This window comes from Anolis sagrei, chromosome 6 (assembly GCF_037176765.1).
Source record: "Anolis sagrei isolate rAnoSag1 chromosome 6, rAnoSag1.mat, whole genome shotgun sequence".
NCBI lineage: Eukaryota > Metazoa > Chordata > Lepidosauria > Squamata > Dactyloidae > Anolis > Anolis sagrei.
Genome location: NC_090026.1, coordinates 55777730 through 55886475, shown reverse-complemented (window position 1 = coordinate 55886475; position 108746 = coordinate 55777730). Strand labels below are relative to the sequence as shown.

The window sequence follows — 108746 nt, the reverse complement described above, 5'->3', positions numbered from 1 at the left end:
GGTTCCTAGACCATCTTAACAGCATCCACCCAAACATCCAGTTCACCATGGAAAAAGAAAATGAAGGAACTTCAGGACCGCTACCTCTGAGGATGCTTGCCAAAGTGCAGGTGAAATGTCAGGAGAGAATGCCTCTAGACCATGACCAAAAACCTACAACAACCCAGTGATTCCGGCCATGAAAGCCTTCGACAATACATTAAAATGAAGGAAGACTGCCTTTTCTAGATGTCCTAGTCATCCGCAAACCAGATCAACAGTTGGGTCACACCGTTTACAGAAAACCCACACACACAGATAGATGTCTACATAAAAACTCCAACCATCACCCAAGTCAAAAAAGAAGCACCATTAAAGCCTTGGCAGACCGTGCAAAAAGAATCTGCGAACCCCACCTCCTTCAAGATGAACTGAACCACCTCAACTGGGCTCTACAGGCCAATGGATACTCCACCTCAGACATCAGATGAGCTGCAAGACCGAGAACAAGCCACGAGAATAAAGATGAAGATCCACCCAGAGGAAAAGTGTTCTTGCCATACATCAAGGGAACCACTGACCGCATAGGGAAGCTGATGAGGAAACATAACATACAAACTATCTACAGACCCACCAAGAAAATCCAACAAATGCTACGTTCAGCAAAGGACAAGAGGGATCCTCTCACCTCTGCAGGAGTCTACCGTGTACCATGCAGCTGTGGACAAGTCTACATAGGGACCACCAAACGCAGCACCCAGACACGCATCAAGGAACATGAAAGGCACTGCAGACTACTTCAACCAGAGAAATCAGCCATAGCAGAGCACCTGATGAACCAACCTGGACACAGCATTTTGTTTGAGAACACAGCATTTTATTTGAGAATGCTGGACCACTCTCACAACCACCATGTCAGACTACACAGAGAAGCCATTGAAATACACAAGCATGTGGACAATTTCAACAGAAAGGAGGAAACCATGAAAATGAACAAAATATGACTACCAGTATTAAAAAAAACTCTAAAATTGCAACAGCACAACAACAGAGAGGAAGCAGGCAGGGACATCTAATTACCTCTCAACAAAGGTTTGCCCCAGGCACAGTCAGCCCATTGTATGCTAATCAAGGTGGTCAGTTGAAACATTCACACCTAGCTCCAGCAGACAAGAGTCCTTTGTCTCACCCTGGTCATTCCACAGATATATTAACCCTTTTTCCTAGTTCCAACAGACCTCACTACCTCTGAGGATGCTTGCCATAGATGTAGGTGAAACGTCAGGAGAGAATGCCTCTAGACCATGGCCATATAGCCCGAAAAAACCTACAACAACCCAGCATACCATATTTCATCACATAATAGTCACACTTTTTATCTTCTTTTTTGTGGGAAAAGGGGGAGGGCATTTTGTTTGCTGGATTCTTTAAGTTTTTTTTTGGGGGGGGGGGGGGTTAACTCTTACCCCTGAGACAAAGAGAAGAGAAGTGGAGCTCCATATTCAAACCATGTTTGAGAGGGCACGGAGTTTCTCAGTTTTATACTACTGTAACAATGATGTGAAGAAACGGGGAGGAGGGCATTTTGCGACACAAAACGAGGCATCTGACTGATACGGCAGCAACTATTATGCCATGAAATACAGTATAAAGCTTGAAAATCATGAGCTTGGGAAGTTGAGGCATGGTTTCATGGATAGAAGGATGAGGAATGAGGTAATAATACTCAACTATAAATGTAATTAACAGTACATATCTATGTAGGTTTACTCACAGTTAAACCCAGCTACCTTATTCAGAGATAGTTACTTATAGGATACCATGTCACACTAAGAGCTCAAGCTCCTTCCAGTCATTAGATAGGTCTCATTCTCTAATTAATTTCAAATTACGTTTTTAAAATTACATTTACTCTTCAGCATTATTAATGGAAGGGTTACCTATTACCAGATGCTTCTGCTCTAAGCCACTTCTTCTTAAACTATGGGTCACAACTCCAAGTGAGGTCTCCTTAGCTCAATGTTGGGGTTGTGAAAGATTTGGCAACAGTAAACTTTCTCTGAACACCGCCCATTTACACAAATCTGTTTGCAACAACATGCAGTGCTTACAGTGCACTGCAGAAAATGCTTCAGCTGTACTTCATAAACAAGAAAAATCAGTTTATTTAGCAAGCCTCATAAATGTGGATTGATTATTAATATTTCTATACATATTTTGTATACCTGCCCTCTTAGAGTCATGTTAAAAAAATTGGGGTAGAAAGGATCACAAGTTGAAAAAAATATAAGAAGCCCTGTGCTAAGCAAACACAGATGCCATGTGCTTCACCTAAAGGCAGAGCGCAAAAACTATATGCCTCTCGGTTTTTGTTCACAGACATGGAAAGCAGTCATTAATTCCACATTCTTTGAAGGCCATCAAATCTACAGTTGATTTTTCCAACTAGCAATCTCTGTCTTGTGGCATGTATTACTTCAGTTTGCAATAGTCAGGGCAACAAAGTGATAAGATGGTTTGTTGTTCATTCGTTCAGTCGTCTCCGACTCTTTGTGACCTCATGGACCAGCCCATGCCAGAGCTCCCTGTCGGCCGTCACCACCCCCAGCTCCTTCAAGGTCAGTCCGGTCACTTCAAGGATGCCATCCATCCATCTTGCCCTTGGTCGGCCCCTCTTCCTTTTACCTTCTACTTTCCCCAGCATAATTGTCTTCTCTAGGCTTTGCTGTCTCCTCATGATGTGGCCAAAGTACTTCAACTTTGTCTCTAGTATCCTTCCCTCCAGTGAGCAGTTGGGCTTTATTTCCTGGAGGATGGACTGGTTGGATCTTCTCGCAGTCCAAGGCACTCTCAGAACTTTCCTCCAACACCACAGCTCAAAAGCATCAATCTTCCTTCGCTCAGCCTTCCCTAAGGTCCAGCTCTCACATCCGTAGGTTACTACAGGGAATACCATGGCTTTGACTAGGCGGATCTTTGTTGCCAGTGTGATGTCTCTACTCTTTACTATCTTATCGAGATTGGACATTGCTCTCCTCCCAAGAAGTAAGTGTCTTCTGATTTCCTGGCCACAGTCTGCATCTGCAGTCATCTTTGATAAGATGGTAGAAGCTGCCATTTTTGGTGTCTAAAATATTGAGGCTTTTTCCATATCACTGGCTGAAACATATTTGCTTTGACCCTTCATACATTATTTTAAAACCTAGTGACACATTGGAGTTTAGCATTTTGAATTCATATGCCAAGTAATTGTGAATGCTATATAAATTATCCTTCAGTTTATTTTTTATTTAAGGGGCAATGAAACAAGGCGAACCACTGAAAATATTACCACTTACTTAGCCACTCCTCTCTGGACTCGGTTGGTATTTCCATGTATATTTTTAAAGCCACAAAGGATAAAAAAGGTAAAGGTAGTCCCCTGACATTAAGTCCAGTCATGTCTGACTCTGGGGTGTGGTGCTCATCTCCATTTCTAAGCCGAAGAGCCAGCATTGTCCGTAGACACCTCCAAGGTCATGTGGCCAGCATGACTGCATGGACCACCGTTACCTTCCCGCCAGAGCAGTACCTATTGATCTACTCACATTTGCATGTTTTCGAACTGCTAGGTTGGCAGAAGCTAGGGCTGACAGCGGAAGCTCACGCCTCTCCTCGGAATCGAGTCTGCGACCTTTCGATCAACAAGCTCAGCAGCTCAGTGCTTTAACCCACTGCGCCACCGGGGGCTCTTCCACAAAGGATTAGAAACTTGTATATTTTTTCAATTCTAAATGAATCTGAGGAATCTAAATTCTGTATCTAGTACCACCCTTCACTCTTTTGAACTTTAAGGCTTGCAACTGCTTATGTTTGAGATACCAAGAAATCAACATGCAAATCTGTATGCCTTGCCTTATGTGTGTTTGCTCAATAAGGCAGACTACCAGCAGAGTCTTCTCAAGTGCAACTTTTGTGCGCCTGCTTATAAAGCTAATACGTTGATTCTTCTCCCATAAACTCTCCTGGAAAAAAATCATTTCATTGTCATAGAACTGAATACTTATACAGCGCTTGCTTTTTTTAGTTTCTCCAAGAATACTGGGAGAAGAAGACATAGAAGACAATCCAGCAAATTAGGTCTAATTAATTAATTTTGAATTTTAGTTCCATTGACTCTAAGCTGATTCCAGCTTGCGTGTACTGCATTATCTCTATCTATATAAATAAAAATGTAATGTTCGTTTGTGGGATTAACAGAACTCAAAAACCACTGGACGAATTGACACCAAATTTGGACACAAGACACCTACTAACCCAAGGAGCGACCATCACTCAAAAAAATTGATTTTGTCATTTGGGAGTTGTGGTTGCTGGGGTTTATAGTTTACTTACAATCAAAGAGCATTCTGAACTCCACCAATGATGGAATTGAACCAAACGTGGCACATGGGACTCGCATGAGCTAGAAGGGTTTGGTGGGCATTGATCTTGAGTTTGGGAGTTGTAGTTCACCTATATCCAAAGAACACTGTGGACTCAAACAATGATGGATCTGGACCAAACTTGGCACGAATATTCCATATGCCCAAATATGAACACAGATGGAGTTTGGGGAAAATAGACCTTGACATTTGGGAGTTGTAGTTACTGGGGTTTATAGTTCACCTACAATCAAAGAGCATGCTGAACCCCACCAATGATATAACTGGGGAAATTTCCCACACAGAACTTCCAAGACCATCCAGTCCAACTCCCTTCACCAGGGCAAGAAAACATAATCAAAGCCCTCCTGACAAAGAGCCATCAAGCCATAGACATAGATAGATATATATGATTCATACACAGAGAGAGATATAGTATCATAGATTGGAAAAGGACCCCTACAGAAGGACAATTATGTTACATGTGCCAGAGAGGGCAAACCAGACAATCTCCACATCAATACTGACAAAGAAACAGCAAGAAATACTGTTTACCCACAAGCATAAAACCATTACATATATTAGAAACCAACACTTTCTCATTACTTTATTTTCCAGATCACCAGACTGGGCCACAGCAACGTGTGGCAGGGACAGCTAGTACATTTTATAAAGAGAGACTGTGTGTGTATGTGTATGTATGTATGGGTGTATGTATAGTATGCACCTCTGTTCCTTGTATTTCAGAAACATTTGACAAAGACATTGCATGCCAAAGCTCCTACTCTAGCAAGATTTTTTTTCAACCATTGTATACCCTTTGATTCAATGAGATGGATAGACTCTGACACTTCTAAATAGTTGTTAATTCAATACAATAGCAATCTCCAACTGTGTAACAGCCTTCATTAAAAATAAGCCTAAAAGTTTTATATTGAAATCATTCATACCTACAAATCTATGCAAGGAGAGATGTGCTTCTACATCCAATCAAGCTGAATATGATGATAAATAACTATAGGGTTTAACATACCAAGTTTGATCATGTTAGATTTTACAAGTCACACTGTGGCTGTGTGCTGACCAGAAACTATTCCAGTTTTGTTTTCCGTGTGATGCCACATTTCCAACAGCAAAACGAGCAACATTTTACAATGATGAACATGAAAAGTGCCACACAACTGATCAAAAAGGCAATGACGTCAAGGCAGTGATACTGGTACCAGGTCAAATCATGGGCAGCTACTCTCAAATGCTTGGCGCCTTTGTGGCGCATGACAAACTCAATCCAGAAGACAGCCCGGTCAAGAGGCTTCATGGGTTGGTCGTGATGAATCTGCGACAGTCGTATTGCATTTTCCTTATATCTGTAGGGATGAGGAAGAAAAAAGAACAAACAGTAAAGGAATCAGAAGAAAAGATGACCTACCAGTTCTCATTAATGTCCTTAGTGCCTTAGTTTCTATGGAATAGCTGCTTAACTGAAAGCTATTTACTATTTTCCTAAATATTTGCAAAGACTTTCACAAAATGTTTTAAATAAGGCAAAATCAAGGAAATTGTACAGTTCTATAGTTTCACTTTGATATTCGGATTTTTTTCTCATTTTTATGAATGACTTTATATTTTTATATAATTGTTTTATTGGTGAGTGTTGATGGGGGTGCAGTTCAGCAATTTCTAGAGGGCCAGATGTTAAATGTTTCGACTGTAGCTTAATTAGACAGTTCTTCGTGTAACAATTATTTTTTAAACTACACAATGAAACTGGCCACAATTTTAAAATTCTTTTTAGTTCAGAAACTGAAACAAGGTTCAGCGACTAAAATGATCAAGGGTCTGGAGAACAAGCCCTATGAGGAGCGGCTTAAGGAGCTGGGCATGTTTAGCCTGAAGAAGAGAAGGCTGAGAGGAGATATGATAGCCATGTATAAACATGTGAGAGGAAGCCACAGGGAGGAGAGAGCAAGCTTGTTTTCTGCTTCCTTGGAGACTAGGGCGCAGAACAATGGCTTCAAACTACAAGAGAGGAGATTCCATCTGAACATGAGGAAGAACTTCCTGACTGTGAAAGCCGTTCAGCAGTGGAACTCTCTGCCCCGGAGTGTGATGGAGGCTCCTTCTTTGGCAGCTTTTAAGCAGAGGCTGGATGGCCATCTGTCAGGGGTGATTTGAATGCAATATTCCTGCTTCTTGGCAGGGGGTTGGACTGGATGGCCCATGAGGTCTCTTCCAACTCTTTGATTCTATGATTCTATGAGATGCAAAATGGAATGATGCTAACTTAAAATGCTCTTATGACAATAAGAAAAATATTTGAAGGGGTAGAAGTGCATATTAGGATGGTAATCAGGGAGGGCATTCACAAGAACAAAAAAAGAACAAGAAGATGGAAAAGAGGTTGGTCAATATAAAGTCCACATTTTTCTTTTCCAAAATTCATGGCCAAAGTATTTTGCTCCAGATACTTCCTATAATGATTTCTCTTACAAGAATTTCAATCAGACTTACGTCGTATTGTGAACAACGGCATTAATGGCATCCACTAAATCTTGTGCTGTCATTGTATTTATATTCAGCTCTACAGCCATTCCCTTTGCACGCATGTGAGCAATGTTATCAGGCTGGTCTCCAAACATGGGGAGCCCTACCATGGGAATCCCATGGTAAATGGCTTCATAGATCCCATTTGTTCCACCATGAGTTACAAAGGCTTTTGTCTTGGGATGTCCTGGAATGGGAGTATGAAATACATGAGAGGGCTGGTAAAAATTCATTATTGCAACTATTTACTAAAATATTTCAACTCAATTCTATTCAATTCCTGAAAATTTTCATTTACTCTAAATATTCATGTTTCCAGAAATGGGAAATGAGCTCAAATCAACAGCAGGAAAGAATACTGACATGTTTTAATTTCCAGATCAAAAATATTTGAAATTACTGGTTATCAAATACCATATTTCATCGCATGATATTCACCCTTGCACTGTAGTTTTGGTTTGGCCCTTTTGGTATTTTTTGTTTCCTTGCATAATAGTTGCCACTTGAGATAACTGGTGTGACGTATTATGCAAAGGGGGCAGGTGCATGGGTGGCTAAGGCTTCACCCACGAGCACACCGGTCCCTCAGGAACTATGGAGCTTGCCTTGATTACCAGCTGAGGTGAGGGAGAGAGGCTATTTTCTTATTAAAAACCTCTTTGCTCTTATACTGATTCAGTTTCGTCTTTTATATTGGCTGGGACTTTCTGCGTGCTGTTCAACCTTTGTACTTTTATTCACAGGCAATGAGACACTCTTGTGTATAACAAAGTAACACAGTTTATTTATAACTTCTGGCTCCAACGCTTGTGGTTACATTTGTGTTTTGTTGCAATCTTGAGGCTTACAATCAGTATCATTTACTTGGTTTACTTTTCTGAATAGACTTTCAATGTTTCACATTCACAAACATGTTACTTGCTTTACACACTCTTGGTTGAATTATATTCTGACTAAAACAACACTGGCTTTCTTTATGTTCCTTAAAACTCGAGCTCTATTTAACTAACTGCTTCTCTATATCAGACGTCTTTAACAAATCTTCATAACTGCTTATTTCTAACAGGCACTCAAAAAACCAACTATCCTTTTCACACACAGATTCCTAACTGTCATTTTCAAACTCTCTCACTCTAACTGCCTCTTTCAAAACCTTGCTCCGCCCTTTGGAATGTTCAGCTCTCTCTCCCCAACTGTCATTTTGGCCTAGCAGCCTTTTCAAATCCTGGGCCTACGCTAATCTGCATATGACCAATCAGCTTCACATATGCAAATGAATCCTATCTCTGCTGTTGCTACCCTGTCTGTGCCTATTCTTCCCTACCTGCCATATGTAAACACAGAGCTATACACCAAAAATTTAACATAGAGTAGCAATTTCAATACACCAGCCATGGCAAGACTCATTGCTCCAGAGGGAGGTGCTGGCAGGCACACTTCACCACCCTGAGCTTTCCTTGTCCAAGGCAAGTCTTCATAGCTTGGTGGGGAAAGTTGGGGGCAGGCAAATTCACCCAGAAGCCTCTGTAGGTTGGGAGGAAAAGGCTGGCAGGCATCTGAGTTCAAGGGCGAAAGGCCACTATACACCAAAAAGTAATGCAGTTATCTATATAAATAAAAATGTAATGTCCGTTTGTGGGATTAACAGAACTCGAAAACCACTGGACATATATCGGTAATAATAATACCTGTATGTCAATAATATCTATACATCTATAATGATAATACCTATATGCCTTTAATATCTGTGTCTATAATATCTACATGCCTATAATAATATCAATACATCTGTAATAACAACAATAATACCTATATAATACCTTTGAACTAGGTAATATGGCAGTGTGGACACTGCCATATAACCCACACATCCATATAACCCTTTGGCCTCGAGGAGACTGAAATGGGCCTATATTAGGTTGACACTTTGCCACTTCAGTTGTGTATTGATAGCTTAGAAACCAGTTCTTCCTCTTTTCTTTCTTTCCCATTTCTCCACAAGGGGTACAGCTAGTATAATCATAAGAATGTATATCATATGTATGTTAATAGTACTATAACATTAAATGTACCAAGTATACTTCATGTAATTCTCTAAACCAAAAAATGTCGTTATGTGGGATAAAGAACTGATTTTTATAGCAAAACGCACAAGTTTGTAAGTCCTTTTTGAAAACCAAAAGTTTATCAACAACAAATCAGAGTTTGTAAGGTTTTTTTGCAAGTCTCTTAATCCAGAACTTCTCAATGTGGGTTAAACAGCTGATTCCTACAGCAGAATGCACAAGCTTGTAAGTCCTTTTTTGTTTAACCAAACTTTGTCAACATCAAATCAAAGTTTGTTAGACCTTTTTTGGAATCCACAGTTTATAAACCACAACCGGTTTCGACTACGTGGAGTCTTCCTCAGGTGGTAGTTGATACAAGTGTAGAAATCCACGAATAATCAGTTTTGCAAAGTAGAGAATTTTTCAAGTAGAGTCAATATATGAATGATAACAATGATGTTGACCTACAGGGAATACATATGAGTGGCTAAAAAACATAGTATAGGAATGAAATTACCAAATGTAGTGAAATCATACAGAACAGGAACCAAAAATACTCACGTAAGTTCTCCTACAAATGTGCTCTGCTATTAGTTTGATTCTATGGCAAGCCCAGGCAGGTAGAAACTCCAGTATATATAGAGAAACTTACATATGATATACATTCTTATGATTATATAACTGTATTAGTTTTTGGTGTATAGTGGCCTTTCGCCCCTGTACTTCTGGGAATCCTTGCTCTCTATTGTTTATAGGCATGTGAGTTCACCCGTCCCCCAGCCTCTCCCATCTGAGCTATGGAGGCAACAGAGACTTTGAGACTTCAACAGCCTGTGCAGCTGTGCCCCCAAAGGTAATGTTATGCAGAAAAGCCCCCTCTCAGGTGCTTTTTTGGCACATAATACCCCTGTGGCGCAGTGGGTTAAAGCGCTGAGCTGCTGAGCTTGTTCACCAAAAGGTTGCAGGTTCAATTCCAGGGAACGGCATGAGCTTCCGCTGTCAGCCCTAGCTTCTGCCAACCTAGTAGTTCAAAAACATGCAAATGTGAGTAGATCAATAGGTACTGCTCCGACGGGAAGGTAACAGCACTCCAGTCATGCCGGCCACATGACCTTGGAGGTGTCTATGGACAACGCCGGCTCTTCGGCTTCGAAGATGAGATGAGCACCACCCCCCAGAGTCAGACATGACTGGACTTAATGTCAGGGGACAACCTTTACCATTACTACTGCATAATAGTCACATACCCCCTTTGAAAGTGTGACTGTTATGTCGTGAAATATGGTACAACTTGAGGTCTAAGCTAGCCTTTATAACTAGCTCTTTCCTTATCAACATCCTTCTTTCAAAATATTTTGAATTTTCCATTAAACATAAAAGGTTTCTACTGCTCCCCCCTGCTTTCGTTATTCCTTTTCCTTCCTTCATATCTTTCCTTTCTCTTCCTTATTTCCTTCCTTCTGTCTTTCTCCCCCTCTCTTCTCCTTTCCCTTTGTTTTCTTATTCTTTCTTTCCTTTCTCCACTCTAAGAGGGCCTCACAAAGCCTCCACAGCAACATGGCTTTCTTTGTGGCTTTTTCCTTCCTTCCTCACTTCCCCTTATGCACTTTTCTTTCCCAGTGACATCACAAAGAGCCACTTTGCTTAGCAACGTTCAATCCAGACAGAGTGAATGTGATGGACAAAAAGGAGAAATAGTGAAAGCTCTTCATCCTTACTATTATTATTATTATTATTATTATTATTATTATTATTAACTTTATTTGTACCCCACTAACATCTCCCGAAGGACTCGGTGTGGCTTACAAAGGCCAAGGCCCTCAATAAAACAACAGCATAACAAATGCAACAATAAAACTCATAAAGCAAAAGCAATAACAGTAAAACATTAAACAATACATCATGACACATTTAAAACTAAGGGCCGGGCCAAATGTAGTGAATAAAATTAAAAGTGCTGGGCATGGCACATGAAATGTAAGGATTTTAGGGTAGGTGTGATGTGCAGACAATCTTAAATCTCTAATAAAGTGTGTTTGGGACATGATGCAGGGAGTTTCCTATTCTGGAAAGGCACACTGGAACAGCCACGTCTTCAAGCTCTTCCTAAAGACTGCCAACGTTGGGGCTTGTCTGATGTCCTTGGGGAGGGTGTTCCAGAGTCGTGGGGGCCACCACAGAGAAGGCCCTGTCTCTCGTCCCCACCAAACGGGCTTGCGACGCAGGTGGGATCGTGAGCAGGGCCTCTCCAGATGAACGGAGGGATCATGTGGGTTCATATATGGAGATGCGGTCACGCAGGTAGGTGGGTCCCAAACTGTTTAGGGCTTTGTAGGTGAGCACCTGCACCTTGAATTGGGACCGGAAAATGAACGGCAGCCAATGGAGCTCCTTAAACAGGAGGGTTGACCTCTCTCTGTAAGGAGCACCAGTTAACAACCTGGCTGCAGCCCATTGGACCAGTTGAAATTTCCGAGCCGTTTTCAAGGGCAGCCCCACGTAGAGTGCATTACAGTAGTCCAATCTAGAGATGACCAAGGCATGGACCACCCCGGCCAGATCAGCCTTTACGAGGTACGGTCGCAGTTGGCGCACAAGTCTCAATTGTGCAAAAGCCCTCCCGGCCACTGCCGATGCCTGAGCCTCAAGCGTAAGTGATGAATCCAAGAGGACACCCAAACTGCGTGACAAACCAAACTACCCATGACAACCAGGAGATACATAGGTATGGAATTGATACATTTCCCAGCAGTTCTGCAAACCCAGATTGCTCACCAAGTAGATCATTTTGTGGGATCCAGTCATAAATTCTGGTATTAGCTCCTAGTGTTTCTGGCCTTTTCCCTTTGTACCGCCAAACAACCTGAAGAAAGAGGAAAAGATGTTTTGTAATATAATTTGCAAAGAAAACTACCCCTTTTTTAAAGTATGGGAACCAATGGCAATGCAAAAAAGTCAATTTACAACCCTGTGATGAGAGACTTCCCAAATTTCTGTTACTGACAGCCTCAAAGAGCTCTTGCAAATTCAGAAGCATGGCTTCCTTTATCCAGCCTATCCACCTGGAATAAAGTCATCCTCTTTTGCTGTTGCCCTCTATGCTGCTCCCTGTCATGTAATAATTACAATTACTATTATTATTTTATTTCTTACCCACTTTTCCTCATGGCTCGAGATGGGTTACAGCATGATTAAAAGACAAACATTGTAAACATTCTATAAATACACATATTCAAGTGTATTTCTATAAAAAATACATATTGAAATACACAAAACAGATTATATTATTATTCACAGTCCACTCTTGTTAATGTTTTCCCTTCCCAATTCTTAATTTGCTTCTCTATTACTTTGCATTTTTGTTTGTAATTCCCCTTAATTATACTCTTCGGGTTTTTATATATCCATACTCCTAAATATTTTAACTTCTTTGATCCTAAGCTAACTGTCCACAACTTCAAGATTTTTTGACTGAAAACTCAATAGTTGCTCTGCAGGAAACTTGGCAACTTGCTTCAGACCAACCAATCCAAATTCCGGGTTTTGTAGGATGGACAAAGCCTGCAATTAAAATTGCAAAATACGGTAGACCAAGTGGAGGCCTAGCACTTCTGGTGAAGGGTGAACTAGGCTGGGCAAGAGAAGAAATTATTTTTAAAGATCTCCCGAAGCAAACAAATATTCCTGCAGCAAAATTTTCAACGATTAGGCTACCCCAAAAGAGAAAAACCATCCTTTCTATCGTGGTCATTATAATCTTAATCCCAATATTTTCCTAATCTCCAATTGTTCCCTTGCTGGGGTATTAAGACATAGTAGCTCTGTCTTTTTGATGTTAAGGAATAATCCTAATATATTCTTTAACTCTTCCAATTTTTAATCATATATTTTATCACGATTAACCGTTGACTTGAAACAATCATTGCATCATCGGCCAAGAGATTGAGCTTTATTTCTTCCTTTTGTCCTCCCTCCTTTTCTATTTTATACCCTGCCCAATTGGTGCTATTCCTGATACCTTAGGCTAGTATTTCTATCGCTATTACAAACAGAGTGGGGGATAAGGGACACCCTTGTTTTGTACCATTTAAAATTGGTATATCTCCTGCCCTTCTATCATTCACTCTTATTCTTGCTTTGCAGTTACTATACAATTGCTGCAGTGTTTTGCAAAAGCCCCCCCCCCCCCATATTCAACTGTTGACATACTCTTAACAGAAATGTAATGCTTTTTTGTGTGCTATATGTGTTTTTTTTGGGGGGGGTAGAGATATTGATGTTTTTCAGTTTTCATTGGGGTCCTGCTCCCCAAACCTCACAAAAGTGAAGGGCTGACTACTTACAACAACAAAAACAATTATGCATTGCATTTACTCAATCATTATTCCACTTTAATTAAAAGGTTGTTTTCAAATGTCAACATCCATCCCTAACATTGATTCACTGAGGATATGATACTGCTTCGAGTTCAGCCTCAGTGCTATAAAGGTAACTTGCCCAAGATCTTGCACCATCAGAAGCAACTGTGAAGATGGAACTCAGTCATTATGGTTATGTTTTATGATGCCATCCCCAAAAACTAACTTTTTGACAAGTTAGTACCAACTGAAGGTTTTCCGAGGTGCTGCAAATCAAGATGCTGGGAAATTTCTGCAGCTGGGTAGACTCTTTATGATCTCATACAACATTTTCATTCCATGTACCCTACAACTGAGAGAGCCACCACAGATGTCCTTTCCAGTGTCTCGCTTAGCAGCACTTCCGAAAACATAAGTTGCCTACTTTAAGAAGTAGTGTTTTGGGGCCAGATTCAATTGCTAACAATTATTATACCTTTTTACAAGAAAGAAAAAAATCTAATCTCTCAAATGAAGAGACCTCCGCCATCTAAATGGTATCAGCAAATGTGACCCACCTCTGCAAAAAATAATAATAATAGTTGATTGGATGGAAAAACATTTGACAAAACTTTTTAGCAGAAACAAAGGCGGGGATGGGGCAGAGCGTTCGCCTATTAATCAAGGACTAGTGCTCTTCTACCTACAGCATTTGAAAACATGCTCTAATAAAAGGGGGTTACCTCTATGCTGCTTTCATACATTTTAAATCTGCTTTTGGTCTCATTTTATGGGACAGATTATGGGAAAAGTTAAGTGACACAAATATAGTCAGATGCCTTTTAATTCTCATCTGCAATCTGTACAAAAATACACAACTACAAATTACAAAGCAAATATGGACCTTAATGGAGTAAAACAAGAGTGCACACTTCCACCTATTTTATTCAACTTTTATAATTCACTAGTTGGAAATATGGAAAAGCAGGTGTTCATTCACCTAATCTTGCAAACATGTCACTCCCTTTTCTATGCGGATGATACAGTACTACTTTCTCTCTCTTATGTGAGGTTAAGATGCCTATTAAGAACTCTGGTATCATAAAACTGCAAAACTAAACAACTGTCAGTTAATTACTCCAAATCTAAAATGGTGTTTACTAAGAAAAGTGAGACACAAATGGCAGATCATAGAATCATAGAATCAAAGAGTTGGAAGAGACCTCATGGGCCAACCAGTCCAACCCCCTGCCAAGAAGCAGGAATATTGCATTCAAATCACCCCTGACAAATGGCCATCCAGCCTCTGCTTAAAAGCTTCCAAAGAAGGAGCCTCCACCACACTCCGGGGCAGAGAGTTCCACTGCTGAACGGCTCTCACAGTCAGGAAGTTCTTCCTCATGTTCAGATGGAATCTCCTTTCCAATCAGTTGGCAATCAGTTCATTGAATATGTTTTTTAAATATCTGGGTATTATTTTTCAGGCAAGGGGAGCATGGGATACTCACATTAAAAACACCACTGTAAATGCCTTTAGTAGGAATACTAAAGCAATCACAAGGTTCTTCTATGAGAAAGAAAAACAATTTATTTGTAGCAAAAGTTATTCCTCAAAATCCTGTATGGGTCACAGTATGCACTTATAAAAATGTTAACCCTTTCAAAACCCTCCAAATTAAATTCCTGTGCACACTGTTGGGAATCCCTATCTGTTTCTCAAATGCTGCAGTCCAACTTGAGATGGGTCAAATTTTGATTGCCTATACTGTGATCCTAGAATGATTCCATAAGTGTGAAAGGAAAGAGTGCAATATAATGTGTGGATCTTTTTAAACAAAAATATGCTTCTTTAGTGGTGTTATGTGATACATTCATCAAACTCACCTTCTGTGGAAGCTGGCTGAGCGCTAAGGCAACCATGTTACTCTTTTCATCTGTTAGATTTTTAATCATTGACCCAAGAGAAAATACCACAATGCCATCTTCTCCGGAACTCTGGACAAATTCTTCCATTTTCTATTAAAAGATAAAGCCAACAATAATAATGATAGCATAAAAAACAACAACATGGGCTACATCATTTTGTGACAATTACAGAATGTGGTACTATTTGGAACATGCCACGATGGCCAAGATCTTGCTTTGGGGTGTATCTTGTAAGATCATGATAAGACAGAACCGCATTTCTATTTAATTCCTTTCCACAGAACTGTCCTTTCTCCTCCATCAGTTTAGGACTCGTGGGAAATTGTAGAAGCATCTGATTATGTCCCTATGGCCAGATAGATAATAACAACATCCTATAGGACCTCTAGAAGATTTCAAGAGATGTCAGAAGACACCTTTGTCATTGAACATCTAACCTTAGGGAAATAGCTAGATAATTCTCCAATGCCCGTCACTCTCCACCAGTCACTAAATGGATATGAGAGAATGCGGCCAGAAGGTGCAGGGATTTTGACTGTTGCACAAGGAAGGTAGTGAATTCTTCTGCCATAATAAAAAAAGCATTATGTTGATGTAACTTTCAGTTATGACTGTGCATTATCACTAAGGAGCTCTTCACACTGGCCACTGGAATCACCACACAATGTGGCAAATCCAGTGACTACTGTCTAAGGGTGTAGGGAACCCATCTCCTACGCCCTGCAACACAGGACATCCGGCTTCCTCCCATTGCTCCAAGGCAACACAGGAAGTTTTCCATGTTTGAACCACTGTGACATGCTTCACTTTGCCGCTCCTTTAAGCACGGAGCCCCACTGGAAGTAGTTGTACTTCGTGTAATGGGAGTCAGTAGACTCTTTCCTTAAAGGAGCGGTGAAGTGGAGCAAGCCAGTGATTCTTCCCCCGTCTGATGATATTGTAATGCAGTGTTTCTCAACCTGGGGGTTGGGACCCCTGGGGGGGTCATGAGTGGGTGTCAGAGGGATCGTCAAAGACCATAAGAAAACACAGTATTGTCTGTTGGTCTGTTGGGGTTCTGTGTGGGATATTTGGCCCAATTCTATCATTGGTGCGACACAGACTGTTCTTTGATTGTAGGTAAAGTATAAATCCCAGCAACTACAACTCCTAAATGTCAAGGTCTATTTTCCCCAAATTCCACCTGTGTTCACATTTGGGCATATTGAGTTTTTGTGCCAAGTTTGGTCCAGATCCATCGTTGTTTGAGTCCACAGTGCTCTCTGGAAGTAGGTGAACTACAACTCCCAAACTCAAGGTCAATGCCCACCAAACCCTTCCAGTATTTTCTGTTGATCATGGGAAAATACATCCTGCATATCAGATTTTTACATGACGATTCATAACAGTAGCAAAATTACAGTTATGAAGTAGCAATGAAAATAATTTTATGGTTGGGGGTCACCACAACATGAGAAATGGTATTAAGGGGTGGTGGCATTAGGAGGGTTGAGAAACACTGTTGTAATAGAATGCTAGTTATTATCTGATGATACTCCACTACTTCTGAGATTTTTGAACGGAATTCACACCATTGATAATTAGGGGTGTGCAATGATTCTGAGGATTCGGTTGTCGAATGCACAAAAAAAGAATTTGGCATGGGACAGCTGAAGCTTAGCTGGAGCAGATCACAGCAGCTGGATCTTTTCTGCTAATGGGTGCTAATAATGGGGACCAATGGGGCTGAGCAGCACTATACCTGAAGCAGAGGCAGTGGGTGTAAGCAGAGCAGTCTCGCTAATCAGGAAAGCTCCTCCTCTTATTTCTTCCCCAGTAGTCTCCTTCATCCCTTCCCCCCGCCCACCCCCCACCTGTGCCTGCATGAGGCAAATGGGAACTTGCTTTCCCAGCAAGCGTAAGCACTGAATGAATATTGTGCTCCCTCCTGGAGTATGATGGGAGTTGAGGTTTTTTTCTATGGGTGTTTCTCACTTTCTATCTCAGCCACTCAGAGGCCTGGTTGATTGTGTCAATTCGCCTCCCCTCTTGTGGCATGCGCTTGCGACTCAATTCCCAGAACTCTCTTGTGGTCTTTTTCTTACATTATGTTAAAAACGTTTTAGATTTCCAAGACAATAGTAGATTGGTGAAATGTTCTGAAACTTGGCAGGCTTGCAGTAGAAAATGTGGCCTATAAATGAGGTGGATTTCATACTGACAGACCTAAAAATAATAGAGAAATGATCCTCTAAAGCAGTGGTTCTCAACCTGTTGGGCCACCAGGTGTTTTGGCCTACAACTCCCAGAAATCCCAGCCAGTTTACTAGCCATTAGGATTTCTGGGAGTTGAAGGCCAAAAAATCTGGGGACTCACAGTTAAGAACCACTGCTCTAAAGTTTCCTCTAAAGAATCTTTCAAGCATGAAAGATTTGGGAAGTTTCCTAAAAACAGAATGGGGGACAGCCAAAAACAAGACATCGCTGAGCCTGGAACCCCAGGTCTCTGTGGTGGTCAGGGGAGCTTTTGCACAATTAAAACTTGTGTGGCCGCTGCGCCCATACCTTGGGAAGTCTGACTTGGCCACGGTGGTCCACGCTCTGGTTACATCCCTTATAGACTACTGCAACGCTCTCTACATGGGGTTGCCTCTGAAGACTACCCAGAAGCTGCAATTAGTCCAACAAGCGGCAGCCAGATTACTAACAGGAGCGGGGTACAGGGAGCATACTACTCCTCTGTTGCACCAGCTCCACTGGCTGCCAATTAGCTTCCGAGCACAATTCAAAGTGCTGGTGTTGACCTATAAATCCCTAAACGACTCCGGCCCAGTTTACCTGTCCGAACGGATTCTCCACTATGAACCATCAAGGTTGTTAAGGTCTTCTGGAGGGACCCTGCTCTCGGTCCCACCACCCACGCAATCGCGTCTGGTGGGGACAAGAGACAGGGCCTTCTCGGTGGTGGCCCCTCGGCTCTGGAACTCTCTCCCACTGGAGATTAGATCTGCCCCTTCTCTCCTGACTTTTAGAAAACTGGTGAAAACCTGGCTCTGGAATTTAGCATTTGATGAGTGAGTCAATAACTCCTGACCACACGGACAGATGGCGATGAATTGTGACTTCATTTTGACGACTTGGCATTATGTAATTATATGATCGTATTTTAATGTTTTAGTGAATTATGGGATGTGATGTTTTCAACTATTGTTTATGAATCTTTTGTTGTGAATCGGACTGAGGACCTCTGCGGAGGTCGAGAAGACCGGTATATAAAAGTTCTAAATAAATAAATAAGACATGTTTTTTTTTCGGAATTTTTCACCCCTATTGATAACCCAAAATCACAGTCAGTAGCTATGGCTGTGAACGAGAAAAATAGCAACATTTTTTAAAAAAATGCTTAGTTCTTCTTAAAATCATGACAGTTTACAGGGGAGAGAGTTGATTCATCCCTTAGTTTCCTGTGCAAAAAGGATGAAGTTCCATCCATATTTAGAAAGATTGCATAGCAAACAAGAGTATGTATTAACACACTGAAATGTCTCAAATATTGCTTGGCTGGAGAGAGAGCGAGGGGTTGAAAAGAGAGAGTAGAAAAACAACAACTGAAAGGTAAAAATTAGAATCGGAAAGTAGATAATTCCTGTGGACAATAACAGAAAGTAAAGTAGGCAGAGATTTTGAACAAGTAACATTGAACATGGTATGATAAGAAACAAGATAAGAAATTGGTATGATAAGAAACAAAGATGGCAGGGACCTAACAGAAGCTGAAGAGATCAAGAGAAGGTGGCGAGAATATACAGAAGATCTGTATAGGAAGGATAATAATATTGAGGATAGTTATGACAGTGTGGTGAATGAATTAGAACCAGACATCCTGAGGAGTGAGGTTGAATGGGCCTTAAGAAGCATTGCTAACAACAAGGCAGCAGGAGACGACGGGATCCCAGCTGAACTGTTTAAAATCTTAAAAGATGATGCTGTCAAGGTGATGCATGCCATTTGCCATCAAATATGGAAAACACAAGAATGGCCATCAGACTGGAAAAAATCAACTTATATCCCCATACCAAAAAAGGGAAATGCGAAAGACTGCTCCAACTTCCGTACAGTGGCCCTTATTTCTCATGCCAGTAAGGTAATGCTCAAGATTCTGCAAGGAAGACTCCAGCAATACATGGAGCGAGAGTTGCCAGATGTTCAAGCTGGGTTTAGAAAAGGCAGAGGAACGAGAGACCAAATTGCCAATATCCGCTGGATAATGGAGAAAGGCAGGGAGTTTCAGAAAAACATCTACTTCTGCTTCATTGACTATTCTAAAGCCTTTGACTGTGTGGATCATAATAAACTGTGGCAAGTTCTTAGTGGGATGGGCATACCAAGCCACCTTGTCTCTCTCCTGAGGAACCTGTACAAGGACCAAGTAGCAACAGTCAGAACTGACCACGGAACAACAGACTGGTTCAAGATTGGGAAAGGCGTACGGCAAGGCTGCATACTCTCACCCAGCCTTTTTAACTTGTATGCAGAACACATCATGCGATGTGCGGGGCTGGATGAATGCAAAGCTGGGGTGAAAATTGCTGGAAGAAACATTAGGAAACATTAACAACCTCAGATATGCAGATGACACCACTCTGATGGCCGAAAGTGAGGAGGAGCTGAGGAGCCTTCTAATCAAGGTGAAAGAAGAAAGCGCAAAAGCCGGGTTGCAGCTAAACGTCAAAAAAACCAAGATTATGGCAACAAGAATGATGGACAACTGGAAAATAGAGGGAGAAACCGTGGAGGCCGTGACAGACTTTGTATTTCTAGGCGCAAAGATTACTGCAGATGCAGACTGTGGCCAGGAAATCAGAAGACGCTTACTTCTTGGGAGGAGAGCAATGTCCAGTCTCGATAAAATAGTGAAGAGTAGAGACATCAGACTGGCAACAAAGATCCGCCTAGTCAAAGCCATGGTATTCCCTGTAGTCACCTACGGATGTGAGAGCTGGACCTTAGGGAAGGCTGAGCGAAGGAAGATCGATGCTTTTGAGCTGTGGTGTTGGAGAAAAGTGCTGAGAGTGCCTTGTACTGCGAGAAGATCCAACCAGTCCATCCTCCAGGAAATAAAGCCCGACTGCTCACTGGAGGGAAAGATACTAGAGACAAGTTGAAGTACTTTGGCCACATCATGAGGAGACAGGAAAGCCTAGAGAAAACAATTGTGCTGGGGAAAGTGGAAGGCAAAAGGAAGAGGGGCCGACTAAGAGCAAGATGGATGGATGGCATCCTTGAAGTGACTGGACTGACCTTGAGGGAGCTGGAGGTGGTAACGGCCGACAGGGAGCTCTGGCGCGGGCTGGTCCATGAGGTCACGAAGAGTCGGAGACGACTGAACGAATGAACAACATTGAACAAGAAATCAATAATTTTATTATCAAGGGAGTGGAACAAGAGAGAATTACCTTAGGCAAAGGCTTTGCTGGCTGGCAATGCAGCCCTCCTACAAATTCAAAATTTGGTAGTAATGGCCGTGGAAATTCAAAGTCCCAGTAGGTTCGGATCAGCCATATTTCTGCTTTGCTTATTGTTTCACACAATGTTGTTGGTCTCCCTGTGGATAAAAAGAAGTGGAATTGAATTTAACTTATTTCCTCTTTGCAGATACATGAGGACTTGGGAAATCAGTTTTCACAGCTGAAAAATAATTCAGATCAGTTAACTTTCTGTCAGTGACATAAAGATGTATAAGCTCTAGGCTTGGTTGATCCAAAAAAAATGGTTCAAAACACGTTTCAAATGTGGTTCAATTCTAAAGTCACTTCCGGATTTTTTAAATTTCAAAACTTTCCGAAATTTCTGAAACTTCCGAATTGCTTTATTAATGGGGAAACTTCAGAGGATTCTCCCTCCCTCATTTTTAGACCAATCCTGATGAAACTTGCTACAGTGGTAGAACACGTGGACTACTGTTAGCCCATCAAATTTCATAACCTTTGACCTATCCAAGGATTTTTGGCTAATTTTATATGTAAAAGAGATGTAGTTTCCCAAAGTACCTTAGCAAGCCAGACTCCCTGGCGCATCAGTCCTAGGGGACTCTAAAGGGAGGGATGAAGGAAGGAATGTCTTCAAGTTTTGGGAGAATCGGGGCCAGAACGGCCCCGCTAGAGGGAAAAGAAGAACTGGCTTCCTGTTGGGAAGTGAATAAGTATAAGTTCCGAATCACTATTGCCACAGAGTGGCCAATGGCTCCCGGAGAGAGTGCACCACCCCAGAACCGGGAGCCCTGCCAGGGAAAAATTTTCAGTTTTTATAAAAAGCATTTTAATAATAAAGAAAATCTGTTCCTGGTTTGAAAGTATTATTTCCTGTTTCATTGGGTGGTCTTTACTTTGAAAGTAGTTGTTCTACTACAGAAACTGTGTTTGTGTGATACAAACTGTGTTAAATTGGTAGAGAACAGAAATCATATGCAGAGAGACCCATCAAGGCATAAATGGAGTGAATAAGTATAAGCAGGGCCGTAGCCAGAAAAAAATTTCGGGGAGGGTTGACAATTTTTGGGGGGGGGGGGTGTTGAAAATTTCGGGGAGGGTTGACAATTTCGGCGGGGGGGGGGGGGTTGAAACCTGCCTCCTAGCTCACGCTGAAGCAAAGAACACAGCAGGGGGTAGAGCAACCTTCAATAGCCTGCAGCTCCGCCCCTGTCAACCACCTCCACCAAGTCTGGCCTCCTTAATGAGAGCATTCAACACACACACACCCAACTTGGTTGCTTCACTACATCGGCTATTGCTACAAGTAATGACAGTGTGAATAAATTGTCAATATTTGCTTGAGATAGGGCTTGCAGTTCTGGAGGGACTCTTAATTTTTGCATCTCATAGACTTAGCATGGGGATTTGGTTAATCAGTTAAAATTCATGAGTAAACCAGGGTTTTTTTAAAAAAAATCTGAAACATTTCGGGGAGGGTTTGAACCCCTAAAACCACCCCCTCGCTACAGGCCTGAGTATAAGTATAAAATTTGGTTACACAGAACTCCCATGACCAACAGAAAGTACCAGAAGGGTTTTATTGCACCTGCAGTCACTCCATGAGACTATTATTATACATTATTATTATTATTATTATTATTATTATTATTATTATTAAGACTCAGACAGTTGGAAGGGAACCCCAAAGGTCATCTAATCCAGCCCCTTCTTTCTGCCAGGCAGGAAGATAGAATTGCTATTATATTATTATGTATTATTATGAAGAATTATTATTATTATTATTATTATTATTATTATGAGCCCCCAGTGGCACAGCGGGTTAAAGCGCTGAGCTGCTGAGCTTGTTGAGCAAAAGGTCACAGGCTTGAATCCAGGGAGCGGCATGATCTTCTGCTGTCAGCCCCAGCTTCTGCCAACCTAGCAGTTTGAAAACATGCAAATGTGAGTAGATCAATAGTGGGAAGGTAATGGTGCTCCATGCAGTCATGCTGGCCACATGACCTTGGAGGTGTCTATGGACAACGCCGGTTACCTACCTAGCCTTTGAGGCTCCTTGGCATTAAAACGATGGACTCTGTGCTAGAGCAAAATCCTATCAAAGATCACGCAGTCTGATTTTTCTCCAAAGTCCTAAACAAAGAATATATCAAAGAAACAATGAACTCTTGTGCCAGAGGAAAATCCCGTTTGGTCTTCTTCCCTCTGAGCTGACCAGTGAAAATCCTGGTATGCATATGTCATGAAGGGACAGACTCCCAAGGAGTGGAGAAGAGAAGCTTTATTGGGAGAACAAGATTCTCCTAAAATCATTCACATCAAAAGAGCAGGCGAATAACTTGTTTTCTTTTTCCATTCTTGTAAATAAATAAGACTGCAACAATAATATACTAGATGGTACTAGTGTCTATTCAGTTTCGGGAGCAGAGTCATCCGGGTAAAGACGTATCCAGTGCCGCTCATGACCAAAATAGAAATAAGCAGTGAAAATGAGCCGATAAAGAGAATTGGGATTATCTTTTTTGGACTGGAAAGAAGGGGGAAGCGGTGGAGGACCTAATGAGCAGAAACAAATCTTCAAAAGGTAAAAGATAAGCTTATGATATATGAATGCAGACGGAGGGTTGAAAATAAAAGTGAATGAGAGTGAATGAGAAATTGCTGAGCATACAAACATAGCTGAAAAACAACCTCAGTGTTATTATTATTTATTTATTTTGCACATTTCTACCCCGCCCTTCTCAACCCCCGAGGGGGGACTCAGGGCGGCTTACAAAAGGTACAATTTGATGCCAACAACAGACAATAAGATAAAACATGTATCAACAGCAATTATAAAACAATTAAAACAATCAAGTTATACATCACAATAAATAAAAACCAATAAATAAAAACCAGCTCAGAATCCGTAAGTTCATTTCACATTGTCAAATCCTAACAATTCTAGTCATCATTGTCCTTTGTCTATCTGTCAGATTACCCAAAGGCCTGGTCCCATATTCATGTTTTTAGTTTCCTTCTAAAAGAGAGGAGGGATGTCAATGACCTAATATCCCCGGGAAGTGAATTCCACAGGCAAGGGGCCACTACCGAGAAGGCCCTGCTTCTTGTCCCCACCAATCTCACTTGTGATAGAGGTGGGGCCGAGAGCAGGGCCTCCCCAGAAGATCTTAAACTCCGAGGCGGGACGTAGAAGGAGATGCATTCGGACAGGTACGCTGGGCCAGAGCCGTGTAGGGTTTTGTAGGTCAGAACCAACACTTTGAATTGTGCTCGGAACTGGATCGGCAGCCAGTGGAGCTGACATAACAGACGGGTGGTATGTTCCCTATATGATGCTCCTGTGAGTAATCTGGCAGCCACCTGCTGGACTAATTGAAGTTTCCGAACAGTCTTCAAAGGCAACTCCACATAGAGTGCTTTGCAGTAATCTATTCAGGAGTGTGGACTACTGTGGCCAGATCTGACTTCCCAAGGTACGGGGGCAACTGGCACACAAGTTTTAATTGTGCAAAAGCTCTCCCGGCCACCGCTGAGACCTGGGGTTCCAGGCTCAGCGATGAGTCGAGGATCACTCCCAAGCTGCGAACCTGCGTCTTCAGGGGGAGTGTAACCCCATATAACACAGGCTGTAACCCTATGCCCTGCTCGGCCTTACGACTGACCAGTAGGACCTCTGTCTTGTCTGGATTCAATTTCAATTTGTTAGCTCTCATCCAGTCTGATACAGCAGCCAAGGTTCACCGGTTCAGCACCTCGAATAAGTTGATAAATGTCCAGATAATTACAAAAAGACTATAAGTAATAACTCTAATTGAAATTGGAATGTTATAACAGACTATAAAAGGCAGTAGGTCATTCGGTCCCTCCTTTGAAGAAGCAAGTGGAGAGAGTTGTGATAAGCAGAGTAGGTGTGAAGGTTGTCCTCAAAACAGCAAAACTACAAAAGGGGAAATTGAATGCAAGTGGAATTCCCTGGAATCACAGGCAAAGCATAAGCATAAGCATAATTAAGACTTTCTTTTGGGCTATGCAGAGTGGAATAAAACCAGTTAATTAAGGTTTTATAAACATGGACATGGCCATATAGCCCGAAAAAACCCACAAGAACTGAGTTTTATAAACAACTAGCTTGGGGACCCGGCGTTGCCCGGGTTATTACAGAAAGTGGGTAATGGCGGTTCTGTATGCCAAGTTTGGTCTTTATTGGACTTTGGATAACGGCTGCATTATTTTCAGGAAGTGAGTGAAGGTACTTGAAGTCCCATCATCCATGGGCCATCCTCCTACAAACAGCAGCAGGATATAGAGTGGATCATGGGGGCTCTGTGTGCCAAGTGTGGTCTTGATCAGTCTTGGGATGTGAGTGGAGGTACTTGAAGTCCCATCATCCATAGTCTGTTCTCCCCCAAACCTCACCAGAATGTTGAGTTGGCCAAGGGGGCTCTCTGTGCCAAGTTTGGTCTTTCTTGGTATTTGGATAAGTGTCACTGTGGTTTCAGGAAGTGAGTGAAGGTACAGGAAGTCCCATCATCCATCATCCGTCCTCCTCCAAACAGCATTGGGATGTAGAGTTGTTCATGGGGACTCTGTGTGCCAAGTTTGGTCTTGTTCAGTTATTGGCGAGGGTCTCAGTGGTCTCAGGAAGTGAGTGAAGTGACTCATCCATGGTTGCAGTAGGATGTCGAGTGGGTCAAGTGTGGTCTGTATTGGTGATTTTTTGACGCAGCCCCCTCTGGGCTTTTCCTTTCCTCTCTTTGACATCTCGGAATCTTGAAATTGAGGCTGGCCAATCAGAGACCATATGCAAATTTCCTTCTGTCATGTCCCCGTTTCTGTAATGAACCCTTTTCTCCACCAGGGGCTTCTGTTGAAGCAGGCCAATCAGGGACCATATGCAAATAGCACCACAGCGGCAGCCAATCAGAATCTTGGAACTTTCAGGCTGGCCAATCCGAAAGCCGGCACATACACCGCCACACATCCGCCGCATACAAGTTTTGACTTTTATATACTAGCTTGGGGACCCGGCTCTGCCCGGATTATTAGAAAAAGTGGGTAATGGCGATTCTGTATGCCAAGTTTGGTCTTTATTGGTCATTGGATAACAGCTGCATTGTTTTCAAGAAGTGAGTGAAGGAACTTGAAGTCCCATCATCCATGGTCCACCCTCCACTAAAACAGCAGCAGGCTATAGAGTGGGTCATGGGAGCTCTGTGTGCCAAATTTGGTCTTTATCAGTCATTGGATGAGGGTGGCAGTGGTTTCAGTAAGTTAGTGAAGGTACTGCAAGTCCCATCATCTAAGTCCATCCTCCTCCAAACTGCAGCAGGATGTAGGGTGGGTCATGGGGGCTCTGTGTGCCAATTTGGTCTTGATTGGTCATTGATGAGGGTCGCAGTGGTTTCAGTAAATGAGTGAAGGTACTGCAAGTCCCATCATCCATGGTCAACCCTCCTCCAAGCTGCAGCAGGATGTAGAGTGGGTCATGGGGGCTCTGTGTGCCCAGTTTGGTCTGTATTGGTAATTTTCTGACTCCGGCCCCTCTGGCCTTTTCCTTTCCTCTCTTTGTCATCTCGGAATCTTGGAATTGAGGCTGGCCAATCAGAGACCATATGCAAATTTCCTTCTGTCATGTCCCCGTTTCTGTCATGAACCCTTTTCTCCACCAGGGGCTCCTGTTGAAGCAGGCCAATCAGGGACCATATGCAAATAGCACCACAGCAGCAGCCAGTCAGAATCTTGGAACTTTCAGGCTGGCCAATCCGAAAGCCGGCACATACACCGCCACACATCCGCCGCATACAAACTTTGACTTTTATTATATAGATAGATATAGATATAGATATAGATGGGATGGGGCGAATTTGACTGGTGTTTGAATGAGAAGAAACAAAAACAAGAAAAGGAGCAGGAAAGCCCCCCAAGCAGGAATCCCCTCTGGGTATGAGCTCTACCCTCTCTAACATTTGGGCTTTAACAGGCAGCTCCGCTTCTTCTGCCACCTGCTGTCAGGATGTGGCCTTCATGCTATGAAAACACTGCCGGAACCATGAAGACTCCCTCCTGACAATAGGATAGTTTATGGCTTGATAGGGAGCCATCTGGTTGCAGAGACTGCTTTGTAGATGTGGGAATGGAATGTAGTCACAACTTGAGATAAGGAGGGGAGAAGGGAGGAGGCGTCCAGGGGGAATGTGTTACTGGCCGTTGGCGGGAAAACTTCAGATCTCTCTTTGCATGACTTCTGTATGGACTGAATAAACCGATATCCAAAGGATCTGCTTTGTGAGTGCGTGTTTCATTCTGAGATCCCGCAGGATCTGACACCTGCATAATTCTGGAAAATGTAGTTTAGTTTGGGGTCTTTTGAAATCTCAGCTAGAGGTCCTTGCCTTCCTAAAATACATTTCCCAGAATTCTACAGGCAGCAGAACACATTAAAAAATTTAAGGCTGTCCACTTAAACACACCCACTGAACATCTACGCTATAGGCTTGGTTGATCCAGCTCGTTAATTTCTTATCTCGTTAAGAAATCGTAAATAAAATACCTTTAGAAGCGATATCAACGCGTTTTGGGAAGTAGAAGTGTTTTTACCATATCGAAGCCGCGTTTGCCATCTTCCTTATGACTTCCGCCAGTGAATCGTAAATGCTGGGGGCAGGCCCATAGCCAGGATTTCGTTTCGGGGGAGGGCTGAGTTTGTTTCGGGGGGGGGGGCTGAGTCTGAGTGAAAGAGGGTCTACCCTAGCAAACCTTCTGTATCGTTACCCCCAATACCACCATGCATATGAGATATATTGAGTATGGTGATCAGATCATGATATGAATAAACATAACAGTTTAAATAATGCACCAGTAAGGCCTTTTCGTGAACCACCATGAGAATTTGGGAGGGGGGGGGGCTGAAGCCCCTCAAGCCCCCCCCCCCCCCCCCGGCTACATGCCTGGCTGGGGGCATGGCCTTCAGGAACAGCTGTTCTTACCCATGCCCACCTCCTTCCTCTTTCCATCGGCGACTTTGCGAGGTGGGCTTTGCGAGGTGGGCGTGGCTACCTCCCTGGCGACAAGCGACAATGCAGAAGAGCTGGGCGTAGCCACGCCCACCTCGCAAAGCCCACCTTGCAAAGCCGCCGATGCAAAGAGGAAGGAGGTGGGCGTGGGTAAGAACAGCTGTTCCTGAAGGCTACGCCCCCAGCGACCTCCAAGGAGAGCTGTGCTTGGCCATGCCCACCTCTTCCTTCTGCATGACAGCTTGCCAGGGAAAGGAAGCTGAGAGATTTTAAAAGTGTTGGTTTTAAAATCTCTCAGCTTTCCTTCCCTGGCAAGCTGTCATGCAGAAGGAAGAGGTGGGCATGGCCAAGCACAGCTCTCCTTGGAGGTCGCTGGGGGCGAGGCCTCCAAGGAGAGCTCGCTTGGCCATGCCCACCTCTTCCGTCTACATGACAGCTTGCCAGGGAAGGAAATCTGAGAGATTTTAAAATTAATCTCGCAGTTTCCCTTCCCTGGGTGGGTGACTGCGAACGGCGATGGGTGGCAGAGGAATGAGGTGGGTGTGGCTATGCCCAGCTCTTCCTGATAGCCACTGGGGGAAACCGCATCGCCGCTTGTCACCAGGGAGGCCAGGGGGAAACTGCGAGATTTTAAACTAACAGGGGGGAGGGCACCTTCCATTAATGAAGTAAATGAAGCCATTCAGATTTTTGCTATTTCCGATCTTTTTTTCAAGAAAATTTGAGAAATAATTTTTAAATCGAAACGCCAGCGCCCCTATATACTAAACGAGTTTAGAACCATTTTTTTTCTTGATCAACCAAGCCTACTACACTTCTGACAATTAACTTTTTCTTTCCTCCTGTGCCCTTTCCCTTTTCACTACCTTCCTTGTCTATCCTTTATCTCCAGTTTCCTCAGGCCCTTCCCTTCCTGAAGCCTTCCTTCTCCATTCTCTCCCTTCTGTATTATGCACAGCCACATATTTGAAGTTCATTTCTTTGTAGTCTAAACACATGACTGAATTCTATTAAATCTTCTGGTCACAGAAAAAGATAAAAGAATGATCAAAGAAGCAAAGTTGGGGACAAGCAGAGTGAGTATAGGACATAATTTGGAGACCACGCAGTTTCTCACAATTATCATTGGTTTCCATGTATCTTCATGATCTGCACAAAAATCCTGCAAAGGTGGGCTGATCCCAGGCTTTCAATCATACCTATGCATCTACGAAACGTTAAATAAGAATACAAGAAGACATTATTATTATAATACATTAAATAAGACAAATATGAATATGCACAGTGAATTCGGCTTATGGATATGGGCATTAAAACACTGGAAATGGAAACAGGCTCTTACCTAGAACATCACTATAATATTTATTCCAGTCTTTGAAGAAGAAATGATGGGACAAGATGTCGTGGAAAAGATAAGTGAGCAAGTTTGCCGTCCTCTCCATGAAAGACATTCTGTCCATTAGCCCTCCGAGGCTGGCCGGCACGTACGATGGTGGAGCTGGGATATTGCCACAAATACGTTCCACCGTGTTTCCAAAAGAAAACCGTAAAGAATATAGAAATGGAACATGAAGTTTCTCAGCTAGCAGTTCACCTCCCACCATGACTGGGTCTGAGATAAGGACATCAAACGCAGCAGACTCCAACTTTTGTAGAAGCTTCTCATTCCAGAAAACATTGTCACAGAAAAACTTGTATCTGGATATTAATTGTATTATAAAGTCATACAATGTAATGGAAAATTCCCAGAAAGGTTTTTCATGCTTCTCATAAGACCATACATGGAGGAAGTCTTGCATAAAATTATCCATGTCCTTCTTTGAGAATGGAACAGAGACCACTTCCAGGTGGAAGTTCGAAGACACACTTGATTCAGCTTCCTGGTAAAATGAAGGCAGCAGAACTGTCACTTGATGCCCCCTGGCAGTAAGCTCATGAATGATAGACTTCATGTTCATCCAATGACTATAGTCAGCTGGCCAGATCAGAACATTTCCACTGGAAGTTGAGCCTAAGAGGCACATCATTATCAAAGGAACGATGAGCACCCATTTCATAGACATGATGCTCCAATTCCTTTCTGTTTGTGACAAAAGGTAAGACCGGGCTCTTCTGGAACCCGCTTGCATTTCAGAACAATTCAGAATGGTTAACCTTTGACATGGGCACTATCAAGAAAATGATGGACTCTGTGCTAGAGCAAATATCAAGCTTAAAAAGTTAAAAATTAACTCCTTAGAGCTCCAAACATTCTTATATGAAGCAAATTATATTGTTAATCGTCTATCAGATTTGCAGAATGTGTTAGACCAGTGGTTCTCAACCTTTCTAATGCCGTGACCCCTAAATACAGTTCCTCACATTGTGGTGACCCCCCAACCATAAAATTATTTTCGTTGCTACTTCATAACTGTAATTTTGCTACTGTTAAGAATCATTATGTAAATATCTGAAATGCAGGATGTATTTTCATTATTATATATTGAACATAATTAAAACATAGAGATTAATCACCAAAACAATATGTGTTGGGGAGTATGGACAATGAATGATGGGATTTGCAATACCTTCAACAGATTTAGCTCTGACTTCCACAGACCACTGAGACCCCCCACGAATGACATACCTGGACCAAACTTGGCACACAGAACCCTCATAACCAACAACAACAACAACAACAACAAAACCAACTGGAGGGGTTTGGCAGTGATTTAGGAGAGATATATGTAGTTCACCTACATCCAGAGAGCTAATGTGAACCCAAACAACCATGGATCTGGACCAGGCATGTAGCCAGGGGGGAGGGCTTGAGGGGCTTCAGCCCCCCCCCCCCCCGAAATTCTCATGGTGGTTCGCGAAAAGGCCTTACTGATGCATTATTTAAACTGTTATGTTTATTCATATCATGATCTGATCGCCATACTCAATATATCCCATATGCATGGGGGTATTGGGGTAATGATACAAAAGGTTTGCTAGGCTAGACCCTCTTTAACTCAGACTCAGCCCCTCCAAAAACTCAGCCCCCCCCCCCCCGAAACCCCCCCCTGAAAAAAATTTAGCCCCCCCCCCCCCCCCCCCCCCGAAACGAAATCCTGGCTACGGGCCTGATCTGGACCAAATTTGGCACAAACACTCATTATGCCCAAATGCGAACACTGGTGGAGTTTGGGGAAAATAGACCTTGACATTTGGGAGTTGTAGTTGCTGGGATTTATAGTTCACTTACAATCAAAGAGCATTCTGAACTCCACCAACGATGGAATTGAACCAAACTTAGCACACAGAACTACCATGACCAACAGAAAATAGCAGAAGGGGTTTTATTGTACCTGAAATCACTCCAGGAGACTATTATTATACATTATTATTATAAGACTCAGACAGTTGGAAGGGAACCCCAAAGGTCATCTAATCCAGCCCCTTCTTTCTGCCAGGCAGGAAGATAGAATTGCTATATTATTATTATTATTATTATTATTATTATTATTATTATGACTCAAATAGTTGGCAGTGTCCCCGAAAAGCCATCTCGTCCAGCCACTTTCTCTCTGCCAGGCAGGTAGATAGACTTATTATTCCGTTATTATACATTATTATTATTATTATTAGACTCAGACAGTTGGAAGGGAACCCCAAAGCTCATCTAGTCCAGCCCCCTCTTTTATGCCATACAGGAAGAGAAGAGTTACTATTCTGTTATTATACATTATTATTATTATTATTATTATTATTATTATTATTAGACTCAGACAGTTGGAAGGGACCCCCAAAGGTCATCTAGTCCAGCCCCCTCTTTTATGCCAGACAGGAAGATAAGAGTTACTATTTTATTATATATTATTGTTATATTATTGTTATATTATTGTTATATTATTATTATTATTATTATTATTATTATTATTATTATTATTATGGCTGTATTACTCCTGAAATAGTCAATGTCAAAAACAGTCTCAGAAAAAAAAGATAAAAGAATGATCAAAGAAACTAAGTTGGGAACAAGCAGAGTATACTCTTGGAGACCACAAAGCACTTTCTCACAATCATCATTGGTTTCCATGGATCTTCATAATGAGGATAAAAACCCTGCAAATGCAGGCTGATCTCAGGCTTTCAGTTCCACCTATGCATCTACCAAGCATTAGATAAGACAAAAACAGATATGCACATGTGAACTAGACTTATGGACATGGGTATTAAAACACTGGAAATGGAAACAGGCTCTTACCTAGAACATCACTATAATATTTATTCCACTCTTTGAAGATCCAATGATGGGACAAGATGTCATGGAAAAGATAAGTGAGCAAGTTTGCCATCCTCTCCATGAAAGACATTCTGTCCATTAGCCCTCCGAGGCTGGCCGGCACGTACGATGGTGGAGCTGGGATATTGCCACAAATACGTTCCATCGTGTTTCCAAAAGAAAACCGTAAAGAATATAGAAATGGAACGTGAAGTTTCTCAGCTAGCAGTTCCCCTCCTACCATGACTGGGTCTGAGATAAGGACGTCAAACGCAGCAGACTCCAACTTTTGTAGCAGCTTCTCATTCCAGAAAACATTGTCACAGAAAAACTTGTATCTGGACATTAATTGCATTATAAAGTCATACAATGTAATGGAAAATTCCCAGAAAGGTTTTTCATGCTTCTCATAAGACCAAACATGGAGGAAGTCTTGCATAAAATTATCCATGTCCTTCTTTGAGAATGGAACAGAGACCACTTCCAAGTGGAAGTTCGAAGATACACTTGATTCAGCTTCCTGGTAAAATGAAGGCAGCAGAACTGTCACTTGATGGCCCCTGGCAGTAAGCTCATGGATGATAGACTTCATGTTCATCCAATGACTATAGTCAGCTGGCCAGACCAGAACATTTCCACTGGAAGCTGAGCCTAAGAGGCACATCATTATCAAAGGAACAACGAGCACCCATTTCATAGACATGATGCTCCAATTCCTTTCTGTTTGTGACAAAAGGTAAGACCAGGCTCTTCTGGAACTCGCTTGCATTTCAGAACAATTCAGAATGGTTAACCTTTCGGACTCTTTGGCATGGGCACTAGCATGAAAATGATGGACTCTGTGCTAGAGCAAATGTCAAGTTTAAAAAGTTAAAAATTAACTCCTTAGAGCTCCGAACATTCTTATATGATGCCAGGTAGGAAGATGGAATTGCTATTATATTATGTATTATGTATTATTATTATTATTATTATTATGACTCAATGACTCAAACAGTTGGAAGTGTCCCCCAAAAGCCATCTAGTCTAGCCACTTTCTTTCTGCCAGGCAGGAAGATAGATGTATTGTCGAAGGCTTTCATGGCCGGAATTACTGGGTTGTTGTAGTTTTTTTCGGGCTGTATGGCCATGGTCTAGAGGCATTCTCTCCTGACGTTTTGCCTGCATTTATGGCAAGCATCCTCAGAGATAGTGAGGTCTGTTGGAACTAGGAAAAAGGGTTTATATATCTGTGGAATGACCAGGGTGAGACAAAGGACTCTTGTCTGCTGGAGCTAGGTGTGAATGTTTCAACTGACCACCTTGATTAGCCTACAATGGGCTGACTGATTAGCATCTTTATTCTGATCTTCATCTTTATTCTCGTGGCTTGTTCTTGGTCTTGCAGCTCTTCTGATGTCTGAGGTGAAGTATCCATTGGCCCACCTCAACTGGGCTCTACAGGCCAATGGATACTCCACCTCAGACATCAGAAGAGCTGCAAGACCAAGAACAAGCCACAAGAATAAAGACGAAGATCCACCCAGAGGAAAAGTGTTCTTGCCATACATCAAGGGAACCACTGATCGCATAGGGAAGCTGATGAGAAAACACAACATACAAACTATCTACAGACCCAAGAAAATCCAACAAATGCTACGTTCAGCAAAGGACAAGAGGGATCCTCTAGCTTCTGCAGGAGTCTACCGTGTACCATGCAGCTGTGGACAAGTCTACATAGGGACCACCAAACGCAGCATTGCCCAAACACGAATCAAGGAACATGAAAGGCACTGCAGACTACTTCAACATCCAGGGCTATAACCTCTTTCACAGAAACCGAACAAAGGGGAGAGGAGGCGGAGTAGCCTTATATGTCAAAAACTCTTATGCTGCAGAAGAAATGCATGACAGCAATCCGGGAAACCAGCTTGAAAGCATCTGGATAAGAATCAAGGGAACTGGGACTCAAAAAGATGTCATTGTAGGTATCTACTACAGACCTCCAAGCCAGGAGGAAGAACTTGATGAAGTCTTCTGCCAACAGTTGACCAATCAGGCACAGAGAAGAGATGTAGTAGTCATGGGCGATTTCAACTATCCCGATATTTGCTGGAAAACAAACTCGGCCAAGAGTACAAAGTCCAACAAATTCCTCGCTTGCCTTGCAGACAATTTCATGGTCCAGAAGGTAGAAGAGACAACAAGGGGATTGGCTACTCTTGATCTCATCCTAACAAATGCGGGGGACCTGATCGATGCGGTTGAAGTGGTAGGATCCTTAGGGGCAAGTGACCATGTGCTCCTGCAATTTGAGGTACAAAGAAAGGTCGAAACTAAGACAAGTCAAACCCGCATTTTGGACTTTAGGAGAGCTGATTTCCAAAAAAATGAAGGAAACACTGAGCAGCATTTTCTCCTCTAGACACCTTCCAGCTTGTCAATATCTCTTTGGAACTGTGGTGCCCTGAATTGGACACAGTATTCCAACTGAGGTCTAACCAAAGCAGAATACAAAGGCACAATGACTTCCCTCAATCTAGACACTATATTTCTTTTGATGCAGCCCAAAATCCTATTGGCTTTTTTAGCTGCAGCGTCATGCTGTTGGCTTATGCTTAACTTGTTGCCCATGAAGACTCCAAGATCTTTCTCACATGGACTGTTGTTGAGCCAGGCATCACCCATCCTGTATCTCTGCATTTCATTTTTTATGCTTAAGTGTAGTTTCTTACATTTGTCCTGGTTGAAATTCATTTTGTTAGTTTTGGCCCAGCTCTCTAATCTGTTAAGGTCATTTTGAATTCTGATCCTGTCCTTTGGAGAATTAGCTATTCCTCCAAATTTGGTGTCATCTGCAAACTTGATAAGCATGCCCTCCAAACCTTCATCCAAGTCATTAATAAAGATATTTAATAGAATTGGGCCCAGGACCAAACCCTGCAGCACTCCCCTAGTCACTTCTTTCTAGAATGAAGAAGCATCATTGGGGAGAAGCACCCTTTGGGATTGGTCATTTAACCAATTACAGATCCACCTAATAGTAGTATTGCCTAGCCCACATTTGAATAGTTTGTTTGCAAGAGGTCATGGGGGACTTTGTTGAAGGAAATCAAGATAGGCTCTATCTACAGCAATCCCTGCACCTACAAAGCTTGTAACTCTATTGAAAAAAGAGATAAGATTAGTCTGGCATTACTTGTTTTTAAGAAATCCATGTTGACTTTTAGTAATCACAGCTTTCATTTCTAAGTGACTAGGTGTACCCGCCACACGTTGCTGTGGCCAACCTTCCCTCTTTCTCTCCTTCTTTCCCTCCTTCCTTCACTCCCCCTTTCCTTCCTTCACTCCCTCTTTCCTTCCTTCCTGTCTTTCCTTCTCTTCTTCCTTCCTTCTCTCTTTCCTTCCTTTCCCCGTTTTTCTTTCTCTTCTGTTGTCTCTGTTTTCTTACTTCTCTCTTTCCTTCCCTCCCTCTTTCTCTACATCTTCCCCCCTTCCTTTGCTCCCTTTTTCCTTCCTTCTTTCCCTTTTTTCTTTCCTTCTCTCCTTCCTTTTCTAACTTTCCTTCCTTCCCCCTTTTTCTTTCCCTCCCTCTTTCTCTCCTTCCTTCCTTCTCTCTTTGCTTCCATGCTTCCTTCTCCCTTTCCTTCTTTCTTTCTTTCCCTCCCTCTTTCTTTTCTCCCCTTCCCTCCCTCTTTCTTCCCTTTTTTCTGCATTGTTATTTAGCTTTTTGGGGCTTTTTAAGTCCCTTCTGCTGTGTTTTTCAGTGTTTCTATGAGTGAAGGACATACATTGGGTTGATAGGTGTATTGTGTCCAAATTTGGTGTCAATTCCCCCAGTTGTTTTTGAGTTATGTTAATCCCACAAACTAACATTACATTTTTAATGTTATGTAGGTGAACTACAACTCCCAAACTCAAGGTCAATGACCACAAAACCCTTCTAGCGTTTTCTGTTGGTCATGGGAGTCCTATCTGCCAAGATTGATTCAATTCCATCATTGGTGGAGTTCAAAATGCTCTTTGATTATAGCTGAACTATAAATCCCAGCAATTACAACTCCCAAATGACAAACTCAATTTTTTTGAGTGAAGGACATCATTGGCCTGATAAGTGTCTTGTGCCCAAATTTGGGGTCAATTCCCCCAGTGGTTTTTGAGTTCTGTTAATACCACAAATGAACATTACATTTTTATTATATAGATACTTGTACCCTGCCCTTCTCACTCCCGAGGGGGGACTCAGGGCGGTCACGAGAGAACTGTGTGCCAAGTTTGGTTCAATTCCATCCTTGGTGAGGTTCAGAATGTTCTTTGATTGTAGGTGAACTATAAATCCCAGCAACTACAACTCCCAAATGACAAAATCATAATTTTCTGAGAGATGGTCACTCCTTGTGTTGTGAGATGTTTTGTTGCCAAATTTGGTGTGGTTTCGTTCATTGGTTCTTTTGTTTTTAAGGTACTCATTATGCACAGAGCATTTATATATATGCACACAGAGAGTGCTCACCAATGCTTCCTCTTCATCTTGGAAAGAAGTGACAAGTGGAGTGCCTCAGGGTTCCGTCCTGGGCCCGGTCCTGTTCAACATCTTTATTAATGACTTAGATGAAGGGCTAGAAGGCATGATCATCAAGTTTGCAGACGACACCAAATTGGGAGGGATAGCCAATAGTCCAGAGGACAGGAGCAGAATTCAAAATGATCTTGACAGATTAGAGAGATGGGCCAAAACTAACAAAATGAAGTTCAACAGTGACAAATGTAAGATACTCCACTTTGGCAGAAAAAATGAAATGCAAAGATTCAGAATGGGGGACGCCTGGCTCGAGAGCAGTACGTGTGAAAAAGATCTTGGAGTCCTCGTGGACAACAAGTTAAACATGAGCCAACAATGTGATGTGGCGGCAAAAAAAGCCAATGGGATTTTGGCCTGCATCAATAGGAGCATAGTGTCTAGATCTAAGGAAGTAATGCTACCTCTCTATTCTGCTTTGGTTAGACCACATCTGGAATATTGTGTCCAATTCTGTGCACCACAATTCAAGAGAGATATTGACAAGCTGGAATGTGTCCAGAGGAGGGCGACTAAAATGATCAAGGGTCTGGAGAACAAGCCCTATGAGGAGCGGCTTAGGGAACTGGGCATGTTTAGCCTGAAGAAGAGAAGGCTGAGAGAAGATATGATAGCCATGTATAAATATGTGAGAGGAAGCCACAGGGAGGAGGGAGCAAGCTTGTTTTCTGCTTCCTTGGAGACTAGGACGCGGAACAATGGCTTCAAACTACAAGAGAGGAGATTCCATCTGAACATTAGGAAGAACTTCCTGACTGTGAGAGCCGTTCAGCAGTGGAACTCTCTGCCCCGGAGTGTGGTGGAGGCTCCTTCTTTGGAAGCTTTTAAGCAGAGGTTGGATGGCCATTTGTCAGGGGTGATTTGAATGCAATATCCCTGCTTCTTGGCAGGGGGTTGGACTGGATGGCCCATGAGGTCTCTTCCAACTCTTTGATTCTATGATTCTATGATATAGATTACAGATTGTCTCCTTAATCCTTCCTGATATTGATGTCAAGCTTCCTTTGTTGAAGATAGGGACAACATTTGCCTTCCTCCATTCTGCTGCGACTTCTCCTGTTCTCCAAGAATTCTCCAAGATTTCTCCAAGAATTCTCTAAGATTATTGCCAGTGGTTTTGAAATGACTTCTCTAGTTTCTTCAATACTCTTGCAAAACATTACTTCCTACTTCTGTGAGGTACAGCCCATCCCATGCCAGTAGGCCATCTTCCTGGAAGAGCACACCATGCTCCAAAAAGTTCACCACTATTATTCTTCTGACTCTTCCTGGGCCACATCGTACAACGGGACGGAGAGATGAAAAGACCACCTATACATTAAGATCTTTTAACTTTCTTCCAAGAGCTTCAAATCTTTTCTGATCTTTTGAAGACTATGCTTTGCAATATTGTTGGTTTCTACAAGAATCAATAGGAAAGGGGGGGCAGTGGACTTGATGAGTCTTGTCAACCGCTGAGTTATGTGGTGGATTTTTGCCCCAGAGTGGCAGCATATTTCTCTAGACATCCTATCGGGTTTGCAAATCACCACTTCTGTTCCTCTCTGGAGGGAGTCGTCTACGACCAACAACCTTCTTCTTTGAGGATTGACAGGGTCCCTTTCCTGTAAGGTTTTTTGTAGATCTCCTGAAAACTGATCATGTTACTGAACCAGATTGTGTAGATCTAAACTGGCCTCCTCCTCAGAGACATCACCCCTGCATTCATCAATGAAAGTGGCAAAGACACCGAGAACAGGGAAGCCTTGGCCCTTGAGCACTCTAGCTGGAGGTCAGTTGTGGCCAGCAATGCTGTAGGATTTGAAGAGGCATGAATGAATGGCAAAAGAGAGAAATGTGTCAAGAGAAAGGCGCATCAAGCCAACCCTGACCAGGACCGTCTTCCAGTTGCCTTTACTGCAGGAGAACATGCAGGTCACCTAGGTATCCACCGCCAAGACACATAGAATCATAGAATCATAGAGTTGGAAGAGACCTCATGGGCCATCCAGTCCAACCCGCTGCAAAGAAGCAGGAATATTGCATTCAAAGCACCCCTGACAGATCGTTTATCCAGCCTCTGTTTAAAAGCTTCCAAAGAAGGAGCCTCCACCACACAGAGTTCCACTGCTGAACGGCTCTCACAGTCAAGAAGTTCTTCCTCATGTTCAGATGGAATCTCATTTCTTGTAGTTTGAAGCCATTGTTCCACGTCCTAGTCTCCAAGGAAGCAGAAAACAAGCTTGCTCCCTCCTCCCTGTGACTTCCTCTCACAGATTTATACATGGCTATCATATCTCCTCTCAGCCTTCTCTTCTTCAGGCTAAACATGCCCAGTTCTTTAAGCCTCTCCTCGTAGGGCTTGTTTTCCAGACCCTTGATCATTTTAGTCGCCCTCCTCTGGACACATTCCATCTTGTCAATATCTCTCTTCAATTGTGGTGCCCAGAATTGGACACAATATTCCAGGTGTGGTCTGACCAAGGCAGCATAAAGGGTGTGCAGGTACAACTGCACCAGGGGCTCCAATTTTGTTTGCTTTGCATTTAATGTTTGTTATAGTCCTAAGTTTCAGGGACTCTGCAGATAGGTGGCTTCTTTTGGCTGCAATCATAGGGCAAGCCACCTGTCTATTATAGTTAGGTTCCCTGGTCCCACCCCCTTTTTGGGGTTTTGGAGGGAATAGGAGCCTTTTTGGTTCAGTCCACACAGAGCAGCTTTCCATGCAGGACATAATACCAAGAGCTCCTGTAGAAAGCTTCGTCTTCTACGGCTTGGCCGGGGAGATATACAGCCTACAGCTTGGCCGGGGTTATACAGCCCACAGCTTGGCCGAGGATCATACAGCCTTACAGCTCCTTTGCTGAGGGACTTCAGCCAGCCATCACTGAAACCTGAACTCCTTCTTTTCCCCTGGAAGTCTACAAAGCTGTACTTGGTAAGGGTCGCTCGCAGAAGCCAGACGCAGTTGGTACCAGGAGCAGGAGCTCCACGCCAACAGAGGCAAGTACAGACTGCCAAGATTAGAAGTTAAGGATTTCCCCATTAGTTACAGTTAAGAAGATAGTGCCTGTTCCCAGTGAACAAGATTGCAAGAGCCAATAGACTGTTAAGAAAGCTTTAAAGTACCTGTTTGTCTTCATTAATAAAGAACTTTGTTGGACTAACTTTAAGCCTCTACAGAACTTTGTGTAAGGAAATCCAAAGGCCTTTAATCTGAGGCAGCCCCGGTATCCCGTTGGGCACACAGAATTTATGTCCTGTCTACAGTCTTATGCACAGACCCAGCGTGCGACAGCACAGAGGGGTAGCATGACTTCCCTAGATCTAGACACTATGCTCCTATTGATGCAGGGCAAAATCCCATTATTATTTTTTTGCTGCCACATGACATTGTTAGCTCATGTTTAACTTGTTGTCCACAAGGACTCCCAAGATCTTTTTCACATGTACTGCTCTCGAGCCAGGCGTCCCCCCTCTGTATCTTTGCATTTCGTTTTTTCTGCCTAAGTGGAGTATCTTGCATCACTTGGATAACCATCATCCTCGGACTATGAGGGATCGCCTAAGTAAGTAGCATCAATTAAAATCCAAGGATAATTTCATTAAAAAAAAAAAACAAAAGCAAGTGGTACTTTAAAACAAATGTATATTTTATTTATAAACCCAAATTATATTTTATATGAAGCATTCAGTCAATTTACCACCCAAAACATGAGCAAATACAATATAATAAATGTCTTCTCATTCTTCTCACACCAGAGATCAGATAGCATAATGTCTACATTTACATAGGTGATTGTCAGTGATTCAGATATTGAGATTCTACCAGAGTTGTAATAAAGCCATAGTAAAAGTTATTAACAGCTAGTTCCTTGCTTGTGTCAATCTATGCTGTCAATTTAATGGAGTTGAGCAAGGATAGATGTGTTTCTACATCTAAGCAAGCTGAACATGATGGGAAATGACTATAGGGTTTAACATACCCAGTCTGAGCATGTTGGATGATATAAGTCACACGATGGCTGTGATGAACAGAAACTATTCCAATTTTGTTTTCCGTGTGATGCTGCCACATTTCCGACAGCAAAACGAACAGCATTTTACAATGATGAACATGAAAAGTGCCACACAACTGATCAAAAAGGCAATGACGTCAAGGCAGTGATACTGGTACCAGGTCAAGTCATGGGCAGCTACTCTCAAATGCTTGGCGCCTTTGTGGCGCATGACAAACTCAATCCAGAAGACAGCCCGGTCTAGAGGCTTCATAGGTTGGTCGTGATGAATCTGTGACAGTCGTACTGCATTTTCCTTATATCTGTAGGATTGAGGAAGAAAGAAGAGCAAACAGTAATGACAGCAGGAGAAAAAATGACCTACCAGTTTTCATTAATGTCATTAGTGCCCTAATTTCTGTAGAATTGCTGTTTAACCGAAAGCTAATTATTGCTCTGTGAAATATTTGTGAAGAGTTGCACAAAACATTTTAAATAAAGTGAAATTAAGTATAATGTACAGTTCTTTGGTTTCACTTTGATACTTGGCATTTTTTTCTCATTTTCATGAATAAATTGTTACACTTTTACAAAATTATTGTATTTTGTACCTCCAAATGCTGGTCTCCAATTCCTAATCAACATCTCACTATCATTCATGGTGAGTATTGATGGGAGTATAGTTCAGCACCATCAAGAGGGCCAGACGTTAAATGTGTTGGCTGTAGCTTAATTAGACATTCAATTCTTTGATGTGAACACCAGAATGTGAATGTGACAATTGTTTTTTTTAACTACACAATGAAGAAACTGGCCACAATTTCAAAATTCTATTTAGTTCAGAAACTGAAACAAGGTTCAGTCTGAGATGCAAAATGGAGTCATGCTAGCTTCAAATGTCATTACGACAATAAGATAAATATTTGAAGTGCTACAAGTAGTCATTGGGATGGTAATCAGGAAAGACATTCACAAGAGCAAAGAGTTAGTCAAAGAAACTCACCACTATGCACTAAAGATTCCACATTTTTCTTCTCCCAACTTCATTGGCAGAGTATTTGCCTTATATGTAGCCTATAATTATCTCTCTTTCAGAGAATTGTCATTACACTTACGTTGTATTGTGAATGATGGTATTAACGGCGTCCACTAAATCTTGTGCTGTGATTGTGTTTATATTCAGCACTACAGCCATTCCCTTTGCAACCACGTGAGCAAGGTTATCAGTCTGGTCTCCAAACATGGGGATCCCTACCATGGGAATCCCATGGTAAATTGCTTCATAGATCCCATTTGTTCCACCATGAGTTATAAAGGCTTTTGTCTTAGGATGTCCTGGAATGGAAATATGAAAATACTCTAAATATTCATGTACTCTAAATATTCATGTTTTCAGATATGGGATGAGCACAAATAAACACCAGGAAAGAATACTGACATGTTTTAATTTCCAGATCAAAAGTACTGTGGATTAAGGGTGAACTAAAACTCCCATGCGGGTCTTCCCAAACCCCTCCAGTATGTTCAGTTGGTCACCAGCATTTTGTGTGCCAAGTATAGTCCAAATTCATCATTGGTGGGCTACAGAATGCTCTCTGGATGCAGGATGAACTATAACTCCAACCCCAGTGGGTCAGTTCCCCCACAAATACCTCCAGTATGTTCTGTGGGTCACCAAGGTTCTGGATAAGGGTGAACTGCAACTCCAAAAAATCAAGGTCAATTCCCACAAACCCCTGCACTATGCTCAGTCGGTCATGGGGTTTCTCTGTGCCAAGTTATTAATGCCTCATTGGAACAGGGGCAGTTACCATCTAGCTTGAAAAGAGCAATGGTAAGGCCGATCCTTAAAAAATCATCCCTGGATTCCTCGATATTAAACAACTATCAACCTATTTCAAATCTCCCTTTTCTGGGCAAGGTTCTAGAGCAAGTGGTGGCTTCCCAGGGTTTCTTGGATGAAACTGATTATCTTGATCCCTCACAGTCTGGTTTTAGGCCTGGCCATGGAACGGAGACAGCTTTGGTTGCCTTGGTGGATGACCTCCGCAGAGAGCTAGACAGGGGGAGTGTTTCCCTGCTAGTTCTCTTGGATCTCTCATCGGCTTTCGATACCATCAACCATGGTATCCTTCTGGGTTGGCTCTCAAGAATGGGTCTTGGGGACACTGCTCTGCAGTGGCTCCGCTCCTTCCTGGAGGATTGTACCCAGTTGGTGATGCTGTGGGATACCTGCTCAGACCCCTGGCCATTGACCTGTGGGGTCCCACAAGGTTCTATTCTTTCTCCCACACTTTTCAACATCTACATGAAACCGCTGGGAGAAGTCATCCGGAGTTTTGGAGTTGAGTGCCATCCCTACGCAGATGACACACAATTCTACTTTGTGTCTTTAGGAGGAGCCTGAAAACGTGGTTGTTCCAGTGTGCCTTCCCAGAATAAGGAGAGCTCTCAGCAATATGTCCTCACAATGCACTTTAATACTGACTTAGGATGGACTGTGCTCCCTCATTTCTCTCCGAAAAATGCTATCCTAGTTATATTTTACCTTGTTCACGTCAGCATATTTTCAATTTTAAGCTATTACATTTGGCCCGGCCATTTTTTAAATTGTTTATGTTGATTGTTTTTTGTTTATGTGATTTATATGATTTGTATTTTATTGATTGTTTATTGATGTTGTGTGTATTGATGTTTTGTTTGATGTACTTTGGGCTTGGCCTTATGTAAGCCACACCGAATCCCTTGGGGAGATGGTAGCGGGTTACAAATAAAGTTTATTATTATTACTACTCTTTTCCACCACATTCCAAGGAAGCTCCCTGGATCTTGGACCAGTTTTTGACAGCTGTGACAGACTGGATGAGGGCCAACAAGCTGAGACTTAATCCAGACAAGACAGAGGCCTTCCTGGTCAGTCATGGGGCCCATCAGGGTATAGGGTGGCAACCCGTACTCATTGGGGTTACACTCCCTCTGAAGGCACAGGCCACAGTCTGGGGGTCCTCCTGGACTTAGCGCTGATGCTTGAAGCTTAGGTGTAGGTGGTGGTTGGGAGGACCTTTGTACAATTAAAACTTGTGTGCTAGCTGTGACTGTACCTCGAAAAACCTGATTTGGCCATGTTACTCCATACCTTAGTTACATCTAAAATGGATTACTGCAATGCACTCTACATAGAGCTGTCTTTGAAGACGGCTCGAAAACTGCAATTAGTGCAAAGATCAGGGGCCAGATTACTAATGGGAGCTGGTTATAGGAAGCATACCATGCCCCTCCTAAAGCAGCTCTACTGGCTGCTGATGAGTTTCTGGACCTAATTCAAAGTGCAGGTTATTACATATAAAACCCCGTATGCTTCGGGTCTAATCTATCTTAGAGACTGCATCTCTTTCTATGAACCGGCACGGGCACTAAGATCTACTGGGGAGGCCCTCCTCTTGGTCCGACCTCTGTCTCAAGTGCAGTTGGTGGGGATGAGAGAGAAGACTTTCTTGGTGGTGGCCCCTCAATTTTGGAATACACTCCTGAGGGAGATCAGGCTAGCCTCCAATCTCCAAGTCTTCCGTACATAACTGAAGACATGGTTTCTCATCAAGCCTTTGACCATATTTGATTCCTTTAATGAACATACATGAGGTCCCATAGATTTTATTTTAAGCACTTTACAACACTGATATTGATTACTGTTGTTTTTACCTGCAGCTAGTGCTGTATTTTCCTGATTTTAACCAGGGAGCATTGTGAAGTTGTGATGATTTATGTTGGTTTTTTTACCTATAATCCGTGGTCCGCCCTCCTCCAAACTTCAGCAGGACATAAAGTGGGACATTGGGGGGGGGGGGTATATGTGCCAAGTTTGGTCTAGGTCTGTCATTCGTGGGGGTTGCAGTGACCTGTGGAAGTGGCAGCCAATCGGAAAGCTGCCACATACATGCATACATACATACACGGATTTTTGTTATATACATAGGAGATATAGATAAATATAGATATCATCATTGCCTGGGTATCAAGAATCAAAGAGGGCCGCTGCCCTCTACTTTCATTGTTTCTTTCTCTTTCCCTCTTCTCATATCTTCCCCTATTTCCTTTATCTTCCTTCCTTCTTCCTTTCTTTGTCTTTCTGCTCCTTCTTCTTTCCCTTCATTTTCTCTTTATTTATTTATTTATTTTCTTTCTCGCTTCTCCAGCTCTGAGAGGGCCTCAAAATGCCTCCACAGCAACATGCCTCTCTCTCTTTGTGGCACTTTCCTTCCTCACTTCCCTTATGCACTTTTCTTTCCCAGTGACATCACAAAGGGTCACTTTGCCTGGCAACAAAGTGATAGAGTGAATGTGATGGACAAAAGTGAGAAACGGTGAAAGCTATTCATTCTTACTGCCCATTACAATCAGGAGAGAAGAACAGAGGGATAAAAGTGATGCATTTCCCAGTAATTACTTAAGCAGTTCTGCAAACCCAGATTTCTCACCAAGTAGATCATTTTGTGGGATCCAGTCATAAATTCTGGTATTGGTTCCCAGCATTTCTGGCCTCTTCCCTTTGTACCGCCAAACAATCTGAAAGTAAACAAAATAAAGACATGCTTCACTGACAGCTGTCATCTGTCAAACTCCCAAACAGCTGAACGTCTTTCATCGTCATTCACATCACGCACTGCTTTTCTCGCTCTGAACTACTTCTGCCTGTCAAGCCCTAAGAATGGTGCAGTATCTCTCTAGTTACTTTCTCTTTCTCGCATGCCTGTCCTCAGTCAAGGGGGGAGCCTTCTTATCTGATTGACTATTATAACGAGTAGTAGGATTTTACTTGAGGGAAATAATAATGAAAAATCCCAAAACACAGCAAAACACCACTTGTATTAGAATGAGGCTTCTGCGTTTATCAGCCTCAAAACCAAAAAGGCTACTATAGAAAGCTGGTACTTTCTTCCTGGCTGAAAAAATCCTTTTTGAATGAGCACTGGCACCCACCCACTTAGCAGTGCTGATAAGCCCTCACTTACTTGAGGAAACTTATGAAAGAGTGTGATTGTATTAGCCCTCGGGCTTGTGTTTCTGAGGTTCCATTTAAAGTTATTTCTTTTGAAACATATGCTGCCACCATAAAGTTCCTGACTTCTGCTTAAAGTGCTTTTGAAGAGGCACACTTGAGTCAGATGTGGTGAACCAGGAACAATAAAGTTTATTTACAAGAACAGGAACAATGCAGGTACTAAGCTTGGCTGTTACAGAGAATTAGTCTTGAAAGCGTGTAGTTACATAAAATAGTTCTGACTTTGTTACTTAAGAAACTCTTCTTTCTCCCTCCAAACAAGAATCCTGACAGGATAGTTTCTCTGACAGAAGTTCTTCAGCAGCACAGATAGTCCTAACCTGGATCTATCTTCCTACTTCCAAGCTACCTCCTAATAGCTGTAAACTCCTCCACTAGCTGTCCCTGCTAGTAACTCTGGCCAATCTCAGGCATTTTCCTAACCCTCTACACCACTCCAAACACCCTCTCCCTTCAACACCCAAGTTCAATCTGCTGACAGGGATTTTAAAAACCTCCCTTTAAATACAGTTTTTCCTCTTGCCAAGTTAGGCTCTGCCCACTCTAACTTAGCCAATCACATTCCTCTTTCATTTCCCTCCAAAAGGCTGCTCTTACTAAACACGCCCTCTCATGAAAATGAGTGACAAAATGGATTCCCCCGGCACCCTTACCTAAGATGGCTGCTGAACTCCTTGGGCCTACTCTTTTCCAAGGCCTCCCTCAGCTTAACTGGTAGGGAATTCACTACAACTATCCACTAGGGTTGTGCGATCGATGAAAATAAAACACTTCAAAACTCATTACAAAATTAGGGGGCACCAGTGTTTTGTTTCTAAAGTGTTTCTAAAGTATGGTTAGTGAAAATTCCATTACTATAACAAGAGTAACTAAATTTTGTTACTTTTTCATTATAGTAATTGCGCAATTGGGAAAATCTCAGGAGCTTCTTTCTCCCTCATTTTTACAGCTTTTGGGGTGAAACTTGCTACAATGGATGAAACCATTTACCACAGTTAGGCCATCAAGTTTCAGAATGTTTCATTTACCCACTGATGTTTAGGGAATTTTCAAAATTTTTATAAACAACATTTTTATCTAAGGGACAATGTATTGGGAATCTCACATCAGAACAACATATTTTATGTGTGACCAAGATCCAAAAATAACATATAAAACAACTATATATTTAAGCAAAACAATACGTCTGAGAACCACATACGTAGGGCTGATCAGGGTAAATTGTAAGGGTGATAAGGAAATATGATGTATATACTCAGTTTTATCAGTTTTATCATATCTTATCATATTTATCTACTGTATTGTTATAAGTGTCTTATTTTAACTTACTACATGGAATGTGATCAAGTCTTATCAAGCTTTGTTGTTTTGTTTGATATTGTGATATGGCCTAAGGACTAATCAATAAAATTACTACTACCACAAGAGCTATCCCCTTGAATTTTCTATACAATGACACAAGATAACAGGGGATCAGTCCCCTCAACTTTTAGAAATATTCATACATCTTCTGATTTTAGGGAATTTTTAAATTTTTTGACAAAAGCTTTTTTAATTAAAAAAAAGGAACAAGAGCAATTTTATTGAATGTCTCTCATATTAACCAATATAACTTCACCTCTGAAAAGCTTACTTACTTGTATTGAAGTATCAGTCAGTCCTCCTCTTTGCAGATTCAACAATTTATTGGAACCCTGGTTGCTGCTAGGAGGTAAAAACTCTTCCCTTTCCTAATTAGAGCTTTCTGATGCTGAGCAGAATTCTGGACAATGTAGTTTAGGGCTGGACTTTTTGAATTGTCTGCCATAGGGCTCCTCGCCTTCCCAAACTACATTTCCTAGAATTCTGTGTTCTCTCAGTCCCTTTCTTCATGTTTTTTTTTTTCAATTAGTTCACACAAACATTCTCCAACCATCTGCCACGGGTCCAACCCATCTTTCAAATGCATTATCGAAGGCTTTTATGGCCGGATGACACCTCTGAAAAGGTCATTTGACCCCCAAAGGGGTCGTGACCCACAGGTTGAGAAACACTGATGTAGAAAAAGATGTATACCTTAGAAGACCATTAACATCAAGGAATGAACTGAAGCCAGAGATGAGCAGAAGCAGGAAAGAAGGATGAGCCGCTCACAATTCTAATAAAGCCGCTGCGGACTTAACTGAAAGTACATCTCTATGAGTTCAATTGTTTGACTCAGCCGTGCTACCTGCCCTATGTTATGGTGCAGAGACATGAACAATGACGAAGGCTCTCTTGGAACAACTACGGGTCACACATGCCTCCCTAGAAATACGGCTCATTGGGATGTCTCTCTGAACGCACAGAGAATGCAGACTGCACAACGGGGATGTTTGAAAAATATCAAAAGTGAAAGATCCTCTACGCCACGTCACCCAATTTAAACATTGCTTTGCAAGCCATGTGATATGCAGAACAGATGGGCGCTGGAGCAATGCCATACCAACATGGTACCTGTGGGGATGGACAAAACTTCTTAGTCATCCTTCCACTCGATGGTCTGATTCATTCCATATGGTGCATAATGTGAGAGATGAACTTGGTTGTACAATGGTACACACTGGTCAATTGAGGCAAATAGAGAAAATGTCGTGATCCGCTCAAAAGCTGAGGCATGGATCATATGTGTACTCAGAATATCTCATTCTGATATTTCAGGAACATTTGCTTATTTTATATACAGTAACAGTGTGTTGTTGTTCATTCGTTCAGTCATCTCCGACTCTTCGTGACCTCATGGACCAGCCCACGCTAGAGCTCCCTGTCGGCCGTCACCACCCCCAGCTCCTTCAAGGTCAGTCCAGTCACTTCAAGGATGCCATCCATCCATCTTGCCCTTGGTCGGCCCCTCTTCCTTTTGCCTTCCACTTTCCCCAGCATAATTGTCTTCTCTAGGCTTTGCTGTCTCCTCATGATGTAGCCAAAGTACTTCAACTTTGTCTCTAGTATCCTTCCCTCCAATGAGCAGTCGGGCTTTATTTCCTGAAGTATGGACTGGTTGGATCTTCTCGCAGTCCAAGGCACTCTCAGAACTTTCCTCCATCACCACAGTTTAAAAGCATCGATCTTCCTTCGCTCAGCCTTCCCTAAGGTCCAGCTCTCACATCCGTAGGTTACTACAGGGAATACCATGGCTTTGACTATGCGGATCTTTGTTGACAGTGTGATGTCTCTACTCTTTACTATTTTATCGAGATTGGACATTGCTCTCCTCCCAAGAAGTAAGTGTCTTCTGATTTCCTGGCCACAGTCTGCATCTGCATTAATCTTTGCACCTAGAAATACAAAGTCTGTCACGGCCTCCATATTTTCTCTCTCTATTTTCCAGTTGCCAATCATTCTTGTTGCCATGATCGTGGTTTTTTTGATGTTTAGCTGCAACCCAACAGTGCACATGTGTGGAATGTTTTAAATGCTTCTTTTGCTGGATAAAAGTCTTATGTGATAAATTTCCTAATCTACAAATAACAGCATTTTTAAAAATTTTAAAAAAATGAATTTACATCCATCAAACTGACCTTCTGTGGAAGCTGGCTGAGTGCCAGGGCAACCACGTTACTCCTTTCATCTATTAAGTTGTTAATCATTGTACCGAGAGAAAACACAATAATGCCATGTTCTCCCGAACTCTGGACAAATTCTTCCATTTCCTATTAAAAGATAAAACCAACAATAATCATGATAGTATGAACAGCAACATGATCAACATCATTCTATGACAATTACAAAACCTGGTGGTACTTGGAACTTACCACACTGGCAAATATCTTGCTTTGGGTGTATAAAGGACAGCATTCCATTTCTCCCTATTTCTTTCTACAGAACTGTCCTTTCTCCTGCATCAGTTGAGGGCTAGTGGAGAACTGTAGAAGCATCTGATCATGTCCCCATGGCATCCTATAGGACCTCTAGTGATTGCAGAAGACACCTTTGTCGTTGTACATCTAGCGATAGGGAGATAGCAAGATACTTCTCCAATGTCCCTCACTACCAATCACTACATGGATAGGGGAGGATGCAGTCAGAAAGATTTTAATTATTGCACAAGGAAGGTAATGAATTTCTCCTCTGCCACAATAAAAAAGCATGCTGGCATAACTTTCAGTTGCGACTGGGCATTGTCACTAATAGAAAGGATTCATCATTGAGCCTGGATCCCCAGGTTTCAGCGGTGACCAGGGGAGCATTTGCACAGCTTAGGCTCGTGCGCCAGTTGCGCCCGTACCTTGGGAAGTCTGACTTGGCCACAGTGGTACACGCTCTGGTCACATCCCGCCTTGACTACTGCAACGCTCTCTACGTGGGGCTGCCCTTGAAGACGGCCCGGAAGCTTCAGCTAGTCCAGCGCGCAGCAGCCATGTTACTAACAGGAGCGGGGCGCAGGGAGCATACAGCGCCCTTGTTGTTCCAGCTCCACTGGCTGCCGATATGCTACCGGGCCCAATTTAAGGTGCTGGTGTTATCCTACAAAGCCCTAAACGGTTCCGGCCCAAAATACCTTTCGGACCGCATCTCGGCCTATGAGCCCACGAGGGCCTTGAGATCATCTGGGGAGGCCCTTCTCTTGATCCCGCCTGCCTCACAGGCACGTCTGGCGGGGACGAGAGAGAGGGCCTTCTCGGTGGTGGCCCCCCGGCTGTGGAACACCCTCCCTGTTGACATCAGGCAGGCGCCCTCCCTTATGGCCTTTCGTAAGAGCCTAAAGACATGGCTATTTGAGAGGGCATTTAACTGAATGTACATCATCTGGTAATGACAACTGGAACGGAATATGGATTACGAGTTTGGTTATGATTCCACGATAAGACGGAGCGGATCATTTGTAGTGTAATTATAGTAGTGTGTATTAGTGAGATGTTGTTTTTTCGATGTGCTTTATTGTAAACTGTTTTTAGATATGTTGTCCACCGCCGTGAGTCGCCCTAATGGGCTGAGAATGGCGGTCAACAAATGCAATAAATAAATAAATAAATAATGCTAGCCATTATTTATTTATTACTTATTTATTTACCATATGTATATACAACTTCTCTCAGCACTTGAGGTGACTTGAGGCAGTTTATAATTGAATGGTACTCCACTGATTCCTAGATTTTTGAACAGTCCATTCATAACCCAAATCGCAGTCAGTAACTGTGGTTGTGAGAAAATATAGTAATAATAATAATAACTGTAGAAGCATCTGATCATGTCCCCATACCTTTTTGCTATGTATATGCCAATAAAAGCTTATTCGATTGGAAGATGGATAATAATATTTTTTTCAATATTTATTAGTTATTCTTAAAATCATGACAGTTTACAGGGGAGAGCGTTGATTCATCCCTAAGTTTTGCATGGAAAAAGGATGAGGTGTCATCCATATTTAGAAAGAGTGTGCCCTCAAATGTTGAAAGATATCTGATTTAAAAAGAATGTTTTTTTTCCTCAAATATACATTTTGGATTCCGTAACATAACTATGTCTTTATTTATCTACAGACCCAACTGTCAAATGTTTAGGAAGGCCTATATTCCGATGAAATGTAGGATATGGTGGGAGCAATGAGTGGCAACAAAGACTGAGAAGAGTAAGATAGAAATGCACACAATGCAGACATACACCAAATTATGTCCTTTCATTTCAAATATGTATTTCTACAGGCAGACATTTCTATCCATAATCATCTGAAATGTGTAGTTGTCCTCAAATTGGGATCTGGTATATCTTAAATTCTATTTTAGTACAATTACCTTTGAAGAGTGGATTCTGGCACAGAAGATACATTACTATGTTATTCAGAATGAGATAAGAGAGGGAAAACCCACTCCCCCCACACTGGAAGTGACCAGGTCACCTACTTCCTCTTGTAATTTTCTTCAAGGTATATTGAACAAGAAATTGTTTATTTTATTATTATCAAGAGAATGAATTACCTTAGGCAAAGGTTTTGCTGGCTGGCAATGCAGTCCTCCTACAAATTCAAAATTTGGGAGGAATGGCCGTGGGAATTCAAAGTCCCAGTAGGTTCGGATCAGCCAGATTTCTGCTTTACCCGTTATTTCACACAATGTTGTAGGTCTCCCTGTGGATAAAATGAAGTGGAATTAAATTTAATTTATTTCCTCTTTACAGATAGGCAAGGACTTGGGAAAACCCCTTTCCACAAGTGAAAAATAATTCCTATTAGTTAGCTTTCTGTCAATGACATACAGATGTGCCTGCTCTCTACACATCTGGAGTGTTTTTTGTAGAAAATATGAAACTATCATATTCAGTTGACATCAAACAGATCTGTGCATTTAAGGCAATTGCCTCTGTAGTGGCACATGTTAAGTATATAGAGTAGTGTATTAATTTGCACTGTCCCTATGCATTGGCTTAGTGCAGGGGTCCACAAACTTTTTAAACAGAGGGCCAGGTCATAGTTCCTCAAACTGTTGGATTGCCAGATTATAATTTGAAAAAAAAGAACGAATTCCTATGCACAGTGCACATATCTTATTTGTAGCACAAAAAACACTTTAGAACAATAAATAATTAAAATGAAGAACAATTTTAACAAATATAAACTTACTAGTATTTCATTGGGAAGTGTGGGCCTGCTTTTGGCTGATGAGATAGGATTGTTGTTGTGTATTTTCAAATCATTTCAGACTTAGGTTGACCCTGAGTGAGGGCTGGGTAAATGACCTTGGAGGGCCGTATCCGGCCCCCGGGCCGTAGTTTGAGGACCCCTGCCTAAGTGTATTGTGTATAGCAACTACACAGTGGGTTGCTTGCCACATTGCATGATTAGAAGAAGAAGAAGAAGAAGAAGAAGAAGAAGAAGAAGAAGAAGAGGAAGGAGGAGGAGGAGGAGGAGGAGGTTATTTTTCTATCCCGTCTCCATCTTCCTGAATGGACTCAGGGCGGCTTACAAGGGGCCAAGCCCAAAAAACATAGTTAAAATAAGGCAAATAAAAATTAAAACAGTGCACAACCAACAACATAAGCAATAATAAAACAGACATCATAAGCAACAACCAGAAATACTTCTAGTCTCAATTGAGGGGGGAGTGGGGCGCTGGTGTACAAACAAGTTGGAGAATAGGCTGGTTGTGATGATGTGTATTTTTATTCTTATAGTTATGTATTATTTAGACAATGGTTAGTAATGGTAAGTATGTAGAATTGTATTTTATTAGGGATGGTAACTGGCTTGGCTTGCCTTGAGCTGAGTTGAGATAGCAACGGGGGCGGAGCCAACTGCCAACTGCCACTTGGCAGCGCAGCTTTTTAAAAGTCATCAGTCTGTAGCCAGAGAGTTACAGAGTAGAACTGATCTATGGATCAGCAACCTGTAACTGGAAAGTTACAGGAGAGGATTCTCAAGTGAGAGGATCAGGGAACTGATCCATAGTTGGTGGATTGCGGAGGTGGTTGATCCTGTGTGGAAGTGGAAATCCAACAGGAATCCTGTAGTAGTAGATCTACAGGGAGGACTGATTGTTGATTAAGAATCAAGGTTTGTCTTGGAGCAAATACAGTCAAATAAATCAAGTGGCTAATTTGTATTACCATAATGGTCGTTAAAGAAACATCTGCCTAAAGAAATCTTTTGAAATCTGTTTTATTTATCATTTATTTATTTATTTATTTACTATACTTGTATACCGCTGTTTCTCAGCCTGGCTGGCGACTCAACGCGGTTTACAACAAAATACCAAATACAATAGTCAACAGTATACAATTTAAAACCATAAAAACATAATACACAATACTGGTACATCAATAACAATCCAATGCATCTCCTGACTAAAATCGTGATCCATTTTCGTCGTCCATATTACCAATCCTTTAATCATCACATTCATTGCACCGAATTAACCAAATGCCTGTCCGAACATCCAGGTTTTTAATCTTCTTCGGAACACCATCAGCGAGGGGGCTGATCTTACCTCCATGGGAAGGGCGTTCCATAGTCGAGGGGCCACCACAGAAAAGGCCCTGTCTCTCGTCCCCGCCAGCCGCACCTGTGAAGCAGGCGGGATAGAGAGCAGGGCCTCCCCAGAAGATCCTGGTGGGCTGATAGGCCGAGATACGTTCGGATAGGTAGGTTGGGCCAGAACCGTTTAGGGCTTTAAAGGCCAACGCCTGTTTTGTGCCTAGAGTCATTCAAGAAACCCTATAAATGTAACCAGCTAAGTTTGTGCCTCTAGAGAGAAGTAACATTGAATCTATTCTACTCCTGTTTTATTCCAATAAACTTGTTACTGTTTTTTCACAAGCCTTGCCTCTGATACAGTTTCTTCTAAGCCAAACAGGCCTGCACAAGAAGAAGGACCAAATTAGGGTTATTAACTGTAAGCTATGCTATCAAAAATAAATAAACCTTCCTTAATTAGTGGTCCCTTGACAACCAGCTCCTAAGTTGATATTGATAATTACACGGCTTCCTCGCACTGGTCAAAAGATGGATAGAACATATCGCAGCATAGGAACAGGATCATTTTAACTTAAGAATACAGTAATCAAATACAGGAACTTGATTTTAGGCCATGGTTAGGGACCATCAGTCAAAGGGTTCATCAATCTAATGCACAATGAACATCCACGTCTTTAGTTCCTTATGAAATGTGGATAGGGAGGGTGCTAACCTGATCTCCCTGGGGAGGGAATTCTAGAGACAAGGGGCCACCACCGAGAATGCCCTTTCTCTCGTCCCCACCAACCGCGCCTGAGACGGGGGTGGGAGTGAAAGAAGAGCCCCCCCTGAAGATCTTAGAGATGGTGTAGGTTCGTAGGGGAAGATACGGTCACAAAGACAGGCAGATCCTGAACCGTTTAGAGCTTTATAGGTAATAACCTGCACCTTGACTTGGGTGCAGGCGGGGCTGATCTCACTCCTCACTTCCATTGGGAGGAGGAAGAATTATTGGTGTTTCTTCATCCAATTATCTTGCCTTCTTCTTACAACCTCATCATATATGGCTAGAATTGGCAGTATATGCTGATCTAGCTCCGGACAACCACAGAGTGGGCAATGCGAGGAATGTGGCACTGGATTCCCCATGCCTTGCAGCAAAACTGAGTGCCACTGCCTCCTGCAGCGAGCCATCTGATGAGGTTGATAGTCTGAACTAGTTTTCCGTATAATCTGCATATAAATTAGGGTGATAAAATACACCTTGGCCATTCCCCTTGCCAATGGGAAATGATCCTGTTTCTTTATATTCTGTCCTTACAGTGACCTTTTGTCTTGAGTACATATTATGTATCAGGACACACCCATTTCTTCTACAGTGATTCTTAGTATTTCGGGACATATGCCAGCAGAAGGAGGCAACAACAGAGAAGCACAGGGATATATAATCCAAAGGTTGAAAAAGGAAGTACCAATAAAACTCCCACTTCTCCACCCCAATCCGATAATACATCAGGAGTATACATCTAGTATACATACTTCTGTGAAAAAGTAATCTAGAATACATCCATGCATAATTAAAGTCAAAACTGCAAATGTGGTGGGATTACTATATCAACATCTATATCTAACTATCCATCTATCTGTCTATCTATCTATCTATCTATCTATCTATCTATCTATCTATCTATATCAGGGCTTCCCAACCTGTGGTCCGTGGACCACCAGTGGTCTCCAAGAACTGAAATGTGGTCCACAGCCTCACAGTTACTACACTGTTGCAATGAGAGCAACTGTTCTTGCGAAAGCCTCTTGTAGTGTCGAGGTAATAGGGAGGTCAGGAGGGGAGAGGCTGACTACTCACGAAAGGCACAGGAACAAGCTGCCTGACTGCTGCTGCTCCTCCCTCCCTCCCCCTGAGCAGAGCTGTTCCATGTGGCACCTGAATACGCGGGCCCCTTCGTATCTTCATTTTTAGTCTTGTTCCTGGGGTTATTTGGGGTACCAATTCAAAAGATTGCATTAGATAGATCGCATCAGCAATAGATTGTTAATATATGGTTTTCTGTGGGTGAGCAGATAGCGACTACTGGATGGCATACGTTCTGTATCAGAAACTAGAGCTGGTGTAGTCTACAATGCAATTTTCTGAATCAGCACCCCAAATAACCAAACCCAATCTAAAGTTGACCAAAAACTGATATGTAAGCCTTTTGGTACTATTTTTGGAGCGTGGTCCCTGGTCAAAGTTGTCCTTAGTCAAGTGATCCCTGGTCAAAAAAAGGTTGCGAACCACTGATCTATATCCATTACCCATTGAGTTAGTTTGGAATGACCATATAGATTATATTGAAAATGAGAAGTTATTTCACGGGAATATATCCTATCAACAGAGACTGTTGATCAAGGGTCCTCAAACTAAGTCCCAAGGGCCGAATGCGGCCCTCCAAGGTCATTTACCTGGCCCTCGCTTAGGGTCAACCTAAGTCTGAAACTACTTGAAAGCACACAACAACAACAACAACAACAACAACAACAACAACAATCCTATCTCATCAGCAAAAAGTAGGCCCACACTTCCCAATGAAATACTAATATTTGTTAAAAGTGTTCTTCATTTTAATTATTGTATTGTTTTTAAGTGTCTTTTGCACTACAAATGAGATATGTGCAGTGTGCATAGGAATTCATTCACGCTTTTTTTTCAAATTATAATCCGGCCCTCCAACAGTTTGAGGGACTGTAGCCTGGCCCTCTGTTTAAAAAGTTTGAGGACCCCTTCTGTAGATGATCCTGTCACTTCTTTCCATGAATCAATAAATCTGAAACCAAAGAAAAAGAAAAGAAGTTCCAAGTTGATCCCCTAAGGAAAAGTATCTGAAGCAGGCCATATTAACCAGTGAATCACACACAATAGGATATATACTTCATGATACACATTCTAGAGACAAATTCAGTTTCATCATTTCAGTAATATCCCGAGGAACTAATAAATCCAAATGCCCAACAGCTTCTGGGTACTATTAAAACTGCCAATTGGCAAACAACCCAGAGGAGCATTAGCCCCACAGGCATACAACCTTATCACATGGGGAAGCCCCGTGCCATTTCACCAGCAAGTGTGCTGAAATGGCCGACACAAGGGGCAACTCCGTTGTCTGGTGTACCACCCATTCACATGGGAGGAATGACACCAAACAGGGCAGAAGTATGCTGTCTCCATTCGAACCAGCACAATTCGGGAAGGCTCCCATGTTTGGGGGGAAGCTTCCAAGGATGCTTCCAACATGTATAGGGGTGGGGCCTCCACTGGAAGTCACACATTATGTGGGGCTCCATCCCTGTAGAAGTCTTAAAGAATCCTTGGATGCTTGTTTTGATAGCTATGATGAAATTCATAGTCTCAGCATATTCCTGATTCAATTGTCGATTATGCTATAGATTCATGCATAAGTCTAGAAATGTTAGTCAAAACATCAGCATTACAAGCTCATTTCCAGGTTATTACGCCTATTGTCTAGATCAGGGGTCAGGAACCTTCGGCCCTCCAGGTGTGGTGGACTTCAACTCCCACAATTCCTTGAGGCTCGGCATTCGCCCCAAAGGCTTACCTTGGCCTCAAGGAATTGTGGGAGTTGAAGTCCACCATACCTGGAGGGCCGAAGGTTCCCCATGCCTGGTCTAGATTAAGAATTTCAAAGGAGACTTATAGCTTACTCAGAATACTCCAGGCCCAGGCCTAAAGAGGCTGAAAGAATAATGTGAGGGATCTTCCACGCAGCTACATTATTCAGAATATCAAGGCAGAAAATCCCACAATATCCTCTTTGAACTAGGTTATCTCAGTCTACACGGCCATATAGGCTTGGGCGGTTTCGTTCGTTAATTTCGTAATTCGTTATTAATTCGTATTTAAATTAGCTTACGATCCAATATTGAGCCATGCAGGAATAGTGTGAGGAGTAAATTAGATTCGAAACAATTTTTTCAATTTATTTGGTAATTATTTTGTAATTATTTCGTAATTATTTCGTAATTGTTTTGGCATGTCTGGTGCAAGTTTTATAGTTTTTGTTTGTTTTATCACACCAACAGTCAACAACAGAGGGAGAGGGAAGCTTCAGAAGTTCCCCCTGTCCCATTTGGAGGGTTTTTTTAGCATATTGCGCTATCGTGTCCACCATTAACAAATCGATTCGTAATTATACGAAATTTCGTATATTTCAAAAAATTTTAAAGGAAAATTTCGGAATTATTAAAAAAACGAAACGCAAGGGCCCCCTAAAAACAAAACGAGCTTAGAACCAAATTTTTCCGTGGTTAACCAAGCCTACTTCCAGTTCAAAGCAGAAATGTGGGATTTTTTCTAGCTGTGTGGAAGTGTGTGGTAAGAGAGAGAGAACTTTTAAACTTTTCTTCTTTTCCACAGCTCTCCAACTTTCGCCAGCTCTCCTTCTTAAACCCTTTCTCCCTTCTCCATCTCTCCCTTCTGTATAGGTAAGGTAGTCTCTCTTCTTCTGCTGCTAATTAAATTTTACTTCTTGCAAGTCTCATAACTGAATTCTGTTGAACATTATGAAAACAGCCTCACAAGCCACACGTCTCCCTTAAAACTGAGGACAATCCTCTCACTCCTAAAATGTTCAACCTGGGAAAGTAGTTACATAAAAAGAAGAAAGAAAGATCAATGAAGCAGGGTTGGTGACAAGCAAGGACATTATGAGAGGAATGTACAATTTAGAGACCATGCCATGATCATCACTGATTTCCATACATCTTCATAACTGCCATACAAACACTGCAAAGAGACTTTGATCTCAGACTTTCAGTTCCACGCATGCAACTGCCAGTTATTACATGTAACAGAAACAGATATCACAGATGAACTGGGCTTATGGATGTGGGCATTAAAAACACTGCAAATGGAAACAGGTTCTTACCTAGAACATCACTAAAATATTTATCCCAGTCTTTGTTGAAAAAACTATGGAACATGATGTCCAGTGAAAGATAAGTGAGCATGTTTGCCGTCCTCTCCAAGAAAGACATCCGGTCCGTTAGGCCGGCTACGCTGCTAGGCACATATGATGGAGGAGCTGGGATATGGCCACAAATACGTTCCATCGTGTTTCCTATAGTTAGCCGTAAGGAATATAGAAATGGAAGATGAAGTTTCTCAGCTAGGAGTTCCCCACCAGGCATGACTCCGTCTGAAATAACAACATCAAAAGCAGCAGACTCCAACTTTTGTAGCAGCTTCTCATTCCGAAAAACACTGTCACAGAAACACTTGTATTTGTCATACAGTTTCATTAGAGAGCCATACAATTTGATGAAAAATTCCCAGAAAGGCATTTTATGCTCCTCATAAGACCATAAATTGAGAGCTTCCTCTGTCAATATTTCAATTTCCTTCCTTGTGTGTGGAACAGGGATCACTTCGAGGTGGAAGTTGGAAGGTACACTTGATTCAGCTGCCTGGTAGGATGAAGGCATTATGACTGTCACTTGATGGCCTCTGGCTGTGAGTTCCTGAATAACAGTTTTCATGTGCAGCCAATGGCTAAAATCATACGGCCAGACCAAAACATTGCCACTGGAAGCTGAGCCCAAGAGGAACATCATTACCAAAGGTGCAACCAGCATCACTTTCATAGACATGGTGTTTCTGCTCCGTTTGCTTGATTATTGATATGGCAAAAGGTAAGGCTGGGCGCTTCTAGGGAACTTTTGTCTTTCAGAATAATTCAGAATGAGACTCCTTGACAGAAAACGATAAACTCTTGTGCCAGAGGAAAATACCGTTTGGCCTTCTTTCCTCATGAGCTGTCCAGTGAAAATCCAGGTTTGCATGTGTTGTGAAGGCACGGACTCCTAGGAAGTGGAGAAGAGAATCTTTATTGGGAGAACAAGCCTCTCCTAAAACTGTTTGCATCAAAAGAGCAAGCAACAATAATATAGGAGAGACACTAGATGGTATACTCTGTCCCTGACTTCTTATTGGAGAACTAAGACTTCCTTGGGTTATATATCTTTTCCCAAGATAAGCCCTAGGTGCACAAGACATCCCTTCAGCCATTTCCTCCCCCTGTTAGAAGCAGATAATCAGTCCTGTTCTCACCACATCCTTCCTGTCCTTCTGCTCCCCTGCTGTGCTGCTGTGACCAGCTTCCTGCCTTTTCACACAAGGTTTCCCAGCCCTACCCTCTCTTAGGCACACCCTCTAAGCATCCACACTGCTGGTACTTAACTCTTTCTTTCCTCCTGCACTCTTCCACTTTCCGCTAGCTTCCTTGTCTAGCCTTTGTTTCCATCTTCCTCTGGCTCTGAAGGGCTTCCACTGTAAGGGCAACTTTCTTGGAACAAGTTAAAACAATCAGTTAGCAATTAATTCCTTATGAGCTAAGAACATTCTGACAATAAGCAAACAATAGTGTTTACAAGAAGAATTTAGAATTGTAAACCTTTTTAATCAGGCCCGTAGCGAGGGGAGGGTTTTAGGGGTTCAACCCTAAACTAACAAAATGAAGTTCAACAGTGACAAATGCAAGATACTCCACTTTGGCAGAAAAAATGAAATGCAAAAATACAGAATGGGGGACGCCTGGCTCGAGAGCAGTACGTGTGAAAAAGATCTTGGAGTCCTCGTGGACAACAAGTTAAACATGAGCCAACAATGTGATGTGGCGGCAAAAAAAGCCAATGGGATTTTGGCCTGCATCAATAGGAGCATAGTGTCTAGATCTAAGGAAGTAATGCTACCCCTCTATTCTGCTTTGGTTAGACCACATCTGGAATATTGTGTCCAATTCTGGGCACCACAATTCAAGAGAGATATTGACAAGCTGGAATGTGTCCAGAGGAGGGCGACTAAAATGATCAAGGGTCTGGAGAACAAGCCCTATGAGGAGCGGCTTAGGGAACTGGGCATGTTTAGCCTGAAGAAGAGAAGGCTGAGAGGAGATATGATAGCCATGTATAAATATGTGAGAGGAAGCCACAGGGAGGAGGGAGCAAGCTTGTTTTCTGCTTCCTTGGAGACTAGGACGCGGAACAATGGCTTCAAACTACAAGAGAGGAGATTCCATCTGAACATTAGGAAGAACTTCCTGACTGTGAGAGCCGTTCAGCAGTGGAACTCTCTGCCCCGGAGTGTGGTGGAGGCTCCTTCTTTGGAAGCTTTTAAGCAGAGGCTGGATGGCCATCTGTCAGGGGTGATTTGAATGCAATATTCCTGCTTCTTGGCAGGGGGTTGGACTGGATGGCCCATGAGGTCTCTTCCAACTCTTTGATTCTATGATTCTATGAACCCCCCCCCCCCCCCGAAATGTTTCAGATTTTTTTTTAAAAAAACCTGGTTTACTCATGAATTCTAACTGGTTAACCAAATCCCCCTGCTAAGTATATGAGATGCAAAAAATCAAGAGTCCCTCCACAACTGCAAGCACTATCTCAAGCAAATATTAGCAATTTATTCACACTGTCATTACTTGCAGCAATAGCCGATGTAGTTGTTCTGGTACAGCTGTACCAGGAGCTCCAACTTTATTTGCTTTGTATTAAATGTTTGCTTGCAGTCCTAGGTTTCAGGGACTCTGCAGATAGGTGGCTTCTTTGGTTGCAGTCATAGGGCAAGTCACCTGTCCATCATTGTTAAGTTTTGGTCCCGCCCCTTGCTCAGGGCAATTGGGAAGGGAAGGGAGTCATTTTTAGTTAGTCTCAGCAAGGTAAGTTTATGTATAGGATGTGTGCAAGCTTCCCCTGTACAAAAGTTTCAACCCTTAAGACCTTCCGGGGGAGAAAGGTCTTAAGAGTCTCCAAAGAATTTCCAGGAAAACAGTCCTAAAGACCAAAGAACTCCAGCTGGAGAACATCTACTGCCTTGCTGGTAGGTCCACTCGATGTTCGAGACGCAGTTCGACCCGGTAGCGGAGCCCACATCAGTAAGGGTTAGATTACAGTCAGCCTGGGAGAAGTTAAAACGGAGATTTTCCTTTAAAGAAGAAGTTATTGAAGACAGTTGCCTGTCCTTCGTGGGCAAGATTAGGAATTCACCAGTTGCCTAAAAGCTTGGAATCATTTGCTTAACTTTACTGAAGACAAGAGAAGTTTCTGTTTGATTGTTCATTAATGAAAGACTTTGTTGTACCTCTCAAGCCATCTAAAGACTGTTTGTGGTGGAAACCTCTGAGAACTTCTCTTTAGGCCCCCTGGCTTCCCGCTGGGCAAAGGTTGCACATCCTGTTCTAAAGACAATTATTTACAGGCCCGACGCGCGACAGAACAGTAGTGAAGCAACCAAGTTGGGGGGGGGGGGTTGAATGCTCTCATTAAGGAGGCTAGACTTAGTGGAGGTGGTTGACAAGGGCGGAGCTGCAGACTATTGGAGGCTGCTCTGCCCCCTGCTGTGCTCTTTGCTTCAGCGTGAGCTAGGAGGCAGGTTTCAACCCCCCCCCCCGCAAAATTTTCAACCCCCCCCCCCCCGAAATTTCAACTTCTCCCGAAATTTTTTTCTGGCTACGGCCCTGTTTTCAATTTCACTGTCACAAAAACAATGTACTCCGTGCAAAATGAAGTCCGATCATAGATTACACAGTCTGATTTTCATCCAAACTGGGGAACAGGGAGCACACCAACTCCACTTGGGAGCACACCAACTCCCTTGCTGCACCAACTCCACTGGTTGCCAGTCTGCTGCCGAGCACAATTAAAAGTGCTGGCTTTAGCCTATAAAGCCCTAAATGGTTCCAGCCCAGCTTACCTGTCCGAATGTATCTCCTCCTATGAACCATCTCAGAAATTAAGATCACGCAGGGAGGCCCTGCTCTCGATCCTACCCCTTTGCAGGCACAACTGGTGGGGACGAGAGACAGGGCCTTCTCGGTGGTGGCCCCTTGGCTTTGGAACTCTCTCCCCACAGAAATTAGATCAGCCCCCTCCCTCCTGTCCTTCAGGAAGAAAGTTAAATCCTGGTTGTGAGACCAAGTGTTTGCACAGTGATATTGCAACAATTGATATCTCATTGCAATAATGAACAATGACAGATGACAATTGGAATTGCTCCTGACTTATCCTCCAGGATTGTGTGATTTTAAATAACTGTTTTAATTGATATGTTTTAATGTTGTGATTTTAATGTATATGTTTATTTATTTGTTGAGTCAGGGCAACCAGTCATTTATATTACATTTCTAACAGAACAAAGCAAACAAACAGACAAAATACAAAATTTGTGAGTTTGGTAGCTGATTAAATGTCCTTTGACCAGTATCTGGCCACTTGGAGTGCTTCTGGTGTTGCTGCAAGAAGGCCCTCCATCGTGCATGTGGCAGGGCTCAGGTTGCATTGCAGCAGGTGGTCAGTGGTTTGCTCCTCTCCGCACTCGCATGTTGAGGATTCCACTTTGTAGCCCCATTTCTTAAGGTTGGCTCTGCATCTCGTGGTACCAGAGCGCAGTCTGTTCAGTGCCCAAGTCGCCCAGTCCTCTGTGTGCCCAGCGGGGAGTCTCTCATTTGGTATCAGCCATTGGTTGAGATTCTGGGTTTGAGCCTGCAACTTTTGGACTCTCGCTTGCTGAGGTGTTCCAGCGAGTGTCTCTGTAGATCTTAGAAAACTATTTCTTGACTTAAGATGTTGGCATGCTGGCTGATACCCAAACAGGGGGTGAGCTGGAGATGTGTCTGCCTTGGTCCTTTCACTATTGGCTGCTACTTCCTGGCAGATGTCAGTTGGTGCAATACCGGCTAAGCAGTGTAATTTCTCCAGTGGTGTCGGGTGCAGACACCCCATGATAATGCGGCATGTCTCATTAAGAGCCACATCCACTATTTTAGTGTGGTGAGATGTGTTCCACACTGGGCATGCGTACTCAGCAGCAGAGTAGCATAGCGCAAGGGCAGATGTCTTCACTGTGTCTGGTTGTGATCCCCAGGTTGTGCCAGTCAGCCTTCGTATGATATTGTTTTAGCACCCACTTTTTGTTTGATGTTCAGGCAGTGCTTCTTGTAGGTCAGGGCACGGTCCAGAGTGACTCCCAGGTATTTGGGTGTGCTGCAATGCTCCAGTGGGATTGTATATGTAGTTTTATGCTGACGTAATATGGTCACGGTTCTTAATTTATAGCATATATTACTGTCTAGAAATTATGTTTTGGTTTTCACATGTATGTACGGCACTATTTTGCCACTCTTATGTTGGAAACTGCTTTGAGTCCCCTCAGGGCTGAGGAAAGCAGTATATAAATGCAGTAAATGCAGTAAATAAATAAATGGGAAATGGCCTCCATCCCCCACGGTCCCTCAGGACTCTCCAGGATTAACAGCAACCCATTCAGCATGACCCCTGAGCCCCCACGTACCCCCAACGCGGCCATTTGGCTCAAGCCAGTTCACGCTGGTGGGTCTCAACAGCTCTGGAGCATGGGCCAGCCAGCTGATCCTCTTCCCCCTCCCAACCTAGAAGCTAGCCCAAAACACCTCCATTTCCCAGCCCCAGCTACTTTGTGTCCCCTTCATTCCTTCTCTGGCTATATATCTCTTCCTCTTCTTCTTATATTTTTTAATTCATTTCCTTCTTCTGCAAAGTGCCCATTGTAATGAAATAGCTAATTATAATGTATGTTTTAAATGTGTTTATTGATGTTGGGATATGATAAATGCAGACCAGGTTATGTGTCGCCTGAGCTGAGGCGTTGCTATAGCGACGGAACCAGCTGTTAGAATGTATCTAAGTTAGAGAAGCCAAAGGGGCGGAGCTAACTGCCACCTTTCAGGGGCAGGCATTTTAAAAGAGTCAGTTTTCTTTTAGTCAGGGGACTGAAGTGGGAGTTGGGTTCTGGTGTGTGGAGAAACTGAACCCAGGGGTTTAAGTCTTCAGCCTGTGTGTTTACAGAGTCAGTTGGACCTGTTTAGATGAGTAATTAGCTCGTGAGCTAAGGGGAAAAGAAATCCCAGTAGAAATGGTCGCTACAGACCAATCTCCCTGTTGTGCCACCTCTACAGAGTTCTAGAGAGACTTATTTGGCATAGAATTACGGAAAAAATAGACCCATGTCTGATTGGCCTGCTGATTGGCCCAGAGCGAGGCAGGCCGCCAAGCCTCCTCCCAGCTGTTCGGGCTGTCAACCAATCAGTGAGAAGCCGGGCGGGAAAGGGCGGGCGGGAAATTTGAAATGTTTTTCTGTATTTTGCCTATAAAAATGCCTGTAAACTCTGTGTTGGCATGCTTGTGGTGGAAATATTCCCACAATTGCATCCGATCTCAGCTGAATCGCTAAAAAAGAGCCTCGGTCGCCATCTTCTTCCTCTTTCGTGGGATCTATGTTATTTTTAATATTTTTATCACTGGAATTCGACTTCCCTGTTCTCACCAAGGTTTAGGGACACTCTTTGGTGCGGTCCTCGGGGTCTCTCTTACCGGGGAGACCCTCCAAAGATCGACCACGATATCAAGACAACAGGAAGTGAGAAAAATCTATCCTTTGGATGGAAAATTCACTCCTGAAAGAGTTATCATGGGGGAAAGTTGTCTCCACTGAAGCTTTATCACCAATCCTTGTTTCCACAACGAGCCAATTTTTTGAAAATCAGGTATCACAGGGACAGAAAGTGAAGGGGAATGTTCTGAACAAGGGCACAAACAGCAAAACAATCACCACAGCTTAGATTCAGGTGAGAGTCCTGGCAGGAATGTGTGGGGCTGAGCAAAGCCCTTCTTTCAGCCCCACGCCTTCCTGCCAGGACCCTCACCTCTCCACACAGCAACCCAGCTCCTTCCTATCCTCCACTCTCGCTACACCTTTCTTACCTCCTCCCTCACCCCGTGTGTGACTTTCTCCTATCTCCCTTGCCCCACATGCCTTTCCCTTGCCTCACAACCACCTCTCCTTCACCCTACACGCGACTTTCCCTCAGTCTCCCTCCTTCTGCTGCTGCTGCTGCTTAGGATCCGAGCTCTCTCTGGAGGCAGATCCAACCGTTGCCTGCCTGCCACCTTTTCTTCCTGTGGTGATAATACGATAGCTGGGTCCAGAAGCTCCAAGTGTTACGCACACTCCACTATGACGGTTGTGAATAAGGGAAGGGGAGAGCGGCGTACTGAGGACAGGAATATACTTCGTAGTTGCATTTGCATTTGGTGGAAGGACAGAAAGGAGGGCAGTGTTAGGATAAGGTTTAGGGTAAGGTTTAGGGTTTGGAGTAAGGTAAGGGTTAGGATTAATGTTAGGGGTTAGGCTTAGGGTAAGGTTTAGGGTTAGGATTAGGGTTTGGGTTAGAATTAGAGTTAAGGGTTAGTTTTAGAATTAGGGCAAGGTTTAGGGTAAGGGTTTGGGTTTGGGTTCAGGTAAGGGTTTTACCATTTAAGAACTCTTACATTCCTTCTATAATATCTGTGTTCCATTCTGCGTTGTGCAAACATTGCTCCCAAGGGAGTGAAGCGAAAACAGCATAATGCTCAGAGTTTCTGGACCCAGTTTTTATACTATTACCCTTCCTGTTCACAAAGGACACCTAAACAAAATAAGTTGAAATAATTACTTTTCCCTTTTCTGTGAGGTCTCCGTGGCCCCATCCAAGACTGAACCCTTTGTTTCAGGGACCCAGATCACCCAAAGCTGGATTATTGTCATCCAAAACCGTACAATTATGCTAGCCAGAAAGGCCACTAAGCTATCCCAATATGGACATGGACTTCCTGGGCTTGCATCCTCCTAGGGGAGCCACCCCCTCAACATCTGATTGGCCTTCCTCGGAGCCAGTCCTCCTCCATCTCCTTCCCTCTGCTGGAGAAATCCTGCCTGGAGGTGGCAACATCACTGCAGCATCAGCCAATCAAGGCGCTGCTTCAGGTCAACTCCTCTGCTGGCCAATCAGGAACGGGAACGGGCTAAGGGAGAGAACTTGAATAGCTATCAAGTGTATAAAAACACATGTCTCTGTGTTATATGGTTATACTTGTATTTTTTGGTGTTATCCCTGCTTGAATCGTTTCTGGCCAGATCGTAATTAAAACTTCTGCAGCTGTTTTCACCTGGAGAATCTGTTCTTTAATCTGAAACTTTGGGTATTAGTGTAAATGCTCTCCAGGCAGGACCCTCCTTTAACCGTGGTCCTGCCTCAATCCCATATCACATAATGCATGATATTGAATAAGCAAGTGGTAAGTCTGGCCTGAATGACCTTAATCAATAATAAGTATTGATAAGAATCTAATCATGTGCAATAGAAATACTTTATATACAGGCAGTCCCTGATTTATGAACATCTGACTTACAAAACTCATAATTAAGAATGGAGGTGAGACATGCAGTGAGAGAAAATGACCCCTCAGAAGGGAAATTCACTCCTGAAAGAGTTATCAAGGGGGAAAGGTGTTTCAGCTGAATCTTTATCATCAATCCTTGTTTCCACAACAAGCCAATTTTTTAAAAAATCAATTACGACAGGGACAGAAAGTGAGATCGCAAAAAAAGCCAATGGGATTTTGGCCTGCATCAATAGGAGCATAGTGTCTAGATCTAGGGAAGTAATGCTACCCCTCTATTCTGTTTTGGTTAGACCACATCTGGAATATTGTGTCCAATTCTGGGCACCACAATTCAAGAGAGATATTGACAAGCTGGAATGTGTCCAGAGGAGAGCGACTAAAATGATAAAAGGTCTGGAGAACAAGCCCTATGAGGAGCGGCTTAAGGAGCTGGGCATGTTTAGCCTGAAGAAGAGAAGGCTGAGAGGGGATATGATAGCCATGTATAAATATGTGAGAGGAAGCCACAGGGAGGAGGGAGCAAGCTTGTTTTCTGCTTCCCTGGAGACTAGGACGCGGAACAATGGCTTCAAACTACAAGAGAGGAGATTCCATCTGAACATGAGGAAGAACTTCCTGACTGTGAGAGCCGTTCAGCAGTGGAACTCTCTGCCCCGGAGTGTGGTGGAGGCTCCTTCTTTGGAGGCTTTTAAGCAGAGGCTGGATGGCCATCTGTCAGGGGTGATTTGAATGCAATATTCCTGCTTCTTGGCAGGGGGTTGGACTGGATGGCCCATGAGGTCTCCTCCAACTCTTTGATTCTATGATTCTATGATTCTATGAATAAACACCAAAAGGGTGTTAATCCTTCCCTATGCTATCAAAATGTAACAAATATAGATTTTTGGCTGAAATTAAACTTAAAAAATGTACCTGTTCTGACTTACAAAGAAATTCAACCTAAAAACAAACTTACAGAACCCATCTTGTTTGTAATTTACGGACTCCCTGTATACATTATACTTGCATATTCATTATAAAATGTCATGTTCTTGATAGGCTTGGGATTTCAGAACTCCTCCCTCTGTTAACAGGGAAATTGCTGAAAAGTGTAGCATGGAAAAACAGAAACATCTATAACTTGTTGCTAATAGAGGCTTTTAAGTCTTTGCACTGTCTACTCAGCAAGATTGGAGCAAATGGATGTTAATGTCTGTGATCATAATTTGATTTGGATTTCAAAAAACAAAACCAAGTGACACCTTTTTTAACAAATTTGTATTTTATTTATAAAAACCAAGTTGTATTCTATATAATGCATCCAACTAATTTACCTCCTGAAGCATTACCAGCAGCAAATACAATATAATCAATGTCTTCTCATTCCTCTCATACCAGAGATCAGAGATCATGTCTACATTTTCTTTTGGTAAATATCAGCTATGCAGATGTTGAGATTCTACCAGAGTTAAAAAAAAAGTCACAGTAAAAAGTTATGAACAACTAGTTCCTTGCTTCTTAAAGTTGTATGCTAATAGCAAGTCTCTTCCTGCTATCAAAAGAAGGCAGAGTGCCTTCTAGGAATGTCTCCTGTGGCAGAAAATTCCAAAACATGGAGGTACTACTATTGGGTATATGTTGATCTATTCTCTGAGTATTAATACTCAGAGTATTAATAGTCTATTCTGAGAGAATTAATAGTCTACTTCATTATACTAGCCCATGATGAGGATGATGATGATGATGATGATGATACCATTCCTCATATACATATAAATGAGATAGATAAAGGGACAGATAGGCAGGCAGGCACATTTATGAGTGTACCTGTGTATATTTAGAAACTCCTGGCTGTTGGATATTTTAGGATTTTTCAAAACTTCATTTCAGATTTTGTTTTTGTTTTTTTTAATAATCTTATTATTATTATTTCATATATTTATATCCCACCCTTCTCCCCACAAGGGGGCTCAGCGCAGCCTCACATGAGCATCAGAAGATGCTAACAGCATAAATACCATAAAATTACAATTTACAATAAAATCATTTTAAAATATTATACTACATCATCTGGAAAATTTAACAATAAATTAATAGATTAGCGTGCCAGTAAAACTAATCCGAGCTGGGAGAATGTTTTCTGAGTTAGTAAAATCCCTTTAGACAAGATATCCCTATAAAATCACTATGTCTTGGAGAGATATATCTCTCTATGAACTAGTTAGAAAACTACTATCCGCTGGGGAGTTCCTTCTCTCTGTCCCACCACCTGCTCAAGCATGTTTGAGTGGCTGCTCCCAACTTTGGAACTCCTTCCCAAAAGAGACTAGGATAGCCCCATCCCTATTGCCTTTCTCAGGCAACTGAAGACATATTTCTGCCATAAGGCACTTGGAGGGGAATGATGGTGATGGGCACACTAATGGTGAGGTTGTGAATGCAAGTGTGTGTTTGCTCAATAAGACAGACTACCAGCAGAGTCTTTTCTGGAGTGCAACTTTTGTGTGCCTATCTATAAAGCTAATATATTGATTCTTCTCCCACCCTTCGATAAACTGTCTCCTAGAAGAATCATTTTATTGCCATAGAACTGAACACTTAAGTCAGTCCTTGCCTTTTTAGCTTGCTCCAAGAATACTGAGAAGGAAGTTATCAAAGCTTCATACTTGATATAGAAGACAATCCAGAAAGTCAGGAATAAATATTTAATTTTGAATTTTAGTTCCATTGTATTGTCGAAGGCTTTCATGGCCGGAATCACTGGGTTGTTGTAGGTTTTTTCGGGCTATATGGCCACGGTCTAGAGGCATTTTCTCCTGACGTTTCACCTGCATCTATGGCAAGAATCCTCAGAGGTAGTGAGGTCTGTTGGAAGTAGGAAAATGGGTTTATATATCTATGGAATGACCAGGGTGGGACAAAGGACTTTTGTCTGCTGGAGCTAGGTGTGAATGTTTCAACTGACCACCTTGATTAGCATTTAATGGCTTGGAAGTGCCTGGGGGAATCTTTTGTTGAGAGGTGATTTGATGTGCCTGATTGTTTACTCTCTGTTGTTTGCTGTTGTAATTTTTGAGTTTTTTAATGCTGGTAGCCAGATTTTGTTCATTTTCATGGTTTCTTCCTTTCTGTTGAAATTGTCCACATGCTTGTGGATTTCAATGGCTTATCTGTGTAAATTGACATGGTGTGAGAGTGGTCCAGCATTTCTGTGTTCTCAAATAAAATGCTGTGTCCAGGTTGGTTCATCAGGTGCTCTGCTATGGCTGACTTCTCTGGTTGAAGTAGTCTGCAGTGCCTTTCATGTTCCTTGATTCGTGTTTGGGCAATGCTGCGTTTGGTGGTCCCTATGTAGACCTGTCCACAGCTGCATGGAATACGGTAGACTCTTGCAGAGGTGAGAGGATCCCTCTTGTCCTTTCCTGAACATAGCATTTGCTGGATTTTCTTGGTGGGTCTGTAGGTGGTTTGTATGTTGTGTTTCCTCATCAGCTTCCCTATGTGGTCAGTGGTTCCCTTGATGTATGGCAAGAACACTTTTTCTCTGGGTGGATCTTCATCTCTACTCTCGTGGCTTGTTCTTGGTCTTGCAGCTCTTCTGATGTCTGAGGTGGAGTATCCATTGGCCTGTTGAGATGGTTCAGTTCATCTTGGAGGAGGTGTGGTTTGCAGAATCTTTTTGCATAGTCTGCCAAGGTGCTTCTTTTTTGACTTGGGTGATTGTTGGAGTTTTTATGTAGATACCTATCTGTGTGTGTGGGTTTTCTGTAAACTGTGTGACCCAATTTTTGATCTGGTCTGCGGTGTGACCCAATTGTTGATCTGGTTTAGTTCCATTAATTCTAAGTTGATTCCAACCTGCATGTACTGCATTATCTCAATCATACATTATATATATATATATATAGAGAGAGAGAGAGAGAGAGACCACCTCTGTATTTCAAACACATTTTCTACCACTTGAACAAAGACATATAGTATGCCAAAGCTCCTACTTTAGCAAGAATTTTTTAAACCAATATATACAATTCAATTTTATGAAATGGACAGACTCTGACAGCCCCTCCCCCCCAAAGACAGTTGTTGCTACAATACAGCAGCAATCTCGGACTCCATAACTGCCTTCATGAAAACAAATCTAAATATTCTATACAGATATAATAATTCATAACTACAAATCTATGCTGTCAATTTAATGGAGCCGAGCAAGGATAGATGTGCTTCTGCATCCAGTAAAGCTGAACATGATGGCTAAGGACTATAGAGTTTAACATACCAAGTCTGAGCATGTTGGATGATACAAGTCACACTATGGCTGTGTGCTGAGCAGAAACTATTCCAGTTTTGTTTTCCGTGTGATGCTGCCACATTTCCGACAGCAAAACGAACAGCATTTTACAACGATGAACATGAAAAGTGCCACACAACTGATCAAAAAGGCAATGACGTCAAGGCAGTGATACTGGTACCAGGTCAAGTCATGGGCAGCTACTCTCAAATGCTTGGCGCCTTTGTGGCGCATGACAAACTCAATCCAGAAGACAGCCCGGTCTAGAGGCTTCATGGGTTGGTCGTGATGAATCTGCGACAGTCGAATTGCATTTTCCTTATATCTGTAGGATTGAGGAAGAAAGAACAGCAAACAGTAATGGAACCAGGAGAATAAATGACCTACCAGTTTTCATGAATGTCATTAGTGCCCTAATTTCTGTAGAATTGCTGTTTAACTGAAAGCTGTTTATTGCTCTTGCAAAATATTTGTGAAGAGTTGCACAAAACATTTTAAATCATAGAATCAAAGAGTTGGAAGAGACCTCAGTAATGACACCATGACCTACGAGTAATCATTAACATCTTTAGTGCCTTAGTTTATGTGGAATAGGTGCTTTCAGAGCTTTTCACTATTTTGCTATTTTGATTTAAAAAGTTTGAGGACCCCTGTTCTACATAGTAAGAATCAGGGAGGTTTGGGCTTTTAGCCTGAGAAGTTTAAATAAGTCAAGTTGGCTTATTTATATTAATAGTTAGTGTTGAGAATCTCTATTGTAACAGAAACATCCTAAAGAAAGAATAAGCTTATAACTGAAGTAATCTATTAAATAAAAAAACACAGTTGAAGAAAAATAAGTTTGAAACCTGTTTAGTTGAAGGAAGAGTCCTTTCCAGAGTTCAAGAAAAGTTATAAATGTAACCTTTGAAGATATGTGCCTCTAAGAGTGGGAAACATTGAATCCATCATGCTTCTTCTACATTTCAATAAACTTGTTACTAGGTTCTTGTGGGTTTTTTCGGGCTATAGGGCCATGTTCTAGAGGCATTTCTCCTGACGTTTCGCCTGCATCTATGGCAAGCAGGCGAAACGTCAGGAGAAATGCCTCTAGAACATGGCCCTATAGCCCGAAAAAACCCACAAGAACCTAGTGATTCCAGCCATGAAAGCCTTCGACAAACTTGTTACTGTTTTCCTAAAGGCTTATCCCTGTTACATTTCCTTTCCAAGTTAAGTCACGCTACACAGAAGAAAGACCAACTCAATATTATTAGCTATTAATTAAATAAACCCTCACAAAGTGGTGACTCCTTTACAAACGTTTACAAATTGGTGGTAGTAATCTTACATTTCCTCGCAAGTGGAGGCAAGAGAAAGAAAAAAAGGAAAGAGAGAGAAGGAAAAGGGGAGAAAGCAGGGAAGAGAAAGAAGGAGGGGAAAAGAAAAGGAAGGGATATAAAAAGGAGAAGAGGAGAAAGGGAGAGAAAAAGAGGGAGAAAGAGAGAAGGAAGGGAGAAAGAAGGAGGGAAGGAAGAGAGAGAGAAAAAAAGGATAGAACAAGAGAGAAGGAGAGGAGAGAAAGGGAGAGAAAGAAAAAGAGAGGGAAAGGGGGAGAGAAGGAAAGGGCGAGAAAGAGAGAGAAATGGCCCGCCTTCTCGCCTTCTCCTTCAGTGCAAGTGCTTCTGCGTCAAAGCGCCTCTCCATGACTCTCTCCACCCTGTGCCACTGTAGGAGGGGGAGGAGCCCCTTTTCAGACCCCAACCACTCTGACCCGGAGAAGAAAACACAGAGAAGGATCCGAAGCAGTGTGGACACGAGTACTGGCTGTTTGGCTGGCAGAAGGGGTCCAGCAGCTATTCCGGGGAGGCGGAGGAGGCAGGGACAAAGGAGGAGGAGGCACAACCCCTGTGGAACAGTCTAGTTGACCCCCAAAGGGGTCAGGACCCACAGGTTGAGAACCGCTGGTCTAGAAGGACAGGCATTAGATGTGTCAGCTCATGCTTAATAAGACATTTGGGTCTTTGTTGTGAACAACACCGAATGTGAATGTGACCATTTAATTTTTTTAAATGACACAATGAAGAAATTGGCCATGGTTTCAAAATTATTTTTAGTTCAGAAACTGAAATAAGGTTCAGTCTGAAATGCAAAATGGAATGATGCTCGCTTCAAATGCCCTTGTAACAATAAGATAAGTATTTGAAGTGCTACAAGTAGTCATTGGGATAGTGATCAGTAGGCTTGGGCGGTTTCGTTCGTTAATTTTGTAATTCGTTATTAATTCGTATTTAAATTAGCTTACGATCCAATATTGAGCCATGCAGGACTACTGTGAGGAGTAATTAAAAATTGAAATAATTTTTCCAATTTATTTCGTATTGTTTCGTAATTGTTTCGCAATTGGTTCAAAATTGTTTCGAAATTGTTTCGAAATTGTTTCGTAATTATTTCCGTATGTCTGGTGCAAGTTTTATAGTTCTTGTTTGTTTTATCAGTGATAAAAAATAAATTATCACACCAACAGTCAACAACAGAGAGAGAGGGAAGCTTCAGAAGTTCCCCCTGTCCCATTTGGAGGTTTTTTTTAGCATATTCCGCAATCGCGTCCACCATTAACGAATCGATTCGTAATTTTATGAAATTTCATATATTTCGAACTTTTTTAAAGGAACATTTCGGATTTCTTTTTAAAAAACGAAACACAAGGGCCCCCTAAAAACGAAACGAGTTTAGAACCAAATTTTTCCGTGGTTACCCAAGCCTAGTGATCAGGGAGGACATTCACAAGAGCAAAGAAGAAAGAGAAAATGGAAAAGAGATTGGTCAAAGAACTACTATGCACTAAAGAGTCCACGTTTTTCTTCTCCAAAACTCATTGGAAGAATATTTTGCTTTAGATGTAGCCTATAATAATCTCTCCTTCAGAGAATTTCCACTGTACTTACGTCTTATTGTGAATAACAGCATTAACAGCGTCCACTAAATCTTGTGCTGTCATTGTGTACATATTCAGCTCTACAGCCATTCCCTTTGCACGCATGTGAGCAACGTTATCAGGTTGGTCTGCAAACATGGGGATCCCTACCATGGGAATCCCATGGTAAATGGCTTCATAGATCCCATTTGTTCCACCATGAGTTATAAAGGCTTTTGTCTTGGGGTGTCCTGGAATTGGAATATGAAAATATATGGGTAATACATGAAAGGGCTGATAAAAATTAATTATTGCAACTATTTACTAAAAGGTTCAATTCCTGAAGATTGTCATTTACTCTAAACATTGATATGTTTCCAGAAATGGGAATAAAATATTCATATCAAATATCATATTTCACTGCATAATAGTTAGCCTTGCAAAATTGTTGAATCCCTTATTTTGGGGTACCCTTTTTGGAATTTTTTGTTCCTCACATAATAGTTGCATCCTTAGTTCACTCACCCACACACATATCTTTTTGGAACTACGGGTCTTGCTTTGGCTGATAGCCAAAGCAAGTGTCGTAGCTGCAGAGAGGAGGAGCTGGTAGGTAAACAGTTGCATCTGTCAAGTAGGAAAATTGGGTACCACCTTAAAATGTGGGGAGGCTAAATTAACTAATTTATGAGGCCATTAAAAAAAGACTCCAGCAAGCACTCCAGCAAAAAGTATGTGGGGAATGCGGAAGTACTTAATCAGTGTCGCAGATGGACGATGAAAGCAACAGCTCCCCTGGCGGCCAGAAAAATAAAGTTAAATAGCCTCTGTCTATGTCCTTATGTTTATTTATTATTTGGGGTGCTTCTACCCCGCCCTTCTCAACCCTCTAGGGGGGGACTCAGGGCGGCTTACAAAAGGCACAATTCGATGCCTGACAATTCATAAAATACAACATACAAATTACAATATATCGTCAACAATTATAACTAATTAAAACAATCAAACAATACAGTCGCAGCAATAAAAACATATTGTGGCCAATGTTCGTCAATTCATAAATCCATGATCCGTCTAGCATCGTCATTGTCCTTTCCTGCTCTGGTCGTCATTGTCATTTGTCCACTGCCAGCTTACCCCAAGGCCTGGTCCCACATCCAGGTTTTTAACTTCCTTCTGAAGGAGAGGAGGGATGTTCATGACCTAATCTCCCCAGGGAGTGCATTCCACAGGCGAGGGGCCACCACCGAGAAGGCCCTGTCCCTCATCCCCACCAGTCTCACTTGTGATAAAGGTGGGGCCGAGAGCAGGGCCTCCCCAGAAGATCTTAAATTCCGAGGTGGGACGTAGAAGTAGATATGTTTGGACAGGTACGCTGGGCCGGAGCCGTAAAGGGTTTTGTAGGTCAAAAATTGGCATTGAATGTTTGCCATATATGTGTACACTGTAATCCGCCCTGAGTCCCCTGCAGGGTGAGAAGGGCGGAATATAAAAGCTGTAAATAAATAAATAAATAGATGAGTTCAATTGCCTGATCACCTCTGCATCCGGAACAATGGAGGAGAGAGAGAGGAGAGAGGTAAGTTAATCTGCAAGCCTCCATAACTTGGAAGAATCAAGGAACATGAAAGGCACTGCAGACTACTTCAACCAGAGAAGTCAGCCATAGCAGAGCACCTGATGAACCAACCTGGACACAGCATTTTATTTGAGAACACAGAAATGCTGGACCACTCTCACAACCACCATGTCAGACTACACAGAGAAGCCACTGAAATCCACAAGCATGTGGACAATTTCAACAGAAAGGAAGAATCCATGAAAATGAACAAAATCTGGCTACCAGTATTAAAAAAACTCTAAAATTACACCATCACAACAACAGAGAGGAAACAAACAAGGACATCTAATTACCTCTCAACAAAAGTTTGCTCTAGGCACTGTCAGGCCATTATATGGTAATGAAGGTGGTCAGTTGAAACATTCACACCTAGCTCCAGCAGACAAGAGTCCTGGTCAGTCCACAGATATATAAACCCTTTTTCCTAGAACCAACAGATCTCACTACCTCTGAGGATGCTTGCCATAGATGCAGGCGAAATGTCAGGAGAGAATGCCTCTAGACCATGGCCATATAGCCCGAAAAAACCTACAACAACCCATTATTGTTATTATTATTATTATTATCTCCTGGTCAGTCCACAGATATATAAACCCTTTTTCCTAGAACCAACAGATCTCACTACCTCTGAAGATGCTTGCCACAGATGCAGGCGAAACATCAGGAGAGAATGCCTCTAGACCATGGCCATATAGCACAAAAAAACCTACAACAACCCATTATTATTATTATTATTATTATTATTATTATTATTATTACATTTCTGAGTAATTACTTAAGCAGTGCTGTAAACCCAGATTTCTCACCAAGTAGATCATTTTGTGGGATCCAGTCATAAAGTCTGGTATTGTCTCCAAGTGTTTCTGGCCTTTTCCCTTTGTACCGCCATAGAACCTGAAAACAGACAGGAGAAAGAGAAAAGGATTCCTTGTAACATAGCTTGCAAAGCTATCCTTGACCATTTTCCAAGACCATGCTTGTTAGCTTCTCAAATAGCAATTTTAGGTTAAGGTGAAACAATCTGCCAGATCAATTCCCGCCCTTGCATTAAATCATACACTAAAATAGATGAAGAGTGGGGGAATTTAGTGTCTGCTAATATTGCTGGATAAACCCCCTTTTGAAAGCATGAACACCAATGGCAATGCAAAAGAGTCAATTTACAACCCTATGAATGGGAGACCTTTGGTATTAACAGCTTCGCGGAGGTTTTGCAAATTCAGAAATGTGGCTTCCTTTATTCAGTCTATCCACTTGGAGTACAGTCCTCCTTTATTGCCTTCTGTGCTACTCCATGTCATGTAATCTCATGGTATGTCCAACATATTTAGCCTCAGTTTAGTCATTTTGGTTTCTAAGAGTTCAGGCAATAGATCTTGTATCTATTTATTTGCCTTTTAAGTCTGTTTGTACAAACTCTTTCTACAAACTCTTTTTTGGAAAAGAGTTTGTAGAACTCTTTTCCAAAAAAACACACTTTCGATAAGGTGATTTGTTTCCTGCCATTTTTATCATTGTCCACATTTCAGAGTCATACATTGGAAAGGAATATGTGACTCAACTGTTTAAGTAAGGCGCAATGGTTTAAACCAGGGGTCCTCAAACTATGGCCCACGGGCTACTTCCGGCCCGCCAAGGGCACTTATCCGGCCCACAGAGGAGGAGCGCCCCCCCCAACACTGTGCCCCTCCTTTCGCTGGCTCACGCTATCCGTCAGGCCTGATGGGCAGCGTGAGCCAGCCAAGGGCAGCTGCTCCGCATGGCCTCCTCGCGTGTAAAGCACCTCATGAGGTGCTTTACGCGCGGGTAGGCCACGCGGGGCTGCTCCTCCCTTGGCAGGCTCACGCTGCCCATTGGGCCTGATGGGCAGCGTGAGCCAGCCAAGGGCAGCCACTCCGCTCGGCCTACTCACGCATAAAGCACCTCACGAGCTGCTTTACGCATGAGTAGGCCACACGGGGCTGCTCCTCCCTTGGGCAGCGTGAACCAGCCAAGGGAGGCGGCCCCGACGCTCTATGCAGTCATGCTGGCCACATGACCTTGGAGGTGTCTACGGACAACGCTGGCTCTTCGACTTAGAAATGCAGATGAGCACCACACCCCAGAGTCAGACACGACTGGACTTCATGTCAGAGGAAAACCTTTAACTAGGAAAATTGTGGAAGATCCAGGGTGTGAGAAAGAACTCTTGTCTGTTGGAGGTAGGTATGAATGTTTCAATTGGCCACCTTGATTATCATTTCATAGCCTGACAGTTTTTTAGGGAGAATCCTTTGTTGAGAGGTGATTAGCTGGCCCTGATTGTTTCTTGTCTGTGTTTGAGTGTTGTTCTTTATTTACAGTTATAATTTTAGTTTTTTTTAATACTGGTAGCCAGATTTTGTTCAGACTAGAAATAGGAAGATTTCCCATTCTCTGCTCCTGGAATTACTGCATAAAGAGGGCTGCAAAGAACCCCCTCTAAGGGCCCTTTCACACAGCAAAATATGATATGTGCAATGTGCATAGAAATTTTTAATTGATTTTAAAAAAAACAACAACTATAGTCCGGCCCTCCAACGGTCTGAGGGACAGTGAACTGGCCCCCAGTTTAAAAAGTTTGAGGACCACTGGTTTAAACCCTTGTGCTGGCATGACTGAAGACCAACAGGTTGCACACTCAAATCTGAAGAGAGCACGGATGAGCTCCCTCTGTCAGATCCTGCTCCCCATATGGGGACATGAGAGAAGCCTCCCATAAGGATGGTGAAACATCAAAACATCCAGGCGTCCTCTGGGCAACATCCTTGCAGACGGCCAATTCTCTCACACCAGAAGCAACTTGCAGTTTCTGAAGTCACTCCTGACACAGAAAAAAACTTGTTTAAGTGAATTTCTCTTCTGAGAAGTAGATTTCTCTCAGTTCCTGTTGTCTCACCTTTCTTCTGAACTAGGAGTCATTTGTAAGTCAGATGTTTGTAATTCAGGGAATGCCTGTAATGTGATTCCAGAATGATTTAATTGGTCCCAATTATATAGTGTGTGTAGTTTTTAAAAAAAACACAAGGATTTTTCTTAGCAGGAAAAGAGCCTTATGCAATACATTTCCTAAGCTATAAATAACTTTTTTAAAAGTTACATCCATCAAACCAACCTTCTGTGGAAGCTGGCTGAGTGCCAGGGCAACCACGTTACTCCTTTCATCTGTTAGGTTTTTAATCATTGAACCGAGAGAAAATACCACAATGCCATGTTCTCCAGAACTCTGGACAAATTCTTCCATTTCCTATTAAAAGATAAAACCAACAATAATAATGATACCATAAAAACAACATGGACAACATCATTTTGTGACAATTACATGCCACATTGGTCAAGATCTTGCTTTGGAACATATATTGTAAGATTAAAATTGGACAGAACTACATTTATGTCGCTATGGACAGATACATAGTAACAACATCCTATAGAACAGCGGTTCTCAACCTGGGGGTCGCGACCCCCAGGGGGGTCGCCTGGCCATTTTGGAGGGGTCGCGAAGCCACCTCCGTTGGCCCCGCCCCAAGGGCGCGGGCCAGGCAAGGTCTTCCTCTCGCGAGGCCTGGCCCCGCACAAAGCCCACTTCGCCTGCTTAGCTCTCCCGCCATTCGGGCGAGGGGGTAAGGCAGGCAAGGCATCTTCCATGCGAGCTTGGCCTGCGCAAAGCTCACCTCGCCTGCCCCACTCTCCCGCCATTTGGCGGGGGGGGCAAGGCAGGCGAAGTGTCCTCCGTGCAGGCCTGCCTCGCTCTCCCGTTATTCGGCGGGGGGGGGGGGGGCGCGAGGCGGGCGAAGCATCCTCTGTGCGGTCCTGGCCCGTGCAAAGCTTGCCTCCCTGCCTTTCTCTCCCGCCATTTGGTGCGGGGGCGAGGCAGGGGAGGCATCCTCTGTGCGGGTCTGGCCCGCGCAAACCTCGCCTCCCCTGCCTTGCTCTCCCACCATTTGGCGAGAGAGCAAGGCAGGGGAGGCGAGCTTTGCGCGGGCCAGGCCCCCGCACAGAGGATGTCTCTCCTGCCTCCCCCCCCCCCCCCCCGCCAAATGGTGGGAGAGCAAGGCAGGAGAGGCATCCTCTGTGCAGGCCTGTCCCGCGCAAAGCTCGCCTCCCCTGCCTTGCTCTCCCGCCATTTGGCGGGGGGGGGGGGGCGAGGCAGGAGTGGCATCCTCTGTGCGGGTCTGGCCCGCACAAACCTCGCCTCCCCTGCCTCGATTTCCTGCCATTTGGCGGGGGGGGGGGGGGGGGGCAAGGCAGGCAAAGCGTCCTCCATGCGGGCCTGGCCTGCGCAAGCCCCGCCTCCCCTGCCTTGCTCTCCCGCCATTCGGCGAGGGGGCAAGGCAGGCGTGGAGTCCTCCCTGAGGATGTCAGAGTGGTCGCCAAAGACCATTAGAAAACACATTTTTTTCTGTTGGTCTTGCATGTGTTTTAAGTCCATAGTGCTCTCTGGATGTAAGTGAACTACAACTCCAAAACTCAAGGTCAGTGCCCACCAAATCCTTCCAGTATTTTTTGTTGCTCATGGGGATTCTGTGTGCCAAGTTTGGTCCAATTCTATTGTTGGTGGGGTTCAGAATGCTCTTTGATTGTAGGTCAACTGTAAATCCCAGCAACTACAACTCCCAAATGTCAAAGTCTATTCCCCCCATACTCCACCAGTGTTCACATTTGGGCATACTGAGTATTCATGCCAAGTTTGGTCCAGATCCATCATTGTTTGAGTCCACAGTGCTCTCTGGATGTAAGTGAACTACAACTCCAAAACTCAAGGTCAGTGCCCACCAAATCCTTCCAGTATTTTTTGTTGCTCATGGGAATTCTGTGTGTCACGTTTGGTTCTGTTCCATCATTGCTGGAGTTCAGAATGCTCTTTGATTGTAAGTGAACTATAAATCCCAGCAACTACAACTCCCAAATGATAAAATTAACCTCTCCAATCCCTCCAGTAGTCAAATTTGGGCGTATTGGGTATTTGTGCCAAATTTGGTCCAGTGAATGAAAATACATCCTGCAGATCAGATATTTACATGATTCATAACAGTAGCAAAAATCCAATTATGAAATAGCAATGAAAATAAATTGATGGCTGGGGGTCACCACAGCATGAGGAACTGTAATAAGGGGTCGCGGCATTAGGAAGGTTGAGAACCACTGCTATAGAACCTCTAAAAGACTTCAGGAGATGTCAGAGGACATCTAGCCTTGGGGAAATAGATAATTCTCCAATGCCCCTCACTACCAATCACTAAATCAGAGGCGGCCCTAGGTAATTTTCAACGGTAAGCAAACAGTATTTTGCTGCTCCCCCCCCCCCCCAACCAATCACTGACATATATTTTCTGTTCGTCATGGGAGTTCTGTGTGCCATATTTGGTTCAATTCCATCATTGGTGGAGTTCGGAATGCTCTTTGATTGTAGGTGAACTATACATCCCAGTAACTACAACTCGCATATGTCAAGGTCTATTTTCCCCCAAGAGCACCTCAAGAGCGCCCCTGGGCAAAATCAACTATACTGCAAATGCTTACTTTGCGTAATGGGTTGAGCTGCCCCTGCACTAAATGGATATAGGAGGTGAAGGTGAGTCTTGTAGGGGTTTTGATTGTTAAAGGTAGTGAACTCCTCCATGTCACCCATTTCCTCTTGTAATTTTCTTCAAGGTACATTGAACAAGAAATTGATTGTTTTATTATTATCAAGGGAGTGGAACAAGAGAGAATTACCTTAGGCAAAGGATTTGCTGGCTGGCAATGCAGCCCTCCTACAAATTCAAAATTTGGTAGTAATGGCCGTGGAAATTCAACGTCCCAGTAGGTTCGGATCAGCCATATTTCCGCCTTGCCCATTGTTTCGCACAATGTTGTAGGTCTCCCTGTGGATAAAAAGAAGTGGAATTAAATTTAACTTATTTCCTCTTTTCAGATACGCAAGGACGTCTTAATGCAGAAGTCTAACCTTGCTTTTATCATTGGATCATAGAATCAAAGAATCAAAGAGTTGGAAGAGACCTCATGGGCCATCCAGTCCAACCCCCTGCCAAGAAGCAGGAATATTGCATTCAAATCACCCCTGACAGATGGCCATCCAGCCTCTGTTTAAAAGCTTCCAAAGAAGGAGCCTCCACCACACTCCAGGGCAGAGAGTTCCACTGCTGAACGGCTCTCACAGTCAGGAATTTCTTCCTCATGTTCAGATGGAATCTCCTTTCCTGTAGTTTGAAGCCATTGTTTCGCGTCCTAGTCTCCAAGGAAGCAGAAAACAAGCTTGCTCCCTCCTCCCTGTGGCTTCCTCTCACATATTTATACATGGCTATCATATCTCCTCTCAGCCTTCTCTTCTTCAGGCTAAACATGCCCAGCTCCTTAAGCCGCTCCTCATAGGGCTTGTTCTCCAGACCCTTGATCATTTTAGTCGCCCTCCTCTGGACAAATTCCAGCTTGTCAATATCTCTCTTGAATTGTGGTGCCCAGAATTGGACACAATATTCCAGGTGTGGTCTAACCAAAGCAGAATAGAGGGGTAGCATGACTTCCCTAGATCTAGACACTATGCTCCTATTGATGCAGGCCAAAATCCCATTGGCTTTTTTTTGCTGCCAAATCACATTGTTGGCAAATGTTTAACTTGTTGTCCATGAGGACTCCAAGATCTTTTTCACACGTACTGCTCTCGAGCCAGGCGTCCCCCATTTTGTATCTTTGCATTTCGTTTTTCCTGCCAAAGTGGAGTATCTTTACTTTCTACCTTGACTTTCCTCCATTGTCATTCTAAGTCTTTGTTATTTTCTGCTATTAGTATTGTCTGCATATCTTAAATTCTTGTTGTTTCGTACAAGTATATTTTGCCTCCTTCTTCTGAGTCCGATTCAGGTTTGTGTATGATCTGCATATAAATTAGGGTGATAAAATGCACCCTTGCCTATCCCCCTTGCCAATGGGAAACTCTCCTGTTTCTTCATATTCTGTCCTTACAGTGGCCTTTTGTCTTGAGTACACATTACACATCAGAACACTCAAATGTGGAGGCACACCCATTTCTTCTACAGTGATCCATGACTTATGCCAGCCAAAGAGAAGGAGGCAACAATAGAGAAGACACAGGGGCATATAATACAAAGGTTGAAAATAAAATACTAATAAAACTCCCACGCCCCTACCCCAATCCTGGAAGATATCAGGAGTATATGTCTAGCATACTTTTGTGAAAAAATAATCTAGAACACATCAGTGAATCTCTAAAAGTCAAAATTGCAAATGTGGTGGGATGACTATATTGACATTTATTATAAAAAGAAGATAGCATAATATAACAAGATGTTGTTGTTTATTCATTCAGTTGCTTCTTCTTCGTGACCTCATGGACCAGCCCACGCCGGCACTCCCTGTCAATTGTGGCCACCCCCAGCTCCTTCAAGGTCAAGCCAGTCACTTCAAGGATACCATCCATTCATCTTGTCCTTGGTCGGCCCCTCTTCCTTTTTCCTTCCTTTTGCCCCAGCATCATTATTGTATCCAAGGTTTCCTGTCTTCTCATTTTGTGGCCAAAGTACTTAATTATATGCTAATCAATTATATGCTAATCAAGGTGATCAGTTGAAACATTCACACCTAGCTCCAGCAGACAAGAGTCCTTTGTCTCACCCTGGTCATTCCACAGATATATAAACCCTTTTTCCTAGTTCCAAAACACCTCACTACCTCTGAGGATGCTTGCCATAGATGCAGGCGAAACGTCAGTTGAGAATGCCTCTAGACCATGGCCATATAGCCCGAAAAAACCTACAACAACCCAAAGTATTTAATCTTTGCCTCTAATATCCTTCCCTCCAGTGAGCAGTCTTAGTATTTTTTTCCCCCTATACAAATCTTCTGTATAGTCTCACCACCTTCTCTTGATTTCTTCACTTTCTGTTAGGTCCTTGCCATCTTTATTTTTGATCATGCCCATTTTTGCCTGAAATTTACTTTCAATGTTTCTAATTTTCTGGAAGAGGTCTCTTGTCCTTCCTATTCTGTTGTCATCTTCCACTTCCATGCATTGCTTGTTTAAAAATAGTTCCTTATCTCTTCTGGCTAACCTCTGGAATTGTGCATTTAATTGGGCATATCTCCCCCTTTTTTGTTTTCTTTTTCTTTGGGATGTACTTTGTTGCCACCCCCTGAACAATACTGCAGACTTCTGTCCATAGTTCTTTTGGGACTCTATTTATTAAATCTATTCTGAACCTCCACTGCATATTCACTAGGAATATTTGTGAGATCATATCTAACCGGTCTCTGTGTTTTCCCTAATTTTTTTAGTCCAACTAAAATGTGCAATGAGAAGTTCGTGATCTGAACTACAGTAATCTCCAGGTCTTGTTTTCATTGGCTGGATGGATGTATGCCACCTTTGGCTGCAAAGGATGTAGTCACTCTGATTTTGGTGTTTATTTATTTATCATGTCATCAGCAACCATACCATTGTGTTACAATTCTAACAGAACAAAACAAACACACAGATTAAAAAGAAAAAGGAAAAAAAAAGGAAAAAAAGAAAAAACACACAGATTTTGCAAACTTGGTAGTGGGTTAAATGTCCTTTGACCAGTATCTGGCCACTTGGAGTGCCTCTGGTATTGCCGCAAGAAGGTCCTCCATTGTGCATGTGGCAGGGCTCAGGTTGCATTGCAGCAGGTGGTCAGTGGTTTGCTCTTCTCCACACTCGCATGCCGAGGATTCCACCCTGTAGCCCCATTTCTTAAGATTGGCTCTACATCTCGTGGTGGCAGAGCGCAGTCTGTTCAGCGCCTTCCAAGTCACCCAGTCTTCTGTGTGCCCAGGGGGGAGTCTCTCATTTGGTATCACCCATGGATTGAGGTGCTGGGTTTGGGCCTGCCACTTTTGGACTCTCGCTTGCTGAGGTGTTCCAGTGAGTGTCTCTGTAAATCTTAGAAAACTATTTCTTGATTTAAGTCGTTGACGTGCTGGCTGATACCCAAACAGGGGATGAGCTGGAGATGTCTCTGCCTTGGTCCTTTCACTATTGGCTGCTACTTCCCGGCGGATGTCAGGTGGTGCAATACCGGCTAAGCAGTGTAATTTCTCCAGTGGTGTGGGGCGAAGACACCCTGTGATAATGTGGCATGTCTCATTAAGAGCCACATCTACTGTTTTAGTGTGGTGAGATGTGTTCCACACTGGGCATGCATATTCAGCAGCAGAGTAGCATAGCGCAAGGGCAGATGTCTTCACTGTATCTGGTTGTGATCCCCAGGTTGTGCCAGTCAGCTTTCGTATGATGTTGTTTCTAGCACCCACTTTTTGTTTGATGTTCAGGCAGTGCTTCTTGTAGGTCAGAGCACGGTCCAAAGTGACTCCCAGGTATTTGGGTGTGTTCCAATGCTCCAGTGGGATCCCTTCCCAGGTAATCCTCAGAGCTCGGGATTTTGGTGTTGACCTTCTTGTGAAGTCGATGTATAAAGCTGTCTTTTAGGTTGTTGGCTGGATCCCTGTGGTGTGAAATCAGTGGTTCCCAATGTTTTTTTGACCAGGGAACCACTTTACCAGGGACCACTTTGACCAGGGACTACTTGACCAGGAACCACTTTCACCAGGGACCTCTCTCCAACAGTAGTACCAAAAGGGTTACAAATTGGTTTTTGGTCAACTTTAGATTGGGTTTGAGGTGCTGATTCATAAAATGACATTGGACACAGGCCCGTAGCCAGGATTTCGATTCGGGGGGGGGGGTCAGAGTTTGTTTCGGGGGGGGGCTGAGTCTGAGTGAAAGAGGGTCTACCCTAGCAAACCTTTTGTATCGTTACCCCAATACCCCCATGCATATGGGATATATTGAGTATGGTGATCAGATCATGATATGAATAAACATAACAGTTTAAATAATGCACAGGTAAGGCCTTTTCGCGAACCACCATGAGAATTTCAGGGGGGGGGGGCTGAAGCCCTTTAAGCCCCCCCCCCCCCCCCCCCGGCTACATGCCTGCCTTGACTCCATGGTGCTGAACAACTTCAGACCAATCTCCAACCTCCCTTTCTTGGGCAAGGTCCTGGAGTGGGTGGTCGCCTCCCAGCTCCAGGGTTTTCTAGATGACAACAACTACCTAGATCAGTCACAGTCTGGTTTCAGGCCTGGCTATGGCACCGAGACGGCCTTGGTGGCCTTGGTGGATGACCTCCGTAGAGAGCTGGACAGGGGGAGTGTGACTGCAAGTGGGCTGCAAATATTGAACATTCAATCAATCTAGAAGATTGGGAGAAAATATGGAAAAAATTAAATATACACATGCATTTGATCTACAAGAAAACTGGCTAAAAATGATGTACAGGTGGTACATCACACCCCAGAAACTGGCTAAATGTTATGCAAATATCAATGATAAATGTTGGAAGTGTGAAGAGCAAATCGGTTCGTTTTATCATATGTGGTGGACATGCAAAATTGCTAAATCATACTGGAAGAATATTTGCAAAAAAAATAGAAAAGATATTAGATATAAAGATGGAATTAAAACCAGAATACTTCCTTTTAGGAATAATTGATTTTGAATTGGAACTAAACAAAGACAAACTCTTCAACTACCTGGTGACCACGGCCAGAATAAATTATGCAAAATAGTGGAGAATGAAAGAGATTCCAACTCAAGAACAATGGCTAGTGAAAATTGTAGACATTATGAATATGGATGAATTAACTCAATTGATGAGTATAAAGCAGAACTTGACCACCAAAAACAGACTGGACACCAATAAAAATAATATAATACAAGAAAACCTGAAATGGTTAATAGATATAAGATCAACATCTATGTTAGACCCCTTGCCAGTTTGGTTCGGAGATTCGGCCTGGACTGCTCTCAATATGCGGACAACACCCAACTCCTGTTGCGCTTGGAGTCTGGAGTAACGTCAATACCTGACAATTTCACCTTATGCCTGGATGCTTTGTTGAACTGGCTACGTGCTAGCAGACTGAAGGTGAATCTGGCAAAGACTGAGATCCTGTGGCATGGCCGCCCGATAGGTCCAACCCATCCGTTACCTACCTTTGATGGCGCTGCTCTATCTCCATCGCCTACCTATAAGAGCCTAGGTGTCATTTTGGATTCGCAGCTGACGATGGAAGTTCAGGTCGCTGCTGCCAGCAAACAGGCCTTTTTCCATCTACAACAAGCGAGGCAACTGGCACCTTACCTGTGGGATGAGGCTCTGGCAACAGTCATCCATGCCACGGTCATATCTAGGCTGGACTATTGTAATGCCTTGTATGTTGGCCTTCCTATTTCTATGACCCGAAAGCTCCGTATTGTCCAGAATGCGGCAGCCAGGTTACTCACAAAAACGCCCATGAAATGCCATATAACACCAGTGCTGCGGCATCTACACTGGCTCCCAATTGAGTATCGTGGTTTGTATAAGATGCTGGTCCTGACCTTTAAAACTTTATATGGCCAGGGTCCATTGTATCTTAGAGACTGTCTCTCCTTCTACCATCATTGGAGGTCGCCACGACCATCCCAACGCAATCTGCTCTATATACCGGGTCCTAGGGAAGTGCACTTGGAAAGCACCTTGCCTCCCTAGCGCGCCTGGTGGGGACGAGGGACAGGGCCTTCTCGGTGGTGGCCCCGCGACTCTGGACCTCTCTCCCTCTGGAGGCCAGAACCGCCCCATCCATCCTAACATTTAGGAAACGGGTGAAGACGTGGCTGTGGAGTCAGGCCTTCGATGAATGAGACAACACCATAGAACCCTGGATGGAAGTTGAGGTAGATCCATCTTAATAGGACGACTGACCACTGTAGTTTTATATATAGTGTTTTTAAAGTTGTTTTTGTAATTGTGATATATGATATTTTAATGAGTGTATATGTTTTTTATGGCTGGAAACCGGGCTGAGTCCCTCAATAGGTTGAGAAGCTCGGTATAGAAAACTGTGAAATAAATAAATAAATAATAAATATTTGAGAGCCATGCGCGACTTGGGGCGTTTTGTCCTGGCGCTTAAGACCTGGCTTTTTACTGGAGCATTTGACTCATGTTAATTTTAATATTTGTACGTATGTGTTTTATCCTGTGTAATTTCTGCAGTGTAAATCGCCTGGAGCATCTCGGATGGAGGGCGATTAATAAGTAATTAAAGATGAGATGAGATAAAAATAACATAAAAATTTCTTAAACGAGACTACAAAAAGGAGCTTGCCAAACCACCATGAGAGGCAAAAAGAAGAAAGAAAGATATACCTGAAGTGAAGAGGATTGGAAGTCAATATATACATTCTACCTTACCACCCCCTTTCCCCCCACCAACACCACCATCCACACTTCACAACCTCTTCCCTACTCAATCTCTTTTACCTCTTTCACTTATTTATTTATTTATTTACTTCGCTTATATACCGCAATTCTCAGCCTAATGGCAACTCATTGCAGTGTACAACATAGAAAAACAGATGCAAAATAAAACATAAAATAAAATAATCCACAGTACATCATTATCAAAACATCTCATCAAAAACATCAACATTACTACAAGCCATTCCGAGTCATCTCATCGTCAAGTTCACAATCCGATACCATTTCCGTTGTTCCATTCCTATGGTCGAGTTACCAGTCTTTGCACTTCTATTCAAATGCCTTCTTAAACAACCAGGTCTTTAGCTTCCTGCGGAATATCAACAGGGAGGGGGCTAGCCTGATGTCTACGGGAAGGGTGTTCCACAGCCGAGGAGCCACCACCGAGAAGGCCCTATCTCTCGTCCCCGCCAGCCATGCCTGTGACGCAGGCGGGATCGAGAGCAGGGCCTCCCCGGAAGATCTCAAAGTCCTCGTGGGCTCATAGGCAGTCAGTTAGGTATCTTGGGCCGGAACCATTTAGGGCTTTATAGACCAATGCCAGCACCTTGAATTGAGCCCGGTAGCAGATCGGCAGCCAGTGGAGCTGGTACAGCAGGGGGGTTGTATGCTCCCTGCGCCTCGCTCCTGTTAGTATCATGGCTGCCGCACGTTGGACCAGTTGGAGCTTCCAAGCCGTCTTCAAGGGCAACCCCACGTAGAGAGCGTTGCAGTAGTCTAAACGGGATGTAATCTAAACTTACCCTATACTATCAAAATTTTATTACTTTCCTATACCTTAGCAATGTTCCCGCTCTTTTTATTGTTATTTGAAAACTTCAATAATATAGAACCACTGTGTTAAATTGATGTTTGCATGAAATCAGCACAGTGTCTGTGAAATGGGTGCTTATGCCTTCTGAGTTAATAGCATTGTAAAAGAGAGAGGCTGGGCTCCAGATTTAATTTAAAATATTTATTAATGATTCACCTTAGCTATTACTTCATATGGAGGTTATTAATTAAATGAATGTCTCAGTGCAAGAACAAAACCCTGTTATGGATTACAAGATTTATTTTAGTCATACCAAGACACCAAATTGTTTCATCGCCTGCTCTACTTTAAGAGTTTTTCACTGTTCAAAGGTTTGATTGACTTGGTAACAGGCACACCTTGAGGAATGCCCTTAGCTAAACTCATAGATGGGCTGTAACACTTACTTGCATGTGCAAACATGAACATAGAATCATAGAATCATGGAATCAAAGAGTTGGAAGAGACCTCCAACCCCCTGCCAAGAAGCAGGAATATTGCATTCAAATCACCCCTGACAGATGGCCATCCAGCCTCTGTTTAAAAGCTTCCGAAGAAGGAGCCTCCACCACACTACAGTTGTTCACATGTGGCTGATAGCTTCTGATTGGATGAAGAACAGAAATTAATTTCTAAGCTACATTAAACAAGAGGAGCCCCATTCCACTGGGACAGTTGTATATAACAGGACGATGAGCAAATGCTTTCCTTGTGCCAACATTTGTGTGATTGGTCCTTCTAAAAATGCAGTGTCATTGTGAATCTCAAGAGCTGAAGCTAAAGTTCATTTCTTCTGTGACTCAGATTTATTGTTGTATGCTTCAATAAAAAAATTAAAGGAAATACGCAATATAATCCAACCTGAATAATAACCAAAGATTGGGATATTAAATCTGTTTTGGTCACCAGAAATAACCAAAACAAATTTAATGTCCCCATCTATGGTTATTATTCAGGTTGGATTATATTATTATATTACATATTGCCATATATATATATATATATATATATATATATATATATATATATATAATCATAGAATCATAGAATCAAAGAGTTGGAAGAGACCTCATGGGCCATCCAGTCCAACCCCCTGCCAAGAAGCAGGAATATTGCATTCAAATCACCCCTGACAAATGGCCATCCAGCCTCTGCTTAAAAGCTTCCAAAGAAGGAGCCTCCACCACACTCCGGGGCAGAGAGTTCCACTGCTGAACGGCTCTCACAGTCAGGAAGTTCTTCCTAATGTTCAGATGGAATCTCCTCTCTTGTAGTTTGAAGCCATTGTTCCGCGTCCTAGTCTCCAGGGAAGCAGAAAACAAGCTTGCTCCCTCCTCCCTGTGGCTTCCTCTCACATATTTATACATGGCTATCATATCCCCTCTCAGCCTTCTCTTCTTCAGGCTAAACATGCCCAGTTCCTTAAGCCGCTCCTCATAGGGCTTGTTCTCCAGACCTTTTATCATTTTAGTCGCTCTCCTCTGGACACATTCCAGCTTGTCACTATCTCTCTTGAATTGTGGTGCCCAGAACTGGACACAATATTCCAGGTGTGGTCTAACCAAAACAGAATAGAGGGGTAGCATTACTTCCCTAGATCTAGACACTATGCTCCTATTGATGCAGGCCAAAATCCCATTGGCTTTTTTTGCCGCCACATCACATTGTTGGCTCATGTTTAACTTGTTGTCCACGAGGACTCCAAGATCTTTTTCACACATACTGCTCTCGAGCCAGGCATCCCCCATTCTGTATCTTTGCATTTCGTTTTTCCTGCCAAAGTGGAGTATCTTGCATTTGTCACTGTTGAACTTCATTTTGTTAGTTTTGGCCCATCTCTCTAATATATATATATACACACACACACTAGCTTTCCCTGCCACGCATTGCTGTGGCCCAGTCTGTTGATCTGGAAAATAAAGTAATGAGAAAGTGTTGGTGTATAATATACATAATTTCTTTATGCTTGTGGCTAAACAGTATTTCTTGCTGTTTCTTTGTCAGTGTTGATGTGGAGAGTGTCTGGTTTGCCCACTCTGGAACATGCAACATATCATTGTCCTTCTTTAAGGGTCCCTTTCAAGTCTATGATACTATATCTGTGTGTGTGTGTGTGTGTGTGAATCATATCTATCTATCTATCTATCTATCATCATCATCATCATCATCATCATCATAATCAAACTTTATTTATACCCTGCTACCATATCCCATCTCTCTATCTATCTATATCTATGGCTGGATGCCTCTTTGTCAGGAGGACTTCAATTATGTTTTCTTGCCCTGGTGAGTGGAGTTGGACTAGATGGCGTTAAATATTTTCTGTTGGTCATGGGGGTTCTCCGTGGGAAGTTTGCCCCAATTCTCTTGTTGGAAGGATTCAGAATGTTTTTTGATTGTAGGTGAACTATGAATCCCAGTGACGACAACCCCCAAATGTCAAGGTCTATTTCCCCCAAACTCCATCTGTGTTCGTATTTGGGCGTATTGAGTGTTTGTGCCAAGTTTGGTCCAGATTCATCATTGTTTGAGTCCACAGTGCTCTCTGGATGTAGGTGAACTACAACTCCAAACTCAAGGTCCCTGGCTTTGGTTAGACCACACCTGGAATATTGTGTCCAATTCTGGGCACAACAATTCAAGAGAGATGTTGACAAGCTGGAATGTGTCCAGAGGAGGGCGACTAAAATGATCAAGGGTCTGGAGAACAAGCCCTATGAGGAGCGGCTTAAAGAGCTGGGCATGTTTAGCCTAAAGAAGAGAAGGCTGAGAGGAGATATGATAGCCATGTATAAATATGTGAGAGGAAGCCACAGGGAGGAGGGAGCAAGCTTGTTTTCTGCTTCCCTGGAGACTAGGATGCGAAACAATGGCTTCAAACTACAAGAAAGGAGATTCCATCTGAACATGAGGAAGAACTTCCTGACTGTGAGAGCCGTTCAGCAGTGGAACTCTCTGCCCTGGAGTGTGGTGGAGGCTCCTTCTTTGGAAGCTTTTAAACACAGGCTGGATGGCCATCTGTCAGGGGTGATTTGAATGCAATATTCCTGCTTCTTAGAATCATAGAATCATAGAATCAAAGAGTTGGAAGAGACCTCCTGGGCCATCCAGTCCAACCCCATTCTGCCAAGAAGCAGGAATATTGCATTCAAATCACCCCTGACAAATGGCCAACCAGCCTCTGCTTAAAAGCTTCCAAAGAAGGAGCCTCCACCACACTCCGGGGCAGAGAGTTCCACTGCTGAATGGCTCTCACAGTCAGGAAGTTCTTCCTAATGTTCAGATGGAATTTCCTCTCTTGTAGTTTGAAGCCATTGTTCCGCGTCCTAATCTCCAAGGAAGGCAGGGGGTTGGACTGGATGGCCAATGAGGTCTCTTCCAACTCTTTGATTCTATGATTCTATAAGTAGCCCCTGGTCAAGTGGTCCTTGGTTAAAAAAAGGTTGGAAACCACTACCTTAGAGTCACCATAAACTGAGAATAATTCAAAGACACAGAATGAGAAGAAGTAGGTGCAAACTCTTACCTAGAACTTCACTATAGTATTCACTCCAGTCTTTCCAGAGAACTTGATGAAACAAAATGTCATGTAAGGCATAAAAGAGCATGTTTCCTGTTCTCTGCATGAAGGACATCCTGTCTGTTAGCCCTCCGAGACTGGCAGGCACAAATGATGGAGGAGCTGGGATGTTCCCACAAAGACGCTCCATTGTATTTCCAATTGAGAATCGGAAAGTGTACACAAACGGAAGATGAAGCTTCTCAGCCACTAGCTCTCCACAAGGTAAGAGTGGGTCTGCAATGAGGATGTCAAAACCAACTGACTTTAACCTATCCATCAGTGTCTGGTTCAAGACAACGCTATCACAGAGAATTCTGTTCCTGCGCTTCATCTCCATTGAAAAGTCAGACATCTTGATGATAAACTGCCAGAAAGAAAGTTCGTTGATCTCATAAGACCACATAAGGAGGAAGTCCTGAAGCATAGTGTCCATGTCTTCCTTTGAGAATAAAAAAGGGATTTCTTCCAGCTGAAAGGGGGAAGACTCGCTTGCATTAACTGCCATGAAGAAGGAAGGCACTAAAACCGTTACTTGGTGGCCTCTGTCTGTGAGTTCATTCAAAATAAATTTCATGTTGATCCAGTGGCTGTTGTCAGCTGGCCAGACAAGGACCTTCCTACTAGAAGATGAGCCCAAGAAGCATGCTGTTACAATGGGAAACACCAGCATCCATTTCATAGACATTGCAATGATTTTTTCTGCTTGATTAATGATGCAGCAGAGAGAGAGGTTCGGCTCCTATGAGGCAATTTTGATTTCTAAAAGTTTCATGTTAGTTCACTTTTTATTACTTGGCAGGCAGAGTGTTAAACGTAATTCCCTTGTGAAAGCAAAATCCTGGCATGGATCACACTTTCTCATTATAATGTGATCACAACACCAAATTATACTCCATCTACTGGGCAGTAAATAAACATGCTCAGTTCAAAGTACAGCTTTTATTTGCTTGGCTAACAGAGCGCTGCAGGCCTGATTCAAGAAATGCCCTCATCTAACCTGCCTAGAATGCTGATGATGATCGTGCCATTACTGCTTAAACAGGGAGCTTTGAGATGGTTGAACAGAAGCTCTCCGAAGCTCTAGGTGCCCTTACTGCCTATTACAGGGAAAACCAGCTGATCCCTCTAAAACACAGACATGTGCTTTTCATCTCAAGAACAGACAAGCATCCCGAGCTCTGAGGATCACCTGGGAAGGAATCCCACTGGAGCATTGCAGCACACCCAAATACCTGGGAGTCACTCTGGACCGTGCTCTGACCTACAAGAAGCACTGCCTGAACATCAAGGAGAAAGTGGATGAATTGGGTGAATTGACTGGATGAATTGACACCAAATTTGCACACAATACACCTGTCAGGCCAATGAGTAACCATCACTCAAAAAATGACTGACCATCACTCTGAGGATTACCTGGGAAGGAATCCCATTGGAGCATTGCAGCACACCCAAATACCTGGGAGTCACGCTGGACCGTGCCTTGACCTACCAGAAGCACTGCCAGAACATCAAGCAAAAAGTGGGCGCTAGAAACAATATCATACGAAAGCTGACTGGCACAACCTGGGTATCACAACCAGACACAGTGAAGACATCTGCCCTTGCGCTATGCTACTCTGCTGCTGAGTATGCATGCCCAGTGTGGAACACATCTCACCACACTAAAACTGTGGATGTGGCTCTTAATGAGACATGCAGGCCGTTCTTTTGTTTCCGCCATCTGCTTCTCTGGCCCTGGAACTCAACAAAAAAGCTCATGCTGAGTATGCATGCCCAGTGTGGAACACATCTCACCACACTAAAACAGTGGATGTGGCTCTTAATGAGACATGCAGGCCGTTCTTCTGTTTCCGCAATCTGCTTCTCTGGCCCTGGAACTCAACAAAAAAGCTCATGCTGAGTACGCATGCCCAGTGTGGAACACATCTCACCACACTAAAACAGTAGGTGTGACTCTTAATGAGACATGCCGCATTATCACGGGGTGTCTGCGCCCTACACCACTGGAGAAATTACACTGTTTAGCCGGTATTGCACCACCCGACATCAGCCGGGAAGTAGCAGCCAATAGTGAAAGGACCAAGGCAGAGACATCTCCAGCTCATCTCTTGTTTGGGTAACAGCCAGCACGTCAATGACTTAAATCAAGAAATAGTTTTCTAAGATCTACAAAGACACTCGCTGGAACACCTCAGCAAGCGAGAGTCCAAAAGTGGCAGGCTCAAACCCAGAACCTCAATCAATGGCTGATACCAAATGAGAGACTCCTCCCTGGGCACACAGAAAACTAGGCGACTTGGAAGGCGCTGAACAGACTGCGCTCTGGCACTACGAGATGCAGAACCAACCTCAAGAAATGTGTCGACAAAGTAGAATCCACGACATGCGAGTGTGGAGAAGAGCAAGCCACAGACCACCTGCTGCAATGCAACCTGAGCCCTGCCACATGCACAATGGAGGGCCTTCTTGCAGCAACACCAGAAGCACTCCAAGTGGCCAGCTACTAGTCAAAGGACATTTAATCAACTACCAAGCTTGCAAACTTTGTTTTGTCTGAATGTATTGTCGAAGGCTTTCATGGCCGGAATCACTCAGTTCTTGTGGGTTTTTTCGGGCTATATGGCCATGTTCTAGAGGCATTTCTCCTGACGTTTTGCCTGCATCTATGGCAAGCATCCTCAGAGGTGAGATCTCACCTCTGAGGATGCTTGCCATAAATGCAGGCGAAACGTCAGGAGAAATGCCTCTAGAACATGGCCATATAGCCCGAAAAAACCCACAAGAACTGAGTTTGTTTTGTCTGTTTGTTAAAATTTGTTAAAAATGTAATACAATTGTCTGGTTGCTACTGACATGATAAATAAAATACCTGCCTAGAAGAATCCTAACACACGGTCACAGGTAAAAATGCAAAGAAAATGAAATTGTTTGTCAAGCAACCTGTTCATTTTAGAAAATTATGCACACGCAAATAATCACACATTGGTGACAGTCCTTGGTTTATGCCAAAATAATGCCTTGTCATTTGCATGGGTGGGTGGGGTTCCATATAACTCATATTTCCTTAGCTCACCAACATGTCCTTGATCATCTAACTAAATTGGGAAATAAGGGAATTAAAGCTAAAATCATTTTCTGAGTGCCTGCTACTTCCCTAATTCAGAATCCAACAATATACTGGTGTTCCTGTATTTATATTATGACATTTCTGATAGAGTTGAAATTATTGGTAACCATTCCCATGTACACAAAAATGTAAGAGTTTTTGGTTGGATTCCATTTATCCACTGTTAGTACCACCAAGATTCCCCCCCTCCAAATGTCTGAAAAGAGACTAAGAGAATATCCTTCCAGTCTCTTATATATGTTTTCTCACAGTTCATAGATCAGGTATATGTGCTCAAAAATTTAGATAAAGAAGTTGTGGGTTGTTCACAGATGTTTCTATCACATTTGTCAGTTGTTTCAGATAATTCTGCTCGAAAATTGCTTATTATTATTATTATTAAACTTTATTTGTACCCCGCTAGCATCTCCCGAAGGATTCGATGCGGCTTACACAGGCCGAGGCCTCAACACACAACACAACAATACAATCTAAGCAAATCAAACAATTAAAAACAGAATAAAGCAAAATAAACAACAGGCACAATACACTAAACACAATAAAACTGGGCCGGGCCAGAGCAATGGGTACAAGATTAAAAGTGCTGATGTGACAGGAGGTGTATAAAGGGCTTCCGGGGCAAGTGCGATGTGCGATGTGCAGCAATCATTGGTTCTGATAAAGTGCTTATGGGACTTGGTAGTGGAGATTTCCTAATCTGGGAAGGTGCATCGGAAAAGCCCGGTCTTCAAGTTCTTTCTGAAGACAGCCAATGTAGGGGCCTGTCTAAGGTCTTTGGGGAGGGTGTTCCAGAGTCGGGGGGCCACCACGGAAAAGGCCCTGTCCCGCGTCCCCACCAAGCGCGCTTGCGACGCCGGTGGGATCACGAGCAGGGCCTCTCCAGATGACCGAAGTGAACGTGTGGGTTCGTAGATGGAAATGCGGTCACGCAGGTAGGCTGGTCCCAAACCGTTCAGGGCTTTGTAGGTAAGCACCTGCACCTTGAATTGGGCTCAGAAAATAAATGGCAGCCAGTGGAGCTCCTTGAACAGGAGGGTTGACCTCTCTCTGTAAGGGGCCCCAGTTAGCATCCTGGCTGCTGATCGTTGGACCAGTTGGAGCTTCTGAGCTGTCTTCAAGGGCAGCACCACGTAGAGCGCATTGCAGTAGTCCAATCTGGAGGTGACCAAGGCATGGACCACTCTGGCCAGATCCGCCTTCGCAAGGTACGGTAGCATTGGCGCACGAGTCTCAGTTGTGCGAAAGCCCTCCCAGACACCGCCGACGCCTGAGCCTCAAGCGTAAGTGTTGAATCCAAGAGGACTCCCAAACTGCGCACCTGTGACTTCAGGCTTTCCCATATTCAGAAATGTAGCAGAATGACAACACATTTTTTCACACTACATCTGCATTATAGTTAGTTGTATTTGCTATATTACACACGAAGTTAGTTGTATTTGCTGTATTACACATGCATAATGACAATATAATTGACACCAGCATTTTCTCTATCTCCTGACAATTGTGCAGTTATGGGAAAATGATGCTATTATGGGAGGAAAATAATTCCCCACCTAGATCTAGATGGTAAACACATGCTACACCAGTGTTTTATGTGTTTTTTTTCATATGAACCACTATTTCCTTTTTTCATTTTGTATAGTTCTCATGAATATCTACATATTTATTTACTCTGACTTTTCTTAGACTCTGTGGTTTCTCTGAGCATTAATCTTTAATAGGATTTCATCATAATTGTGAAACTGCACTGGTGTGTTATTTACAAATATATTTTAATACAAGGTAGGAGAATATTCTGAAAAATTGAGAATAAATGTCTTGAGCACTCTTGGAAATCCCACGACTGCACAGCCAGTTACTGGATATAGTCTGAGATTTCCTTGCTGGAAATCCCCAAGGAAACCTCAAGATGGGAGGAAGAAAAAAAAAAAGAAACCACACCTAATATGATCCCAGTATTGCAATAAAGTGAAATAAGACATCTGTGCCCACAGTGGTTATGCAACCATAACAGCATAACAGATTATTTCCAGTGGTGAAATATGCCGTTTCCATGACCCAATATGACACTGCATTGGGAGAGGCAGAAAACTAAGTGATAAGCTCCAAGCAAAGGTAGGATTAATGCAACCTGTGTTGTTTTACTCCACCAAAGCACATGTGGCCGGGATAGATATAGCCCAGTTCCCATTGCCTGCATGTTTAAAAGCAATTTACTAATCCAACTTAGGAAGTTTAAAATCCAACTTACTAAAGATCTCTCCAGCTACTTCAAAGATAACCACCTGAAGCCTAACCCTGCCAAAACACAAGTATGTGCTTTCCATCTATGCAACCATGAAGCCAACAGGAAATTGAATGTCACCTGGGAAGGTCAAGAACTTGGACATTGTTTCCAATGTGAGTTAAACCCGTGTTCCAGCAGGACTGAAGACCGACAGATCACAGGTTCGAATCCGGGGAGAGCGCGGATGAGCTCCTTCTATCAGTTCCAACTCCTCATGCGGGGATACGAGAGAAGCCTCCCACAAGGATGGTAAAAACATCAAAACATCCTGGCGTCCCCAGGCAATGTCCTTGCAGACGGCCAATTCTCTCAAACCAGAAGCGACTTGCAGTTTCTCAAGTCGCTCCTGACACAAAAAACAAACAAACAGCTGCAACGTTCTGCCCCTGGTGGCGCAGTGGGTTAAAGCCCTGTGCCGGCAGGACTGAAGACCGACAGGTCGCAGGTTCGAATCCAGGGAGAGGCAGATGAGCTCCCTCTATCAGCTCCAGCTCCTCTTACGGGGACATGAGAGAAGCCTCCCACAAGGATGATAAAACATCAAAAATCATCCGGGCGTCCCCTGGGCAACGTCCTTGCAGACGGCCAATTCTCTCACAACAGGATTCTCCTGATACGACAAAAAAAAAAGCGTTCTCCCAGGGCACAGACCCTTTCTACTGCCTCCCTCACTACTCAGACTCCTTTTCTTGCTGCCCAGATCTCCCCCCACTTGCTTTATTGCTTCCAAAACTCTATTTCCCTCCCACCACTTAGGAGTGTTTTGATCAGGGGTCATCAACCTAAGGCCTGGGGGCCAGATGCGGCCCTCCAAGGTCATTTACCGGCCTTTGCTCAGGGTCAACCTAATTCTGAAACAACTTGAATGCACACAACAACCACAACAATCCTATCTCATCAGCCAAAAGCAGGCCCACACTTCCCATTGAAATACTAATAAGTTTATATTTTTAAAAATTGTTCTTCATTTTAATTATTGTATTGTTTTTAAGTGTTTTTGGATTACAAATATGATATGTGCAGTCTGCATAGGAATTCATTCCAACAGTTTGAGGAACTGTGACCTGGCCCTCTGTTAAAAAAGTTTGAGGACCCCTGGCTTTGACTGTGTTTTTCCTCCATGGGAGAAGGGTGTTGGACTGGATAGCCCCTAGGATTTCTGTTGTTTTTGTTGTTAGTGTTGTTGTTGTTGTTGTTGTTGTTGTTATTATTATTATTATTACAAAGGCTGGGTGGCCATCTTTTGGGGGTGCTTTGATTGAGCTTTTACCGCAGAAGGGGGTATGGATTGGATGGCCCCTGGGGTCTTCCACTGAAATACTGTTCAGTTTATGTTGATAAAAAATGTTCTTTATTTCAAATACTGTATTGTTCTTTCTTTCCCTCCCTTTTTTTGGCACTGTGTGAATTAGTTCATACAAACACACTCCATGCATTTGCCACTGACCTGGTCCATGCCTGATATATATACATTATACAGGGTTAGTCAAAATGAATAGGCCAATTCGGCTACAATTAATTTTCTTATTGGCCTATTCATTTTGACTAACCCTGTATATAATATAATAACATTTATTGAGGCTCCACGAAAAAGTTTTGCTTCAAAAAGTGTTCCACAGCTGAAAAAGTTTGAGAACGCCTGCTCTAGAGACATATTTAGTTTCATCATTTCAGTAATATCCTGAGGAACTAATAAATCCAATTCTCAACAGCTTCTGGGTACTATTAAAACTGCAAATTGGCTAACAACCCAGAGGAGCATTAGCTCCAACAAGCATACGACCTTATCACATAGGAAGCCCCGTGCCATTTCGCCAGCAAGTGTGATGAAACAGCAGGCATGGGGGGTGAATCCATCACCCTGCACACTGCTATAGAGTGGCGACGCTTCCCCCATTACATAAGGGGAACATTGCCAAACAGAGCAGAAGTGTGGATATATTGGTGTGAAGGCTCCTGTGTTTGGGGGAAAGCACCCAAGGGTGCTTCCACCTTCCTTGTGGACAGGACCTCCACCAAAAGTAACATTAGGTCATGTGATGGCCAGTGTGGGGCTCCATCCCCGAAGAAGGTTCGAAGCATCCTAGGTAAGTATGTTTTGGTTAGTATGGTGAGATCTGTAGTCTTGGCATATTCTTGATCCAATTTTAGACTACCCTATAAGAACTCATCACACGGCCAGCAACTGGAGGCAGTGGTGCTCTTCTTAATGGCAAGGCATGTAGGCGGTTGCCTTGCCTCACTTCATCTCGGCTTGCTTCGCTGACTGGCCAGCAAACCCATGGAGGGAAGCGAGATACACATGCAGTGCATGCAGCTTCCCTCCACCACCCAAGCAACACAGGAGGCTTCCCGTGTTGCCAGCTCCATGGGGGGGAAGCCATGTACGCTACAAGCACACCTCGCTTCCCTCCATGTGATCGCCCTGCCAGCCAGTGAAGCAACCTGAGACAAAGCGAGGCAAGACAACCACCTCCATGCCTCGCCATTGAGAAGAGCGATGCTAAAGCACAAAATGAGCTAAAGCACAAAACGGGCTCAGGCCTGCCAGGGACATTAAAAACAATAAAAGGGCTTCTTTTCTTATGTCAGTAGAAAAAGGAAAAACAAGGAGGCGATGGGGCCTCTTCGAGGAGAAGATGGGGCAATGCTGACAGGGGATAGGGAAAAGGCAGAACTACTTAATGCCTTCTTTGCCTCGGTCTTCTCACAAAAAGAAGGTCATCTTCAACCTCAGCAAGATGGAGTGGATGAGGGATTAGAGGACATCCAACCCCAAATTGGGAAACAAGTCGTACAGAAATACCTGGCCGCTCTAAATGAGTTCAAGTCCCCAGGGCCAGATCAACTACACCCAAGAGTACTGAAGGAACTAGCGGAAGTCATTTTGGAACCATTGGCAATCATCTTTGAGAATTCCTGGAGAACGGGAGAAGTTCCAGCAGATTGGAGGAGGGCCAATGTGGTCCCAATCTTCAAGAAGGGGAAAAAGGATGACCCAAACAATTACCGTCCGGTCAGCCTCACGTCGATACCAGGCAAGATTCTGGAAACGATTGTTAAGGAAGTGGTCTGCAAACACTTAGAAACAAATGCGGTCATCGCTAATAGTCAACATGGATTTATCAAAAACAAGTCATGACAGACTAATCTGAACTCTTTTTTCGATAGAGTTACAAGCTGTATAGATGCGGGGAATGCCGTGGATGTAGCGTACCTGGATTTCAGGAAGGCCTTCGACAAGGTCCCCCATGACCTTCTGGCAAGGAAACTAGTCCAATGTGGGCTAGGCAAAACTACGGTGAGGTGGATCAGTAATTGGTTAAATGGACGAACCCAGAGGGTGCTCACCAATGCTTCCTCTTCATCTTGGAAAGAAGTGACAAGTGGAGTGCTGCAGGGTTCCGTCCTGGGTTCAACATCTTTATTAATGACTTAGATGAAGGGCTAGAAGGCATGATCATCAAGTTTGCAGACGACACCAAATTGGGGGGGATAGCCAATACTCAAGAGGACAGGAGCAGGATTCAAAACAATCTTGAAGATTAGAGAGATGGGCCAAAACTAACAAAATGAAGTTCAACAGTGACAAATGCAAGATACTCCACTTTGGCAGGAAAAATGAAATGCAAAGATACAAAATGGGGGACGATGCCTGGCTTGAGAGCAGTACGTGTGAAAAAGATCTTGAAGTCCTTGTGGACAACAAGTTAAACATGAGCCAACAATGTGATGTGGCGGCAAAAAAAGCCAATGGGATTTTGGTCTGCATTGATAGGAGCATAGTGTCTAGATCTAGGGAAGTCATGCTACCCCTCTATTCCGCTTTGGTTAGACCACACCTGGAATATTGTGTCCAATTCTGGGCACCACAATTGAAGAGAGATATTGACAAGCTGGAATGTGTCCAGAGGAGGACGACTAAAATGATCAAGGGTCTGGTGAACAAGCCCTACGAGGAGTGGCTTAAGGAGCTGGGCATGTTTAGCCTGAAGAAGAGAAGGCTGAGAGGAGATATGATAGCCATGTATAAATATGTGAGAGGAAGCCACAGGGAGGAGGGAGCAAGCTTGTTTTCTGCTTCCTTGGAGACTAGGACGCGGCACAATGGCTTCAAACTACAAGAGAGGAGATTCCATCTGAACATGAGGAAGAACTTCCTGACTGTGAGAGCAGTTCAGCAGTGGAACTCTCTGCCCTGGAGTGTGGTGGAGGCTCCTTCTTTGGAAGCTTTTAAACAGAGGCTGGATGGCCATCTGTCAGGGGTGATTTGAATGCAATATTCCTGCTTCCAACTCTTTGATTCTATGATGCCACCATCAGCCACTGGCCATGTGACAAGGCCCATAAATGCATGCATAAGTTAGTAATGTTAGTCAAAAAATCAACCCCACAAGCTTATCTCCAGGTTGATATGCCGCTTGTCTAGATTAAGAATTTATGGATTTGGCCCATTCCAATTTCAAAGGAGTCTTGTAGCTTACCCAGAATGCTCCATGTCCAGGCCTAGAGAGGCTGAAGAACTCTGTGTGTGTGTGTTTTTTTGTGTGTGTAAGAAAGAGAGAACACTTTTAAAAACTTTTAAAATGTTATTTTCCCAGCTCACCAACTTTAACATAATCATTACATTCTATATGTGTGTTTACTGAAAAAGTGGCTCTTTACATTTCCTTCCTACACCACTTCTCCATCTCTTCCTTCTGTATAGGTATCCTCCCTTCTTCTTATGCTATTTAAAGTTTGTTTCTTGCTAGTCTAAACACAAATCTGAATTCTCTTGAACCTTCTGTAAACATAGACTCACAAGCCAGAAGTCTCCCTTGAAACCGAGAACAATTCTATCACTCCTAAAATGTTGAACCTGGGAAAATAGTTATATAAAAAGAAGACATAATGATAAAAAGCAGGGTTGGGGACAAGCAGAGTATAAGGACATTATGAGAGAACTGTAACATTTTAGAGGCCATGTCACAATCATCACTGGTTTCCATACGGCTTCATAATCACCATACAAACACTGCAAAGAGACTTTGATCTCAGACTTTCAATTCCATCCATGCACTTGCCAGTCATTAGATATAATAAAAACAGATGTGCATAGATAAACTGGGCTTGTGGATGTGGATATTAAAACACTGCAAATGGAAACTAGTTCTTACCTAGAACATCACTGTAATATGTATCCCATTCTTTGTAGAAAAAATGTTGGAACATGATGTCCATTGAAAGATAAGTGAGCACGTTTGCCGTCCTTTCCAAGAAAGACATCCTATCCGTTAGCCCTAACATGCCAGTAGGCACATATGATGGTGGAGCTGGGATATTGCCACAACTACGTTCCATTGTGTGTCCTGGAGATAACCGTAAGGTATATAGAAATGGAACATGAAGTTTCTCAGCTAGGAGTTCCCCACCAGGCATGGCTCCATCTGAAATAAGGACATCAAAAGCAGCTGACTCCAACTTTTGTAGCAATTTCTCATTCCAAAAAACATTGTCACAGAAACTCTTGTATCCGTAGAATGTTTCCCTCATAAAGCCATACAACTTGATGAAAAATTGCCAGAAAGGTATTTCATGCTTCTCATAAGTCCATAAATAGAGCATGTCCTGCATCAAAATATCCATGTCCTTTCTTGTGAATGGTACGGGGATCACTTCGAAGTGGAAGTTGGAAGGTACACTTGATTCAGATGCCTGGTAGGATGAAGGCATTATGACTGTTACTTGATGTCCCCTAGCTGTGAGCTCGAGAATCATAGATTTCATGTTCAGCCAGTGACTATAATCAAATGGCCAGGCCAGAACATTCCCACCGGAAGCTGAGCCCAAGAGGAACATCATTATCAATGGTATATCCATCATCCATTTCAAAGACATTGTGCTCCTGCTTCTGTTCTGCTTGATTAGTGATATGGTAAGGCTGGGCTCTTCTGGGGCACTCTTGTATTTCAGAATAATTCAGAATGGTTATACTTTGAGGCTCCTTAGCATGAATCTTATCAAGGAAACAATGAAATCTTGTGCCAGAGGAAGATCCCGTTTGGCCTTGTTCCCTCGTGAGCTGACCAGTGAAAATCCCGTCTTGCGTGTATCAGGAATGCACTGACTCCCAGGGAGTGAAGAAGAGAAGCCTTATTAGGAGAACAAGCTTCTCCAAAACCATTCACATCAGAAGAACAGATAATTTATTTCCTTTTTCAGTTCTTGTAAATAAGAATGCAACAATAATATAGTTGGTCACAAGACGGTACCAGTCTATTCTGGCTACTTATTAGGGGACTAAGTTTTCCTGCAAGTTGTACCTGGGTTATCTATCTTTTTCCAAGATCACTCCCAGAGGCACAAGGCACCCCTTCAGCCAAGTCCTCCCCTGTTACAAGCAGTCTAGTTCTCACCACATTCTTCCTGTCCTTCTGCTACCCCGATATACTGTTGTGCTCAGTTTCCTGCCTTTTCAAACTCAGTTTCCCAGTTTACCAGCCCTACTCTCTCTTAAACACACCCTCTGAGCAATTACGTAGCTGATAATTAACTCTTTCTTTCCTCCTGTGCTCTTTCTGTTTCCACTAGCTTCCTTGTCTAGTCCAGTGTTTCTCAACCTGGGGGTCGGGACCCCTGAGGGGGTCGTGAGGGGGTGTCAAAGGGGTCACCAAAGACCATCAGAAAACACAGTATTTTCTGTTGGTCATTAGGATTCTGTGTGGGAAGTTTGACCCAATTCTATTGTTGGTCGAGTTCAGAAGGCTCTTTGATTGTAGGTGAACTATAAATCCCAACAACTACAACTCCCAAATGTCAAGGTCTATTTTCCCGCAGATTCCACCAGTGCTCACATTTGGGCATATTGAGTATTCATGCCAAGTTTGGTCCAGATCCATCATTGCATGAATCCACAGCACTCCTCTGGATATAGGTGAATTACAACTCCCAAACTCAAGGTCAATGCCCACCAACCCTTCCAGTGTTTTCTAATAGTCATGGGAGTTCTGTGTGCCAAGTTCGGTTTAAATCCATCGCTGGTAGAGTTTAGAATGCCCTTTCATTATAGGTGAACTATAAATCCCAGCAACTACAACTCCCAAATTACAAAATCAATCCTCCCCCAACCCCACTAGCATTCACATTTGGGCATATTGGATATTTGTGCTCAATTTAGTCCAGTGAATGAAAATGCATCCTGCATATCGAATATTTACATTACGATTTATACAGTAGTAACATGGCAGGTATCAAGTAGCAATGAAAACAATATTATGGTTGGGGGTCACCACAACATATGGAACTGCATTAAGGGGTCACAGCATTAGCAAGGTTGAGAACCACTTGTCTAGTCTTTGTTTCCACCTTCCTCTAGTCCTGGACAGTTTGCACTGCAAGGGCAACTCTCTTGCAACAAGTTCAAACAATTAGCTAACAATTAATTCCTTATGGGTTACAACATTCTTCCAATAAGCAAACAATAGTGTTTACAAGAACAATTCAGAACGGTAAACCTTTGCAACGCCTTAGCATGGTCACTGTCACAAAAACAATGTGATTTTCTGGTTTTCATCCAAACTGTCAAAACACACAATTGCTATAAACCTTGACACACTATGTTCAGAATACTACCTTATTGGCTATGTGTTGAATTATTCCAACCAAGTAATTTTTATTTATCGTGTCAGGAGCAAGCCACAACAGTTGTATTGCATTACAAACAAACAAACAAACAAACAAACAAACAAAACACAAAGTTTGCAGATTTGGTATTCTATTAAATGTCCTTTGACTAGTTGCTGGCCACTTGGAGTGCCTCTGGTGTTGCTGCAAGAAGGTCCTCCATTGTGCATGCGGGCACAGGTTGCATTGCAGCAGGTGGTCAGCAGTTTGCTCTTCTCCGCACTTGCATGTCACGGATTCCACTTTGTAGCCCATTTCTTGAGGTTGGCTCTGCATCTCGTGGTGCCAGAGCGCAGTCTGTTCAGCGCCTTCCAAGTCGCCCAGTTTTCTGTGTGCCCGGGGGGAGTCTCTCATTTGGTATCAGCCATTGACCTGGGAAGGAATCCCGCTGGAGCATTGCAGCACACCCAAATACTTGGGAGTCACTCTGGACCATGCTCTGACCTACAAGAAGCACTGCTTGAACATCAAGCAAAAAGTGGGTGCTAGAAACAATATCATACGCAAGCTGACTGGCACAACCTGGGGATCACAACCAGATACAGTGAAGACATCTGCCCTTGCGCTATGCTACTCTGCTGCTGAGTATGCATGCCCAGTGTGGAACACATCTCACCACACTAAAACAGTGGATGTGGCTCTTAATGAGACATGCCCCATTATCACAGGGTGTCTGCGCCCTACACCACTGGAGAAATTACACTGCTTAGTCGGTATTGCACCACCTGACATCCGCCGGGAAGTAGCAACCAATAGTGAAAGGACCAAGGCAGTGACATCCCCAGCTCAACCCTTGTTTGGGTATCAGCCAGCAAGTCAACGACTTAAATCAAGAAATAGTTTCCTTAAATCTACAGAGACACTCATTGGAACATCTCAGCAAGCGAGAGTCCAAAAGTGGCAGGCTCAAATCCAGAACCTCAACCAATGGCTGATACCAAATGAGAGACTCCCCGCTGGGCACAAAGAAAACTGGGCAACTTGGAAGCCGTTGAACAGACTGCACTCTGGCACCACAAGATGCAGAGCCAACCTCAAGAAATGGGGCTACAAAGTGGAATCCACAACATGCAAGTGTGGAGAGGAGCAAACCACTGACCACCTGCTGCAATGCAACCTGAGCCCTGCGACATGCACAATGGAGGACCTCCTTGCAGCAACACCAGAAGCACTCCAAGTGGCCAGCTACTGGTCAAAGGACATTTAATCAACTACCAAACTCACAAATGTTGTATTTTGTCTGTTTGTTTGCTTTGTTCTGTTAGAAATGTAATATAAATGACTGGTTGCCCTGACACGACAAATAAATAACCCTAACCCTTGGCCTGAAGGGGAAGGGCACAGAGCAGACTTTCCCTACACAGATCATGAGCCACCCGCTGATATCTGAGAAGTAATAAAACAGACTTACCCAAGATCTGACTGTAATAAGAATCCCATTCTCCCCAGTACTTTTGGAAAACATAATCTTGTACGTAGTAGGAGATAATGTTTTTCACTCTTTCTCCAAACAGCAATCTGTCTGTCAGCTCAGACAAAGCAGCTGGAACATACGAAGGTGGGGCAGGTATCTTCCCACAGTGTCTCTCCACTGTTGAGGCTGGAGAGAAGCGCAAGGTGTACATAAAGGGGATGCCCAGTTTTAAAGCAATCAAGTCACCACCAGTCAGCACAGGGTCAGAAAGCAGCACATCGTATTTGTCTTTTTTCAGACGGGTCATGAGTTCCTGATTGGCCAGAACCGCGTCACACATTTGCCTATTCAGCACATGTACTTTCCTTGCTAACTTTCCCAGCTCTTGATAAAACCTGTGGAAGGTGAAAGTGGTGGGTTTGTTATTCAGCCACAGCATTATGATATCCTTGATAACTGAATCAATGTCATCTTGTCCAAAGGGCACAAGATACACCTCAAATTTCGCTGCTGGCACATCTCCAGGTTTGATGAAGATCGATGCTGCTGGAGCTAGAACCGTCACGTGGTGGTCTCTATGTATCAGTTCTTGAATGATGACCTTCATATTCAGCCAATGGCTGGCTTCCGCTGGCCAAATGAGCACATTTCCACAGAAAACATTTCCTACCATGACAACCTGAAGTGTCAGCAGTTGAATGGAAAGCTTGATTACAGCAGTTCTTGCTGTCTTGGAAGCCGTCGGGCCTTGCTTTCCTGAGACCATCGTATTTTTCTTTGCAAAATCACTCAGCTATTTCATTTGTGTGGTGAAATCTCTGGCCCGCACAGAACACTTTAAGAGTGTTAACTTATGTTTTCAAAACCTCTCAGATAAACACTCTTGAAGAAGATAAGGTTGATTTCTGGAATGAAACAACAAAAGACTAAAATTTTAATTCCTACATCAATATTTAAAGTGAATATTTTTACACCTAAATCGATGCAAATACAAATCTTACTACTCATGAATATAAGTTTATATACCCATGCCCATATCTATCTATATCTATATCTATATCTTCTATAAGCAGAGGCTGGATGGCCATTTGTCAGGGGTGATTTGAATGCAATATTCCTGCTTCTTGGCAGGGGGTTGGACTGGATGGCCCATGAGGTCTCTTCCAACTCTTTGATTCTATGATTCTATGATTCTATGATTCTATATCTATATCTATCTATATCTTCTATATCTATACATATAATAAAAGTCAAAGTTTGTACGCGGTGGACGTGTGGCAGTGTGGCGGGAGGAGTATGTGCCAGCATTCTGATTGGCTGCTGCTGTGGTGCTATTTGCATATGGTCTCTGATTGGCCAGCTTCAATAGGAGCCCCTGGTGGAGAAAAGAGTTCATGACAGAAACAGGGACATGAGAAGGAAATTTGCATATGGTCTCTGATTGGCCAGCCTCAATTCCAAGATTATTATTATTATTATTATTATTATTATTATTATTATTATATTATAACTTTATTTGTACCCTGCTAGCATCTCCCGAGGGATTCGATGCGGCTTACACAGGCCGAAGCCCCAAAACACAGTACAACAATACAATACCTAAAGCAAATTAAAAACCGTTAAGCAGGAAAACAATAACAGTAACAATACAACACGACACTATTAAAACTGGGCCGGACAGAGTAGGGGTACAGGATTAAAAGTGCTGAAGATTCCGAGATGACAAAGAGAGGAAAGGAAAAGGCCAGGGGCTGAGTCAGAAGATTACCAATACAGACCAAACTTGGCACACAAAGCCCCCATGACCCACTCTACATCCTGGTGCAGTTTGGAGGAGGATGAACCATGGATGTTGGGACTTGCAGTACCATCACTCACGTTCTGAGACCGCTGTTAACCTCATCCAATCAGGACCAAACTTGGCACATAGACCTCTCATGACCCACCTTATGTCCTGGTGTGGTTTGGCCGGGGATGGACCATGGATTATGGGACTTGCAGTACCTTTGCTCAAT

At 43.0% G+C, this 108746-nt stretch overlaps 3 protein-coding genes across 8 annotated transcripts; all 3 read right to left on the bottom strand.

Annotated features, from left to right (window-relative positions):
• Positions 1-5433: 5433 nt before the first annotated feature.
• LOC137094721 (UDP-glucuronosyltransferase 2A1-like) lies at positions 5434-32773 on the bottom strand. 2 transcript variants are annotated; one of them, XM_060781391.2, is made up of 6 exons: positions 31953-32773; positions 20673-20821; positions 15196-15327; positions 11750-11837; positions 6894-7113; positions 5434-5749 (listed from the first exon to the last, which is right to left on the bottom strand). In XM_060781391.2, exons 1-6 carry the CDS (start codon positions 32737-32739, stop codon positions 5473-5475), a joined length of 1653 nt encoding a protein of 550 aa, XP_060637374.2. In that variant the 5' UTR covers positions 32740-32773; the 3' UTR covers positions 5434-5472. The 2 variants fall into 2 exon arrangements, with proteins under 2 accessions (XP_060637374.2, XP_060637373.2); XM_060781390.2 differs by lacking the exon at positions 31953-32773 and adding an exon at positions 29064-29873.
• Positions 32774-40139: 7366 nt separating this feature from the next.
• Positions 40140-59670, bottom strand: LOC137094729 (UDP-glucuronosyltransferase 2A2-like). 2 transcript variants are annotated; one of them, XM_067470127.1, is made up of 7 exons: positions 59592-59670; positions 58411-59344; positions 51501-51649; positions 49104-49235; positions 44981-45068; positions 41621-41840; positions 40140-40828 (listed from the first exon to the last, which is right to left on the bottom strand). In XM_067470127.1, exons 2-7 carry the CDS (start codon positions 59129-59131, stop codon positions 40549-40551), a joined length of 1590 nt encoding a protein of 529 aa, XP_067326228.1. In that variant the 5' UTR covers positions 59132-59344; positions 59592-59670; the 3' UTR covers positions 40140-40548. The 2 variants fall into 2 exon arrangements, with proteins under 2 accessions (XP_067326228.1, XP_067326229.1); XM_067470128.1 differs by lacking the exon at positions 58411-59344.
• An 8315-nt stretch (positions 59671-67985) lies between these two features.
• Positions 67986-107407, bottom strand: LOC132778445 (UDP-glucuronosyltransferase 2A2-like). 4 transcript variants are annotated; one of them, XM_067470129.1, is made up of 6 exons: positions 106729-107407; positions 81254-81402; positions 78654-78785; positions 76327-76414; positions 73931-74150; positions 67986-71328 (listed from the first exon to the last, which is right to left on the bottom strand). In XM_067470129.1, the coding sequence occupies exons 1-6, from the start codon at positions 107402-107404 to the stop codon at positions 71049-71051; spliced, it is 1545 nt and encodes a 514-aa protein (XP_067326230.1). In that variant the 5' UTR covers positions 107405-107407; the 3' UTR covers positions 67986-71048. The 4 variants fall into 4 exon arrangements, with proteins under 4 accessions (XP_067326230.1, XP_060637369.2, XP_067326231.1 ...); XM_060781386.2 differs by lacking the exon at positions 106729-107407 and adding an exon at positions 92203-92998; XM_060781388.2 differs by lacking the exon at positions 106729-107407 and adding an exon at positions 102812-104138 and having other exon boundaries at positions 67987-71328.
• Positions 107408-108746: the final 1339 nt, after the last annotated feature.

What these genes read in the sequence shown, in the direction of transcription:
- LOC132778445 (XM_060781388.2), bottom strand. Translation starts at nt 103,532, where the DNA reads ATGTCTTTGAAATGGATGATGGATATACCATTGATAATGATGTTCCTC. An exon ending in ATATTACAGTGATGTTCTAG is followed by an intron (nt 81,403 to 102,811) that starts GTAAGAACTAGT and finishes TTTTATCCACAG; the next exon opens with GGAGACCTACAACATTGTGC. An exon ending in GCTGTTATTCACAATAAGAC is followed by an intron (nt 71,329 to 73,930) that starts GTAAGTACAGTG and finishes TCAATCCTACAG; the next exon opens with ATATAAGGAAAATGCAATTC.
- LOC137094721 (XM_060781391.2), bottom strand. Translation starts at nt 32,739, where the DNA reads ATGCAAGCGAGTTCCAGAAGAGCCTGGTCTTACCTTTTGTCACAAACA. An exon ending in ATATTATAGTGATGTTCTAG is followed by an intron (nt 20,822 to 31,952) that starts GTAAGAGCCTGT and finishes TTTTATCCACAG; the next exon opens with GGAGACCAACAACATTGTGT. An exon ending in TCAGCCAGCTTCCACAGAAG is followed by an intron (nt 11,838 to 15,195) that starts GTGAGTTTGATG and finishes CTCTTTCTTCAG; the next exon opens with GTTGTTTGGCGGTACAAAGG.
- LOC137094729 (XM_067470127.1), bottom strand. Translation starts at nt 59,131, where the DNA reads ATGTCTATGAAAGTGATGCTGGTTGCACCTTTGGTAATGATGTTCCTC. An exon ending in ATATTTTAGTGATGTTCTAG is followed by an intron (nt 51,650 to 58,410) that starts GTAAGAACCTGT and finishes TTTTATCCACAG; the next exon opens with GGAGACCTACAACATTGTGT. An exon ending in TCAGCCAGCTTCCACAGAAG is followed by an intron (nt 45,069 to 49,103) that starts GTCAGTTTGATG and finishes GTTTACTTTCAG; the next exon opens with ATTGTTTGGCGGTACAAAGG.